This window comes from Diadema setosum, chromosome 13 (genome assembly GCF_964275005.1).
Source record: "Diadema setosum chromosome 13, eeDiaSeto1, whole genome shotgun sequence".
Taxonomy (NCBI): Eukaryota; Metazoa; Echinodermata; class Echinoidea; order Diadematoida; family Diadematidae; genus Diadema; species Diadema setosum.
The window spans coordinates 20,969,500-21,111,779 of record NC_092697.1 but is presented as its reverse complement, the minus strand read 5'-3'; the positions used below and the strand labels follow the sequence as shown (position 1 = coordinate 21,111,779).

The 142,280-nt window shown below is 37.8% G+C and overlaps 3 protein-coding genes, 2 long non-coding RNA genes and 2 pseudogenes across 8 annotated transcripts; 3 read left to right on the top strand and 4 right to left on the bottom strand.

Moving 5' to 3' along the window:
* Positions 1–1,826: 1,826 nt before the first annotated feature.
* On the top strand, positions 1,827–18,112 carry LOC140236411 (uncharacterized). The gene is made up of 2 exons (XM_072316339.1): positions 1,827–2,366; positions 17,249–18,112. The coding sequence occupies exons 1-2, from the start codon at positions 1,827–1,829 to the stop codon at positions 18,110–18,112; spliced, it is 1,404 nt and encodes a 467-aa protein (XP_072172440.1).
* A 12,195-nt stretch (positions 18,113–30,307) lies between these two features.
* LOC140237353 (cell cycle checkpoint protein RAD17-like) lies at positions 30,308–63,406 on the top strand. Its single transcript, XM_072317288.1, has 15 exons — positions 30,308–30,382; positions 33,161–33,388; positions 34,583–34,669; positions 36,037–36,196; positions 37,330–37,454; positions 38,531–38,709; positions 39,139–39,208; positions 40,714–40,825; positions 42,560–42,766; positions 47,070–47,152; positions 48,119–48,265; positions 53,476–53,634; positions 54,393–54,513; positions 56,542–56,596; positions 57,749–63,406. The coding sequence occupies exons 2-15, from the start codon at positions 33,164–33,166 to the stop codon at positions 57,954–57,956; spliced, it is 1,938 nt and encodes a 645-aa protein (XP_072173389.1). The 5' UTR covers positions 30,308–30,382; positions 33,161–33,163; the 3' UTR covers positions 57,957–63,406.
* On the bottom strand, positions 44,669–46,018 carry LOC140237352 (uncharacterized; annotated as a pseudogene).
* A 17,578-nt stretch (positions 63,407–80,984) lies between the features above and the next one.
* LOC140236957 (CXXC motif containing zinc binding protein-like) lies at positions 80,985–137,910 on the top strand. Of its 3 annotated transcripts, none has more exons than XR_011901813.1 (8): positions 80,985–81,026; positions 83,164–83,247; positions 84,881–84,937; positions 86,687–86,768; positions 95,326–95,435; positions 96,358–96,423; positions 97,767–97,945; positions 137,861–137,910. XR_011901813.1 is itself a non-coding variant. In XM_072316902.1 (7 exons), the coding sequence occupies exons 1-7, from the start codon at positions 81,021–81,023 to the stop codon at positions 97,842–97,844; spliced, it is 483 nt and encodes a 160-aa protein (XP_072173003.1). In that variant the 5' UTR covers positions 80,985–81,020; the 3' UTR covers positions 97,845–98,608. The 3 variants fall into 3 exon arrangements, 1 of the variants encoding a protein (XP_072173003.1); XR_011901814.1 differs by lacking the exon at positions 137,861–137,910 and adding an exon at positions 96,010–96,058 and having other exon boundaries at positions 97,767–97,826; XM_072316902.1 differs by lacking the exon at positions 137,861–137,910 and having other exon boundaries at positions 97,767–98,608.
* Positions 108,068–125,758, bottom strand: LOC140236473 (uncharacterized; annotated as a pseudogene).
* Positions 113,357–116,980, bottom strand: LOC140236876 (uncharacterized). The gene is made up of 3 exons (XR_011901804.1): positions 116,734–116,980; positions 115,683–115,926; positions 113,357–114,615 (listed from the first exon to the last, which is right to left on the bottom strand). It is a non-coding gene; the product is annotated as an uncharacterized lncRNA (long non-coding RNA).
* Positions 116,990–122,276, bottom strand: LOC140236877 (uncharacterized). Of its 2 annotated transcripts, none has more exons than XR_011901805.1 (3): positions 122,136–122,276; positions 118,281–118,454; positions 116,990–117,537 (listed from the first exon to the last, which is right to left on the bottom strand). It is a non-coding gene; the product is annotated as an uncharacterized lncRNA (long non-coding RNA). The 2 variants fall into 2 exon arrangements; XR_011901806.1 differs by having other exon boundaries at positions 118,281–118,360.
* Positions 137,911–142,280: the final 4,370 nt, after the last annotated feature.

Here is a 142,280-nt window from a genome sequence, read left to right as displayed (position 1 = left end):
TTATGCAACAAAGTGCATAAGTAACCAAACCAGTGCATCAGGCCTGTGGCTTCCTTATAAAACAGAAATGCGCTTAATGAATTTTGAGTCACATCTAAAGTAAAGTATGGTGCGTGCTATTTTTACAGAATGTAAATTGTTGTGATTACTGGTTGCGTGTGCAAAAATACGTGGTTTTACTTCGTAACTATAGGTAACCGTGCCGTGGACAATTCATGGGGAAAATGACGTAACGATACCCGACCCTATGCTGCACAGGGATGATCATCATACCGGAAATCGCAGTCTCCAGTTAATGTACTATAAAAAGGGAACGAAGTAGAGACACAGGCAATGGGAGTGGTCAAGCATCATGAACATTGTCTGATACCTCGTTGATGCTGTAGGGCCGGGCTTACTGCATATTCAATATCAGCTAATTATAACGGCACGTCGGCATTTTATGTGTTCTTAATTAGCAAGAAACTACGCGGTATAGGTTTGACACGTAAAAACATCGTTTCTATGAGTACTAAGGAAATATATCGTCAACATCACTGTGATCAATGCCATGAAAGAACCGTGTTGACATAACGACTCACATGATTGATTGCACCTCTGATGATTATATCCACACAGTACACAAAACGGAAAAAGCACACGAAAGGCAAATTAATTTCGTGCGAAAAGGTCTGCATGAAAAATACAAAATAAGAGGCAGAAGAGAGAGAGAGAGAGAGAGAGAGAGAGAGAGTAGGAGAAGAAGAAGGAGAAGAAGAAAAGGAAAGACGCTAAAGTCATCGAAGAATGCGAATTTCTCGGTGACTACTGCTTGAATGCAAAAGGAATGATAATCAGGGGACTCTGACTTCATTGGCTCTGCATAGAACAAAACAAAAATAAAATCACCGTGAGACTTCGAGACTTCTAAAACGACAATAAAAACACGTTCTATATTATCATTCTTACTCTTAGCCTCATTATCAAACGCGCGGAGAGCTTAATATGCATTTTGCCCATGCTCCGTGCTTTTCCGAGCACTGTCGTGTTATCACAATCTGACGTAATTGTGGCCTATTCAGTCAGTAAGCTCTATTTAGGGTAAACTCTACGTGGAGGCCTGATTCATCCTTCAAGGGAGATGAAAACTGGCCAGCGCACCTTGAACACGCCGCTTTGGTGCGTGGCGGAAAGATCCCTAGCGAGGAGTAAAGCACCTCTACAAAGCTGCATACTGCAGGGCATCGTCGAGCACTAACAACATGCATTCCATCGTTTTTGAATCCCTCTGGCTGACGGTATCCGTATCTGTACAGCGATATACATTAGTCGGCCCTCGTCATATCAGCATTTATCTCACGTTATTAGCGAGAAAGCATACACGCTGAGCAAATAGAGTGATTTATAGGCAGGAGCATCGAACTCAATTGCTGACTTGAATACGCAGTGCAGTTTACGTCGAGCTTCGGAGTGGATGACATGCACTCTGTGCGTTGTCATGTAGATAAAAGACTGAATAGTGGTGCTGCCTCAGTCATTCGAGCAGGTGGTAGAGAAAAACATGTACATTTACAGTTCGCGCTAGACCACGAAATGACATCCGAATGGGTCGTCAGTAAAATTGGAATGCTGATCGGTCGCAGGTTTTATCCAGATCTGAATATCGTCATACGATCAGAGAGACCTAAACAGTGTTTAGGATTTGGAAGTGGCTTGCACCTTTCGTGATAAGGCGCAGACTTACGTACTCTAATGCATCACGCCAGCTTAGTCGGCGGAAATTTTACAGGAATTATTCAAAGTCCGCATTTTATGCGTTAGTCGACAGCTAAAAGAAAAGGGGGAAAATGGTCATGGTTGACAAGATGGAACCGTTGAGCCAAGAGTCGAGTATACCTATGGATGAAGTGCTTGGCGAGGCTGAGGCGAAGTTTGGCCCAATGCCTCCATGTATTCGATTCCTCCTTTTACCGCATGAGACGACAGGCAGTCCAACTATCTCAGATCCTTGTCTTTTCGAGTCACCGGAGTCGACCAAAATGAAAGTCAGTGACTCCAACAGACATTGCACGTCTGAAGAAGACGATGCTGAACTCGAGGATTGTAGGGGAGAAGGAGGCATCTCTAGTAGAGACGACGCAGTGGGTCCTCCTTCCGTGTCAAACAAGGACTACGAAGCCGATGTCGGTGTAAGTAGCCTGAACGGCATCCTCATCGACTTGGATGATGAGCAAGACAGAAATACTCGACGCAGTCCTGACTCGGGTTGTTCAATGAGCGAGACCTCGGTCGAAGACAAAGTCTCTATCGCTTCAACTGCTTCTTCCTCCGACGAATATGGTTTGTCCAACTTAGCGAAAAAGATTGAACGTCTCAGACAATCAATGGTGAGTCAGAAATCCCTCAACTGTAATAAACGTTCAGTTTACCTGTTTATCTGTTTGACAGTTTTATAGGCATGATTGTGTATAGACATTATACATTCTGGTGCAGTAGGCAATAATAATGAAATCGGTTATACTACAGCACACAGAACTACTTCCTAAGATGAACTTTCATATGGCAAACTTAAACTAACATAAAAAAAAAAAAAATTGTTATGCATCTGTGTTTCCTCACTCCTAAAACAAGACATTCATGGCATATCTTGAGTCAGTCTAACTATCACCTCTTCTTTTTCTTTTTTTTTTGGGGGGGGGGAGAGTGTATTTAAATTCCATCATGAATGAATGACTGTTTAGTTAATCGTATTAACGAAGTGACAATCTAATCATCGCAAAGAACAGCCTCAGAATACTCGTAACTCTTACTCTCTGTAGTGAACATGCGAAAAGAGCAGCATTAAGACATTTGCAAAGTGTGACCGAAACAAAAAAGAAGAAGTCGTCTCTAACCTGCCTTACATACCTATCGTTTGTGTTAAATGTCCCATAACCATTAATATTCCATGTCTTTTGCATCACATACGCCAATGCGTATGATAACACCTGAACTTTCTGAGGAAATACAGAACTGTCTTTCATGACTAAATGGGGGATGGGGTGTCATCATGATCAAATCCATTTATAGCTTTGGCAGTATGACAATTTCTGATAAAATCTCAACGTCAATTCACATTGTCGATTAAAAGTCAAGGGCATCCCGAAAATCCCTGAAGACAAAGCTATCTGTCAACTTATCTTACATTACTGTGACGAATACGATTGATTGTTGTTGCGTTTGCTTTTATTTTTGTTCGTGACAAATTATTGTTGTTGTTTTTTCTTGTAAGCCATTGATTTGATATTTAAGTTGATGGTTTTCGAAAATCACCAGCAAATCTAGTGCACACCTGCTATATTCATGAACATATGGAAGACGTTAAAAGCTAATGATGTATGAGACATTAATACACGCAAGACAAAACAAATGTGGACACCCAGATCTGGTGACAGAATTTCTCTGAAAAAGGAAGAAGGCAACAGTTGCAGTCCATAATATATGAGTTATAGATTAAGTTTTGTTGGATCTACTTTTCCGTATAAAAGCTCTGAATATTTGTAGTTTACGTATAGACCCTATGTATGTAAAACCCCCTGCAAGCAATCACATTAGATGATGCCCTCTTTTATACAGTGGGCATGAAAGAAACAAACAAATCTTGTTAGCATATCTTATGAGTACGCTATTTTCATTGGCATCATACAGTAAGCCTCCAAAGCAAAAACTGTCATGGCCACGCCATTCTTTTGTTTCAGTGTCGAATATTTTCTCATCATAATTATATTTGCCAATGTAAAACAGTCTTTCCACATTTTCAGAAAAAAAATGAAACCTCTTTAGTCTGCTTCGATATCTTAGAAAATGCTATGCTTTCATATTTCAGAAGTAATTTCTTATTCATGTCCAATTTAGGAGAAGCTGTAATGCTAAGATTGTATTTGCTAGAGGTTGATCTGCCGAATTCAGCTTGAACGTTGAGTAGCATGTCACACTTTTGACCGTCAACGTGTTAGATATCATTGCAAAAACACGTTCAAGAATGAAGTTTTTGTCTGCATTAAACATTGAAATCTTCTCAACGACATGCAATCGAATTCCAATTTACCAGTCACAACCTTGACAATGGGTGGCACATGTTGACATTATTATGTCACTATAGTAACACGTGTCACACTGATGTTAAATGTACAGCTATAAAAATGCCAGTCCTTTAACATCACTAATACATGTGTAACAGTTTGACTCACATTACACACGGGCGCGATTAAAATGAGGCTGTGTCATTAGCTGGATTTCATCTGTTCCGGTTTGTACTGTCGGTATAGCAATGCTGACAAGTCTGGTTTGATACAATATACCCACAATCCTTATTGTTTCCACCATCTCAGTAACCCAGTTTCCGGCGGGAGACTGATGTGTGGTGGTGCAAATTAGTAATTACATAGCTCCATCAATGACAAAACCAACAAGCCAGTATGTCCGGAGCATGCACCTTCTCCAGACCGCGTAACATGCCGGATACACCTTAAGTTTTTGTTCACACATTGCCTATGGATTTGTTGAGCAGGTGTGGATCCGGTTGATTTCACACATATTAATTTTTTAATTGCATCTCCTCCCACATTGGACACAATATAAAGTGTCGTCCTGGAAATGCTATTGATGTTATGCAAACAGATTATAATGTCAAATACAGTTGTCTTTACCATGTGGTCAAATGAATGTGAACATGATTACAATTTAACTTCAGGATTTAAGGTAGAAACTAGTCGGCCTGTCATACGCTTTCGTAAAGTACGAGTGGCATCATTGAACTGTTTGTGATATCCGCAGGCCGTAAAATATATAGAGAAAGATTAGAAGTGAGTTATACCGCTTGCTGCTTCTGTGTTGGCAAAGTCCTGTCATAGTTACACTTATTGGACAAACCTTGTGGCGCATACCACTATCATGGGCAAACTTGGCTATTGAATTTTCTTCATTTAATGCCATAATCCTATGGATAAGCAATTGACCATGCAGATACGTATAGATTCCAAATGTGTTACTTATCTTAAAATGCCTAACTGATATGATGCCAGATAGGAGTGGTAGTAACAACCCTGTAGGAATAATGATAGTATTAGGAAGAGCAGGAATAGTAACGTAGTACAATACTTTTACGTTCATTTATTGTCATCATCGTCGATGTTGTATTTGTCACTTTTATCCCCTTTCCACTGACTCCTGTTACATACCAAGCGTCTAGGCCCCAGACGACAACGTTATACTAATGTCTGTAACCCATGGTCTCAACTTCCCTTTGTCAAGACAGAACGCACGTCGTTGTGCGAATAAACAATTTAGAAAATCTGTGTGATGTATTTATCAGAGTTTACACAATATGACTTCTGTCAACAGAGGGTGCGGAACTGTTTTAAAGAAATGATTTCTGATTAGGCTGAGTTGTATTGACATAGAACAAACACGAGATAAATGAAAACCGAAGGTAGATGAAATAGCTAGTTCCTTTCAGCCTGTAATAGAATCGTGACTGCATTAACCCCACTTGCGCTGTTATGGTGCCTTTCCACAGTGAGCTGGCTAGTCCAGGATATGATGCTATATAGTATATAGCATGACTGTATCTTTGAAGGACTGACTTGTGAGTATTACAGTTGACACGAAGTCTTGGCATCGCAGCATTGAGAGGGTGGAGTTAAAATTTCTTCTCTCTTCTTCTGTAGGTCTTATGTATTATTACACACTCACACTACACACACGCGCACACACACACACACACACTATATATATATATATATATATATATATATATATGATATACATATGTCCCAATGTAATAAATTATATATGTATATATACATATATGGCTATACTATACACATACAATATGCTTATATGTCATCATTACTGCGCTGCTCTTTTCTTCCCTCGTGTCCCTGTTCGCCCCTCATTATGATCGCTCTATCCAAGGCTGCAGAAGGAGAGAGGTACAAGTTAATTACTTCACCAGAATTCATCAAGCCTTCCTTGCATTTTCGTAATCATCAGTTTGTTGTATTATTATCACGCTTGCTTCCCATACACCCAAGAGGTGACTGATTGAAATAAGCAATGCAGAATTAACAACGGAAGCCCTTGTTCTCTCGTTTGTTTCTTTTTTTTTTCTTTAAAAACGTAAACACTTTGCAAATGATTGTGAGGTTTGCAATTCAATTCAATATACGGAAGGGTATGCAGGGAAGTAGTGGGTACAAAATCTTATTGAGGAAGTCAGCAGGTGTACTTCACTGGAGAATTTCCCCGATTTCATCGATTTATTGAAACATAATGTTGATACGTTTCCGTGTGCGCAAATCATTCTGTCAGTGTTATTATGTATGTCTGTTGCTCGAAATAGCATGTATTATAAAAGGCAAAACCTGCAGACATTATAATGTCTTTTGAAAACAAATGCCTCACTTGCAGGCATTCATTCGCTAATGTAAGCACAGTATACGTCCTCGTGTTATTTCGGTTGCATTTTCCTTTTCTTCCAATTGTTGCAAGCTGTGTGGAAAAAAAAAGTCCTTTTTGAGTTTTATGAATTGCGTGTATTTTATAAGTGACTCACCATTCAGTAAAAAAAAAAATAGTATTGCAAAATGGCGGGTTGTGAATGTTCAAACAGTGGGTCAGAATTCACATCATGAATTCAATTTCGTGAAGTTAGTCCAAGTTTCTGCATGGTCCGTAGTTGTAGTGCAGATTGATTGAAGAGCCCTGATATTTTCGCAATAACCAAACAAATTGATAAAAGGTCTATAGACTGTGAATTGATATTTGATTTGTTGATAAGCAATGGTCGAAAGACGTAAATATGTCGTTATATCTACACTGTTGAATTTGTGGAAGATTTAGTTATTGTGCTGGGATATAGCAAATTTAAACCCGATGCGAGATTCTTTTCATATTTGCCCAGACAATACACCTGAACTGCGTTCAAACATGTGATTTCAATGATTTAAATTATTTAAGTTTTATTCTTATTCATAACGTAATATTTCAGCAAAATATTTAACAATGACCACCTATGACACTGGATAAAGATCAAGCATTTGAAATGTTACAGTCTTAAAAAGGACACACATATTATCGACAAGTTACGCATTATTTAATCTTTTGGTGCTTCATTTCTTTGTGCGTCCAACAAACATATTTCCCAAACTCGTACCAGTTGGGCATTATGAGTTACTTCTTATGACCATTTCTCAATGTTGAATAGATTATTCAGGAAGATATATCAATCCACCGAGGCACTGAAATTTTGAAAGTAATTTTTAAAATTGTTCAACCCAAATAAGAAAGAAAATACACACAAGTAACGTTTAAAGGGGAAGGCTAGTAACTGATCAGTGGGAATCAGTGGAAATGCTGGGAGATGATTGTTCCAATCATTATGGGATTCATTCAAGAGTTCATTGTATATCTATTGTTGTGTGAAAATGATTTGCTTCAGAACGGTTTCATATTCAAGTAATGTGCAGATTAATGCTCCGTCACTGACCAGGGACGCTAACCTGGAAGCATTAAACTGCACATTACTTGAATATGAAACCGTTCTGAAGCAAATCATTTTCACACAACAATAGATATACAATGAACTCTTGAATGAATCCCATAATGATTGGAACAATCATCTCCCAGCATTTCCACTGATTCCCACTGATCAGTTACTAGCCTTCCCCTTTAAAAAGAATTAACTCGTATAACGGATAACAATAGAAAAACGCAATGAATTTGTTGAACATAATCCTTTTTGTTCCTTTTGGTAATAGTGGAGGGAGTTCTAATCGTCACTATGGAATCACGTCTAATCTGTTCACTCACTGTCAATTTGAAATGATAAACACATATTTGTATATAAGAGAACTACGACGTCGAGACGAAATGAGTCACAGGGAGATATACCGCGAGGAAATGAAGTGTATAGCAGAACTTTTAGAACAAGGACTTTAAATATGTTTCTCAGTCACATATAGTATTCTTCAGATGTTTCCCTTCCAATGAATGTATCCATCACCGTTGTTACTCAGACGAAAACTTCGTTTAGTAATACGTTATATAGGTGCGCCCTTATTACCATGCTCACTGTAGGTCCTTCTCAGCTTTAAAACAAAGAGGCTATTTTTTATTTTTTTGATATGGGGTGCTTGTTGCAAATTCTACGTGTATATCAGTCTGAATATAACGCTATTTCAGTGATTTTGGTGCTCAGAGGATAGAAATGATCCGTCGATAGAGACCACGGAGCAATTTCGTCAATTTTTTCCCGTAACGCTTAGAGACATTTCATGTGATAGTGCGCTGTATAGATGTTGTGAATTATCATTACTATTATTATTATTATTAAATAGATTCAAAACGGATGTATTTATAGATTTGACGTGCAAACTATACACTTTGCACCAAAAGAAATGATGAAACAAAAATTAAACAAAGAAAAAAAAACTGTAGGGCCTACTTGAAACGATGATAGTAACTTCTGAAATATCAGCGTAGTGGGCTGTATAACAAAATAAAAACAACATGATGTGAAGTATTATGACATGTTTTGATATATAACTTGGGAAGGAAATGCACGTGTGATCTGCGCTCTTGATGGACGACGATAATTTCTATCTTCAATGGGAAGTATTCCTGCTCCTTGTTTAAGTTGTGTGGTGGCCGTGACCCTATGCATGTAACAGACGGAGAGGTGGAGGGAGTACTCTAACTCATGGTGCAATCTTCATTAAGAATGAAAGCTAGTATAGTAGTTACGCAAATATCATTGTATCAGACATGCACGTAAAGTTGTAGTTGGCATGTATATAACGTGTTGTAATAGATGTTGAAAAGTTATAAGACGTGCTCTATTTTGAAACTTAAATCTACTTGAAGAAGGAAGATAACTTAACGTTGAGAGAACTGAGATGACCCAAACAAGACAAACTGAAGCCAATGAAGTCTCGTAGTGCTCTGATTTATTCTGGGGGGCAACTCGCCCTCAGGAAACTTCCGAATGAAGACGATTTACATAAACAATATGTGCATATTATGTTCAAATTATCTACGACAACCAATTAGGATAAATGGAATAGAGGACTTCAGTAAAGTGGAGCTGTCTAATTCAATTGATCAACAATAAAGGAGAGCATGAGATGATAGAAGTAGGAGAGGATGATCATATCATAAGCTATCTGAGCTCAACTAAAGAATCAGGTGTGGGATTGCATGAGTAAACTCACATGGATATAGCGAACGAATGAAGGTTACGAAACTGCACAAGAGGAAACGTATCTGAAGCAATGGTCATGGGGGTGACAATGGAATGTCATTAACTTATTGAATTAATACCAGATTGCAATTAGGCATGCAGTACTGAAAAGCAAACCAATGCAAATTAATAAAGGTCTAGACAGAAAACAAAGGGAAAGTAGACAAACAAGATATACAGCAAAGTAAACAACAACAAAATAACAGTCCTACAGGTAGGCCTACATTGTATCATAATTATGAACGCTCGATTCGTTCGAATATATCAGCGTTATTGATGATTTTGTTTGCAATCTCAGCTATATACACTATTGTATGCATACTTCTTTATCCTATTAGATCTGTACACCACTGTGCTGTATTTCCACATTAATTTACAAAGACCAAAGTATACAGGATACAGTACACAAAGAAAGACACTCGAACGCTTAAGACTACATAGTATATATAACGTAAAGCTTGTACAGGCTGTTTTATAGGGCCGACATTATTACCAAGCTCCCTTCACAACAGTGGCAATATCACCTGCTCGCCAGCGTAATTAAATGGACGGAGCGTTCTTCTCATACAGGTGATTAATAATGTATGTTCTCTCCGATGAAGTAAGCGTTCTGCTTATCAAAATAATGGTATGCATTACTTTCATACATCCGGTCTGTCGTTTTAATCACATCACATAATAATGCCAATACACTGTTCAAGGGGGTTTTATAAGGACTCATTTTAAGCGTACGCTGTATAGATGAATCACCGTGCTGACATGGAGACCTGTAGGATCATATTACAATCAAATGTGGGTAAATAGTTAGATTAATAAAAATTGTGAAGCGAGTGTTTAGCTTCCAAGATACAATGCCCGCAACGTTCACATGCACAGTGTGTGATTTTTAACGTTTTTTTTTTTCACCATAATATTATGACCATGATGACACTATGGTCCTTCATCCGGCAATAATGTTTATTCGTGCGGTCATTTCACTGTTTATAATCATGCTAATGATCATATCATCAGGGGTACACTATTGAACACTGTATAATTTGTCTGCATGCTATATACTTTTAATCCGCTCTCAGAATATTTTGAATGCAATACCAACCTTCAGTCGTAACCAGCGCTATTTTCCACCTAGTAGATTTGAGTATTGGTGTTGCTCTCAATGTTGATGTGTATTAAAAAGTTGTCATGGCCTGTCTGTCACCCCCCCCCCCATCATGTTTTCAATGTCCTCCGTGAATAAAGACGGATCATTATCTTAAATGACGAAAGCATATTATGCACTGTAGGTATTATGTTTAGCCCCTTGCAAGTCAGTGTATAGTGTAAACCTAAAATAATATGCGATAGCTATCATACTTTATAATAATACAACGATTATTCTTGTGAAGCGTTTTAATTTTCAAAGTCAAGTGAAATGAATTGAGTTTTCATAATTTTAGCGAGCATTTCGTCGAGTCATGATGTGTAATGAAAAGTCTTGTCTGCCGAGTGATTTCTAGACAAATTTTGCAGAATTCGAAGAGGTCGGCCCCTAAGCCAATCTGTGTTTCCGTGTTCCTGAATATGTGAGCATAAGCTTGTTTGAAAAGTCTGGAATGTATCGTTGTCTCTTACACTGTTTATAAGATGCTGTGGATGGAGTTAATGCATGCAGGCATAATATCCACAAGCGATTCCAAGTACAGGAGAGAGGTTATGACGTCAGCCATGATGCTGATAAATGGGTTTGGCAAACATCAATGCCATGATCAAGGCGTGACGTGATAAATGCAAGGCTCTCCTTCTCGATCTCTATCTCCTAACAGTTTGCTTCGTGTTTACAAGGGATGAGTGTTGCCACTTTATTAGAGTCAAATCGTTAACTGCTATTTCGTATAGCTCCTGAGATCCTTTCTGCATTATAGGCCGCCATTCGTGGATTTGGACGTTTCCTATCGAGAGACCATCCATCAATACAGAGAGGATGTTAGCTCATAAATTTGAACAATACGTGTATTTTATATGCTTTTGGTCTTAGATATGAATTAATAAAGTAGGCCTACTCTTTTTTTTTTTTTGCATGCTGTCATCCAGTGCCCATCGACTGTAAATATCAATAATACAATGTTCACCAAGGTCTAAAATGTTGCTGACGATGAGAACAAACACGTAGCCAAAGTTACAACGATTAGCGTTTGACTCAAATTGAAAAGTTAACTCCGCATTTACAGTTCAACTAGGAGAATTTTTCTAGCCGACATCAGGGAGGTGAGACGAAAACCCTCCCTGCCCACATGCATGCATGCATTCATCGAAGCGTATCGGTGTTCACGTTAAGAAATTCAAAGTACGGAAAAGAAAATACCCCCAGCTAGTCAGTGAATGAATGGCATCAAGTATTTACGTATACTCAGTATTCATCGAGGTTTATGAAGAATGATCGGCGTATCGGCGGGAGAGGGTCACATAAGGGAACAAAAATCCCGAATCATTTGTTGCATGATAAAATCTGATTGCACCGATTCCTGTTCTTGCCTCTCGTTGTCGTAAATGGGAACTGAGAAATGTTAGTTAATCACACCCACAGGCATATCTTTACAGGAGGATACAAATTGAGGTCAAAATACTTATTTAAGTCATTTTCAAACCACCTCGCACCTGAGTCGACGAAGACTTTACCCCACTAGGTGATCAAAGCAACCACCTAAGGCGATTTTCCACACTACTGAAGAACTGGGAAATATCGTACTTGTCATACAAAGTTCAGATGCTTTAACATCCCAAGCGCTACAGGTCCAGTCTTACTCTATTATACCTTCCCACCCCCAACTCGCCATATCTGCACATTACCAATACGTATTTGTCTTGTATTAGCTGCAGTTAAACATGTATACACTCTATGCATGGTTGACTCACTGGGCAATTTGTTTTAAAGATTGATACCTTATAACGCCATTGTTGTGTGATTTCAGCGGTCAGCTTGTATGCCTATTTTGTATTTCGCATGACTATGATTTTTTTATATTGATAATAATAGTATACGCTAACAATTATATACGATAATGTTAAAGATTTTAATGTGAATACCATTTAATTTGCTATGTGGTTCAGTTACTAATTCTTTTCTTTGAAAAAAAAAAGAGGAAGAAGATGTTGAACATGTCTTCCAACACCTGAAATTCTGGCGGTGGTGCTTGTGCTGTATTATTCTTTTTAACTTGTATTAGTTCATTATAGTATCATCATTTCTTTTGATATGTCGGCTCACCTGTCGGCGGTCGCCACCGGCACAGGAGTTCAGTGGCAACCACCCACTTCACATCCTTCTTCAAGACCTACATCCATTTTCATTCTGCTGTATCAACACAAGTACTGAACTCGTTGGGCTCACAAGGGAATCCCCCTGCCCTATGTAGACCACGCTATGTGGCAGATTAAAATCTCAGCGGGGGTTATTGTGCCGCGAACGTGACGGGTGAAAGAAGGTCGTGCCTGATGTGGAACACTTAAAATGTGTTGGTTTGGACTCGCGAATGTGCATGTCAGAATGGCCATATACCATACAGGCAAAGCATTCCCAATTTCTTACCTACCTTTTTCCTTGTCAAGGCCATGTCTTGTGATTTAGATTTACATGAAACAGCACTGTTCGGCTTCATGTGTGCTTCTATACCGTTGTCAAGATCGAACGTACATAATGGTAAAACTTTCATGGAGTAAATTTTAAGTAGACAATGAAGAAAGTTAGTGTAAAGATTTTCATAAAGTTTCACTTTTTTCACCGAGTTAGTGATATTAGTGAGAACCATGCACGTGACATGTACATTAGCTGAAGTGAGGATGCCATCTGCTCACAATTCTTCCATCTTTTTTCCCAAAAATTATATCTATATAATTATTATGTGTGTATATATTTTTTTTCGAGTTCATGTTAAAAAAAAAGAAATATTTTTTTTTAATAACGCAGATTATTGATGAGAGAGTTAATTGGAGACACCATCACATCGTCTTATAAAAAATGATCTGTGATTGAAAAAAAAACAACAACAATGGTACATGAAAACTTCAGAAATTCTAAAATTCAGAAACTTCCTCTTTTTTGTTCATAAGCGAAACCTCTACCATTCTGTTTGTTGGATTTTACTCGATGCTCTGAAACCAAATGATTTGGACTTAATTACATCATCCAGATCAAGCGCGGAGGGAGGGAGTAAACATTCGTCATATGACTAGCTGGATTACTCCCCCCCCCCCAAAAAAAAAAAAAAAACAAAACAAAACAAAAAAACAAAAAAAACAAAACAAAACAAAAAAACATAAAAAACTAAACTTGATAATCAAACAAACGTACAAACAAACAAAACCAATTTGATATGACATCGCAAGAAATGCTGGAATTAGCTTGTTGCGCGTAATGAGGTACTGATCAACGTCAGACACGAAACAGTTGGATGATTGGTATAATGTTCTTTACTGGATGATCAAAAAAAAAAAAGTCGTAGAAGAAATAACACTTATCATTGCAACTGATTAACAAACTGTCCTGTATCGACGTAAATAAGCACTGAATTGATCAGTGTTTTAGCACTTGCCATGACAAAAGAAATCATGGGCCTACTTACTCGGGCAGGATTCGAACCTACGACCTCCTGATTCAATAATTCAATTCAATTCAATTCAAGTGATTTTACTTCCACATAGAGTAATACAAAGCAATAATACATAACGCTTACATGAGTATACATAATGTTTTAAGGAACTTTGAATCACATAAGTTTCAACAAAACATGGATACAATTTTAATAATATCAACATTGATTTTAGATAAACAAGTAAGCAGCAAAATTTTATTTTGTAACTATATGGAAAAGAGGAATTCACAAGAGAAGCGTAGCTTGTAAATTTTGTGAATTACTCTAGATGATGAGTGCATCTCAAGATCCGTCAAGGACTCCATGTATGAAAATCATGATATCTTGAAACAAACAAAAAGAAAGGACAATGACAAGGAGTGATCATAGATATTCCATTATTTTCAGGTGATGATTTAGCGACTGCACCCTTTTCACCATCAGTGATCAGTGAAATTTGCCACAAAAATAAGAGATGTGAATGATACATGTTTTTTTGTTTTTGTTTCGAGTTCATGTAATATATATATATATATATATATATATATATATATATATATATATATATATATCTTTTACAGCACATGTTATTGATGAGAGGGTTAATTGGAGACATCACATTGACTAATTGAAATGATGTGTGATTGCAAAAACAAAAACAAATTAACAATGCTTTATGAAAACTTCAATTAATTCTTAAATTCACAAACTCCCTATTTTTTGTTCAATAATTAAAGCAAAACATGTGCTATTCTGTTTGTTAGATTTTACTGGATGCTCTGATGGGACCACATTTATAGCCAGTTTTCACATTTTTACCTTCTTTTTGAGAAGGCATGGTCAAACTTCGAACAAACCTGGCACCAGTATACAATGATAGAATATACAAATGGACACCATGCCCTCCTTGACGTCCCCAAAAGTTCCCCAAGTTTGCTATGTTCTCGTAAGGTGGTAGTCTGTAAAGATGTGTAGAAGGTGAACCCCTCGGTCTCTTGTTCTTCTGGGTTGTATCCTCGAAGAAAATTCTGCCAAACATTTGCTGATGCTTTTATCATTAATCTGGCGTACTGAGTGAGTGAAAATTTGCTTTTTAATTTTGTTTTGTTCCATTTCGTTTCTGATATAAAAAAAAAAATAATTATCAAAACATGAAAGCATAATTTTTTTCTTTTTTACATTAGTAGGGAAGGTACATTGTGTAATCCTATTACATAAGAGTTTGTGTTTCTAAAATATGGATTATGTCATAATCTTGAAGGAGAATTGACGAAAGAAAAAATACAGAAGACCTCCGTTCAAAGCTAATTGCTTGACGGAGGCAATTTAATGCGCTGTCTGAACACTTTACAGAGACAGCCGAGGAGAGAGAGAGGAAAGTGTGGATAAAGAACTTGTGAGCGAATGTGAGTGCAGTGCTTGCGAGGATGGCTCTATGCGTCATTCAAGTAATGTATGCTTGGTGTGAGTGTAGTTTACAATGTGCGTGTGTGTGTCTGATCGCAAGCGTGTGTGCGAGTATCTGTATCTGTGTGGGTGCCTTTGGATAATATTTTGTGTCTGTACTACAAGAAGCAAACATTATTTTTGTGAATCAGAGGTGTTTTTATCTCTTGTGGAGAAGATCGTACAATATTTACCCCAAAAATGGAAGAAAATGAGAATGAAAATAAATGAATTGAATTGAATTGAATTGAATAACAAAATGTAAAGGGAACTCACCCTTCTCTGTACGTAAATTGCCAAAACACATTCGCATTTGCTATACATCTTACTGTAAACACAGAATAATACTGTATACACAGAATGCATGTGGGCTCATCGGGTGACTGATAATTAAGACGTATAGCGTGTGACGTCATTGTTATCAGCGATCACGGAGTTGTCACAAACTCACGATTTATCCACTTTTTAATCGATGTTACAACTTTTTGTGTCATGCGAGTCGTACTTTGAGCAATTGTATCTGTACTCTAAAAAAAAGGGGGGGGAGATGTACTCGGGACGTATGTAGAAGATGGGACAGGAATTACCAAGCTCTATCCACTGAGAAAGTGTTTAAAAAAAAGAACAAAAAACAAAAACATACAAAACCAAAAAGGAAACGTTCATGGGATAGCTCAGGCTGAGTGTTGTTTGTGTGAGAATGATAGTATCTACACACATTGGACAAAAGATTGACATTGAAGTGGAAACAAGAGAAGTCCTTCTATGGCACTACAAAACTTTTACATTTAATTACTTTCCCACGAACTCAGTAAAGCACATGATTGTGGAGAAATTGTCACGATGATTTATATCTGGTAAAAGGATGAATCTGCAACTTCGAACACGGGAAAATGAGACGTTCTTTACTTATCAATTACCTAGAATGACTCTTATCTGGCTGGAGAGAGTTACTCAGTACTCTATCAGATGCCAGACTACGAGTATCTCTTTTCTCAAGATTTGGCTTTGACTATCATGGCTTTTTTTTTTTTTTTTTTTTTTTGGGGGGGGGGTTCTTTTCTTTTAGTTGCAGTCGCCTCCACTATCGCTAGTCTCCATGGTTACCGATTAGTCTTAAATGTACAGCATAATGGTTCTTCAGCAGGTCACTATGCCACAGGAATTATAAAAGAATTAAAAAAAGAAATCACCGCACTACTCGAGTCTCCGAAGGCGCCTCTGCCACCCCCCCCCCCACACACACACACACCGACTCACAGCTCTATCTCTCTCTCTCTCTCTCTCTCTACATGTATATATATATTATATATATGGAGAGAGAGAGAGTCCTGATAAGTAGTGTATAATGATGTAATTTGTTATACTGTACTGTATTTCTGTGATTTGTGATGTGGTTATCCACTTCGTTCACATGTCCGTTTAAAGCTTTATATTATTTTGTTCTACCATTACAAGCCAAACTTTTTGGTAGATCTCTCCAATTCTCGCGTAATTATCAGATTGTACTATTTTTTCACATTTTTTTATCATCAGTTCATAAAAAATACTGTCCTTTTTTGTCCCTTAAATTTTATTTTATTTATTTATTTGTTTTGTTTCAGTCACAGGTAGCTCTGTCAGTGGCTTAACACTGTTATTCTCAGAGGCCCTACACATATAATAACGTACATCACGAAATACATATTGTCATATTGTCTAATATGCCTGATTAAAAAAAAAAGATATATTTAGTTTGATGGGAATGAAATAAATTTCATACCCTGATAACATTACAGAGTATGTTGACCAAATTACTATTACTGTAAGCTGTTGAGCCGTTAAGCCGTTAATTGCTATATAAAGTTGAAGCTGTCACTGTTGACGTTGTTATAACTGTGACTATTCTGAAAAAAAAATAATTGTTCAAATATGTTTATTTATTTTCATCTTGCAGGTCGAACTACGCGAGCAGGACGTAGAGCTTGCGCGCAAACTTTTGACTGTCTACGACTATGTCGAAGAAACCAAATGGTTTCTCGAAAACTTCGAGGCGTGCGACCCCCGTCATTCCATTTGTTGTGTCATGACGCCATCAGAGCGACGGTTTTCTCAGAACATGCAGAAAAGAATGTCTGATTTTGGAATAACATACCTGAAAGGCATTCCCTCCTCCACCGGGTTCAACACACCTTCTTGGATCGAGATGAACGAGGCTACACCAAAACGTCACAGCAGAAACATTTCAGACTGCTCCTTCAGTATCGACCAGCTGCGGCGAATCTGTCAGGAAAACAGTAACAACAACAACTGCCAGACTGACGCCCAAGACAGTGTCAAGAGCGCGTCATCATCCTCGTTACGAGACGAAATCTTAACGAACGTCCTAGAACTACAAACTCATGCTGAGAATAGCAAACCCACACAAAATCAGGCTGATAATTGCCCGACGGTCAACAAAGGAAGAGAGTACTACGACCTCAACTGTCAAGACCAAGAGACACACCTGTCCCTTGAAGATGACAAGAAAACTGCACGTGAAATCTGCGTGATCTCTGAATGTGACAAAGACAGTGACGACCATGGTCTTAGCCATGACCCCTGTAGTAGTACTGAACCACTGGCCGCGACATCAATCTCTGTTCGTCCTACTTGTCCCTCAAAAATTGTACAACATGCTTCAACGTCACACTCGACCAAGCTCGTCACCGACAGCGACTACAGTATTTATACCGTTGATGATGCCTGCGATGACAGTGCGATATCTCAGTTCGAGACTCATATGACATGGCTGCAGGAACAAGACGAAACACTACTTTGAGTGAAGTCTAGTGTTTTAATGTTTTAATATATATATATATATATATATATATATATATATATATATATATATATATATATATATATATATATTATATATACCGTATGTCCGAAAAAAATACAACGGGACCCTCCGCAATGATAACATTAAAAATAGTGAATCAATCCAAATACAATTTCAGGGTATGAAACTATAACTTATTACCCACGTCCTTCAGAAAACCCCATCCGATTTGCTTCAGTGGTCAAAGAGAAATTAGGATTTTTGGAGAGCGTATCAGAAATCCGTTCCGTCCAAGTTCTGTCCATTGTGTTCACACATCAATATGCAGTTCCAAGAGCATCCAAGTGCTAAACTTGGAAGAATCGTATCCACGACATGCTTCAAAATGATTCACTTTTTTTCTGTGACCACTTAACCAAATTGAATGGGGTTTTCTGCAAAACATAGGTAAGATGTTATTTATTTAGACCATGAAATAGCATTCAGACAGTTTAATCATAACCATTGGAAGTTATGAATGCAAAAATGCCATTCTGATTTTTGGGGGACATACTGTATTATATATACAGTGTATATTCATTCTTTCATTCATTTATCTGGCAAAATATAGGTTTTCCCGGTCAATTTCATAATCTTGTCATTCAAATTCCTATTCCGAGGATTCAATTTCGTCATTCCACGCACGCAGCACTGAATCAGCAATCAGATTAAAAATTTCGGTCATTCAAATTCATTATCTGAGTAATCAATTGTTCATTTGCGTCATTCACATCTAAGACAGGAGCACACATTTCAGCAATGAGCATTCAAATTCATTTCAAGTTGGTAACGGAATCTCGTCGGTCATTCAAATTTGTGAAAAGGCAACCATGTTCCAAATAAGTTCATTCAATTTAAAAGAAGTCTTGCATTACAATTTAGTTAGTTTAAGGCCGTGTTGGTGTGTCTTTTTCACTTAGCTTTGAATAAATTGATCTTCATGGTGAAGGTTACATGTTTCGCCATGTAGGTCTACCTCGTCATTCTAACATTATTTTGAACTTCACGAGCATGACTAATGGTAGCCATAAACAGACCCCCAACTGCCCCCATCCTCATCCCATCACCCCATTCTTCCAAAAAAAAAAAAAAAAAAAATGCGTGAATTTGACTTGACGCAAACGAAATAGAACTCACATAAATGAATTTGATTGCTCGAATTCTGAATTTCAATGCCCGAAAATTTTCGCGTGAATGCAATGCGTGAAATTGAATGCACATTCACGAACTGGAATGACAAAAGTATGACATTGACCGGGAAAACCTATATAAAACAATGTACAAATCATGCAAATCGCATAACAGTGAAGCAAATATGACATTAAAGGCCAGAACTCCTAAGAAGCAATTATGTGCTTGTAACTGGAGCACCCCCACCCAAAAAAAAAGAAAAAAAAGAAAGAAATGCTATATTTATTTCTCTGTTATGCAGAGACTCTACTATTGTGTTTTATTTTATGTTTCTTATTTATATTCATACATGAGAGTTCTTATTGAATTATCTTAGAATCTTGAACTTGTATCACTATTTGTATAAATAAGAAACATAGAATGAATATGACGAGATAATTTCGACGGTATATTATAGGTTTTCCCGCCCAATTTCATCAGATTTGCATTCGATTTAATGATGCGAGCATTCATTTTCGAGCGAATTTTAATGATCACCGAGATCAACATTCAAAAAGCTAAGTAGTTCATTCAATTTGAATTCATTAGCATTCGAATTCCTTATTTTGTCACATAAACGTGTAAACAGCGCGTTCAAATTCAAAATGCACGTGCAAACGCTTTTAAATTCGCACCAGCACAGCTGTATGCGATGAACATTAAGGAATTCAAATTAACGAATAGGCAAACATTTACAGCATCTGGGCAGTGTTTTTCGTTGCTGCTCATGTTCTTTGTAAATTCTCCATCTGTTTGAATAATGGTACAACCACTCTCAGACGTACATGCCAAGGTGCCTGGCGCGTCAACAGATCAACGGCTGAAGAGAGACTGAACATCGAAATTAGGAAATTATGAATAATTATGTAAAAGAAAGAATATCCCAATGCAGTGTATTTCACACACATTTCAAACCTCAAACGTGACTGAAAACAAAATCTGTAATACGACTCTAATCACACTTGACATAATCGATGTTCTCATGTGATCTCTCATTATGTTAGAAAAGTCGGAGTTTAATCATTCTGTAAAATAATGTGATATCCATTTTGATGGGGAAATAAAGTGAAACTAGCCGAAAAAAAAACATGAAAAAGAGATGTTGAAATTTGAATAATACACTGAACGTTGATGAATTTGAGATTCATCAACGTAAGAATATTCGTGAGAATTGCATAGAATTACAGGACTTGGTTATGGTAATTGAATTTGAGCGTTCAAAGGTCTAAGTTGTTTGCCTATAAATGAAATTGAAACTGGTATTTGGTGCGAATTTGAACGTCTGTCCAGCTGGCGCGAAATTGAATGCTAACTTTGAACCGTTAAATTGAATGAATTTCGCTCCAAATTGAATGAAATAAAATCTAAAAGGAATGACATGAAATGAAATTGAATACTCAAAGAATTAAAATTTACCGTGAGAGTAGAGCAGTGACAAAAATCCCCTGAATTTGAACGCCTTGTCATTAATTCGAATGCAAATCTGATGAAATTGGGCGGGAAAACCTATACTAACGGTGCAGTTCTATAAAGGGGCTTCATTTCTGCCGGAACATAGACAAAGTCCTAATCAAATATAGAGGTTGTCTGTTAATTAGGTATGGAAATTGGTTCATAAAGTAACCGCTTCGTCGTTATTGGTAAGTAAGATAACATTCCGAGACATGCTTATGATTTCTAGTGGACTGTTGCTCATTTCACTGGCAATGTCAAATAAGTAAACATTACATAAAAAGATATTCTATCATCCATTGATCGTTTTCTGCCGTTAGGTAAGATGTAACTTACTGATTACATGAATTGGTGTATGTCAAGTGTACTAGCATGAGCGCACCCCTGTCCATAACGTGCATGATGTAATCCGAACTTCATGACGTATAGAAATGTACAAAAAGAATGGAAATTTCGGACATTGTTTTCAGACAAAAGATGGCACTGGTGATAAATATTTACTAGTAGGTTAATAATAATCTGTTGTGCTCTTTGTCATTTCGTGTCAGCTCCGTATGAACATCCAGCCACGCAGTATTGAAAACACAATATCAATGGGGTTACTGTACTGCCGACATTTGCTGACAAATCGCGTAAGACAGACATCGTACTGAAATTACGATGCACTGAGGAATAAAAGTTGCTTTGATCACGTGACCGCCATGTCACTTGCAAATTGCTACATCATAATATAGCCTATTACATCGTACATTGTTGTACCATGCATAGAATGTGCATTTTTCTCAATGTCATGGAATGACAGGTTTCTGTCCATTTTTTTTTTAAGAGTTCATTCACATCATTTTGTAGCACATCCGACAGGACTTGGTTTATCTTTACGAATTAAAGGAAATCAGTATTTCGTCATTTTTATTTTTATAACGAAGTAAACAAAATGAGAATAAAAAAAAAAATAAGACAGCGAGCGAATAGGCAGTCTTCAATTTGTCGATACCTCTCAATAAATTGCTTTTACAACAACAATTTAATTCAAGGCATCTTATTCGCTGAAGAGACTTCAACTGAGAATAATAGTAATCATACAATACAATTATTATGTTACTTGTATTTACGATCCGAGGTATACTGCCCTGTGGCATTCTCATGTCTGACTTAGCCAATCCTTTCTGTGCATACTCTGTATTGGCATGGAAGAGGGGTTGTGAGGTTTCCCCTCCACCGCCTCCTCCGAATTTTCAAACCTCGAATTTTCTTTAGCCTTTGATGTATTAGATTTTGAAATAATTTGATCTGTAAATGAAAAAAGCACTCGACTAGTTTATATCTTTTTTTCTCACCATCATAGTGTGAAAATACGCATGCCATTATCGTGATATGTAATTCTGTCACCACTCCATTCACTGCGTTTACTTTGACATGGCCGGTGAGCGCTAACCACCTCCACTTGTAGGTATTACACCGTGAAGACATACATGCGTATACCACGATTTAGACATTCATATTTTCCCAATAATAATTATTTCTTTTATTTTCTTATTGAAAATCGTCAAATATTCCACCTGAAGAGTGCACCATATCATTGAATTTCAGTTCTGAATGTGGAAAAGCTCCCTCATGTGGGAGGAGCTCCTCCCACACCCCATCCCCGATCAGTCACTACGCTCCACCACTTGTGTGTTTCCCGAAAAAAAAAATATATATATATACATTATATATATATATATTGCACATATTAAATTTCTCCCCCAAAAAAAAGAAAAAGAGAAGAAAAGAAAACTGCGTACAGCCATGGTTGAAAACTATTACATCCTGAGACTAAAGGTTTAAGATGGTATATACTGGATTGAAAATCACTAAGTATGATTTTTCCATTATTTGGAATACATTGATGTAACCAAAATGACATGAATATACTTGATCGCGAATATGGCTTGTATGATAATGTATAGCTATATGATATGTATATGGCTTGTGATATATACGAGAAAACTTATAGAGTCAATGACAATTTATTAAACATCATACTTGATAACCTTCAGACATTCGAAAGGCCATAACATTGAAATATCGTAGCCTTCATTTTGTGTGCTTTTCACGCACCTTTTAATGCACGTGTTACTTTCTTGTTACGCTGCATGCTCACGATGTGCACATGATAGTGTTGAAAGTGTTTTCAGTACAACTTAATTTTCAAATGTTTTATGTCTTGCAACTAAAGGTTACTGAGTATAAAATATAGTGATTATCAAAATGAAACGCTCGTGGCTAGTATTCCATTACCAAGTTTATTTGTTGGCAGGCTGGATCAATATCAATATACTTTGTTCCCATCAAGAATATTTTTTTTGCCCTATCCTAGATTCATTTGTTTTCTCATTTCTTTGTGCCAAATGATTTCCATGGAAATTCCTCTTATTTCTTCATTAAAGGACACCAGAAACAAACAGTATTATGGTACGTCTATAGTGGTCCTAAAGTAGTACCTATTTTGCGGTGTTTCCTAGTTCTTACGCGACATGAGTAAATTAATTTGACATTTTTCTCACTCGTATAGCAAATATAATATATATAGAGAGAATAAAAACAAACAAAAAGCAACCAAAAAAAGAATAATAACAAACATACGCACACAAGAAACATGCCGCAATCCGACAAACTTAATGAATGAAAAGAATAGCACAGAAAATGCAATGTCAAAGGTTAGAGTTTAATTTCCTTATATAAAAATGGCAAATCTTCATTTGATTTTAATTCAATTGAGAAATTATTACGAAATCAGATTTGACGTGAAATGCATAATAATTTGTCTTTAATCCTTGCTTAAGTCTCATAATAATGTTTGGTACAATATTCCGTTACTCTTGTACATGCATTATCCTCTTCGTGGAAGGTTGAAGGAAGTAACAACGAAATACTGACAATCTAAAACTCCCGGCATTCCACTTTGCACTGTGTCACCATTGTTATCAGAATACCTCAAGTCAAGATTGATATAAGCTATTGACTGCCAAAAGAAAAGGAACAAACAATAAATTAGCAAATGTTTGCAGATGGTACTTTGATAATCATTTGCATAACTTCGCTTCATGTCTTCACTTGAAATCTCAAATAGGAACAGCTCTGTGATTGTTAGAGCTAGACAAGTCATGTCAAGTCCTAAAGAATGATACCATAACATTCGATGTGAAATCAAAGTGCGATACACACCGAGTGAGAATGTTAATGACACAATGGCAATACCAAGGATCAAACTTATTCAGACAGAGTGTTATTATTTTGAGCCACATTGTCTTCCTTTAAGATGCCTTTGAATAATCTGCAAAGAACATGCCTCCTAAAGTCGAATACAGATGTGTTATGATTTTGTATTTTATGTCGACATTATTACCAGCCGGGATTTTAAAGATGTAGACGTAAGTCGTGTTGCAGGCAAATTTATGTTGTAAGCATGGGAATACTATTTATGATGTCAATGGATTTTGTGTGTGTAAGTGTCAGTTAAATCAGAACGTGTTTGCCATATTGATATGTCTTTCCATAATACTGATAACACTTCATTATTATTATTACTATTATTGTCATTCATAACAAAAGTATCAACCCAAGATTATTGTATTGGCGAAATAAATTATCACTATATTGGTAAATTGATTTCGAATGCCATCTTAGTCTGTACGGATGAAAGCGAGTATAAAGAGAGAGAGAGAGAGAGAGAGAGAGAGAGAGAGAGAGAAAGAGAGAAGTGAGCAGAAGAAGGACAAGGCGTGGCTTATCACACATAGATTTATAAAATGTACATGTTTTGGGTCTCGAGTTGAAACTTTGCCAGTCGCAATGGTGAATCTAATTTCAACAATTTTGGACATTCACAGGATCTTTTTAATTCTTTTTTTATAAATGTAATTTGTAACGATAACGTGAAAGCGTTATACTCAAATTAATGGGATATTATCCACACTTTACGATGTTGTCATTCGATATTGACAATAAAGAGCACGTGATTGCACAATACAGTGATTCTAATATTGATTATCGGTCTCGGATCCATTCCTTCAATAACAATGTCTAACTATCAATTTCAGTGGATGGAGTCTCTGGTATATCACAATGTCTCATAACAGTAATCATCTTTAAAAGCTATTTTCATACGTTGTTTACAGGCTAAAGCATTATTTTATTTATTTTCAAAAGATATGTATTTCTAGATGTTGTGCTATTACAATGGAAGTAATGATTTAAATTGCTCTTTGAGTATATCCTTTTCTTCTCATCTAATGCAATGAGTATTGTACTAAATGATATTATGATAATCACGATGATGAAGACTGAAACAAATGTGGCATTTCATCAGTGATCAGTTTTCCAATGACACACCTTTAAAATGACAAATAGATATCTCTTTATCATGAACATTATTCTATTGTTCGAGGTGTACAAAATTTTGTCAGTCACAACAGCAAAACTGAACTGAATTGTAACACTATGTTCTTTTATATAAATAAACATAATATGACCATTATAATATGAATTATTTTTCTTTGCAAGGGAGTTAGGAATTGGACACCCTGAACAAAAGTGCCTATTTTTGTGTGTTCGGTAAATATGGAACGCACGTGTTGTACACACACACACACACACACACACACAAATTATATGCTTGTACATATATATGCCATAATGAGTAGTAATTATCTTATATACATTGTATGTGTACATAATCATTTTCTCACAAAACAAATAAAAAACTCCAACTTAATCGAAATGACGTAACTCTTTAGCGAACAGATTTTGAGCAAAATAATTTAGCAGGGATATAATATTCCAAAAACCTCGAACTTCGGTATTGACTGAGCTGCTCTGTCATGCATGATCGAGCACACGTTAGAGATAAAAATGGTCAAAAGTCAAAGTGGTCATTTTTTGGGGATCTGTGCGAAACATTCTGTTTTAAGTGTATTTTTCAGTGTTTTCGTTGTTTTATCATTCATCTTTTGACTCCCTCACACCTTTCCTGACATTTTTACGGTTAAAGGTGAGCACAATCACAACAAAAGCATTGTCATAACAAAAGAGAGCGCAGTTTGTTTTGTTTTGTTTTGTTTTTTACCTTAGCAATCCTTAAAGTCATTCATCGTGTTACCACGATTTGCAGGTCTATTGTTTGGTCGAATATATTTCGATTCTATACACTAAGCTGCAAAAAGAAAAAAAAATCAGAAAAGGGCCGCATGAATGATTTTGAGCAAAAAGTTTGACAGAGCGTCGGCTGATTTGTTAATGGATGACGCTAGACCAATGTTTCGAGTTCAGTTGCGTTATTATGTTAATAAATGCGCCCATAACTTCGCACCTTCTTATACCTTCAGGTGAAAGCTACATGATGTGCAGGAACATCACACTAGAGAGAAATAGACAGTGGAAGTCAGTGCGTGTGCCAAATTTTTGCACTGATTGTTATAAGTCCAGCCAATTGTATCTTTTATACTAGTATTTGAATAGAATAAGCTATATAATTCGATCAGAACAGCTTTTTCCATACATCAAATTAAAAGATTGTTTAAACAAAGTTGTGATTTGTCAATAATACAGTCAGTATAGTGTATATTCTGTAGTTTGATTTATGCACATGATTGCGATTTAATTAACATTTCTCCTTTTTTCATCTCCATTCTGTTGAACTTTTGTTCTGGCAAAAATATTAGTTTGACTTACTGTAATATATCTCTGATTTCACAATGGAATTGTATTTCAATTTTTTTTTTCTGTTTATACATTTTGCTGTCTATGGTAGGCTTAATATTATGTGTAATACCCTATTCCGAGCCCCACGGAAGACCCCCTGCTTATTGGTGAATGGGCTACCCCTATAATAAAAGATTATAAATATAACTGAATATACAAATACATAAATAGATAATCAATTTCAGGAATGGCTTTGTTGTTCAGCCCTCCTATAACTGTAAAATCCATTCAGTTAACTGATAGAGTTAACAACAGATGCTGTTTCCTCCATGTAACAGCATGTTTTGTGAACACAAGAGGGAGCCGTTGTACTTTGTGGTTGAGTGAGCACACTGTGAAGATGAAGCAAGAAATGCTAAAAGTGTAGGCCTACTGAAGGGGGTCAAACAATAGATGATGAAACAACAACAGTCAACTTTCACCAGATACTCTACCAGTTACTTTTGATGTAGGATATGTAGGCTTATATCTGTGACAGTAATCATCGTCATCAATATTGCGAGCTATTGTTGCCTTCCAGAGGTGATTTATATTCACAATGAACTTTGAATATTCCCCATTAGAGAATAAAGCAAATAATAATGTTAGTGTATACATTGTATTGTATAAAAATTTTCACTGGTCATAGCCTACCCATTTCTTTTATACTTCTAATACACATAAGAACACAGTAGGTTACATGTGCAGGGAATTGATCTGATGAATATGGTCAGAAAAGAAAGTAACAAAAATAAATATTATTGCTTCAGAAGGCTCGGATGAAGACTTGGCAAAGAAAGTCTGTTGCGGCACCTACAGCGAATACTTCGCTACAAAGAGTATGAATAGTTTGTAAATTGTAAATAAGTTATTGGAATTCAGCAGAGGAAACAGAAGTATAGAGTAGGGAATACTGGATAAAGAATTATACAAAGCTCTAATAAAATCATAATGATAAGCAACATCACGTCAGGTTGACTGAAAGAAAACGTTTGGAATCATTGATTATGTTGGGCCCATTACTTTCCTTCTTGATCTGCATTATTGCATGATCGCTGCTTTTTGTTTCTTCGTCCTGACAGTTGCCTGATATGCCTGATGTCCAAGAATTGCATTGAAAAATGGCATTTAAACAAATTAGTAAGCACTAGCCATTATTGCAGCCAGGTGGCTTTTTCATGCCCCACTTTTTATCACTATAATAACGATCTGCCTTTATTACACATGGCCGGCGGAACGGGAGGGGGGGGGGGGGGATTTTTTGTGCACCATACAAAGGAATACATAAGATGTCATAATTTTGGGTCCCCACTTTTTTTTTTTACCCGGAAGTACGTAAGTGGCACTAAAAAGAAATAGAGATGTTGAGGTGTGAGCGCGGTAATGTTATGTTTTTCCACTGCAGACCTTTTTTTTTGTGTGTGTGTCTTTTTTTTTTTTCTTGTCAGTTAAAGAAACCCGGAAGTGGGCCCCCACATTTGAAATGCTCCGCCGGCCCTGTTACAGGCTACATTGATGTGGTGTGTCATGGTAATCAACGTGCAGTATACTAAAATTAGTTAGATAAGCAAAGATGATAGAGCGTTGTGCGGCGCTCTATATAATTTATTATTTGGCTCAACTCCGAAAGAGCCAAGCTAACTATAACTCTTGCTCTTAAAGGGATGATTAGGGCCTAATAGTATTTCTAAAGATGAGGATTGGGCATTTAACCTTTTTGCGAAATACCGTGAAACCACTCATGAAATAGTACAGAGCATACCATTCTAAGAGGAATTCAAAGTTTATCAAATTTTTTAATGAAAATCGGTTTTGGAATGGCTGAGACATCCAAAAATAAGTAAAACAAAGCGATTGTAATAAAAGCTCGGTCTCATGCACTCGTGGACGCTCTGTTTTGAATATCTCAGCCATTTCAAAGCCAATTTTCATCAAATAAATAATTCCTCACGGAAATTAGATGTTCCTTCACATTTCATAAAAGATTTCTCAGCATCTTACCAAAAATTGTTAGAAACCTGAAATTAGGTCTCAACCAAAATTATATTACGGTACATTGTTTACTCCACATTGCACTTTAGAAAGATGATTAGATAAATATTAGAAGGCCAGACAGCATGATCATGTTGGGCTATATTGCTGTCTGAGAATCTAACTTGTTACAATCGTATAGTTGAGATATAAGAACAAATTCATTGAACATACCAGGCCTAGCGTTAGATCAGTAGGCATATGCCAAGATGTCTGAACAGGTCCTTTCTGTCTGCAAGTTCAGCTTATCAATTGGAAGCTTAGGCAGACTTAACCAGAGGAAGACGAAGAAAAGGAATTCGGAGTGCGCAACTTTGTTACTTAAAATTCGCGATTTACATGAAAATTTTCTCACTCTCTTTACACACATTTAAGTCTTAAGTGTATTACATTATGCTTCTTGAAGACAAACTTTTACTATTTTAGTGGAATTCATGATGCATAGGCCCCTTTCTAGCTGACACATTATTGTCCACTAAATTGTCTTGTTGGGTGTCCAGACAGATTAAACATAATAGAGTTAGATTAGACCATTTGAAAAAAAAAATGTTAACATGCAAAATCTCTTCATTTTTTTTTTTGCGCAAATGTTAGACAATATCAAAGAGAATAATAAAAATTGATGAAGATTAGCACTAACGAGTGCACAGTTTTTGTTAAATCTAAAGACAAAAAAAAAAAAAAAGCCGGCTTCATTGTTGTTACTTCTCCAGGCACCAGTATTATTATAGGTCGCCACCCTTCACGTTTGATAGATCTAACGTAAATGATGAAACATTTTCTTACTTTCATGGATCTTTTGGAAATCTAAATAATGATAAACCTGTTGATGGTTTTGTGTAGCTATTGGTGCAGCTTAAAGGTTCAGTTTACCTTTGGGAGCAGTGATTTGAAAAATGTTCAAGATATCACCTTTCATATTTGTGTAATAGGTCTTTTGTACCACAAAACATCCTCCCATATAAAAGTTTTGCAATAAAGCCTGAAATATAAGGAGACGTCAGTATTTTTCTCAATAAACTGTAACTGTAGAAGGTTTAGTCTGGAAACATTTTTTATTATAACTATTGTTCACATTTTGTACTCTCTAAAAAAAATCGAGTGAAAATATTCACTCTTAAAAGAGTGAATACAAAAAAGAGTGAATTTCGAGTGAAGTTGGAGTGAATTTTGAGTGAAAATGTTCATTTTCACTCATTTTGGAGTGACGTCAGGGATCACTCCCAAATCTTCGAGTGATCCCTGACGTCACTCCAAAATGAGTGAAAATGAGCATTTTCACTCAAAATTCACTCCAATTTCACTCGAAATTCACTCTTTTTTGTATTCACTCTTTTTAGAGTGAAAATTTTCACTCGATTTTTTTTAGAGAGTATATTTAACAATACTTAACATTGATTATACTGGTTCAAATTTTCACAGTGGTTGTTTCTATCCCTAAGTCATATTTTAGAACTATTTTAAAGCACTAATGCTGGGTTTTTGTTTCATCTGCAAATGGTAAATTATGCCTTTAATGCAACGCACCTGCCAGTTCTCAGTTTTACTCATGATTCTTTGCAAAAAATTCCTTCTTCCTTGTCATATAATTTTTAGTGCATGGTGTTATACACTTTTACATCGGGGAAAGTACAGCTCACCTTGAAACTTTACCCGCTCAACGCTAGTTGGCGCACTCCTCAACAGCGTTTTAGAGCTAGAGTGAGACAACGACAGGAATAACAACTAACCATAGAGTCTGTAGCGTAGAAGCCGCTTCGGTCTGTGTATGTAGTGTCTACAATCTGTATCTACAACTGGTTTTACAAGACCACAACGCTGGGAACATTGGGTTAGAAACTTGCGAAACTCATCGTAAGTTTATAAAGTACTCTATTTTTCACAACAAAAATGACAATTACGGCAGTTACCCTCTCGCACACCAGTTATGTTTTGAACTTGCCTTGCCTCTTCAATGCAATTGCAATGTGCTGTGTGTGACCGGAAACCACTGCCGCGCTACTTTTAATTTACTAAGTGTTACTATTAAACGTTAGACTCTAACCGTTAACGCGTTAATCTGTTAATTGGTTAACCAGTTACAATTTAGTCTAACGTTAGTGTACGTTAGATTTAATAACGTTAATGAGAGTCAAGTCTCATGAGTCTGCACGTGAGGTCTAACGTTAGAAAGTCTACTAGATCTATCGTTATATCAGTTCGGGAAACCCACTCACAAGGGGGGCCCCTCCTTATAAGTAACCCGTCCCCCTTATAAGTAACCCCGTCCCCCTTATAAGTAACCCCCGGGGCACCCCTTATAAGGAGTCTCCACGCTTTTTTGCAATGCAACGCGAAAATGAAAGGACTGCGGCAATTTGCTTGATTATGTCCATAAAGCTTCACAAGTTTCCTAGTTACTCACGAAATTTGAGCAAAATCGGTTTGAGGCATCATATCTAAAATCATGGATTTAAATGCGATGTCAAACGACCCATGCGAATGCTGAAATGCGAGCGATTACTGGCGTGAGTGTCGCCAGGCGCGGCGGCGCGGCAATGTTTGAGTGCAGACGTGGCGACTGACCTCCGTACTCGGGTGTAACTTAGGTATAACTAATAAAGACAGAAAAAATATAAATTATTAGTGGAAAAGTGAGCAAAGAAAATGGGATTCCATCGGGATTCGAACCCGAGACCTCCGGATTGCTAGACCGGTGCTCTACCGACTGAGCTATAGAAAGCCCTAGTGCAGTGTTCGTCCCAGAAACCCTTAATTCTCAATGCTCGGGTGGTCAGAAGCTATAGCAGTGTGTTTGTGTGTGACACACACGCACACACTTGAACCTGGCATAAACCCGAAGGATAATTCAACTTGGGGATAAATGCGAGGGATCACCGAAGTGATGCAGCTTTTTGAGTTTGTAACAAATAAAGACAGGTTTATTTGTTACAAACTCAAAAAGCTGCATCACTTCGGTGATCCCTCGCATTTATCCCCAAGTTGAATTATCCTTCGGGTTTATGCCAGGTTCAAGTGTGTGCGTGTGTGTCACACACAAACACACTGCTATAGCTTCTGACCACCCGAGCATTGAGAATTAAGGGTTTCTGGGACGAACACTGCACTAGGGCTTTCTATAGCTCAGTCGGTAGAGCACCGGTCTAGCAATCCGGAGGTCTCGGGTTCGAATCCCGATGGAATCCCATTTTCTTTGCTCACTTTTCCACTAATAATAGGTATAACTACACGCAGCCGCTGTCGCGAATCGCGACAGCGGCTGCGTGTAGTTATACCTAAGTTAACCTTGCTAACGCCGTAACGGGTTAGAGTCTAAGAAAGTTAAATTTTTCTAACACTAATGTTCACAGTTACACTTACAGTCAAGTGGCCAAGCGCCAACTAACGTTTGTGTTGCGGAATGTGGTTGTTGGTGGTGTTAAAGTTAAACTGTAATATTATTATTGAATTTAATTTAGTAATATTATTCATTCGAATTTAATTTAGTAATATTATTCATTCGGCAATTCAACAAACAATACAAGCGGACAGGGATAGACAACCTAACGTTAGAGAACACAAACAGAAAATCGTACTAACGTTAACGGGTTACATGATGCAAAAGAATGTGGTGATGCCAGGTGCATGTTGCTGGTGGCCAGGGGAGGAAAAGGCAAACTTAATTTAACAATTGGATTTGTCAATTTTGTCGTATTAAACGTTAAAGGGATGTAGGCGCTGATGCATGATCAAGATATAGAATTCTAACGCTGTTAGCGTTTGTTCTAGTGATCTAATATTAGTATTGGTGAGGATTGGGCTTTTCACTTTTTGTGAGATAGGGGCCTACCTAACCCTGGCGACGACTTGTATGCAATTTAGTGAAGTACCGGGGTACAGATAATCAAGTGCACTGCGATGCAATGCTTGCAATTCAGTAAACAACTCATCATTCAAAACGACACTTGGACTTGCAACGAAAAGCCACATGTTGTAATACCATATTGTTGAATCTTCTATATGTTCTATGTATCCCTCACCATTACCTCGGAAAACAAGATTAATCGTCATAATCTTTGAGACCATCTCCATGAGATGCGGTTCGCCATTTTGAACATATCACGTAATTAAAATGATCTGCACATGCGCGAATGAATATTATTTTGGTTCTCGGCTAGCCATCCTGTTTTGTTTTGTTTTTTTCCACACGCATACAATGTGTACCTGGTATTATAATATGTTCTATGTTTTATCCATACCTGATCGACAGCAAGGCTGTTAGCGCATGCGCTGTGTAAGTTGTACTACGATTAGCCCGACCAGACGCTGTAAGTATGCTGTGCAAATAAGTACCTACGTACAGCGACTGGGCAGTGTATAGTTATACTATGATACGAAGTGCGGAAGGACTAAAATCTTTTTTTGTTGTTGCTCTGACTAAGAGACATTAAAAAGATTAATTTTGGTTATTTTCTCTCTCTTTTTGGAGAGACAAAATAAAAAGAAAGACATTCATTTTCAGTGGAGAATGTGTTTTGTTTTGTTTTGTTTTGTTAAATTATAATGTGTGCCAGATCAAAATATGTGGCAGTTACACCACCAGTTGATGGTTTTAAGCATTGGTTTCGATTTTTTTTTTCTTTTTATCACCAGGAAATGCATCAATGGATAACATCCTCATTTGATGGTCTAGTTGATGAATCAACCACAAAGACCACATCAAACTCCAGAGGTAAGATGGGTAAGACATGGACCAACCAGGGTGCAGCAGGCCGGAAGAGACCCCGCAAAGAGGAAGAAAAGCTATCCCAGAGCTGGTCTCAGTGGAAGAAGCACCTTGAAGGGCAGACTTGGGCTGACCGGCATTGTCCCCACACTCTGGTAAGATACTGTATACGCCGAATATTTTGCGAGGTTTTTAATTTTGCGAGTCGGGTGCTATTGGCGAAATTAAAGACACCCCAAAATAACGACTCTGATCCTGGTATGAATGTGACGCACGCGTTTACATTTCTCCGTTCAATCAAGTACTCCACGATCGCGAATTTAACCACTCGCGAAATAGTCGGGAAGTCCCGATTCGCGAAAATTGCTAAATACATGTGGCATATACAGTACTTGATGACTGGGAAGTGCAATTTCATGAATTCAACATTGGAAAATCAATCAAACTGACCTAGTGACATAGTGTTATGAGCAAGCAACAATAACAATGTAGGGGTGTTCATATCCACATTTGTTTCATGTAATTGTGTGTGGGCTGTGGCGGATCGGGGGGGGGGGGGGCACCTGGCGCACACCCCTCCCCCTTTTATTTTTTGTTAAAACAAAAGAAATAAAAGGAAATAATGTGGGGCGCGTGCACCCCCCCCCCCCCCCGCTTTTATTTTGTAAAAGCCCCCCCCCCCCCCCTCTTTACGGAATTCCTGGATCCGCCCCTGGTGTATGTGTGTTTGCAAGAGATGGTCAGAAAAAAAGGAAACAGATGATAACCTACAAATGTACATGTTTGTATTACAGATATGTTAATTTGTCCATAGGTATATAAACTGAATCACAGAGAAGTTTTTAATACCCCTCTCATTTTCACTTTCTAATGTGATTAAAATCAGAAGTTGTTCTGAAAGTCCATCTTTGCCTTGAAATCTAAATTGGAAAATGGAGGAAGGGATAAAGATAACCTATAAAAGATTTAAATAAGAAAATAATGTGCTTAAGTATGAATATCAGTTTCAGTAAATACTGTGCTAGATCAACATGATCAGTTTCATGAAAGGTACATAATTGTGTCACATACAATTGTAAATTTCCATAGCGCAGCTGCTCACAGAAAAGCACCGTATGTACTCTGTACTCTATGTTGGTAAAAGTCCCCAAATCTACATACTCAAAAAGTGCAGTTTTAATCTAAGAAAGCCAAAGCAGTTAGCAAAATTTGTAGCTCATATTTTGCTTGCATGTACACATTGTCATATGTGCTGAAATTGTATGCCCCGATAGGCCAATCTTTTTTTCCAATGACTATTGTAAAAAAACATTGTCAATAGCAAATCAGATTGTATGTGTCTTTTGCAGGCAGACCTTGCTGTACACAAGAAGAAAATTCAAGAAGTTGAAGATTGGCTGTGCTTCCACATGAAACAGAATAGACAGCCTGTATCTGTAAGTCACCTTATAATGCAACATTACTGCAATTCTATCTTGCTTTCTTTTTGTGTTTGTGTGTGTCAGTATGTGTGTACACGTCTGTAGTGTGTGTGGGCCTCATAGATGAGATACAAGAGAGGTAGGAGGAAGTTAGACTTGGCTGATTATACAAAAAGAATTCAAGAATTTAGCAAATAGTAAACATAATGCCAGTCATGTGTTTGCACATTGATTTCATGTTACATGCACTCAGTTCAGAGGTTGCCCAGCACATGTGAGTTTAAAGGGACTGTACAGTAATGGTTGAGGTGGGGAGTCATGTTTTGAACATTCCTAAGTGAGATAATGAAAAGCCTCTTATGAAATATGAAAGAGCATGTAATTTTAAGAAGGATTCAACCTTTATTTGATGAAAAGTGGTTTTCAAATGGCTGAGATATCCCAAAAAGTGCTAATAATAAAAGGCGACATGCCACAACTTTATTAGGATCTCTTTGTTTCACCTTGTTTTTGGATATCTCAGCCATTTCAAAACCGATTTTCATCGAATAAACTTTTGATACCCCTTAGAACTGCATGCTCTTTGACATCTCATAGAGTGGTTTCTGAATATCTCGCAAAACGTTAAAAGCTAAATCCTCACCTTGACCAGAACTGTACACACCCTTTAAAGCGTGGGTATAACTCTATTTCTAATATCAGTATACATTTTCTAAACTTCATAAAATGTGTTGTATGGTTGACCTGTGTGATGTATTATGTAGTACCCAGGCAAGTTTATTGCATTGAGATGATGCATGCCATGATGAAGGGTATTAACAATCAAAAAATAATATGCAAAATGCTCTATTGATTATGGCATGGTGCACCATGTGCATTTGATATTGATGTTAATCACAGAAGTTCACTGTGAAAGTCACCATGTGCATTTGATATTGATGTTAATCACAGAAGTTCACTGTGAAAGTCACCATGTGCATTTGATATTGATGTTAATCACAGAAGTTCACTGTGAAAGTCACCATTCCATTTACCATTTCCTGTGAATCACTTCACTAAAACACAGGAGAATGCAGAGTCAAATTAGCAGTTTACTTGACAGAAATGTGACTTATATCATTTTGTAGAAGGAGGTGCACTCCAATGTTGTCACAAGATTTATTGTAATGTTGGGAACTGACAGGTTGCATTAGATACTGGCCCTGCTATTTCCCATTTAGTGTCTAGTTTGCAACACTTGCTGTGTGTTTGAAGCTGGTGATTAAGATTACTTGATCATGGGCCAGTATCAAATCTCGGCAGATTGGAAACTCAATGATCTTCTATTGTATGGATATTTATGTAATGTGAGAGTTGTTTGGTATTTTTGTCTATTTACAAAGCGTTCCCAGGCCCCACTGCTGCTTCTTACTGGCCAAGCAGGTGTAGGCAAGACTGCTACAATTCGAGTTCTAGCTGACAAACTAGGACTGGAGTTGCAGGAATGGTCCAACCCTGTATCCTCAGCCTTTCAAACAGACACACCATTTGACTACAAAGCAGGTGAGTGCTAGCCATTACACCTAGAAAATTAGTGTTGGAAGTGCAACATTTGTATGGCCTTATAGCTGTGATACACTTCGGCAGGAAAAGGCATCAAAAATGTGATTTAATTCCCATAATATACTTGGGAATGATAGCATGACGTGTGAAGTCCATTTTCAATAGCTCACACTATGTTTATAGCTTTGTAATTATTGATCTTCATCAACTATGAAGAGTCACTACTTCAGAATGAATGATAAACATACTTGCGGGGGTAAATACACTGAATGCCCAGTCGTTAAAATGATAATTAATGATATCAAGCATGTCTGCTGAATCTAGATGCTGTTAGATACATATAAATACAGGGTTCAACATTAGTTACGTTCAGACGACAAGCCTTAACCTCGAGGTTAGGAAACCTAGAGGTTAAGCTTGTAGTTAGGGACCGTGTAGACGCCCTTGTAGTTAGCTAACCTCGAGGTTAGCTCGATGTTAAGAGCCACAAAATATCTTATGGTTAGCGCTCTAACCACGAGCCGCGGGGGGTCCCCACTCGTAGTTAAGCACTGTGTGGACACAAAAATCAACGCACTCAAAGGGGGAGGAGTTTAACCTCGAGGTTAAGCTTCATCGTGTGGATGCACGTCGTAGTTAGGGGGCAAGAGCCTAACCTCGAGGTCAGGGCTTGTCATCTGAACGTAACTACTAACATTTTTCTCCAGTGGCTCATTTGGGCCTCCAATATCAAATTTGAAATGTTTTATGCCTAAAATAGAAATGTAGTGGTGCTAAATCAAAGGAAACATAGCAATGTATTTTCAATCTTAGTTGCTCTATCAGGCCACCAAAAGGTATGCTCTTTGAAAGTTTGGTGGTCTAACATCAATTTTTAGTTGACCTGAGCCACCGGGCTGCTGTTAATCTTAAACCCTTGATATATAAATGCTCTGTATATATAAATATTCAAAATACAATTGTAGTCAAGCTGCACTTCACACACACATTCCAGTCATGTACAATATCAAGATTTTCCCCCATGTGACATACATGCTAAGATTTCAAGTTGTGAATTACCTTGTTATTCTCTTTTAGTGTGTGATTAGAATGATGGTAACATGCTCTCTAATCTTTATTATACATTTCCAAAGAATCATATGTCAGGACTGATTCACAAGTGACTCAGTTTCAAGACTTTCTGAAGCGAGCCAACAGATACCCAGCCCTTCAGTTAGAGGAGGGGGAACTAAGGACCAAGAAAGTTGTCCTTGTTGAGGTGAGTTGATTGGTAATTTCATCCTGTGTTACAAGAAATATGCATCACATTTTTGTACAGTCCATTTTGAAGATTTCTCTGATTGCATGGTTCCTGTGTTTAATGTCATGAGATGTATGCCAAAGTCAGCTAGCAAAACTTCTTTGTTGCATTTCAATTCATCAGAGATGCGATAACATAGTTGAACACTATAAATGTTCAACAGTGGAACAATTAACTAACACATTTCTTGATGGAAAATGTGCAAAACTGCAACTGATTGACAAATTGCCCTACATCGACGTAAATATGCACTGAATCGATCAGTGTTTTAGTGGTAGCCACGATAAAAAAATCATGTGCGTACATACTCCTATGTACATACTATTATTTACGTCGATGTAGGGTAATTTCTTAATCAGTTGCAATAAAAACATCGCAACAGAAGAATTTCATGAATTTGAAAAATGTGCAAAATGTTAATAGAAATCAATGAAAGCTCATAACCCACCCCCACCCCAAGTGGATGTTTTTAAAGGAAACTTCACATAAATGGCAACAGGGCATCTTGACATACTGGTTAGATATAGTTTGCAGGTACAAACCCATGTTGGTCGAAAGGAGTCTGCACCAAGACTACTACGTGCACCACCCTAGCACTGTCCCATCCATACGCCCTGTGTTGTAGCTTCTCCCAACAAGGGAGAGGCTGCAGTGCTAGGGTGGTGCATGTAGTAGTCTTGGTGCAGACTCCTTTACGACCAAAAGGGTTTGTGCCTGCAAACTAGGTTGAATATGGGGCAGACCTAATGAAAGATTGTCGACATTTGAGTGAGATGACAATGACCAGTTTATCTCAAGGCTTGAGTTTTAATGCAGAATGACAGAAGTGGATGAAATATGTAAAATGTCAGAGATGTATGCATGATCTACTTCTGACAAAGAAGTAAATTTTGAGATAAAAGTAATTGCAAATTTCTTGTCTTGTTCCTGTATCTCCTCCTATTTCAAAACCAATACATTTTAAAAGAAGTGAAATAACTTTATTTGCAGTCACTCATGATTTGGTAAGCTTTGTCTATTTTCTTGCAACACAGGATATTCCGAATGCCTTCTATCGTGATCCGTCCAGCCTCCATGCAGTATTGACAAGGTTTAGCTACACCGGACGCTGCCCTCTGGTGTTCATTGTCAGCGACAGCCATGGCGGAAAGTCAAATGCACTTTCACTGTTTCCAGCAGATGTACAATCAAATCTGAGGGTGCATAATGTCAGGTGAAAGGAATAGTAATCTGACTGTTTGCCATTTATTCACCATGAGGAATTAATGTCTAAGATAGGGTACACAATCAAATTTATAGTGTGGCACATAGATGAATCAATTGTGGTTTATCACATAACAAGTTTATATCTAGTAGAGGGCAATTTAAATGTAATGCAAAGTTAAGCACCACAATTTTATTCTGTCATGCTTTATAAATGTTATTCTTCAGTTCTTGAGTGAAACTCTGCAGTATTTAATAATTTTTGTGTATCATTTGAAATGATTCATTTTCCTCCCATGGCTGATTTCCATCCAGTTTTGATATGCATGAATGACATTTTTAAAGAATTCATTTTGCTTATATATGATATGCAGTTTGTATTCTTTTGAAAAATTGTCAGGATCAACTTTTGCCATTCCTTTATCTTTGTGTCTAACAGTTTCAATCCTATTGCACCAACAATGATGACAAAAACTCTGACAAAGATAGCTTCAGCAGAAGCCAGCAGGGTAAGTATTTTCTTCTGCCTAATACAACTGAGATTGACAACCCTTTTCCTTCAGCCCACAGTATTCCAGTTGTAATTCTGTATTTTTTAGTGCTATTTTTTTTTCTTCAACACAAAAAGTAGGTCAGAAGTGCTGAAATTGTGGTTTACTTATGGTGATTTTGATTCTGATATCAGCTTGCTTGCCCCATTTAATGTGCACACTACAGATGATGAATGAAACAATCGAGACAGCTCATCCAGGCCATGATGCATATTGTCCATTGTGCATAAACTGTTTACATCTTCATTTTTTGTTTGTTTGTTTGTTTGTTTGTTTGTTTGTTGTTTTGAGAACCTGATGACAGATTTTCTTCAAACTTGGAAGGTAACATCCCTAGGGGGATACAATCTCAATAATCAAAATGGGCACAATGCCCCTCCTGAATTTAGGAATGTTTTAAAATTTCTCTTCTCTAAAACCAGGAAGTGATAGGGTTGATTTAGTGCTATGAGTAAGTAAATTGGTGACTATCTCACTCAAAGCCATATTGGGGTACCAATTTAGGGGGCCAGTTTTCACATTTTCATCTTATTGAAAATGCGTGCTAAAATTTCACCAATCTTTTCAGGTATTAGCGCTAGGGTGATAGAATGTACATTTGTACAAATGTGACAGTGCACCACAAAACAAACAAAAAGTCGCACCCTTTGATTTTAAGTGAGGACTCAAAAAAGGTGAAATGGTTCAATCAAGTCAACCTTGAGTTTTTCATGTGTTCTGAAAGAGCTATCCTTCTTCTACATTATTCCTCAGTTTGGTATCCTAACATGAATGGGAAAATGTGTTTTTAGCAGTTTTCTATAACCCTTTTTGGGGGAAGAGTAGAATGATCAGGTATGACTTAGAGGCCGCTTTTCATGTCCTGAAATCCTTTGCACACTCTTCGCTTTCAAGTCTAATAACTTTTGAAAGGATGACGGTACTGCTTTGAAAGTTACCATTAATCATGGGCAGAATGTGTTAATAGAACATGCTTAATTTCAGTTTAATCTGATAATCCCTTCATTGTTGTTGCTCCGGTGGTTTACATCCTGTGTTTTGTCCCTTTCATGGCACAGCTATTTTTATTATTATTATTATTATTAGTCAATAAAGTAATTACCTTACCTCTTACATCCACATTGCCAATATAAACCAAGCTGTGTTAAGTCTTGTAATGATGTCACTAAAACCATGTTGTTGTTTTGTTTTATTTGTTTGTTTGTTTGTTTTTTTGTCAGGATGAGACATAGTATTGTAAAGCAGGCAGTATTCTAAAGATAAACCAATGTAACCTTCTATCTCCTGATTATGAAAGAATCACTCTGAATTTGAACTGTGGTAAGTACAGATAAGATAATATTAAAGAGAATGATTATTTCAGAGCCCCACCCTTACCATATACAGTAAATCATTAGAGATGTTAATGATATCTCTTTAGTTGATTATATCTCCTGTACATTTCACATTTCGCTTCCTGGCAGGCCAGACACAAGTTTTGTGTTCCTGCCAAGTCAACCATTGAAGCTCTGGCTGTGGCTAGCTCTGGTGACATCCGGGCAGCAATCAATGCCCTACAGTTTGCCAGTCTCAAAGGTGAGACACACACCAACAATATACTGTGCATTATACCAATAGTATAATGCACATTACACAGGGTATTTGTAAGAATTATCCATCTGAGAGTAACTTCAGACCATCAGAAACATGGAAGATGAAGCTAGGTGTTTTGGACTTTTTAAGAATTACAGAGGGTGCCTTATTCTACCAATGCTCAACCAAGTAATGTGCATTGATTTTCTATAAAATGGTGACATGATTTAGATTCCATGGCAGCTATTTTTGCAGATTCCCAGGCCTTCATCATTTCCAAGGTAACCAAACCGCACATGCAAACAATTATGATGCATTTATAACACACAAACAAATGAATTTTCACCAAACTTGGCAGATAGCATCCCTAGGGGGTTAGGATCTCAATTTGTTAAAATGGGCACCATGCTCCACCCAGATGGCCCCAATCCCCCCAAACTAAGGAATCTTAACTAAGGAATCAGGGGGGCCCCAGGGGGCCCCAACCCCCCCCCCCCCTCCCCCCAACCCCCCAATTAAGGACTCTTAAAAATCTTCTTCTCTAGAACCAGAAGAGTAATAGAGCTAAAATTGATACTATGAGAGGGGGGGGGGGGGATCCAAATTTGGGCCCTAATTGTGCATTTCCATTTTCTACTTGAGAATGCTTGGTCAAATTTTGGTAGGGCTGTGTGTAATTTACATTTGTAGATTAGTGACTACATGAAAGGTGATCTTGCGATACTCAGGTGAGCGCAAGACCCCTGGGTCTCTTGTTATAATACACCATTGTCAGCTTTCTTATGAGTGCTGTCCTGTGACAAATATAGTTGCCACTGAAACAAAAGTAGCATACACATTGTCACACTGCCCTTTTTGAGGACCTCCCAAAAACAAACACAATTTCTAATGATATTCAGAGCACGAGAAGCCCTTGCTATCAATGAGTTGATGCATGAAGTATAGTACCCTGCTTATCGAGAGTTCTACAAAGATGAACACAAGTACATGTAGTCACATACAAAACTGAATTTTTAACTCCGTTGTAACTGGAATTTCATTAGAACTGTGTTCGTTATAACGGGAGTGCATTGTAAATCTTAGCTCGCACACTGCAAGTAATAGATATCAGGAAAAGTTAATGTCCCAGTTCATTTGAAAAAAACAAACAATCATTATCATCATTTCAGTCTTTCAAAGTTATCAAAGGAACACATGCTGATCTGGCATTGTCCCTGTGTGAGGCATTGTGAACTGTGGTCACTTATACAGATAATGTTACAGTTGAAAATGAGGAGATTCTTCACCCAAAAAGGTAATAAGTTATAAAAATAGGAATATAACCAAAGAACAGCAATATAACTAAAGAACAGCAAGTAAAACTGATTTTCTGCTTTATGTCTTTCTCCTCAGCCAGGATATGAATGTCAGACAAATGCTGTAGGTATAACCTTCAAGCTTTGTGTTCCACTGTCTATAGAGTTGAAGATGGTGTTTGTTTACATTATCTTTTTCTACTAAAGTCAAAATATGTAATGTGGCTGACATAGAGAATAAGGCAGGTTTCATTTCTAAGGGACAGATGTAGAAATTCTGGATTAAAGTCATCTAAAAAAAATGTAGTCGAGGAGACAACTGATTCGTGATGCATGCATTGATAGTCAATGAACTCAGTTGGCAAAATGATTGATATGGTTCATAATTTGACTATTAGTCTCTAATATTCTAGCACTAGTAAGAAATGTTGTGTTTCAATAGGGATTGAAAGCTCTGAGAGGGGATTGACAGAGACACCATGCAGCAATTCAGCCCTGTCATCCTCATCATCACATGGCAGTCAGTGGCAGGAGAGAAGGATGCGACTAAAGGGGACAGAAAAAGAGGAGAAAGGACCAGTTGCAATTGGTGGAAAGGATACATCGCTGTTTCTCTTCAGAGCTCTTGGAAAGATATTCTATTGTAAAAGTAAGTATGGCACATTGTCATGGAGTGTGGTATTTTGCTAACTGTAGAGTGACTAACACCACCTGACACTTTCTTGATAAGGGTTAGTCAGGAATTTAGATCTACTCAGCTCATGTTAGCAGTCATGTTTTTGAACTGTGTGTTGGAAAGGACGTTTATTATTCTTTCTTTTTTTTTTTACTGTTCAGTCCTCGTAATCAGCAGTAGTGCTGCATCTACACTTCAGGGTACCAACTTCTGTCATAATAGTAGATTAAACAAGAACTTACCATTTGAAGTTTGATCTTTATTTTATGAATATTTAGGAGGAAGTTATTGCAGGAGATCCCGCTCGTGCGTGCGCAGTCAATATTCAAAGCTGCAAATGTGGCTACTCTCAGTAGATCAAATAGAACAACTTGCACTACTGTTTGAAGTTTTGGGTGGGTGAGGAGGGCATGTAATAACTTCCTCCTAAATATTCATAAAATAAATATCAAACTTCAAACGGTAAGTTCTCATTTAATCATCTATTTTATTTCATATTTCTCCGATCGATATATAGGAAATTTTGAAGCCAAGTAGCCACATTTGGTACAACCACAAGTACTGTACATTGTATGTGATGTGAACACAACATGCAGATTGCATTATTGTTCTTGTCTAATGACTCACCAATTTTCTATGGTCATTGTACTTTCATCCTGAATGGGCAATGATTTCATGCATAACCATTCTTCTCATAGTCTGTGACATAATGTTCCACAGGATATCGTCCTTGTCGCACATACATGCATACACGCAGGTATATTGTAGATCAGTATTCTAAACATCTGGTTTTCATTTCCAGTCCTTCGGTTCAAGATAATCTGGTTACTTTATTCCCAGTTCTATTTACATGGCTTTGGGGATAGTTCCTAAAGCTGTGATTTGTCTTGTAGGACTGTCTGAGCAAAATTCTTTGTACTTTCAAGGGGTTTCTTGTAGAACCTTCTGAAGGTTTTTTCTGAAGTCTACCCAGCACGAGCTAGGACCTGGTCGACTGGGAGGTCTGCTTTGACGGCCACTGAGGTTGCCGCTGCCCGTGTCGAATGTGCCTTGTAGATGGCTGTATCCACACCTGCTCTTTGCAATCTGGTCTTTATCCACCGTGACAAGGTTTGCGTTGTTACTCTTTTGTGTTGTCTATTGTAGCTCACAAAGAAAGAATTTTCATTTCTGCGGATTATTTTGGTGCACTGAACTTAGTGCTTTGTATATTTCACAATACATAATCGCCTGTCTAGAGGGTATGCTTCTAATCTAAACTCATGATTTGAGTTACCTGGTCTGCTTTGCTTCAAGAGTTCATCTAACTGGAAGGTCACATGACTCTCCTTCTTGGAGGTCGATTGATGCAAGATAGCACTGCAGGGGAATCAGAATGTTTAGCAGTGTAAATATTGTCCATTTTGAAGTGTTGTACATTTAAGCTTTTATTGAGCTGTGATAGGTCCAAGATCATGCGAGTACCCCCATCTTTCTTTGGTCTGGTGAATATGTTTGAGAGGAATTCTCCCTCTTCGAAAGAGCAAGGTTCAATGACGTGTTTTGCTTGCAGGGCCAGTATCTCCTTTGTGATCTGGTTCATTTCTTCTGGACTCTTTTTGTATTCATAGAGGGGCTTATTTCTTGTGGGGGCCCCTTTTGAAAGATCAAACTCAGTCTCATAGCCTTGCACTGCTGATAGCAGAAATTGATCTGATGTTAAGTTACACCATCTGTGGTAGAAATGACACAATCGACCTCCAACAGGCATATTTGATATGCAATCTTGATCAACCATACATGATGTAGATCTAAATGTGGAAGCATAACTCGCAGTATTTTCAAAACATCCATAAAAATTGCATGTGCTACCTACCTCTTTGGGTAATGGTGTAGCTACTTTCTCCTTGCTGCCTGTGGCCGCTGGGAGGGTAGAGGCTGTTTCAGCATGCTCATGGTTTGAGTGTGAGGTGGAGCTCCTGCTCGGTATGGTCTGCCAGTCTGTGTTCGCTGGCCTAAAAAAGGCCTATTGTAGTTCCCACTTGAGGGTCGGTTACTTGCAAAGGTTCCTTATTTGCCGGTGGCACTGTTCCATCCTTGTCTGTGGTACTGAGATTCAGACACTTGGGTCCTGTATGGATTGTAATGGGGCTGTGGCTTACGTTGTCCACGCACTACACCAGCTGCAGCTCTTTGCTGTTCAGTAAGATCTTTTACTCTCTTAGTCAAGTTGTCACCAAAATGGTACTGACTAACCGGAGGTGCTGGTTTGCAGAGATGTGAGTACTTTGCATTCAAGTCCGGCTTGATTTGTTCTTTGCATAAGCAGTTGACCTAAAAATTTGCATTGCAAAGCAATGCCAGTGCGTTCTGTTGAGTTTCTGTTAGGCTGTCAGGAGACAGGGTATGAATGAATGCTGTGAGTCCTCTTTGTCAATGGTTTCTGGATACGCTGTAGCTTTAGGTCACGGCTTCTTGTGTGTGGAGATAGATTTTCCCAAATTGATGCGTTTACCTTAGGGCAGCACAGAGGAGTACAGTTACTTGGGGGAGGATATTTGCCCCCAGCTTCCTCCAGCATATTCTCCTTGAGCTGGTGAGACATGAGGTACTGAGCTGATTTTGCCAAATCCTTGTGAATAGCATCACCAACCCTGGTGAGGAATGCGAATTTTTGCGCAAACGGAGGGATTTCATCTTCAAGTTCATTATCCAGCTCCTCTTGTGCTGAATCAGTCTCATCCATCATAGGGCATTTACCCATGTTCTCAGAATCGAAAGGTTCAAAATCATCCTCACGATCGTCAAGGTAATTCACAGTCTCCGCGGCTGTAGCTGTGCACGCTGATGCCGATGGTAGCGTTGCCTCAGCAGTGGGGCGAGGCGCGGTTGTACTTGACTTCGGCAAAAAATCCACCATTCTTTCCATCAGGGACTGTAATTTGTCCAATGTGCCTCGTAGTTCCGTGAATTCCTCCTTTTCCTAGGTTTTTTCACTTTTTTCTTAGTCCCCAAGATCTTGGACTCATTCGCGGTGGGTTTTCCCACATCACTTTTCCATTTCGTGTTGGAGGGTTTCCCTGCCGATGATGAGCGCTTTAGCTCGAGCTTCGTAGCTGTAGATGTTTCCGTGGCGGTTTCGCCTGGGGAAGTTCTGGCTCTCGCAGTGCCCAGCGTTTCGCTGGTTTTCTGCAGCTTTGGAGTACATGTAGCAGTGTTACCTGCTGGCGTTGCCATCTTGTACGTAGATATCTACTGTAGATCACGATGGGAAAACTTCGATTTCCGAAGAAAGACGCCACAATATTTCAAGATTCTTCGAATGCAAGACAAAGGAGAATTTTTCTCCCTACAGAAAGTTTTCCCTGGGCCGGTTACCTGAAAAAACACAACAAAGTTGGTATTGGACTGCCGAGGGAAAGTTGCTTTCCCAATGGGTATCAAACGTGCGCGTCGAATTGACTTTGCATGCGCGAGTGGGATCTCCTGTAATAACGATCGGAGAAATATGAAATAAAATACATGTGTACATAGCATAGTTGCCTGAAAGGATAACTTGATGTCTTAGAAATGCCCCTCTTAGGAACATGCATGAAAGAAAACAACAAACAAACTAACAAACAAAAACATTGAAATGATCTGCTGTAAACAGGCTGTTGATCTGAGTTGTCAACATATTGTTGTGACCATACATCATCACTCCCTTTCAATACATTTGCAAGTATGATAACCCTCAATTTTGATAGTAGTATATGAAGTTGCTGTCATAATTTTGGAACCCATCAAATTAGGCTCAAAATTCTTAGTTGACACTTGTTTTGGTGTTGTAACAAAAGATGCATGTAATCAAAGTTGGTCAGTGATTACAGTATTTCTTTCTTTCTTTTTTTTTTTTGAGCTCAGTGTATCTTACATTGGCAGTTAGCATACATATACAAATGTATGTTCATATATTTACTAGTGTGAATATAATAACATTCTAATGACCTACCGGTATGTTGGTGAAATATTAACAGACGTGAAAATCACTGTGTTAAGTTAAGGGTGCAGGTTGGCAAGGTCAAGTATCAAAGGTGTGATGGAGAATTTGACAAAGATTTTCCAGCTTCAGTGAGAAGATTCAGTGCAGTCACAGGAAAAGATTGATGTGAAAAAAGACAGATCAAGGCAAAGCTGTTGCTCTGTCAAGTATACACTGCATTTTGTTACCATAATCAAAAAAGCTATCTTATTACACCGTGGTAAATGTACTGCATTACGAGATGATGGTTCCACCATGCCACTTCTTGTCAAACAGGAGAGCCAAAGACAGCCAAGGATCCATTGCTTCCCCCTCATCTAAGTCATCATGACAGAGACAGACTCATTGTCAACCCAGAGGTCAGTCTTGACTTTCCTAAAAGTAACCAAATATCATTGGAATCTCTGCATTCTTATAAATGTACGTGAAGATTTCCACTACTAGTCTCCTGTGTCACCCTTTCAAGTATGTCTGAAGTTTGTAAGATGCAGCAATATTCCAATTTAAAATCAAATGAATGCAAATGTTCAAAGTTGATTATTTCAGGTAGAACAAATGCATTCCAAAATAACACGTTCTTATAGTACCCTACAAAAAAAAAGTGTCATATCAAAGGTTTTAAGTTGGGATGAAAGCTGTTGAAATAGCTTGCAGTAAATGTGGAAATTTGTGTAAGTCTAGTGTTAAATGCTGGACCATTTCCAGTGAACTTCACTGGTTGATTATTATTTTTTTTTTTTTTTGACGAGAATGTTCCCATACATATTTGAATATTAAAATATTGAATATTTATGTGTGTTATCTTTGCATTAGCCGAGTTAAGTGTAATATACACAGAAATCACCTAACCTGAAAATATTCCATGTTTACAATAATATGGCTGCAAAAATGCTCATCACGAATACATGACTTGCTTTTAGGTACAAAAATGAGCAGGGAAAAATTCTTTATAACATGGTTATCATGGATTGATTATGGATCCACTTAGATTGATTTTCATTTTTAAGTGTAAAATTGTGTAGTTTACATGCAATTTCACAGTATGTTCAAGTTGACTTGAATGATTAAAGTAAAATCAGACAAACACGATGATAATGGTGTCATCAAAATTGACTTGAAAGGAGAAAGTTAAAGAATCTTTTACTTCTGTTCACCAAATATTGGTTTTATTGTGGGTAAATGATATTAGTGTTATTGATTGCTTATCAAACTTTTCTTACATTCAGAAGACTGGGATCATGTCTATGATTCTACATCATAGAGATTCATTCAAAGATTATAATGTAAGTACAGCTGACAAAATATATCTTGAATTTTATTACTAGGAGCTGTTTGAAAGGACTCACATGTCCAATGAAAACTTCATCCTGTACCTACATCAGAACTACCTAGACTTCTACACAGACCTTGACAGTGTGGTTGAGGGGAGTAGACATCTCAGTGATACAGATTTCCTGACATGTGAATGGACAGTAAGTGTCATACATGTGGTTGTAGCCTTACGCAAGAGGGCAAGCTCTTTTGGCGTGTATAGAGTGTATAGGGCACATTTGCTGACTTACGTTTTTTATGCCTCTGCCATGAAGTGTCGCCGGAGGCATTATGTTTTTGGGTTGTCCGTCCGTCCTTCTGTCCGTAATCAATTTTGTGGACAGCGTATCTAAAAAACTGTTAGAGGTATCTTAATGAAACTTGGCATGTATATTTATGAGTGGGCGAAGTTGTGCCTATCAACTTTTGGGCGCACATGGTCAAGGTCAAAGGTCAAAAGGTCAAGGTCAAATGCTCAAAATTCCACTATTTCCCCTATATCTATGCAATGCCTGGAGGTATTTTCTTGAAACTTGGTGTATACATGAACTACCAAATAAAGATTCCCCAGAGAGAGAGCTTTGGGTCATAAGGTCAATGGTCAAAGGTCAAGTGAAAATGTTAAAATTTCATTTTTTTCTCCATATCTCACAAATATTTCAAGGTATCTTCATGGAACTTAGTATCATATGCATGTATTGACTGGCAGTGATCATTTAGGGAATTTAGGGGTCATGGGTCAAAGGTCATGGGTTAAAGGTCAAGGTCAACTCATCAAAATGTCATTATTTCTCTCTTATCTATGCAATGCCTGCAGGATTTTTTGTTGAAACTTAGTGTATGCATGTATTACTCAATACAGATTCTCTTGGAAGTTTCTTACCCAAAGGTCAAAAGGCCAAAGGTCAAGTGAAAGTGCTAAATTTCACTTCTCCTTCAAACTTATAAAAGGGTCAAAAGTTGGGTACAAATCCTCAAATCCCCAAATACCTGCACTCTTAGACAGTGTAGCCATTCATCCAAATAAACCTAGTTCAAGGAAAGTGAACACTCAATGCATATGTGACAAACCTGTCATTTTAATATTTTGCCAGTTACGTGAAACTGTCATCACACATTGTCAAGACATTGTGCTATAGACCTACTGTAAAACATGATATTCGCGGCACGAAATTTTCGTGAATTGGAGCTGATCGCCTTTTTCGTGGTATGAAATTTTCGCGAATTGCCACTGGTGTTCAATGCATATAGTGTAAACAAGAAATTTCGCATCTTTTTAATTTCGCGAATCTTGGCGCTCGCGAAGTTCGCGAAATTAAAATGCACGCAAACATTCCTCATTTTACAGTGTTCGGAGAACCATGCATTATGGCGGAGGCATACCAGTCGCCATAGTGACATTTCTAGTTCCTTTTTCTTTCTTTCTTTCTTTTTTGGTATGGGGTGACTCCAGACATGTAATGACAAGTCAAAGTTGGCATTTACACTTTTTTCCTCAGAGTCCACTCTATATATCTTCTCTTCTCTTCTCTTCTCTCTCTTTGTCTGTATTCCATCATGTACCATCATCATGAATAGAGCTGTTCATGAATTTGCTGAATGGAGAAGTTGATGACATACAGTTAACAAACATGCTTGGGCAATGTACTTTTTTTGCATTGTGTTTCACTGTATCAAGGGTGAAGTTTAGTGTACGAGTAGTGGAGTGAAGTGGATTGGAGCAATGTGGCAGATATCATTTTAGGAATGTGGCCTACAAAGTGGTTCAAATGGTGGAGGTGACCTCCATGTGGCCTTCAGGACAATGCCCATAGGGCCAAAACCATCATTGTCTTTTACAAATATAGATGTTTTACTGCCAAATCATACTGTATTTAGGTACATGTAAGGTGACACTAGCAGTGCTGGTCCTATAATATAAGGTGCAACAAGTCTGGATGGGGAATTGCCAGGTATTCAAATAGATAATAATGATTGCCACTTGTATAGTGCACATGTCTGCCATTTGATGCTCATGGTGCTATGATACAGACAATTAACTACGCATAGCATGATACACAGGAAGAGAGTAGCAATTAAACAAGATTTAGAAATACAAGTAAGGCATAGCTTATGAAAGGCTGAATGAGTATTTTTTTTTTAAGTTCTGATTTTAATTCATCTGTTGTTGAAATTTGACAAAGATTCTTGTGAATACCTTTCGGAAGTGTTGGACCTATAACAGATGATGCTTGTTTTACCCATGAGTGTTTGACTTTTGATGCATGAAATATAAATGCATCTGCTGAAGAGTGTAGATTTCAGGGTTTTTTGCATGATGTGATGAAGTCACTCATAAAATAAGGGGAAGGCGAGTAGATAGCATGTTACATCAGCGAATTGATTTCAAGGGAGATTCCTTTGTCTACTGAGAGTCAGTGAAGAGACCTTAGAACTGGCAGTAATTTTTATGCCTCCGCCACGAAGTGGTGCCGGAGGCATTATGTTTCCGGGTTGTCCGTCCTTCCGTCCGTCCGTCCGTCCATCCTTCCGTCCGTCCTTCCGTCTGTCCGTCCGTAAAGTGGCAAGCGTAACTAAAAAACCTTTTGAGGTTTCCTAATGAAACTTGGCATGTATGTGTATTAGGGGATGAAGTTGTGCCTATCAACTTTTGGGTGCACATGCTCAAGGTCAAAGGTCAAAAGGTCAAGGTCAAATACGTAAAATTTCACTATTTCCTCCATATCTATGCATTGCCTGAAGATATTTTCTTGAAACTTAGTGTATGCATGTATTACCCAATTAAGATTCTCTGGTGAAAGTTTGGGGTCATGAGGTCAAAGTTCAAAGGTCAAAAGGTCAAGTAGAAATATTAAAATTTCACTTTTTTCTCTGTACCTTGGAAATTGTTCAAGGTATCTTCATGGAGCATAGTATATATACATGTACTGACTGGCAGTGATTATCTAGAGAATTTAGGGTTCATGGGGTCAAAGGTCAGGGGTCAAAGGTCAAGGGCAACACTTCAAAATTTTACTATTTACCTCATATTTATGCAATGCCAGCAGGATTATTTTTTTACTCTTGGTGTATGCATGTATAACCCAATAGAGATTCTCTGTTGAGAATGTGCTGAACTGTTTCTTCCTTATCTAGGAAATGGTTCAAGTTATTTTGAAACTTACTACATATTTTTGCATGTTCTGCCTGACGGTGATTATCTTAATATGATTTCTAGGGTCAAAGGCCAGATGAAAATGGCAACAATTTACTATTCAATACAGAAATTACACTTTTTCTCCATACCTTGAAAATTACTCAGTGCATAAACCTATGAGTGGATCAAAGTCAGGTTAAAGTTCTTAAATCTCCAAATACATGCTCTCCTATCCATCCAATTAAACCTAGGTCAAGGAAGGTGAACATTCAACACATTTGTGACAAACTTGTCATTTTGATATTTTGCCAATTTTGTGAAAATGTAGTCACACGTTGTCCACATGTACTATCTATGACCTATTTAGAGAACCATGCATTATGGCGGAGGCATACCAGTCGCCATAGCGACATTTATAGTTTTAGTGAGTGTTTAAAGGCAAGCTGCAGAATTCTGAATTCACAGGGGTTTATATACTTCTTTCCTGGAATGGTTACAGAACAGTAAATGAGTGAAATATAGGTGAGAGAAAATAAAAGCATATATTACAAGCTTGGTTGTATTTAAAGGACGGTACTTTTGGATAAATCCTAAATTTGCACAACTGATCTAACAAACATCCTGTTGTACATACAGGATGTGATTCTGAAGAGACATTACAGCATCAAATATGTGTTGCACTTAATAGAGTAATCAGAGTGTGATCAATATAAACTTTATGATGTTGGTAATTTCTAGTGTTTAATATTTGTTTTGATCTAAGTAGCAAGAATTATTTTTTTTTCTCTTTTTAATATTTCAATTCAGGACTATTTGATGTCAATCACAGTTTGAGTTCATCTAAACATTACTCAAAGTTATCTATTCCTGGTGGAATCGAGGGTTTGGTAGAAACATAAATTTGAATATCATCTGTAAATGCAATGCATCTTGAAGAGTTTTCCAATCAGGTGAAAGTATATGAAAAAGAGAAGTGGCCCACCAACATAACCCTTGGGGGTACGAAGCTTAACTTCAGATTGCTCTGCAGTGAAATCACTAATCTTCACACATTTACCGGTACCCGTAGTTCAGTCTGCAAGATATGATATAAACTAGTTTAGGATAAATCCACCCACCCCCATGGATCTCAGGCTGCATTTATCAACCTTCCCAAAAGTGTCTCAATACCCACTATCAAAACATGTTAGCAAATGCCTTTTGGATTGTGTTTCTCAAGTTGTTGCATTTATCAACTCTGTCACGAGTCACTTAGAAGACCTTGTCACTGTGTATCTCCACTGCTCAGTTTGACCCGAGGAGCTCCGAGCAGAGATGTGTAGTTGACATTGGTTGGTGTGGGATGGTCCGAGCTGTAAACACGTTTCAAAACAACTTTGCATTTATCAACTCTACAGAAATATGTTTCCGGTTAGAAATGTGTTTCTAACCCCTTAATCAAAACAGCTTTGTGTTTATCAACTGCCCAAAACTCCCTGAAAGTTGTTTGGAGACCAAAGTTCTGTGCCAGAAATGAGTTGATAAACACACCCTACATGGCTTTATCATGATCTTGAGAGCAGTAGTATCAAAGGGTAATGGCATACTAACCTATTCAAGTCCTTGTGTATCCCCACTTTGCAGCTGGAAGCAGTGCCTCAATGCAATGCCACAAAAATCTCAAGTACTTATATCTTAGTAACACTTAAAAAGCAACAACAACAACAACAACAAGCATCTGATCAAGCAGTGCACCGTTTAGGGAAAAGATGACAATTGTCCATAAGAGTCCCATGGGTGGTCCCATTTGGCCTCATCCCTGTGAGGATAGGTTAATCCTTTGTCTATCTTCTGCAAAATTTAATTTGATCAGATTCAGGCAGAAATCATCCTCAGTGGTTGGGCATGCATATTTAAATATCCAGTGGTGTAGGTTATATTCATAGAGAAGTTTGTGGTTTATTGTATTGTATTCTATCGCATATCATTCAGTGAGTACAGTATACAGTGTATGTAATGCAATGCTATCATTGATGACAAGGGTGTTAGTGACATTGCATTAGATGAATTCATCTCAAAGAAGAGGTTGAATATGATAGGTGTCTAATAAGTCTGAAATTAGGAAATAGACATGCCAGGTTTTTATGTGGGCAATTTGGTTCTCAGTTGGGAAGTCGAGCACACTCATGTGAGCAGTCATGCTGCTTGAAAAACAAAGAAACAATCAAACTACTGTTCAATGTAAATTTTTTCAAGCATCGGACAACTATGAGGCAATACAGTGCATCTGTGGCAGTGCGAAGTCTCATCCACTACAACTCCAGTCGTAGATGGTGCAATAAGGATGGTGGGGGTGGAGGTGGCCATGGCTGGAAACCCCTCCACAAACCAGAATGGTTCGCTGTTTCTAGAAAGGTATGTCCACTGCGCTGGAATGCATAATTTTGTGAACTTACGGTTATAAACTTTATGTGAATGGGGCAAGATCATTATAGCAAAAATCTGCATAATATAAAGGGAGATTGTAGTATTGTGTGAAGACCATGCTCCATGTATGCCTATGGATAGCGCTGAAAGTGTCTTTGTAAAATCTTGAATAAATGTTTTCAACCAGTGTCTGATGCTGTGTGACATCACTCCCTAGCCATTGGTTTGCATTTGATATGTTAATATATGTCTTGAATCTTCTGCTGTGGAATTCCCCATCTGAATGATGTTAAGTCACGTTCAAACTTTACAAGTGTAGTTTGGAGTCTTCCAGTGATTTCTTCACAGAAATGGCATTTGATTTATAAGATAAATCTGTTCCTATGGTGAGGACTTGAATCTTTAAATAGGGATCACTGGTCTTTTGTATCATAGTGTCTTGCAGAAATCCATTTTGACAAAAATGTGGCACTCATTTAAAGTGCCTACAGACCGGCAACAATTCCAGCTAGTGGCAAGGCTCGTGTGAATGGGAAAGGTTATTGTAACATCTATTGCGAGATTACCTCACGATATAGGCAGTTGGTACAGCTCTCTTACATGCTATATATGTCAGTACCAGCAGACATATTTAAACATTACCAGGTAATCATAAAGGAGTCTTAATTCTAATCATTGAATTTGAAAATTCCAAGAAAGTTGTTTTTGTAAAAGATACATCATTACACCCCTTTCTTTCTTTTCAGTATCAAGAAAGATGTGCTGTAGCCAGACATTTGTTCGTGGGTCATAGTTGGACACCATGTGATCTTCAAACACAGCTGCTGCCATATTTGGCTCTGACGAACACTCCACTAAAGAATCCTGGTAAGTTACATTCTTCACTCAAAGAAATAATGCAAATCCACATCAAAAGTAAATTCTACTTAAAGTGAATTTTAGCATACTGAAGGGACTCTCTAAATAGTTTTTCTAAATGACTTATCATGCATTTTAACTTTAACCCTATTCCCAACGAGGGGGGGGGGGGCATTTTGGCCCCCCCCCCCCCCTCGACATTTCGCGAGATAATTCTGCAACGCGTAATGCTCTCGCTGTGACATTGTACAACTTTTTTCTTTCAAGTATCGCGCAACTTTTGAGACCAAAGTTGTTGCTCCCGGGCATACCGTTTTGAAGCCACGCCCCTTTGAAAAAAATTTGTTGTCCCAAAAATTGCTCAAAAACATGATTTTGTGTACAAATCCAATGTAAATTGTGTTTTTGCAATTCATTCATATAAGAATAAATATTTTTACTTTCAATGGCTGATAATTATTTATTTTAGCCTGATTATGCTTTAAAAAGTGTCAGCGACAAATTTTGACCAAAAAAAACCCAACAAAAACAAAAAGTAAAAAACAAAGAAATACATAAGAAATTCAATAAACATTAAAATATATAAGAAATAATTATGAAGCTGAATTTTTGCTTCAATATTATTGTTGAGGATATTGAAAAGAATATGTTCACCAAAAATTAGAAGTCATGGAGCTTTATTTTTTTATTTATTGGCAAAAGATTATTTTTGCATAAGTTATTATAATTGTAAATTGTGTTTTTGCAATTCATTCATATAAGAATAAATATTTTTGCTTTGAATGGCTGATAATGATTTATTTTAGCCTGATTATGCTTTAAAAAGTTTCTGCGACAAATTTTGACCAAAAAACAACAAAAACAAAAAGTAAAAAACAAAGAAATACATAAGAAATTCAATAAACATTAAAATACATAAGAAATAATTGTGAAGCCGAATTTTTGCTTCAATATTATTGTTGAGGATATTGAAAAGAATATGTTCACCAAAAATTAGAAGGCATGGAGCTTTATTTTTTTTTTTATTGGCAAAAAGTTATTTTTGCATAAGTTAGCATAAATTAGTTAATATAAAATACATAAATTAAAATTTGAAAAATCTAACTATACGACTATACGGACTTGTAGATTACATTGGCCTCTACCTTGGTGCAAATTTTTGTGAGGATCGCACGATCGATGACCGAGATCTGAAGGGGGGGGGGGGGGCACAAGGCCCCCTCGGTGGTTTCAAGTCCCTAAAAAACCCCGATGGGATTAGGGTTAAGGCTTGGTTCATCATATGAACATGGGATTGTCTTAACAGCAAAATCAATACACCCACTTACAATAAGCACATAAGAAAGGAACCACCCAAAACACTGCTTCTCTAGCAACCCTCAAAGCTACCAATAAACTATAGTGGCATAGTGGTATGTGAAACTGAGTAAAAGGACACCTTTTCAGTTTGTTTGAGCATTTTTTTTATTGTCACATACATAATCAGGTACATTATTCCTGAATCAAAGCAAGATTTCACAATATTTTTCCCCTCTGTTAGTACTGCAAGGTTTTATGTGGACATCATGTAAATACAAAGAAGACAAAACTTAATATTAAAACTTAAACTTAACTTACTGTCTTTTTAAAAGAGATGTATTACAGACCTCGAAGTTGAATGTCCTTTTGCGTGTCATTTGATCTTAAAGGGAGTGGCTAGTATCTGATCAGTGGGAATGCTGGGGGATGATTGTTCCAATCCTTGTGGGATTCATTTAAGAGTACATTATATATCTATTGTTGTGTGAAAATTATTTGCTTCAGAATTGTCTCATATTCAAGTAATGTGCACTTCAATGTTTCCAGGTTAGCATGCCTGTACAGTGACGGGACATTAAACTGCCATCTCCCAGCATTCCCACTGATTCCCCCTAATCAGTTACTAGCCATCCCCTTTAAAAGTTTCAAAGTTAACTATGCATATGAACCATTTAAAATCACTCAAGAAATAAAAGATACCGCAGTTATGCTACTTTGTATGTTTTGTGTCTCATATAGGTCAGATATCCTTTCTACAGGAAGTGACAAGATTTTCGAACTCTGTGCATGAAAGGTTTGTATTAAACTTGTCAATTACCAGTAATCTTTCTGTGGGAAATGTGTGTGGGGGTGCACGTGTGTGTGCATGTGTGTGTGTGTGTGTGTGTGTGTGTCGTTGTTGTATTGGTCTTCAATTGGGATATCCAAGTGCTTTTACCTTTTAATCTGTGATGCACCTCAATATTGGGATACCTCTGCATCCAAAGTGTAGGAGAAAAGGGGCCATGGAATGCCTACTTTGCCCTTCCCAGGGTGGATGTTATTAGGCAATAATTTACATGAAATGATAATGACAAAAACTTACATGAGTAAACATTTGTGTCCAGGTTAACTTCAGCCAGAAATGTCAAGTTGTAGGACATGATAGAAATAGATTTACAAAAATTGCATGAATAATGATAGTGATAGTCAGAGGACAAAGAGGTCACCATTCTTTTGCAAAGAGGAAAAAGTATGTACAATTCTAGCCTACAAATAGTTGGCTTGAAATTACAGGAGTGAAAGATGAAAGGTCACAGTCAGTTGTCGCTAAAATTTACTTGGCCTTTTAATTGCTTGAGACACAAATGCCTCAAAGTTGACTGCATGGCGTAGTAGTCATCACCATTCTTTTTTAGGATATTCTTATGTCTTTTGATGATACATGAAAGGCAAACAAGAAATGATCTGACAACGGCAACTAAAGCATTCACTGTTTGCAATATATGTGAAATGTTATAATCTGTATTAGAGATGCTAAACAGTGTTATGCCTTGTTACCACAGTGAAACGATGCATGATATATCAAAGGGTAAATAGAAATATTTGTTAAACAGTGTGTCTACAGTAGTACACTGCTTGTGGCATCAGCCATGTGACTTGCTGTGTCATTCACATGGAGTTGTGCCATTGCTTTTGCTTTATGCCACAATTTTTGAACAAGTGTGTGTCTTTATTTAGAAAAGAATAGATTTGCACATAAGTTTCAGGATGTTTTGTGTGTGGATATGTCTGTCAGTGGGGAGCTCTGAAGCATGTTCTGGATAGATGTAGTTACATCTATTAGTCACTCTAACCCTTTCTCACAACTCATTATGTTGTCACATGCTTATCCCTCGATCGTCAAGCTTATACAGTCACTTGCGCATGTTATCTGTTGCATATCATAATACAATTGTATTTGAAGGAAGTGGCTTCAGAGGCTGGATGAGAGGGATCAGGATGACACCAGTGTAGAGGATGACTTCAGCAGCTCACAGCCCACGGTGTCCTCATCACAGAGTACCAGACACAAGCTGATATTAAGCAACCAGAACACAGATGCCCTGGATGACTCTGCAACCAATGAGGACAGTGATGATGAGGTCATTATCGAGGATTATGACGATGACTGAAAGCATATCATAATTTGATAAACTTTGTTGCAAGAAACATGTTCACTCCCTGTTCCATGAGGGGAGCCTCCAGATTTTTTTGTGAAAAACCTAAAACATGACATTGTTTGTGTTTCACAACATGTGCACAGAGTTAATGGTTTAGAGATTGGGTTTTTTTTTAATCCCGTCCCATACGTTCATTTCAGCATGCAAGAAAATAGTTGTCGTGTGAGCAAGGCAGCTCACCAGAAAATCTTTGCAATACCCACATAAAAGTGATGATGTTTGTTCAATACACTATTTGTCTTCCATTTTTGTCAGGCACATTAGTGTGAGCCCAGTGAAGTGTTCTTATTTTGTTTGTGTTAATTTATGGCACAGAAGAAATGTTTACAGCTTTTTGCCGTAAGAGCAATTAGCATGATAAGTGCTTAGGCACAAGCGAATAGATGTTCAATAACTTTCGTTGGAAGGTTTCTATTGGTATTTATTATGCACAAGTGAGTTTTTCATTTGTGTATAGAAATAACTTATTATTTTATGCCTTTTTTGTGACATAGGGGTGTCTGTGATATCAGGAAGTTCAGCTACGTGTATCTTGACAAGAACATTCAAATGATGATATAACACAAGCTCCGGCAACACTGTTCTGTGTCCGAGTCTTTCTTAATGCAGAACATTAAAGAAGAGTTTCATGTGAGACATAATTCAAGCAATATGCTAGATTCTCCTCTTGCTTCTCTCTTATATCACAATACTTAGTTAATTTTGAATGTCCCTTTAAAAGCTGCAGGGTGTTTTACCAAAGCGTATGGGAGATCTCCATGATATGGACACCATTTACTTGGTTCCTTGGTACATGTGATGATCAAAGAGTATTGTAACATCATGACTCTTTTGTGAAATGCCACCAGACTTGGTACAAATGAAAGCTGTTTAGGGCATATCGTTGCTGTAGACAAGGGATTTATCTGACAAAGATTCAGTTCAGATGAATTAATCAAAGAATATTTTATGTTGCTTTCCTTCAGAATTGTTGCAAGCAGCTTTTTCAGAGAATTTCACTGCAGTGATTTTAATCTGCAGTCAAATTGTAGATACAGACTGTGAGTCCATGTTTTCAAATCATTTAAGAAAAATGTTATGAAAATTGACAAGACTATATTAAGGTGTTCAAAGGGAATTCTCACTGATTTGGATGAGTGCATCAAGATGGAAGAAAAAACAACAGATGTTTGTCTGCTGATGTAATTGATCCCTTGTTAGTGTTAGAGCAATTATTCCTGTCTGGGATGTATGCTTTGATACAGTGAAGACAAGGTACAAAAATAAAATCTGCAGCAATGTGTTTGTTGTTGTTGCTGTTGGTCAGAACGTAATATGTTCCTGCTCAGTGTGGCAAATATGTTATCCGAACTTGTGACTGAGATGCCATGGTGTTTTAATGAAGACAACTAAAGAATTTCATGATGGTAAAAAAGGAATGAAAAAATTAATACTGCTCTAATATGTTTGCTACTTTCAGTTCCTTGTATTCTGCTAGTCATCAGTCATGAATAATGTGTATGTATAATTTCTTTGGTATAGACTTCAGAAGTTGGTTTTGAGGTCTGAAAAACAGTTATATATGGCCAAGAAGTAGTAGAATTTTTGAAGAGTTTTCATCTATCGAAAGAACAGAATGCATTTTTCTGTGCATTCTGTTCTTTAGATAGATATTCTTGGTGCAATTTTAGTATAATTAATTTAGGCCTCTGTCCAATGTTGTACACTTTCAGGACTTCTGGCTAAATTTCACCTACGGTGTGTCATAGAGATGTATGAGGCTTTTCACTCCCAAAAGTTGTGAAGATTGTGATTTGACTTTGTGTTGTTGTAGCCCAATTAAAAGGGAATTCCAGTGCAGTTGAAAATTAGTCTGAATAGAAGGAGTAAAATTTTCTAGCACAACAATGAACATTTGATCAAAATTGGATGAAAAAGTAAGGAAGTTAATATGACATTTTGAAGTTTTGCTAATTTTTCAGGAAATAGTTCTTGAACAGTCAATATGAATATGCAAATAGTGAAGTGATGAAGTCATTCCTTCACAACTTGCCGTATAGTTTGTACATACAATTGTGAAATTTCCAGTTTTTCATTCAAATGCAAATATTCCATAGTGTCAAATCCTGATTTATCTAACAGGTTATTGTTCTTAAGTTATTCAACCAGGAATAGCATGATGTTTTACACTGTATAACAGAAACGCTGATTTTCCTTCTTTTTTTTTTTGTGCACAATCAACTAAAAAAGTGAGGTGATGACATCATCAGCTCACTAATTTTCACATATCAACTGTACGAGAACTGTTCTGCAGAAATTAGCAGAACTTCACAATTTTGTAACTTTCCTAATTCTTATCCCATTTTGATCACATTTTCACTGTTGTACTCATAAGTTTTTACTCTTTCTTATCAGACTACTAGTAACTTACAACTGGACTAGAATTCTTCTTTGAGGATTTTTGTATGGCAGGAGAGGATTATTTCAAGGATATGTCATTATGAGGTTTACATTGCATAAGTCTTGAATGTCTGCCATGTAGAGGACAAGAGGCAGAATGTGTTTCCTTGTTCCCCCCCTTTTTTTGGTTTGTGTTCATTTGATGGTACAGTGTATTTCTTCTTTGCCATGCCTTGCCCTTGATATTTCTGAAACCATGTGACAAAAATGCAAGGAGGAATAGGTCAAAGTTTCACAATTGTTATCACAAAGCAGTGACAATTTCTGAGAGCTGTAGGTTTACAATCTTTATTGTTTATGTATTCATCTTGGATAAAAGGTGAGGCAGCCAAAGAATAATAAGAACGAGGTGATAACAGTTATGTCAAACTAAAACTTCAACATGTCCCATGTATTGAAGGCCGTAAAATAACATTCAAAATGTGTATGTACATTTGGTCAAAGTAATGTAACTTGAATATCACTGAAGGCAACAAATAGTCCAGTTCTGTAATGCACAGGTAAGATGCCACAAGCTTAACTTGTAGAATGGTCAGTGTTTTTAATCATCTCCAAGTGAAAGAAAGGAAATATCCATCAACTCAACACCCCTTAATTTTTCATCTTGAAATCTTATTTCAGCACTCAGATGCACACACTACCATTCTTATGCTTTTTTTTTTTTTGTTTTTTTTTGTTATGATGTGTGTATTACTGCTTGAATCCAAGATATTCCGCCAGCTTGAAATGACTGTCATTTCACAGTACATTGTATACAAATGATGCTCAGGTCTGAGTGCATCAGTCAGAATTGTGTGCATAAGGTAACTATGGAATGCCGAAGCCAAGTGGGTTTAGGCTTAATTCCATAGTTACCGCATGAACACTATTCTGACTGATGCACGAAAAGACATGTTCGTCATCTGTGTTATAGAGTGGGGACAATTTTCCTACCAAAAATCCATTTTTCGATCATGTTACCCAATGGCAATGGCAAATTTCCTGGATGCATTTCATTTTGGCTTGCCAAAGACAAAAGCCCGAAAATCATGCATCCAGTTCTTCAAAACCATGATTTTTCAGCCAATAGGCATCTAATACTAAGCACGTGATAACATGTTTACCACTGTGAGGCAGCATGTGGCCAGTAGAAAATCTGCACATAGCTCTCGACCAATGAAATCACAGGATTCTCACTACCCATTTGATAATTCTTGCAAACTATTGAAATGAAATACACGTATGGCACATTTGAAGTGTACAACGTATATTTGGCATCCAATGTAATATTGAAAAGTTGAACCTTTATACATAACACATACCTGAGTGTTACAGATACAAACTATGAAAAGAGAATGATAGAACAAATTGTCAAAGGGGATGATTATATAGGATACCACAAAATAATGTCAAGTTTTACACTTTCAAGGTGCCACATATACTATCTTACTCCATTTCAGTGATGTCAAAATAACAGAGATTAAGTACTTATAGCCCACACTTGGCAAGATGAAGGGAAATAAGAATGTCTCTCAATACGATGCCTTGGTGTACACGTACAAACCTGTTTTAAATTGACAGTGGTGGCATATTTTTGAGAGGAAGCCAATCTAAGTGTGATTAATGAATGGCATCTGTGACTAGTGTGGAAGCACAATTCATTTATTGTGCTTGAACTGCACTTCAGTTTGGTGGGAAAATGTTCAGCACAATGTGATCTAGGCCTACTGTCCCTCACTTTGTGAGAGAGAAAAGCGTGTGATTAGTTGAACACAGAACTATGTAGGCACCCATCTTTTACAGGCTTATGTATGAACTGATATCAATGATATGGTCACCAAGAATTGCCTTTTTTTTTTTTTTATAAGTGCTTTTAATTTTTGTTGTTTCTGTGAACCTAACCGGCTGTGCTTTGTAGAATGCTGATGAAGTACATAGAACTGATGACAATCATCTAAACAGTGCTCTTTAAGCAAAATGTGGAAATCAATGTTTAGCCTGGAAGCACAGCTGAGTGCAATGTCATTTTAAAGTATCTTATTCTGCTTTCTCAGTGTGCAAGATGCAGACCAACAAAGTGGCTCTGTTGGTAGTGTACCTGCCTTGCAATCAAATTGCTTGTATTTGAGTCCCAGAGAGTCCTGCTGAGCAGTGTTGTGTGCTATCATGCCATCCAAGAGGCAAAACATTCTGTCCCTTGAATAAGACATAAAATGGAGGTCCTGTGAGTGGAAGAGTCACAGTCTATGCATGCAAAGGATTATTTATTCATTCAGGTTGCCAACCCAGTGCAGTGGTAAACCCATAACACAAACTGGAAAATTAGCGGGAGATGCCGACCAACCCAGGTGACGAGCAATAGTCTGCTAATGGTATCAACCAAGCACATGGTGCCACACAAGAAGAAGTGTGCAAGATGTTTATGTGAGTCAAATAGAAATGCCTTGTTACATGCTGTCACATGTAAAAGAAAAATCCAGCCTTTATTGCATGGTATGGTATTCCCAAGAAAGATGTGTCAAAGTAACTTTGTACTGAAGTGTGAGAAATGAAATGTCACACTTGCAAAGAAGTATCATTAAAAATCTTGTCACAAGGAAGTGACTGTGTTCAGAAATATATTTTTCCGCCAAATCAATTCATTTGTGTGATCATTTATCCCTTACACCATAGTGATCTTATGGACTGAAATGTGAACAATGATGTGGAATGGATCCTTACACCACAAAATGAAGGAATTTAGATTTGCAAACGGTTTTCACAGTTGTGTGTAAAGATGCAGGCAAATAATGTAAGTCCCTATGCATAATTACATACAGGTACTTTGTATTTTAAATATACATTGTACACATACATCATACTTCAACAAGTACATCAGCTTTGAAGGTGACAGTTTGTATGCTGTTGAAGGGAAAGTTCTCTTTCTGAGTATAATGATAGTAATTAATAAAAGTGAATAAATGAATACAATAAACTGCTGTTCTCCAAGGACAACCCCCATTCATGATCAAATGGAATGTGAGTGGTCTGTATGGAGCAGAATGAATGCTTTGTAGATGCAAGTGGGATATCATGTGACCAGGGTAATTATTACGCTGCAAAGCAATTTCATCACCACATTGCTATAGAAACATGCCATATACATGTATGTTAGCGACAAAATACATCCTAATCTACAAGATTGTAAATTAATGCAAATTAAGACCAAGATCTATTTTAACCTGTAAAACACTAATGCACAAGCATTGAGTCTACTATTGGGTTTGTATATCAGTTTTAAAGGGGATGGCTAGTAACTGATCAGTGGGAATCAGTGGGAATGCTTGAGGATTTTTTTTTTGTCCTCAATTTGAGGGACTTTATTTAAATCAATTATTCAAAATCATGCATAAGTCAATACAAGCATAAAACAATTGTAATCATAGTTCAATTTACATCAAATGAAAATTCTGTATGTAACGGATTTTATCATCGATTTCTCGAATACTTCTTTTTTTAGAGATGTCATTACAATATAACAGAAACTCATATTTGAATTCTTTTACAATAAAGGATGCAGTAAATCGCTGGTTTCTATATTCTTCCATGAGATATACCTTATAAATTGCATATTCCATAAAATTAATTATTGCATTTATAAAGAAATAATCTTTCTCACAAATTTCATACCCGATTACTATGATTTTCTCATCTATGATGATATTTTTTCTTGAACATTCAAAAATAAGGTCACTGGTCCTTGCCCAGATGTTTCTTATTCTCGGACAATATAACAAATTATGCATTAACGATTCATTTTCATTACAGAATTTGCACTGTGCATTTGTGGTAATTTTCCATTTCAATAAATTATCTTTAAAGGGTAAAATATTGTTTATCACTTTGAAATTAAACTGTTTCATCTTGTTGAGTTTCACTTTCAACAGTTTAAAAGCAAATACTGACTCCCAATCAAATGTATAAAGTAGGTTGAGTTTACGTTGCCAAATGATGATCATATTTGGTTCTGAAACCTTTTTTTTTTTCTTTTAAAAAGGTATAATACATTTTGGCTTTTTTGCCGAGGATATCAGAAACATTACTTCTTGACACTTCAGACATCTGTTGACTATTCATTTCATTTCCAATTTTTTGATTACGTAATTTATGCAACCAAAAATGAGGGAAGGCGTGTTTCAGTTTTTGATACTGAAAAGAAACAAGTAAATTATCAGTTTGTAGACTATTATTAACTTGGGTTTGATCAATCCACAATCCATTTACTACTACATCAGACACTACATTTATACCATTATTACTCCAATTGTGAAAATAAAGCATTTCTTTTCCAAATTTGATATTACTGTTAAGCCATAAAAATTCCTCGCCAATATCTGTAACAACAGATCCACATATCGTATTTCTGCCCAATAGATCAATAGATCTCTATAAAATGATGGGATCTTATATTTCTTACATAAACAAAACATATCTTTTGTGGAACAATTTATCACAAAACATGTGGGAGGTGTTGCAACTTTTTGAAGCCAGAAGCTAGCAATATTTTTCCAGGGGCGAGGGTGATTGTCAATAAGTTTGGACAGCCATGACAATCTGAGTGCTTTTATTTTTGACTCGATGTCTACCATACCAAGACCACCAGCTTTTGGAGTATTAGTTATTACATTTCTCTTCACTTTCTCTCTTTTGGAATTCCAAAGGTATGCAAACAAAATCTTATTAATATCAATCATACAGCTTGGAGGAATCGTAAACGCTGTTGCTACATAAATCATTTGCGAAATTAATAACGACTTAATGATTGTTATCTTACCATAATATGTTAAATTTCTCATTTTCCACATATTGATTATGCGTTTCATTTTTTCAATCTTCCTGGACCAATTCAAATATTCAAAATTGTCACCATGAATATTCAAAAACACTCCAAGATACTTGACCGGTTCCTCAGACCATTGTAAACCATCAATACACTCATCACAGTTTCCATTTAAACAAATAGCTTGTGTTTTTATAAAATTCAGTTTTGGACCAGCATATGCACCAAATGCTTCAATTTCTTTCATCGCTTCATTTCCCGATTGGATAGAATCAACAAAAAGCGTTGTATCGTCCGCCAATTGAGATATTTTGATTTCTTTTAAATTTGACTGCTTACAATGCGGAATACATATACCTTTGATGTTATCATTATTTCGTACCTTCATTGCAAGTACTTCAACAACTAAAATGAACAGCAATGCAGAAAGAGGACAGCCCTGGCGAACCCCTTTAGTAATTGGAAACGTTCTGGACAACCAACCATTGTTCAAAACCTTACAATCTGCATTTTTGTAAATAGTTCTGATCCACTGAATAAACGATTTTCCGAAATTATACCGCTTCAAAACTTCAAACAGAAAATCGTGATCGACATTATCAAAAGCTTTCTTAAGATCAAGAAAAATGAAAATACTCGGTAAGTTTGTCTGTGAACAAAAGTCTAATAAATCCTGTACGAGTCTTATATTTTCTACTGCTGATCTTTTTTTAATAAAACCCATTTGATCAAAAGAAATTAATTTTGGAATTACATTTTGTAAACGTTTCGCTAATGCCCTTGTAACTATTTTATAATCAATATTTAACAAAGATATTGGACGCCAATTATCAAGTTTTCGTTTATCATCCTTCTTAAACAGCAGTGTTAATATAGAATGTCTTTGGCTATCAGATAATGTACCATTTCTATACCCTGTATTCAGACTGTCTAACAATAAATCTTTAATATAATCCCAAAAAGTCTTATAAAATTCAGCACTTAAGCCATCACTGCCGGGGGATTTGTTATTTTCCATTGACATCAAGGCTTCAAAGCATTCTTTTTCTGTAAGGATTCCCTCCCAACTTAAACTGTCATTCTCTTCCAAAGTAACAAAATTCAAATTTTGCAGATATTCACAATAATTATGTAACTTCTCTGAGTGGTATAATTTGCTGTAATATAAATCTCTTCTAAAATACATTTCTCATCAACAATAACTTTGTCTTTCTTCAAAACAGCATTAATCTCCTTTCTCTTTGCATTCTGTGTTTCTAACCTCAAAAAATATTTCGCAGATTTTTCTCCTTCTTCAATCCATTTCTCTCTGGATCGAATAAAAATACCTCTACATTTATTTCTATATATTTTTTCTAATTTCATTTTAATTCTTCTTAGTTCTTGTATATTTATCTCTGTAGGGTCTTCATCAACTTTTTTTTTCAATCATATTCAAATCTTGTTGAAGTTTAAACGAATACTGATTTGTTATTTTTTGCTTATATTTTGCATATTTTTGTGAAAATTCCCTTATCTTAATCTAACACATCTCCCGTTTCAATTGTGAATCAAAATTTTGATATTCAAAACGCATCTTACCAATCATATTTATTATACGTTCCCTATACAGTTTGTCTAACAACAGAGAATTATTCAATTTCCAATAACCTCTTCCCCGTGTAGTATCACAAATCTTAATTTTCAGTGAAATGGCGTTATGATCACAACGAACAGATGGTCTGATATCAGTATTCTGAACAACACATCGTAAAGATGACGAAATAAGCCAATAATCTAATCTTGAAAACAGACCGAGCGATAACTGACGCCATGTAAATTGTTTCGTAATTGGATGAACCAATCGCCAAATATCTATCAAATCTAATGTTTTGATAAATTTTAAAAACCATTTTTGGGGTTTATACGGATGAGATATACCTTGCGTATCTAACTGTCCATGTTGAACACAATTCCAGTCACCACCAAATATTAGTTTATTTTTCGAAATATCTAAAGCGTTAACCCAGGAAATTAAACCTTTGTGAAATATGTCTTTATCAGACGTTTTCGTTGGTGAATACACATTGATAATACAATATTCATCTTTCTCTGCAAAAAGTTTAAGAGCCAAAGCTCTGCCATCGCCTTTAGCAACAACTGATATAATATCTACCGAAAGTTTGGAATTAATCAAAATTGCCACACCTTTCGAATGGTTTGTACCATTATCAAAGTAACAGGCACCTTTCCATTCTGATTTTATAACGTTTTCCATATCTTTCGTCCAAAAAGTCTCTTGCAACAGTATAATGTCAGCTTTTTGATTAATCATCCAAAGAAATATTTCTTTTCTCTTCTCTCTGTTTCTTAATCCTCTTACATTAAGAGATATAGTATGAATCAGATTCTCACCAGTGAACATTAAACGTTGATATTTCATGCCTTCTGTGTTCCTGTGACAAACTACGCTGACAATTACGGACTACGTCGTGTATCGAGAACTCACTGCACCAAGAGTGTGATATGTGTTCCGTGCATAAAACGCGCTGATTTTTAGTGAACATGTGAAAGCCGATAGCTGTGGTAAAAACATCCATACACAAATAGCCAGATCCTTCACCTACTGCGTGAGGGATGATGCAAAATAGGAATGTATGTGCACCTGATTCATACCGAGGTAAATCACTTCATTGCGGAATGCGTGTGTAGCTAAGCAACGCTACATAAAAGAGATCAACAATGTAATATTCCGTTTTCTGTAGTAGTCATGTTGATTATAAATAAGTGGTATCGGTATAATCTTATGATCGACACTAGTCATTACTGAAAAAATGTTCTCGAGATATACAAAAGATGATTTGTTTTCTCCTCGATATAAGTTCGTTAACATATTGACCATGATTTTGTATAAAAAGTAGGCATTTCAAATTGACATATTGCAAGAAACTGTATTATTTGACAACAATCAATTTTATAGCGACATGTTTGTTCATTCCTTTTTCTCAATTGGGTTATCTTTTCCACTGATTTAATATTCACTGATTTAACTTCACCTGTTGACATAACACTCACATTGTTTTTCTTTTCCAGTGATTTAATTTCCTTTGATTTCGTTTCTATTTCTGACATCAAAATCACTTTCTTTTCCATTTCCATTGGTACTATTTCACTTGGTTTTTGTTTCCTCATTGAATTCATTTTCTCTCTTCTCGCTTCTTAGGTTTCCCTTTCTTGGCGCCTTTATCTTGTTTAGGGGGGGGGGGGGTCGGTGTTTCTGGAGACAGGGGAGATGGAGTAGCTTCGTCGCTGTCGCTCCCTGTGGATGTTGCATCGTTATCTCCCGAGTCTTCTACATCGCTTTCTTTTGCCTGTGTTTGGTTACTTTCCTGTTGGGTAGTCTGCTTCGCATGACGAAGAAACTCTGAGATGTCGACTTGTCGTGGCCTTCTAGTCTCTCGAGTTGTCTCCTTGTCGACTGCTCTCTTGGTGTGCTTAGAGATCGCACCTGTGGATGGATTGATGATGTCAGATGAGGCGGCCTGATCGATGGACGATGAGCTGCGAGGTGTGTTCTCACTGTTACGGTCACGAATCCTGGCAGAAGCACTTGGATGCGCGTTACGTAACTCCTCAGTGATCGGCATGGGACAGTTGCTACTCATATGGCCTGATTTCAGACATGTTCTGCATTTCACTGGATTCTGGCATTGAGGTGCTGAATGACCGTCTGCAAGACACTTTGAACACTTTGAAGTTGACTGTGGTTGACCGATGTGAAAAAGCTTGGCGTGAAACATGTTGCCAACAGTCACTTGTCTGGGTAGTGGCTGGGATGGGGGTTCAATGAAGCACACACGGTCACCGTTCAAGCAGCTAGTAAGCTGCCCGTTCACACGTAACTTTTGCCTCATTATTTCCCCACGTACTTGACATTTCAGTTTGGACAGTGTCTGTGATATGAGTTCGTCACTAAGGTGCGATCACACATCGCCGGTTTAGATGGCGGTTCATGGCGGTTCTCAAACCGCCGTGAACCGTGTCCCAATGATGGCGAAAAGCACTTTGACTACGTTCTCAACACGTTTTGAACACGGAGCAAACGCGGATTGACGCGGTAGTAACACGTATCGTCCCGGAAGGTGGAGGAGTTAATACCAAGCCCAATAGTTGGATGCAATCAGAGCCCTTTCACTTGTCCTCAATGGGTTTCAACTATGAGCGTTTTGCTTTGTTAGGTAAACACAATTTTAAAGAAATTATGAAACGTTGTAACCACCTGTGTTTTACAGATTGATATGAGTGATGCAACAACCAATTACCTTCAAGTTTCAATGTGACTTTTCTCTTTTTCTTTTAATTCTTAAAATATCCGTATTAACTGTCATTAAAAAGACATACCTATCAAAGCGGAATCCAAAATAGTTTCCAAAGTTTCCTGTTCATTTGTAGGCTTATTTATCAAGTGATGTACAAGTTAGTACTTGCTTGTTTCAACATCTCTCTTTTTTTTAATTCTTTCTTAATTAAGTTTTCACATAATTATTTGGCGTGTTGAATTTAAGATCTTGTTGCTTGTTTATCCATGTTTTCACAAAATTGCTCCTTCTTATCTTTCAGAGCTTCTTGTGATTTAATATGAGCCTAGGAGAGTTCCTAAATCGTAAGGGGAATCTGTATGTGATACCCTCGATCCATTACGACAAACTACTATAGATGGCAAACGTGGTTTATGCCGCCCCAGAACTGTGGAACAGCATCCCCAAGTGATAGAACATGCAAATTCCATCAATAAGTCCAAGATGTTTTTAAATACTTAACTGTTAAAATAGTAACATAGTGATTGTAGATGATGATTTATGCAACATGCTACTGTTTCTGAAATTACCTTTTCCTGTTTATCTTTTTGTTCCCCCTCTAAAGCGCATAGAGACCTTGCCAAAGGTATTATGCGCTATATCAAAGACCGGTAATGATGATGATATAATAATGATATCTTTAACAGCAGTCAATAAAAAAGACATATTATGTACATTATACATTATCAAAGAAGCATATTATAGTATTATGTGCATAGTTTCCATTTTACTTATAGGTTCATGTAACATAATAATGGTGTTTTTTCAAGTTTCAACATTGCTTTTCCCTCTACTCTCTTAAGTTTCACTATATCTGTATCAACATGTCTTACAAAAATGGCATACATAATCACGAAAGCGGAACCCAACATATTTACATTATAAGTCTTCTGTGTGTAACACGTTGCTGGCCATCTTAAAAGCTGTTAAGCTTTGATAAAATTATGAACTTACCTTTTAATGTAAATGATGTACTATTCAACATACCTAACAACTTTTTGAACATTAAACTTTATTTGTTACTGTATATGTGTTAAAGAAGTAAGGAAACTGTAGCATTCAATATATTTGCCCGATCTTGTATTATGGGTTCATTTTTGCGTTTATCTTCAATTTTTACTGCTCCGCCACGAAGTGTCGCCGGAGCCATTATTCTCTTTTAAGTTCATTGTTTCTTTTCGCTTGAAAATTATGGCGGTGTTAACACGGTATTATCACGGATCCTGAGGTGCAAACACGGAGGATGCCGTTCTTAACACGATGAACGGCGATGTGAACACGGTCCATTTCAAACCGCCAAGACCGCCACGAAAAATTAAACATGTTTAATTTTTCTGGCGGTTCCCCGCGGTTCCCCGCGGTTCTCGGGGTTCATGGCGGATGGGTGACGGATGACCACGGTTTGTGTACGGTGTAAACACGGTCTTTGGCGGAGCACGGCGATTTGCTGAACCGCCATGAACCGCCATCTAAACCGGCGATGTGTGATTGCACCTTTCTGACAAGGGGACATCTCTGATTGTCACACAGGTCAGATGTTCATTTTTCGCTTGTGGATGATTGTTCCAATCCATGTGGGATCCATTTAAGAGTACATTATATATGCCTATTGTTGTGTGAAAATTATTTGCTTCAGAATGGTCTCATATTCAAGTAATGTTCAGTTTAAGGCCCTGTCACTGTACAGGCATGCTAACCTGGAAACATTAAACTGCACATTACTTGAATATGAGACCATTCTGAAGCAAATAATTTTCTCACAACAATAGATATATAATGTACTCTTAAATGGATCCCACAAGGATTGGAACAATCAACCTCAAGCATTCCCACTGATTCCCACTGATCAGTCACTAGCATCCCCTTTAAAGGTCCAGTTTACCTTTGGGAGCAGTGATTTCAAAAATGTTCAAGACATCACATTTGATGCATATGTGTAGGTCTGTTGTATCACAAAACATCCTACCATATAAAATTTTTGCAATAAAGCCAAAAATATGAGGAGATACATGTATCAGCATTTTTCTCAATAAACTAACTGTATACGGTTTAGTCTGGAAGCATTCTTATTATAACTATCGTTCACATTTTGTGTATTTAACAATACTTAACATCGATTATACAGATTCAAATTTTTACAGTGGTTGTTTCTATCCCTAACTCACATTCTAGAACTATTTTAAAGCACTAATGTTGGGTTTTTGTTTCATCTGCAAATGGTAAATTATGTCTTTAATATACATGTATTCAACAATTGCACATCATAAAAACTTCCAAAAGTACTTTCAATTCTTTGTTTTTGAAAAATTCTTATGTATTTCTTTGTTTTTACTCTTTTTTTATTGCAAATTGGCACTGACCATTTTTCTACCGTAATTAGCCAAAAATTAATCAATCAAGAGTTTTTAATGAGTTTCACGAAGGAGCACTGTTTTTCATTGGAAATTGCTCAAAATCCAAAAATTGTGCCCCTTTTGGGGATGACCTGCCAATACAAAAATGGGCGTGGCTTCATATAGGTGGGTGCGGACATGGCAAATTTGGTCTCAAAAGTTGCGCGAGACTTGAAAGAAAGAAATCAAGAAGCCTCATGACGAGGTCTTGTGCAATAAAGTATTCCACAAAACGTCGAGGGAGGCAGATTCCGCCCATGGTTCCCTCTCCCCTCCCCAGCCTTTTCAGGGTTAATACCCAATTTTGCGTCAGTTTATTATTATTATTATTATTATTATTTTTTTTTTATTATTATTATCATTATTATTATTATCAATCAATAGATCCAGTGTCTCTTATGACTATTTTTAGGGCTGCTTTCATACACGTATTTAAACTCTTCTTCTCAGTAGAATCAGTGTTTCATACAATAGAATCATAGAGCTAGAAATGGGGAGAGCCTATTAAAATTTGCACGATGTCATTATGAAAGACCTAAACTTGAAGCGATACATCGTTCTCGAGGTAGGGTGATGATGAGATAACCTAATTCTGACATTTAACCGCAAGGCTCCATTCGCTTTCAAAAGACCCCATCCCTTGAGCTTTCAGATGAGATATCTTTGAGGTGACTTTGTTGTTTGTAATGAGTCATAGGGCTTATGTATGTCGAATTTTGGAATTGAAGGAGTGTTGAATGGGTTTGGCTGCAAGTGGCCATCAAGTACCCCCCCCCCCCACGCAAACTGCAGTACATATATTTGTAAGGGGCCGCATATGCTCGTTTTCTCCTTTCGAATGTACAGGTGAGCTCTCCTCTCTCGATCATTCTAAGCCCTGTATCTCACGACAGACGCCCCTCCTTATCTCAGTCAAGGTGTCCTTAAAGAGGAAATCAACCCCCAAAAATAAATAATCTTCAAAAGAAAGAGAAAAAATATTCCTTACAGAACAATACTAAAGTGAGGAAAATTGGATAAGAAACAAGGAAGATATGACATTTTGAAATTCACTTTTTTTTTTCGGAAAACATTTCTGGACTAGTCCTTAAGAATATTGAAATCAACAAGTTGACGATGTAATACTCTCACAATTTCTTATTCATTTCATATACAGAAATGACAAGAATCTCAAATTTCAGCTGTACATAAATATAAAACTTGTCTCAAACCACCCAAAATGAAACAAGAGACCCGCGGGTCTAGCGCTCACCTGAGTATCGCAAGTTCACCTTTCACGCAGTCACTAATCTAAATTATTCTTTATTTTTAAAGATTCCTTAATTTTGGGGGGTTTGGCCCCCCCCCCGGGCCCCTGGGTGGGGCATGGTGCCCATTTTAACAAATTGAGATCCTAACCCCCTAGGGATACTACCTGCCAAGTTTGGTGAAAATTGGTCATGGGGTTCTCAAGAAGAAGATGAAAATGTATAATTTAGGCCCCATTAGGACCCCTCCCCACCCCCCTCCCCTGGGTCCCAAGGGGGGCACCCCTGATTCTGCCATGAACAAACTTGAAACTACAGTCATCAATGTACTAACTCATAGTATCAACTTAGCTCTATCACTTCTGGTTCTAGAGAAGAAGATTTTTACAGATTCCTTAATTTTGGGGGGTTTGGGCCCCCTGGGGGCCCCCTGGGTGGGGCATGCTGCCCATTTTAACAAATTGAGTTCCTAACCCCCTAGGGATGCTACCTGCCAAGTTTGGTGAAAATTGGTCATGGGGTTCTCAAGAAGAAGATGAAAATGTATAATTTAGGCCCCATTAGGACCCCTCCCCACCCCCCCCCCTCCGCTGGCTTCCAAGGGGGGCACCCCTGATTCTGCCATGAACAAACTTGAAACTACAGTCATCAATGTACTAACTCATAGTATTAACTTAGCTCTATCACTTCTGGTTCTAGAGAAGAAGATTTTTACAGATTCCTTAATTTTGGGGGGTTTGGGCCCCCCTGGGGGCCCCCTGGGTGGGGCATGGTGCCCATTTTAACAAATTGAGTTCCTAACCCCCTAGGGATGCTACCTGCCAAGTTTGGTGAAAATTGGTCATGGGGTTCTCAAGAAGAAGATGAAAATGTATAATTTAGGCCCCATTAGGACCCCTCCCCACCCCCCTCCCCTGGGTCCCAAGGGGGGCACCCCTGATTCTGCCATGAACAAACTTGAAACTACAGTCATCAATGTACTAACTCATAGTATTAACTTAGCTCTATCACTTCTGGTTCTAGAGAAGAAGATTTTTACAGATTCCTTAATTTTGGGGGGTTTGGGCCCCCCTGGGGGCCCCCTGGGTGGGGCATGGTGCCCATTTTAACAAATTGAGTTCCTAACCCCCTAGGGATGCTACTTGCCAAGTTTGATGAAAATCGGTCTTGGGGTTTTCAAGAAGAAGATGAAAATGTAAAAAGTTTACGCAGACGGACGACGCACGACACACGACGCACGACGCACGACGCACGACGGACGCCGGACGAAGGGCGATCGCAATAGCTCACTTGAGCCTTTGGCTCAGGTGAGCTAAAAAGAACAAAATAAAATGTTAACCTTTTTTTGGCATGATTTTAAAATGCTTTTACTTGTATTAGCTAAAAATAAAAAATAACAATTCCCGAATTTCATATATAACATACATGACAAATTGTGAGGGTATGACATCAACTCGCTCATTTGAATATTCATAAGGACCGGTCAAGAAATGTTTTCCGAAAAAATGTAAAATGTCATATCTTCCTTGTTTCTTATCCGATATTTTTCATTTTTGTATCATTCTGTAGGGGATATTTTTCTCTTTCTTTTCATATTTATTTTGGGGTGGATTTTTTCTTTAGGGTAGTTTTGTGTATGTCTGTTCAAAACGGGGGAAAATAAATTTTGAATAAATTTCATGAATGATGGTTGATCAATGTTTCTAGACATATAATTTTCAAGATATGTTATCAACCCCCTCCCTTTTTTCTGCAATTTTCGGGCCGGATTTCATACCCTGAAAAGTAGGAAAAGTGGTATAAAAAGAGTACGCAGCGGTTGTGACGGACCACCCCTTCTAACGTGCGCGGCTAATCAATAGGGGGGGGGGGGGGGCATTTCATGGAGCGTTTTGTCAGAATTTTTTCGGACAAACTGTTATAAGCTAGTGAATTTCTTGCATCTGATTGGCTTGGAGTAAATTTGTCACACAAATTATCCGATCGACAAAACGCTTCGTGAAATGCCCCCATGGTTAGCAAGGACGCTTGCAAAAATTTCACCAAAGAATCTTGAAATCTGAGAAAACTACTCGACCCATATTGTATCCACCACCACCTAATGTAAGGAAAGTGCCTACACATCATAAGGATTCAAATAAAATTACTAAGACAAATCATATCATTCGATTGGGATGGATAGTGTGGCCATTAATGAAGACGTTACATAGTATAAAGAACAGGAAACTGACTCTTGTAAACTTCCGTTGCATCATGTCATTCTTGTGAATGTCCAGTGGGGTATAAAAGATGGCCCTCACTCGAGTGTCCAACAAAAGGGATCATGGGATAATAATCATTATACACTGATCTTGTTTGCATTTGCATGCGTTGTCAAATAGATTGTGATTTTTTTCTTATTCTCTTATTATATTATTCCCTGATATCTGATAGGGAAATTATACTTCGCGAGACTAAGAAAATCGACAAGAAATTCATTGAGATCACACAGAATGTATGATAGAGGCCATAGCGCCTGTAAAGTAAAGGACTTGCAGCACCAGACAGGTTTCGAAAGCTCATTGCGTCCATAGAGGTAGGCCCTATACACTGCTGGGCGTAGGTCTATACGTTAAATGATAAGAAGTTATTGTTTTCTTGATATGTCTATCTGTGAAGTAGCCAGGAAGTAATTTGATTGATTTTGTAAGGTTATGAATAGAATGAAAGCTATATAGGGAACAAAATCAAAGTATTCAACGCAAATTCAAGAGTGACATTAGATTTCAATGTGTAAACTATACAGAATCATTCTCTGTCGTTGACCACAGGGGCACACGGATCCAGGAATTTCGTAAAGGCTTGCGTTTACAAAATTAAAGGGGGCGCACACACCCCTCCACCCATTTTTTTTTTCTTTTTAGTGCTTTGGTTTTAACAAAAAATAAAAATAAGAGATTGGCGACCGGTGGGCTCGCCCCCCCCCCCCCATCGGCCACTGGAACATAGGCATACACGGCTATATAGATAAGTTGCTATGGGACTATTATAAAGTGTCCCAAATGCAACTTGATTTATTTCATAAGTCAGAATAGAATGAAAGCCATACAAGGGTAAAAGCGAAAACTGATACACCACAAATTATACTAATATGAAATTTGACTACGTAATTTGGGCCCTACATTGTTTTGGTTGAACATAGGCATATAGGTATACAACGTGTATTGATAAAGGGATTATGGCAACAACAACAATAACAATGGGATATACGTTTGACTTCAATGAAATAACAGGATAAGGTATTAGTGGTCCAGAGGGGGGCGCACCGGGCGCGTGCCCCTCTTTGTTTTTGTTTAAAACAAAAAGGAAAAAAATGAGGGTGTGCGTGCGCCCCCTTTAATTTTGCAAAGGCGCCTCCCCTTTATGGAATTCCTGGATCCTCCCCTGGGTATTGTTTGATTTTGCTCTGCGCGTTAACGGTTACTGTATAGCTTTAATAATCATTTTTGAATATAGATTTTGCTAAGATTCCTCTCTTTGTATAAAACGTTCAATTTACTTCAAACCATTTCCATTCATATCTTTTAAAATGAAGTCGTATCATTGTTTTGACACAAAAGATTCAGGGGAAAAGAAGGATCAATAACCATGAACTTGGTTATGTGGACTGGCAGCAATTACAAGACTTGTGTCCAATTCAGTAAATCTGTGTTTAAAAGGGTTTTGATGCTCATCATGGCGTTCAAGATGTTCAATATCATTTTAGTGGAGTATGATCTTGTTTATGTGTTTTAGGCTGCTCAGACTGAGATTTAAATGTTTGCCTAGTAGTCTGCCAGCGCATGTGAGAGACTTTAAAAGAACACCCCAAAAATAAACATGTTTTTTGTTTGCTTTGGTGTGTTTTCTCATAATTTGTTTCTGAAGTACATGACGGATTGTCTAAGACGGAACTAAGAATGGTCCGTTTCGTCACCACCTCCATAGCCCGTCTTACCCGAAGCCTCGTGTACGGCCTACGGCTCGTGGGATAAAAAAAAAAGAATGAAATGAAGTAAAGTGAAATAATGAAATTAAGTAAAGTGAAGTGAAATGAAATGAAATGGATTTTGTTATTTACCAAACAAAAACACAATAAACATTATCAATATAGTTAAAATAGTCAATAGTTAAAGAACACTGTTGGTAAAAAAAAAAAAAAAAAAAAAAAAAAAAGAACCGGCATTAAGCGTGCACGATTGTCGAGGCAAGTTCTTTCAACAATGTAAACAACGTATTTGCAATACCATAATTGTATACAGAAGCAATGTTATATATTTCTTTCGTTATGATTTTCGAAAGCGTTACGGTTATTTAAATTCTCTAGGTCTTGTGGAAATCCTCCCCAAATTATACTGCCCGCATATGACATGGATTGTTACTTTACCAGTTTCAGATCTGGTTTTGCTGGTTTGTAATTCATTTTTTTTTCAAGCCTTGTGTCATAATCGTGCTCAATTTTGATACAATAATCGGACACATCGTGCGACAAATTGTGATGAATTAGGTCAAACATTACAGCTCCGATTACAAATTGGTATAATCCATGAACGTCTATAGCATTTATAAACTACGAAATAAAGCCTAACAGCCTGATTTTTATCGTAAGCACATGTCATTTAAATGTAAATACATGTAGTTAAAGCACCTTCAGGCACCGTCGGCCAATGTCGTCATCGCACGCGCAATCTAGCTTTTTACAAGCTGCTGCAGGGATTACCCATTCAAGGTTCAAGGTATCAAAATCACTCTCTACTCTCAAGGTCCTTCGATGCAGATTGCACGCACTAATTTCTTTCGTAACAAAAATGCAGATTGTATAGAGGCTTAGATAATGTTCTTAAGTCATCATACGCGGAAGGATAAGGATGTTATATAAATTGTAAGATTTGTCTATCATTTTGATTTCATTAAGATAATGAAGCACTGTTCAAAATTAATTTAGCCAACGTAGATGGATAGCAATACGCGGCCACAACTTTAACCCTAAAAAGACTGGGCTATTTTGGTAGCTCGAAAGACTGGGGGGGGGGGGGCCTAAAGGGCCCCCCCCCCTTAAGATCTCGGCCGTGGATCGCGCGATCGCCGCGGAAATTTGCACAATGGTAGTGTGCGATGTAATCTACAAGATCGTATATTTAAATTTTACAAGATAGTCTTCTTTTATTTTATTTTGATTAATTATGCTAATTTATGCGAGAAATCAATCTCTTTGATCTAAATCAGTAAATAAAGCTCTAAAAGTGCTCATTTTTGGTCTAATTATTCTTTGTGGCATTTTTTGCAAATGTACTTGAAAAAAAAATTCGGTATCAAATTAATTTCTTATTTATTTTATTGTTTTATCAATTTCTTATGTATTTCCTTGTTTTTTCGACCTTTTGATTTTGTTTTTTTTTTAACAAAATTTGTGGCAGACACTTTTTGAAGCATAATACTCCTAAAACAAATTAATTTTAGCCATTGAGAGTAAAAATAAGCATATTTATATGAACCATTTGAAAAAACTCAATTGGCATTGACTTTGTACACAAAATCACATTTTTGAGCCATTTTCGGCCTCACGTGCATGTACAAAAAGTTATGTAACTTTAGAACCGTACCACCGGTCGTCACAAATTTGGTGTCAAAATGTGCGGGAAACTCGAAAGAAAAAAGTCATAGAGCATCGCGGCGAGAGCATTGCGTGTTGCAGAGTAATCGCGCGAAATGTCGAGGGGGGGGGGGCCTTTTAGGCCCCCCCTCCAGTCTTTTTAGGGTTAATACAGCAAAGAATGATATTAAAATCCCTCCAGGTTCAAAATGACGCGCCTCCAAAGTCAGTAGGCCTAAAAGGGGTCCATTTTACCCCACTTTCCCCGATACCGCTTCACTGTCACAGTCCCTTCGGATCCCTAGCAGGGGGGGGGGGGGGGGGGGGCCCGTCGTACGGGAAGGGTGGGGATAGCACTCTCCCAAGCTTTCTCCAAGTTTGCCCCACCCCCCCCCCCGCCCTGTGCATACAAGTAGACTATGGCTACACTTTGAATTCTCCAAATATATGCCACAAAATTGCCACAAAATTGCCACAAAATGTGTGCACCAAAACGTTTAACTGCAATCAAAAAATACAGAATCTCCCTCATTAGGAGGGGGAATAGCCCTTGCTTATCCCCTCCCACATCCTCCTGCTATGTCTCCTTCCACAGACTTGGACTTCTCTAATTGACAAATTTCCAGATATTCCAACAGAAAAGTGCCCAAGTTGAATTTCAGTTCTAAAATGAAAAAAAAAAAAAAAAAAAAACCTCCCTCGAGTATGGGAGGGGCATCTTACCACCCTCCCATTGATTGGTCCCCTCTATAGACTTAGTATACTTTGGGGAATGACAATTTCCGAATTTCCCACACAAAAAAGTGCTTCAGATCGCTTTATTTCAATTTAAAAAACGCAAAAGCTCTGTCGATAGGGAGGGGCATCCCCCTCCCAAACCCTCCAATAAGCTCTACCTCACTAGACTTTGCACATACACAGAGATGATGCACACTCGGAATAAGAGCTAAATTCCGCGATTTTGTTATTAACACGTACTTCCCTGAAGAAAAAAAAGCCCGAATTATTTCCATTATTATTATTATTTTTTTTTGGGGGGGGGGGACCTAGAAAAAAAATCCAAGTACTGCACAAAAAGTTTGCACCAGATCGCTGCATTTCAGGTCTGAAAATGTAAAATGACCTTCGTGTGGGAGGAGAAATATTCCTTATGTATAACCTCGTGTGCATGCCTTTTCTGTTTGATTGCTTAACCGACAGCGTTCATGAAATTCATTGTAAGAATTAATACAAGAAGTTTATTTGAATGCTACCACTTTATAGGCAAATTGTTCAATAATAATCCACATCAAGCATCCTCCTACCTTGAACAAGTGGGGCCGTTTCAAGTCGATAAAACACGCAAAAACATGCATCAAATTGCACCATTTACAACATCAAAAAAATGCAAAAAGTTCTCACCGTGGGAGCGGGACCCCCCTCCCACACCCTCCCCCTCTCGCTCCCTCCGCTCGGGCTCGGTCGCTTCGCCGCTTCGCCGCCCCCCCCCCCCCCCCCAAGATCATATCCTGGCTACACCGGTGCGTCTAAGCGGGGGGGGGGGGGGGGGGGGGTGGGGGGTCCGGTCCGGCAGCCCCCCCCCCCCCCTCACATACACACACACTGAAAAACGTTCCGCGGCCCCTACCTAGAAAGGGGGGGGGGGGTAAAACGTATGTAAACAAACCGAATCATTCTGTTTATGTTACCCACTGATCTCTACAGGGAATGTACCCCCATAAGAGATCAGTGATGTTATTTTGTACCCCCCCCCCCCCCGGCCGTGTGCGTAGCCTGCCTCCGTCCATCGAGTTCGACATGGCAAACGTGGGGTGGGAATCCTTACTTCCTATCTCCTGAATCAATAGAACCCCCTCATCTCTCATGGTACTTCTTGTCATCGAGATCAGTGATCCCGCTAACCATGTACTTTCGGACACCACCTCAAAAAAGCCCAGGCACCAGTCCTGGGGGGCAGTACTCTACAAGGCCTAGTACTAGCTTTACACACTAGCAGACAGCAGCCTGCTGGCGAGCAGATAGATGGTTTGTAAATTGCTTACTAGTAATGCTTCTACATGTCTACGCGACTAGCTGACTCTAACAGCTCAGGGTGGCGATACTGGTCTCTGTGCGTGATAATCCCGCTGACCGCGCGCTGTTCCGTGGGATTCGACTGGTGGACTACGCGGGCAGCAAACGTGCTCATACAATGGTGGTAAGCATCCTGTTATTGGTGTTAGAAATGACCTAATAACAGACGTTTAACAGTTGTAAATAGCTGTCTGAAATACGTCTTTAGTTGCTGAAAGGTCATTGCATGCCTTTTAGTATATGAGATCTTACCTACTAATGAAATCTCGGTGGCCGATTATACACTCTCCAGTTACGCTTAGTCCCAAGTATCCACGAAAGTGTTGGTACGACTGCATGTAACTACACGCAGCCGCTGTCGCGAAGCGACGCGTAGCTAGACTGCATGCTGCTAGCTGCTCTTGGGAGCTTGGCTTTGCATATGACGTGAGAACTTCAGTTCAGTGCGCAATCCAATGTATTAAGCCATGGTGCTTTTGTTGCTGCTGTAAGCTGTATTCACTGGAGTTTTGATAAATAGGCCATTCCTGGGCATTCCTGCACAGAAGACCCTTACCTTAACAATGCTTAAAGGGATCGTAGACCGATTCTGTTACCAGATGGTTACTGTGAGGGCCTGAGGCGGTTTGTGTAATTAATATCGGCATGGGCAGCGCGCGCCATTACTGCGGTGTCCCTGCCGACCCCCCCTCATGCACACTATATTCCGACTGACGCACGAAAAGACATGTGCATCATCTGTTTTATAGAATGGGTAATTTTCTTGCCAAAACCCCATTTTTCTATCGTGTTACCTGATGACAAATTTACTGGATGCATTTCCTTTTGGCTTGCCATAAACGAGAGACCGAAAACCATGCATCAGTTTTTACTGGACGCATGGTTAACCGTGCATCAGTAAATACTGATGCATGGTTGTTTTAGCCAATAGGCGTCTCGTACTGAGTGCATGAACGCTTACTTAATGCGTGAATCTTTGTTACAAGTGCGCGATAACATGTTTACCACTGTGACCCAGTATAAATAAACACATAGCTCTCGACCAATGAGGTTGCAGGATTCTCGCTACCCATTCTATAATTTTGGTTGAGACTTAACTTCAGGTTTTTTATCATTTTTCGGTGAGAAAGTGAGAAACCTCTTATGAAATATGAAAGTGCATGTACATGTAATTCCATGAGGATTTCAACATTTATTTGATGAAAATTGATTTTGAAATGGCTGAGATATCCAAAACAGAGTGATTCTAATAAAGTGTGGGACCCACATTTTATTACAATCGTTTTGTATTACTTGGTTTTTGGATGTTTCAGCTATTCCAAACCCGATTTTCATCAAAGAAACTTTGAATTCCTCTTAAAATGGTATGCTCTGTACTATTTCATAAGTCAAGTGTTTTCTTGGTATCTCGCAAAAAAATTTTCATCTTCCACCAATACTGTACCATCCCTTTAATATTTATCTTAAAAGTAAAACTCTTGTCAACAGCCCGCATCATGATTCATAGCCACAGGGCTGCAGCTAGCTGCCAACAAAACAATTTAGAAGAGAGAGAAAAAAAGTATAAAATATAATGGAGTCTATGGAGAGTATCTTGGCTTGGGATGTTTTTAGAATCAAACTGAGTGAGTGGCAGATGCTGTACTGTAGATGAGTCATGTTGAAAGAAGGGATCACATAATATGCAAATAATTGTGACTGGCGACAACGCCAATAGTTTCAGGCAAAAGTTGGGAATTTTGAAAATTAATTTTTTCTTTGAATCATATTGCCCATTTCCTAAGCTTTACATTGATATGAAACACTTGTATTCTCCAGCACAGTATAAAGTGGTCATATAAAGCAAAATATAATGTACTTTTTTATTTGTTAGCCTGACCAAATTTCGAGAAAACGGGCATCATTCTAATTGCAGCAGCAGAGATTGTAATGTCTCAATCCTGACCATGGTTGTAAGAGCGTAGCAAGCATGTGTTTGTGATAAATACAGCGTTTTTTAGAGCATTCTAACGTCGTACTGTGTCCAGATGGGCTCATGTTTTACCTGATCCTTAACGATCTGAGAAAATTGTCAAATCTTGGCGAGAACGACATTGACAGAATGACATTTAAACTTGTGTTTCAAAACATTTTCAAGGGGTGAAGTTATAGATATTAAAGATGTCAGAGTTCCCATTTGGCAGCTGAAATGTCAGTTGCCAAGATTTGCATGTTTTCAAAAGTGGGACTGATAAAATCCTCCTGTCTTCTACTGTATGTAGCGCATTGGATTGCAGATAAAGGCCAATCTGGAGAATGTGACAAATCTTGGTCCAGATGGGGATGACTTCCGCTGGTATATGAAGGTGAGTGGCACATTGTGGTAAATTCAAACTTTAACAAAGTTTGCTTTTGCTGTCGTCGCGTTTCGATTATGGCTTGTAACTTTTGCTTGGTAGGACTTTTTTATGACCAAACTTTGGTGGTAGATGTCTCTTGGGGAGTTGAAGATCACCACAAAGTCAAAGGTCACAAACAGGGGTCAATTAACTTTTAGGGGCCATTGTTAAGTTACAGAGCTCTTGTTGTACTAACACTTTGCCTTGATTCCACTTTATAACAAAGTTCGATTTCTACAAAAGTGTTGTGGTACATTTGTGGGCAAAAAACATTTCGGCACTTGCCTTTTGTGATGTATTGGTGTATGGGGAAAGTGTGAAAGTTTGTGGTATATCAGCTGATGAAGTGCAGGATTCAACACTTTCAAAACGTGCATAAGAAAAATGAAGATTTTTGCAGGTTTTAGAATTCGCACTAGCCGAAAGTAACACAAAATCTGTGATGATATATGCAAATAATGTGTTTACAGTAGTGATGAATGGGGACATTGTTTTCTTTTCTATTTGCAGGGATTGATGTACAGTTGAACCTCTATTATCCGGCCTCCCTTTATCCGGATCTCTCTATTATCCGGACGCAATCTCGCCGTGATATTTTTTTAATAATTACGGGAAGAAAGGGGGATTCCCAACTCCTTGAGAACTCCTACCCAAACACACATGAATTACATATCACTTCCAATATGATTAACATACATTGCATCAAATTTCCTTCCAAATTGCTTACTTTCAGACATTTCAACATCCCGAAACATCCCCAAATGTAACAATGAAAAGGTTGCAGTATACACATTACTACATGTGGTACTACAATGGGCTTCATCAGTACATGTGTATGTATATGTGCATGTATAAAGCATTGAGTCTCCCGTATCCGGCCAAATCCCTTATCCGGATGAGCCCCGGTCCCGACTTGTCCGGATACGAGAGGTTCAACTGTAGTTTTCCTTTGAGCTAAATATATCAAGAGTGCACTCAAGTTGTTGTTACAGACAATAGGAGCATCCAGTTGGAAAGAATGAGTGTAAATCAAAAGGAAAAAAAAAATTCTTTCAACTTTTGTGCCAGGCTGGCCCAGTGCATTGAAGTATGCAGCTTAACTGAGAAGTATCTCTCCAATAGTTTATGTCCACAAATATCGTCTTGATTGCGGTTGATTATGGACCAGGTGGTGGCTGGATGTGAAATAAAGAAAAACAACCCTTGATTAGGCGGACCCAATGTTAAACATTGAAGGATGAGATGAAGAAAACGGTGACATAACTTACTCCTGGTGAGTTCTCATTAAAGCATGATCTAGGAGTGATTGGCATGATTTTAAACTATACAAAGAGCCAAATGTTCAAAAACAAGAACAATAATGACAATTATCTTCAGCCTCCTTCTTGATTATTATTACTCATTGTTTGAGAGTCGAATGTTTCACAATCAATGCAGCACAACAGCTGGATTTTAGTGTTTTGTTTTTCTCTTTTTCATAGAAGAAAAATCCAAGTTATCACCTTTTGATTTTGTTTGTTTTGGGTTTTTTTTTTTCAGTTGGGGCAAACAAATAGTTTTTACCTATTTATATTTAATTTTTGTTCTTTGTAAACACCAGCTCCAGTGTGGACAGTGTGGAGAAGTGACAGATACATGGCAATATGTTTCACTGCTGGTGAGTAGGACACTCTTTAAGGAGGTATCATTGCAGAGAGAATGTTCTTTCATTGAAAGCACAAACACAGAACCACCAGCTTTATAAAAAGGTCCAAAGAAGTCAAATAGATATCATGAATGTTATGACATTGCAAATGATGCTAAGTGATTGAATATGGATTCGTCCAGGCTTATCAAAATATCAATTGTGTTCAAATGGCTTTGATGTAACTGGCTCAGTACAATACTCTTTGCTATTTTCTGATATGAAATGTCAACAATTCACCTTTCCATTTGAAAACATTTCTCTGGGTGACTCTGCTCAAGATACGTTCAGAGCTAGGCTGATACTATGAGTCAGTACATTGATGACTACAGTTTCAAGTTTGTCCATGGTGGATCCAGGGGTGCCCCCATTGGAGCTGGGGGGAGGGGGTCTAAATGGGGGCTTAAATTGTACATTTTAATCTCCGTGAAAACCCAATGATGGATTTTCACCAAACTTGGCAGGTCGCGTTTCTAGGGGAATAGGTTCTCAATTTATTCAAATGCTAGTTATTGGTATCAAACCTCTCGAAATTAATGAATCTTCTCATCTTTTTTAGAACCAAGTGACAGAGCTAAGTTAATTGTTATTGTTATCACCGTTCTTATATAGTGCATAATACATTTTGAAAGGTCTCTGCACTTTAGAGAAAAATAAATGCTATGCTATGCTGTGAGCTAGTACATTGATGACTGTAGTTAAAAGTTTGTTCATGGGTAATCAAGGGATTCCTCCGGGGGGGGGGGGGGGGGGGTCCAAATTAGGGCCTAAATTCTACATTTTCATCTTCTTCTTTGGAATGCGTGGTCAAATTTTCACCAAACTTGGAAGGTGTTATTGCTTAGGTGATCTGTACAAATGGATATTTGTACTGATTTACCATTTTGTACCGATTTGTACTGATTTGTACTGATTTACCATTTTTTTTACCATTTGTACTGAGATACCATTCTCCACCTGGGTGCCCCTGGAGCACAAGTCCAAGATGGGGGTGGGGGGGGGGATGGGGGAGACAGACTAAACCCTCAAATTAAGGAATCCTTACAGATCTTTCTCAAGCTGTAAAAGTGGTAAGCTAAGGTAGTGCTGTGTGTAATATAGATTAGTGACTGTAGTTTTGAGTTTGTTTGTTGCAGATTGGGGGAATGAGCCGGAGGGGGTTGTATTCTGCAAAAATGCATGGAAGGTGAACTTGTGATACTCGGGTGAGCACAAGACCCCCGGGTCTCTTGTTTTATTAACCACATAATCCAGTTTATGATGTTTTTTTTTTTTTTTCAGTAGGGGTCTAGAGATGTTATTTCTCATTGAAATCAGTGATTGATATAGTGAAATTAGGCATACACAGATCTGTTTTGAAAGCAGAGTGAAAATTAGTAATTTTCCCTATTTGGTAATCTTAAATGTTTTTCTGTTAAATCAAGAACAAGATCATGAATTTTCTCTTTTGTGGACAAAGAACAGGCAAACCAAAAATAAACAAAACCGACAAAATGTACTACTGAAAATCATGTGTCGTTCAAATGAGACAGTGTTTATAGTTGCCCATGCTGTCATCTTCTTGTAAGTATGAGTGTAATCCACAAGAGACATCCGTGTATGATGGTGTTGTCTGTAGTATTTTGTTTTGTTCATGTGAGTTTTTTACATGTGACGGTCCATGATTGAATCATTTTTTTTTCTCTCTCATTTGCTTTCCTTTATTACATATGTGGTGTACAGGAAAGTTCTCCTCTCAAGGGCGGACGGGGTAATGCCAGCTTGGTGTCTAAGTGTAAGCTGTGTAAGAAGGAAAACTCAATAGGTGAGGAAAGATTTTGCATCTTTTTTACTGCTACAATGTCTGTGTGTGTAATGGTGGAGGGAACATCAATGTGCCTCAATTTCAGGTGATAAACTCAGAGTCTTTGATAAGCCATTATCCTCAGGACTGGTGAGATCAGATTAGTTCTTAATGGGATGCCAACTAGGAGAGGTGCTGTCTTTCTACACTGGTGTCTGATCATTGTTAACTTTCAAATTAGAAATCTCTTTTTTTTTTTCTTTTAATCGTCTTCTAAATTTTGCTACCAGCACTATTTCAGCAAAACTGTCAAAATACAGTAAGACCTCGATTATCTGGCCACATCGGGACTGGCGGATTTGCCAGTGGACTGACTACCTCAGTTTTTGAGCATGTGACTTGAGGTTCGTCACATGTGACCAATATAAATTTCAGATGTGCAAAACACATCCAGCAATGTTGAACAATGCATTGCCATGGTAACAACACTTTTTCAATAAAAAGCAAACAAAAATATTTTTGATTGTGCTAAATCCCTCAGTTTTTATGTAATTGTCTTGAAATGTGGCACACATAACTGCTATAGTTCGTTGATGTGCAAATTGTGTCTTTCATCATTGTCAAACAATGTGTTGCCATGATAACAATATTTCTAAAATAAAAAATACACAAAAATATTGTGGATTGGGCTAACTGAGTCTTCGATCATTTGACATGAGATGTGGTACATTTGACCACTGTAATTTTAAGATGTGCAAAACACATCTTTTGTCAGGATTGAACAATGCATTGCCATGGTAACCATTTTTTAAAGCATTAAAAAAAATGTGGATTGAGCTGATTCCCTCAGTTTGTCCGTCCGTCCGTCCATACGTCCGTCCGTGTCCGTCCGTCCATCCATAATGCTACAAAAACTTGAATAACTCTCTACTTAGGACTTCAATTTCAATCAAACTCGGAGGGAAGAATGGTTATACAAAATTACACATTTTGCCAAACATGAAGGTCATCTCAAGGTCAAAGGTCACAGGCAGAGGTCAATGAACTTTAGGACCCAATGTTAAGTTTTTACGGTGCGTTTCGATTATGGCTCATAACTTTTGATGTATATGTCCATTTGAGACCAAACTTGGATGGTAGATATCCCTTGGGGAGTTGAAGTTCATCACAAGATCAAAGGTCACAGACATGTGTCAACAAACTTTTAGGGCCCAATGTTAAGTTTTTATGGCGCACTTCAATTATGGCTCATAACTTTTGATCCCTTTGTCCCTTTGTGACCAAACTTGGATGGTAGATATCCCTTGGGGAGTTGAAGTTCATCACAAGGTCAAAGGTCACAGACATGTGTCAATGAACTTTTAGGGCCCAATGTTAAGTTTTTAAGGCGTTTTTCGATTATGGCTCATAACTGCGTGTGAATGACCCTTCCGGAATCATTAAAATCATTTAATGAATTGTATTATTCAATACTTGTAGCTGTCATAAAAAGTACATGACTGTAGCATGACTCCAAAGTCTTCCAAATAAAAAATTCATGCACAGCACCAGTTCATGTTACCCACGTTAATTCAAACTTTCACACCCTCCCGAACGAGGGAAAGGTAATTACCCCATCCAATTACTTAATGTTGAGGCCGATGAAAACTTAAGACTAACATAGTGACAGCCAACTACCTGTAAAGAGGTTTTCTTACATGCTTATTTCATGTTATTTTCTGTGATCCGCATGTATTAAAGGATGCCTTTTTGTGAGAAATTTGTCATTTGTATTTAAGGAGCCTCATATTAATCAATGATGAAAAATTAACTTACTTTATTTTCCATGATTACTTCTCATGCAGCAGAAGTGTTGTAATCGATCTTATATATCAATGCAGGACAGAGCTCTGAATTTACTACCCGAGCAAACCCCGGAAATGGCTATTCAAACTGAACTGCTAATGAAATAAAGAGTTCTCCACCAAATTGATTCTGGTGATATTTCAATGAAGAATGGATGCTCCACCCAACAAGCTAAAATACTATTTTATCCCAGCAAAGTCCTAAAAACCTGTTCCACTTTTTAGGCCACCCTGTATAGTGTAAGCTCACCTTAATATTATTGTCTATTTGCATCTAAATCATCAAAATATCACAGTTTATGTAGCATTGTGGTCTTTCCAAGCAAATGTTAATGGCCCTAAAGTAAAAGCTCTGCCAAATTTAGCGACTTCCCATGGGGTAGCATTAGTTCTCACCTTTAAACTGACACAGTGCAATCTGTATAGTCACATAGATTATCGAAATTTGTAAACAGTTTTTGAATGTGTGCATTATAGAGAAAATCTGGAAGCCAAACTCATAGTCAGGGAGGTGAAAAACAAAGCGGATTAGCAGTTCTAAAGCTGGAGAAAGAGCGAGTACAATGTATGTGACTGTAGACGACTGACATTTTTGTCTCTGACATCTTTACCTCTGACATTTTTACTTCTGATATTTTTACTTCTGTCATTTTTACCTCTGACATTTTTACCTCTGACATTTTTATCTCTGATATTTTGACCTCTGACATTTTTATCTCTGACATTTTTACCTCTGACATTTTTACCACTGACATTTTTACCTCTGTTACTTTTACCTCTGACATTTTTACCCGACATCTTTACCTCTGACATTTTTACCTCTGACATTATTACCTCTGACATTTTTACCTCTGACATTTTTACCTCTGACATTATTGCCTCTGACCTTTTTACCTCTGACATTTTTACCTCTGACATTATTACCTCTGACATTTTTACCCCAGACATTTTTACTTCTGACATTTTTACCTCTGACATTTTTACCTCTGACATTATTACCTCTGACATTTTTACCTCTGCCATTTTTACCTCTGACTTTATTGCCTCTGACCTTTTTACCTCTGACATTTTTACCTCAGACATTGTTACCTCTGACATTTTTACCCCTGACGTTTTTGTCCCCGCCGGACGAGTTCGAGCAGGGGACTATGAAACGGGCTCCGTATGTGTGTGTGTCTGTCCGTGTGTGCGTACGTGTGTGATCAAAATCTTCAATTTGCTACTTCTCTGTCATTTATGAGCCAATTTTGATTCTGTTTGCTTTATATGATAGCACTACATGGGAGCTTTGAAACTTCTTCAAAGAATTTCAGTTTTGACCTTTGACCTATATTGTACATTTTGCTACAAAATGCTACTCCTTCGCCATTTCTAACCCGATTTCGATTCTGTTTGCTTTATGTGATGGCACTAGGTGGGCTTCAAAACTTGTACACAGAATTTTGACCTTTGACTTCTTTGACCTTTGACCTTGATTTTTGACCTACAGTATATTGTACATTGGCTACAAAATGCTACTCCTTCGCCATTTCTAACCCGATTTCGATGCCGTTTGCTTTATGTGATGGCACTAGGTGAGGGCTTCAAAACTTCTACACAGAATTTTGACCTTTGACTTCTTTGACCTTTGACATTGATTTTTGACCTATATTGTACATTGGCTACAAAATGCTACTCCGCCATTTCTAACCCGATTTCGATTCCGTTTGCTTTATGTGATGGCACTAGGTGAGGGCTTCAAAACTTCTACACAGAATTTTGGCCTTTGACTTCTTTGACCTTTGACCTTGATTTTTGACCTATATTGTACATTTTGCTACAAAATGCTACTTCCGGCGGGGACATATATTACGCACCGCGTAATTTCTACTTTTCCTTGTTACCTCTGACATTATTACGCCGAACCTATCGCACCAATGATACGTCAAAACCTGTAAGAATGCATAAATGATCAAGCTTCTGTTTTAACTATATTTTATCTCTGACTCTCTTTACCTGCACATGCTATTGTCCTATTTGTGGGCATGCCAGAGAATGAGCGCTTGTTAAAATGCGCAGAGTTAAGCAAGGCGCATTTGCCCAAGGGAGCAATCTTATTGGTCAAAATGTCTCAGATGCTACTTCTAACAATATTTCCTATTGGATATGATTGTTGCAATGGGCGTGGTTTTCATGACTTACAACACCGTTAAAACAGTTTTCAGAATACCGATTTACAACTGTTTTAGCGGTGTTGTAACTCACAGACTTACAACACAAGTTACAACACAAGTTACAACAGAGATAAACGGTGTTCAGAATACCACCCCTGGTCTTCACATACCAAGATATAAATACCTTGTTTTTTCATATATATGCAAATCCATGCCAAGGTAGGCAATTTTTGGCCATGGGGAATTCACTCTTTATTAGCGCATTTTAGGATAGTTATGTGTCATTGTGATCAACCAGTTCACGAGCTTTTCAGCAGTGCAGAGCAGTATTTGAATTTTATTCAGTGTTGCCAGATCGTGTGAAGCTGCTGCATGCATACACAAGCTAGCGCGACAGCGGGCAGGAGTACTTAACCTTTGAAACCAACCCTGGCACATACACATACAAGGGTGCGAAGACAGCTTGTCCACTTGCAACATACGTGCTGAGGCCTTCTCAACAGCATGCCGCACCCAGGCCTACAGTATAACTGGTTTGTAGATCATTCTGCTGAGTGATACAGTAGTACATGTATATATGCACTGTACTATTATAATATATTACTAGAGGAGATTCTTACTCAGTGCACGCATGACATAGAAATACATATCACGATCAGTAAGTGAATGTCCAATGTTTTTGTTGCTTTTTTTTTGCAGCCCAAACAAAAGACTAAATATGAAAAAAAAGGGAAATGTCGCTATTGATATGGTGTCTAGTATAACTCCGCCATAATGCTTCATTCTCCTAATAGGTCTATAGTACAATGTCTTGACAATGTGTGATGCCAGTTTCACTTAATTGGCAAAATGTTTAAATGACAGGTTTGTCACAAATGTGTTGAATGTTCCCTTTCCTTCAACTAGGTTTAATTGGATGAATAGGAGAGCATGTAGTTGGGATTTAAGGACTTTAACTTGACTTTGACCCATATCTTCTAAGAGTGCAGGTATTTTTGGATTTGAGGATTTTTATTTGACTTTTGACAGTTTTTATAAGTTTATGCATTGACTAATTTTCAAAGTATGGAGAAAAGGTGTAATTTCAACATTAAATAACAAAATAGCATTTTAACCTGGCCTTTGACCCTATGACCCTAAAGTTCTCAAGATAATCACTGTCAGGTTAAAGGGACTGTACAGTACTGGTTGAGATGGGGATTCATGTTTTGAACATTCCTAAGTGAGATAATGAAAAGCCTCTTATGAAATATGAAAGAGCATGTAATTTCAAGAAGGATTCAACGTTTATTTGATTAAAATTGGTTTTCAAATGGCTGAGATATCCAAAAAAGTGCTAATAATAAAAGGCGACATGCCACAACTTTATTAGGATCTCTTTGTTTCACGTTTTTGGATATCTCAGCCATTTCAAAACCGTATTTTCATTGAATAAACTTTTGATACCCCTTAGGACTGCATGCTCTTTGACATCTCATAGAGTGATTTCTGAATATCTCGCAAAATGTTAAAAGCTAAATCCTCACCTCAACCAGAACTGTACACACCCTTTAACATGCGTAAATATGTACTAAGACCCCGTTTAGAGTGCGGGGCTGTGCCGAGCCCGGCCTTTTCTCAGTGTAAACGCAAACTGGGCCAAATGTCTGGCTTCCAGACCCTCTGCCTGTACTATTTCGCTATTCAGGATATTAACCCCCTCAATGTCAAAAACTAGTATAGGTTAAGTTGGTTTTGTCCTGCGAAGGATTTTTTCTTCGGCAAAGACCTTTGCCTATACCAAATTGCGTTTGTTTACAAGCAGAGCGCCACTACGGCAAAATATTGAAAGGTTTGAATTAAAAGCGCGGCCAAGCCCAGCAGTGTAAACGGACAAAATTGCGAGGCTTGGCCCCGCAATTGAGGCTGGGCTAGGCCGCGGCTCGGCCCAGCCCCACACTGTAAACAGGGTCTAAGTTTCATGATGATACCTTGGGAGCATTTCATGAAGCACTTTGTCCGACATCTTTGTCAGACAAATTTGCTCTCAGCCAATCAGATGCAAGCATTTCCGTAGCTTTAACATTTTGTCAGACAAAATTTTGCCTGACAAAATGCTTCATGAAATGCCCCCCTTGAGTCACTTTCGAGATATAAAGAGGAAGAAGTGAAATTTAGCACTTTCACTTGATCTTTGACCTAATGGCAAGAGACTTCCCAGAGAATCTCTATTGGGTAATACATGTATACATTAAGTTTCAAGAGAAATCCTGCAGACATTGCATAAATATGAGGGAAATAGTGAAATTTTGAGGAGTTGACCATGACCTTTGACCCCTGATCTTTGACCCATGATCCCAAAATTCTGCAGGTAATCACTGCCAGTTCCATGAAGGTTCCCTGAACCATTTGCAAGATATGGGGAAAAAAATGAAATTTTATATTTTCACTTGACCTTTGACCTCCTGACCTGAAGCTCTCTGGAGAATCTTTATTTGGCAGTACATGTATAATACAGTCACTAAGTTTCTAAGGCATTGCATAGATATGGGAGAAATAGGGAAATTTTGAGCATTTGACCATGACCTTTTGACCTTTAATGTTGAGCATGTGCACCCAAAAGTTGATAGGCTTAACTTCGCCCACTCGTACAATACACACCAAGTTTCATTAGAATACCTCAAACAGTATTTCAGTTACACCATCCACAAAATTGGCTACGGATGGAAGGACGGATGGACGGACGGACAACTCAAAAACAATAATGCCTCCCGTGACACTTCGTGGTGGAGACATAAAAATGTGGGAACTCAAAAATGGTGGGATGGGATGAGAAACACAAATTTTGATAGGTTCATGGTCATTTTGAAAAAAAAGTAGTAACCGGTAAGAAAAATACAATGGCCAAAATCAGATGCAGGCGAGGATTAGATCCAACCACATTCTTTTGTCACTTGGGCATACATTGAACTACAGTAGATTCCCGTTATAACGAAGTCCTCTTTCTTTTGTTTTATAAAAAATATTTGTTATAACCAAAGAAATAAACAATAATAATGTGTGTGGGGCACTAGTGTGTGTACATGCTTGTAGGAATGCGTGTGAGCGTGTGTCAAGCCCCCTGTGCATGTGCGCTAGTCCACATCATGTGAGTAAACGCACTCCAAAAGAGCAAAAAAAAGTGAAGGTGCAAACATTGTCAGCTTGCCTATAGATGCAAGTGTGTCGATAACACTGGTATCCGTTTGGGTATCGATTACATAATACCCTTTCGCCAATATCTGGGTTACGCTATGCAATGCGGAGTATATAAATGTGTATGCTTGTGTGGGTGTATGAAAATATGAGATGCATGTGCCAAAGTCTTTGTCAAAGGGAGGTGTACGCTGTTTATGAGGGGTAAAAGTTCCGAGTGTGTTCCGGAGTGTAATTGTATCCGTTTCTATATTTGTATTATATGAATGTTTTAATGTCTGACGGTTTTTAAAGGGACTGTACAGTACTGGTTGAGGTGGGGATTGATGATAGATAATGAGAAACCTTTTATGAAATGTGAAAGAGCATGTCATTTTAAGAAGGATTCAACGTTTATTTGATGACAATCGGTTTTCAAATGGCTAAGATATCCAATAAAGTGATAATAAAAGGTGACAGGCCATGCCTTTTAATAGGATCTCTTTGTTTCACCTTGTTTTTGGATATCTCAGCCATTTCAAAACTGATTTTCATCAAATACTGTATACGCCAATATTTTCGTGTACAGATATTTTTGTGAATCACGGTATCAGTGGCATTTTGGCGTGTTGTTAAATTCACGATTTTGTGATCAATTTGTACATAAGGTATGACGGGGTAATATTTTCGCGTGTCTTTAATTTCACGATCAGCCCAAAGCTCGCGAAATTCGCGAAAATAAAACCCTCGCGAAAATAACAGCTTATACAGTAAACTTTTGATACCCCTTAGAATTTTAGAATCTTTGACATCTCATAGAGTGGTTTCTGAATATCTTGCAAAACGTTAAAAACTAAATCTTCACCTCAACCAGAACTGTACACACCCTTCAATATTATATCTGTGTTTTGGGAATTGAATTATAAAATGTAAAGGCAATTATGTTATATGTTCTGTTATGTAATTTTTATGCAATTGATTTTTTTTATGTAATTAATTTCTGTTTTTTTTTTTTCATAAGCAATTTGTATGTGCTATTAATAATGTTATGTTGTATTACTGTGTAAACTGCCTCAATTCGGCCTGTCTTGGCTGCCATGGTAGTTGTCTTTTAAACCAGGGCTCGACACTAATGGTGGCCCAGTAGCCTTTGGGCCACCAAAAATAAAAGTTAGTTTGGAACCCTGTTTAAACCATTAATAAAATAAATACAAAATAAAATAAAATAAAAATACATAGAGTGGATAATAATGCGGCCTGAATTTTTACTTTGTTTTAACTGGAATTTCATTATAACCGTGTTTGTTATAACGGGAGTGCACGGTACAATATAATAGCTTCTCATGAAAAAAGAATAAGAACTGAAAAAAAAAGAACTATATGAACTAAGTCTCGTGATACCTTCCTCTGGAATTGCTATGTTGACAGACATTTTGAAGGACTTCATTAAGCCATATCGAATGGAGGAGAACAATCAGTTCCAGACTGTGGTAGCATTTGACTGCAGAGGAATGGTCCCTGTGAAATATTCATTCAGGGTATGTGATTTCATTAAGTGCATTTGGATATTCTCAGTAGTGCAGTATTAGTTCTTTTGTGCCGTAACAAATAATTTTGTGTCATGAGCATTTCTAAGTGCTCCCTTACTTGCAGGCCTCTTTACTAATTCTTTCCATATATAAATAACTGTAAACTTTGAGACAGTTGTTGACAAAGTCATGGTCTATATTGTCATGCTAGGGCTTTAGCACAACAGTCTGACCTCTGTTATCCAGCTACACCTGTACATGTATGTCAGGACCAGTGCCACTTGGAATAAGCGATTTGGCCGGATATGGGAGAAACAATGTGCATAGTATATTTATGAGTACAAGTAGGTTGCTGACCCAGTTGTGGTTATGTAGGCAGTGTACACCACAATTACAGTAGTGTAATTTATGCTCAGCTACTTAAAATTATAATCATGACATTGAAACATTTTACTGTAAAATTCGTGACATGTTTCTGTAGAGAATGCCATAGGTGAAATTGTGTGAGTGTTTGTAAAAGCTTTAATTACAAGTGTTTGACATCACTTTTCTTCTTTTTCTTTTTTTTCTCCACTGCTTGGAGGTGTCAAGATAACAGAAAAGTCCTGATAAAAGAGAGCCGGATAATCAAGGTCAGACTGTTTATGTATACCTGTCCAGTTATACACTGTACGTATATTTTATTGGTGTATCAAATGTATTAAAGGCTAATGATTAAGCAAAGGTCAATTCTAATTCCCTTACTTTTTGTCTGATTTTGATGAAACCACTACCATCATGTTAGTTTGATTTTACTTTTCATAGTTTGTAATTTATTCAATGAGCCAACTAATGAAAAGAAGTACACAATAATTTGTTGCTTTGAAGTATCGTTTTAATCAGATTTTTACATTGCTGTCATTCTCCATGCATCTTTACTTGATTTCTTTAGAGTGGATTCCAAGCTGAAGGAGTAGATTCCCCAACTAAGTTTGGGGAGATAGACTTACAGTCTGAGGTAAGAAGCATGAGAGAGCAAGTATTATTTTTTAAAAGCAATAAACATGATATTCAAGAAAGAACAAGGCAAGCAGTCCAGATTGGGTGGTTATTGAAATGATTGATGCTCTTGAGGATGGTATTGACAAACTAACAGATGTCATTATAAAATTCACAAAGATGGAACATTTCCAGAGCATATTGTGCAGTTTATTTTCATTGCGCTGCCCAAGGATGGTTTACTATTATGTGCTGTCACATTTTGCTGTGTTTATTGGATGTGTATTCCTGTTTTACTACACCCTGCTAGGTTTCTCATCAGTACCGTGTTTGCTGTGGTCACAGCATTCATGTCCATCCCCTTTTGTTCATGGTGAACCGAAACATGATTGTCCTGGCTGCCCAACATGTTCTAAATGTAGCATTAAAATTGACATTTTCATCTTTTAAATGCACGATCAGAATTTCACAAAACTTGGCACTGTACATTTCATAGATCTTGTCTGATTTGCTTAGTTCATTATGGGGAGTGGTAGCCTGATAAGGCACATCAGTTGATAATAACAAGGGGATGGGGGACATTTTGGGCCTCTTGAGGAAAAATGAAGCCTGTCACCATTTTCTGTAAAACATTTAATATGTTTTAAGTTGATTTGGTGAGAAATTATCCTAAGGGACGAGGACTACAGAGTGATTGTAAAGGTGCATATAGATCTCATGGAGATCGTTGGGCCAGGCTACTGAGTTCTAAAGCATCATGAATTTTAGCCATCATCTCACTGTCAGTAGTAAGAGGTACATATATGCATGTAAAAACATGAAATGTGATTTATAGGGCCACTGAGGTGGTCATTTAGATTTAGTTAATGATATGTGTACAATCAAGGGGTACAACAGGGAGGTTGCATTGAAGTTGAATTACGGTAAGCCTCAGTCTCATGTTTATTTCCATGCAGGGATAATCGCATTCTCTTGCCAATATAGTTCTACCAAACCATAGTGGTGGCCTCCTTCTGAATTTAATACTGATATTGACACAGATTGCACTTTTTGCTGGATGTGAAGATCACATTAACTATAATGTGTCTAATCATGTGATATAGGAAGAGATGAAAAGGGGAATGAATAGATAGCTGTGCAATTGATGCAATGCCCTTTCATAATCATTGTATAAATGCAGATATGCTGAATAAAGTGCTGCACAAGAAACTTTCTCGAAATGAGATCCCCCTTCCCCCAAATAAAGGGCTATTAATGTTAACTTTTTTACATCTCATGTCAAACAATTTGTGGATTTTTGTGATGATCTATACTAAAATTCCACCACAAGATGATTCATATTTGATTTGTATTTGCTTGCAGGAATGGGCTGACTATGATGAGCACACTGACCAGTCTGTTGGAATATATGAATTGGAGAGCAAATTCACTAAAGTATGATCGCAAGTGTCAGACGGAGATGCCTTCTTTGAAATTCATAGACTCCAGGAGTTCTACATTGCTTCTGGTTTCACAAAGAACCACAAGCTTCAAGGACATGGGTCAGGAATCCGAGATTTCAGTGTCATCAATCTGCCCTTTTTTGCTTGAGATGATAGCACCAGAAAGCAGGAAATAGAATAATAATGTGTCTAAGTAGTATTTCCATTATAGTGATATATTGTAATTGACCACCCTGTCTGGTGTCTCAATATTATGTGTCTATTCCCTATTGTGAGCTAAACAGTTTGATTTTCCATGTCAAGTTTATCAATCTTAATGTGAGCTCAACGATTTCATTTTACATTAGTACTCAAAACTGCAGATAGTCATTTCCAATCTAATTTGTACCACTTGACAGCTTGTCAATGATGCTTTAATATATTTTTTGTCCTATTGTTTAAAAAAAAAAGAAAAAAAGAAATGAGGTACCTTATAGCTGAGTATGTCCAAATATCTGACATGTGAAATATCTGGCACTTGGTATGGTTGGATCTTTGGAATCTAAAGGCAGGAAGCCAATTATACAATTAATTCATTCACAATACCACCATCCACCATGGATAATTAAAGTTGCAATGATAAGGCAGACATTTCAGTATCAACCCACTGTGATATTGCAGCAGAAAATCTTTCCAGATTCTGCAGCTCTACTGCTCTGGCCTAGCCACAAATTCTGTGAAAATATGTTGTTTAAAGACAATATCCTCTGCATGCATCAAAAAGATTTTATTTTTTTTTTCACAAGTAGGGGCCTACAGGGTATGCTTAAAGCCCACTGCACACTGCTCAACCCGTGATCGTACAACCTTAAGACCATGAGACCAGGTCGTACGGCCTGGCAACACACACTATACGATCAGACTACACAACTAGGCTTACAATCGTTCTGGCTGCAGTACATTTTACCAATGAGTATGGAAGCCCATGCAGTGTATGCACTCTTTGCATAAATACTGTATTGTGATTGGCTGAAAGCCCACAACCAGTCATGGAAATTCAACATGTCAAATCTGTACGACTGGCACTAAGACCCAGTCGTACGACTGGAAACTGGCGAGGCTGGCGACATCACACTTAAGGTCGCATGACTGGTCTGCACGTATAGCGTGCAGGGGCCTTCAGACGTATCATCTGACAAAGAAATTATTGCTATGATGGCACTCTGAAATCATTTCTGCTACCAAGGTTGCAGAGAACCAGAATATTCTGACCTCTTTCACGTCCTGTTTGTGTTATGTCTCTGCATGATATCATATCATATGATGAAACTTTTTTTTTTTTTCAGTTGGTGTATTTTACCCCCTTGTGAGAGCTCAAACAACATAGGGGTCTATCTATTTTGTACTTTTTCGTCTCTTTTAATGTAGAGGAATAATGTGACATTATTTCAGAAGTGGCAAGGCATGTTTTTCGTTCCCATGCCATGGTTAAGATTTCATGAATGACTGGTCTTGTTAAAGTGCTGGCACGGTAGTCTTCCATGATTTTGCAACATCATATCTTCCTGTTTTCCTGTGATTCGTTATTAGTAAGATTTCTGACCTTTTTGTTGTCATTTTTTTTTCCTTTGTCCATGCAGCTCTGTGTTTTTTCATGCATATGACTACAGTGATTTTTATGCCTCAACCACGAAGTGTCAGCGGAGGCATTATGTTTTCGGGTTGTCTGTCTGTCTGTCCGTCTGTCTGCAATAAATTTTGTGGACAGCTTAACATTAGAACTGTTTGAGGTGTCCTAATGAAAGTTTGCATATGAATATGTTAGTGGACGAATTTGTGCCCATCAACATTTTGGAGCACCTGCTCAAGGTCAAAGGTCAAGGTCAAATTCTCAAAATTTCACTATTTTCCCCATATGTATGCAATGCCTGAAAGTATTTTTTCTTTTTGTTAACTTAGTAAATACATTATTACCAGATAAAGATTCTCTGGTGAAAGTTTTGGGCCATGGGTCAAAGGTCAAGCAAAAATGTTAAAATTTCACTGTTTTTTCTCGATTTCTCAGAAATGGACCAAGGTATCATCATGAAACTTAGAACATATGCATATTTTGCCTGGCAGTGATTCCCTTGGAAATGTTTTAGTCAAAGTTCAAGGTCAAAGGTCAGGTTGAAATGCTAAAATTCTACTATTTAACAATGAACTTACACTATATTCTCATTGCCGTGGAGATTTACACAATGCATACACTTATGCATTACTCCACAAAAATTCTGTTGGGAAAGATTTGGGCCATGGGGTTAAAGGTCAAGTAAAAATGTTCAGGGGGGTGTTTCATCAACGAGTTCGTCGGAGGTTTTCACCGACAAATTTGAAAAGCTACTGAAATCCTTGCGTCTGATTGGCTGATTGCAAATTTGTCGGTGAAAACCTCTGACGAACTCGTTGATGAAACACCCCCCAGATATCACAATTTTCCCATATTTTGATAATAGTGCAAATTATTGTCATGAAAATGGATATTGCCGGTTACTGATCTTAAAAATTGTTGGCCATGGGGTCTCAGAGGGCAAGGGTTAAAGGTCAAATGAAATGCTCAAGTCCCCCAATACCTGCTCTCTTAAACAATGAAGCCATCCATCCAAATGAAATCTAATTCAAGGAAAGTAAACGCTCCAAAATTTATGACATCAAGCATGTCATTTTGATTTTTTGCCAATTACCTGAAACTGTCTCACATTGTCAAGACATAGTGTAGATATATTGGGAGAACCATGCATTATGGCAGAGGCATTACCAGTCGCCATAGTGGCATTTCTAATCTTAGTTGAAGCATGGACCTATGGTTGAAGGCTTAGTTTAGCTTCCATCTTAATGAACATGGCAAAGTTTTACAGCGTTATTGGTCCTGAATGATTTCCCTGTGGATTGCATGAACCCTGATTCTGTAGGTACAGTGTTTTGATTCCCAGATTTTGACAGGGTTTGCAGCCAAATGACATGCCACTTTGTAGCCCTTTTTTCAGGTTTTTCTTGAATAACAGTTTCCTTGAAGAGTGCACTGCATGCTGCATGTTGGTGGGGATGATACCTGCCTTCTGTTTCCTTTTTTTATACCCCCGCCAAACGAAGTTTGAAGGGGGTATATAGGAATCAGCGGACGGTCGGTCGGGCGGTCGGTCGGTCGGGCGGTCGGTCCGTTGCAAATCTTGCGTTGCGAACTACTTCCTCAGTTTTCAACCGATTCCCATAAAACTTGGCACAGATGTGTGCCTTGGGTTGTAGATGTGCAAGACGTATTTTTTGACAGTACCCAAAAATACGTTGCCATGGCAACGGCATATTATGGGCAAAAATGGGTACAAATCTTGCGTCGCGAACTCCTCCCACAGTTTTTGATCAATTTTTATGAAATTAGGTACAGATGTTCATCTGAATATGTTAATGTGCAAGACACATATTTCCGCAGTGGCAAAAAGTGCGTTGCCATGGTAACGGCATGTTATTGGTAAAATATAGGGCAAAATGCTTCATGGCAAAACTGCTTCATCAGTGTTCTTCCAATTCTCATGGAATTCATATTGAATGTTTGTCTTAGGATATAGGTCAGCATGACACATTTCTTGACGGTGACAAAAAGTATGTTGCCATGGTAACAGCTCACATATTATGAGCCAAAATGATGGAAAATTTTGTGTTGCAAACTATTTCCTCAGTTTTTGCCCAATTTCCATGAAACTTGGTACAGATGTGTGCCTTTGGTTGTAGATGTGCAAGACGCATTTTTCGACAGTACCCGAAAGTACGTTGCCATGGTAACGGCATATTAATGGCAGAAGATCAAGGAAAGATCTGGCGGATTTAACTACTTCCTCAGTTTTTTGACCAAAGCTTATGAAATGTTGTTTGGCGGGGGTATAACCAGTCGCTGTAGCGACATTTCTAGTTTTTTTTTTTTTTTTTTGAGGCTGTGATATTATGGCTGTTACCATCTAATGGGAATCTTACGTGATATAATGTTGCATTTCATATCCTTCGCCGCACTGTACTTGATACCCCACACACCAAATTAGAACAACAGCATCTTGTGACTGGCACATTACCATTCCAGGGCATATCCCTGTGTCTGTGCCCATTTCACCAGTTGTCATTGTTTGTTGTCTTTTATATTTGTCTCAATGTTGTCTTTTATATTTGTCTCAATGGTGCATGAATGTGGTGAAATATTTGCATGTTTACTCAGCTGGATATGAAAAAACCAATAGGGGGGTCATTAGAGTCACTTTTGCATAGCATGTAAGTTTTTGATTAACAGTTGCAGCTTGCCCCATTTTTGTCGAGGTGAGGGGAGACTAAGGGATCGCCTGCGGCGTCTGTCCGTCTGTCGTCTGTCCGTAACGCTACAAAAACTTCAATAACTCTTTACTCTTGGCTTCAATTGCAATCAAACTTCGAGGGAAGAGGGGTCATACAAAGTTTTACATTTTACCATATATGAAGGTCACCGTAAGGTCAAAGCTCACGGGCAGGGGTCAATGAACTTTAGGGCCCAATGTTAAGTTTTCATGGCATGTTTCTTTTTTGCCATAAATTTTTACCCTTTTATATCTCTTTTTATCTGTTATATCTCTCTTTTTAAAATCTGTTATATCCCATTCGCGTACAATTTCTTGTACGTGAATGGGCGAGACACATTATGGCACTTGCCTAGTTCTGTATACTGTACGAGCTGAAATTTTCGCGTACAGATATTTTCGCGAATTGCTACTAGGAGAACATTTTCACGTGTTGTTAATTTCGCGGTTGCGAGGTCTAACTGTGCTTATCTGTTCGCACGTTGTTATTTTCGCGGTTCAAAGGCGATTCGCGAAAATAAAACCACCGCAAAAATTTCAGCTCGTACAGTATCCTGTTAACCTTGTCAGTTGCTCATGCTGTTGGTCACTTTAAGCAGCTGCAGTGATCTACAACAAGAGAAGGTATCTAAAGTATAGTGTACTGAAATACTGGTTTAACTGGGAAGTGTACACAAGGTTTTGGATTGAGCTGATCTTATATTTAGACAGAGTGATTGGGCAGGAAATGGGGATAAATTCTTAACCTGGTCAATCAAGAAACACTTATATTCTACATAAGGTTTGTTCTGTTTTATGATTAAATAAATGATTCACTAAAGTATGAAGTCCCAATTTCTCCATCTTACAACTGTTAGGACCCCCCCCCCCCCCCCGCTTCCCTTTTCTATGAGAATCGGTTTAAGCAGATAATGGACTAAATTGTGGTCGCTTTTCATATAATTGTGTATAATTCCTCTGCAATATAGAGGTTTGATAAAATTATTCATGAAATTCATAAATACTGCTACTCTTTGATTTAAATCTTTAGGGTGGTATTCTGAAATCCTTCCTAAGAAGATTTTTTCCTTAGTGGTATTCTTAATATCTTCCTAGGTTTCATCCTAACTTTTTTTTTAAACTTAGGAAGAAACTTAAGAAAATGATGCAAATGAGGATGAATTCTAGGAAGATATGCAAATTTCTGATTTAGAAAAAAGTTTGTATTCTAGAATGCACTTAGGAAAGAATTTTAGGAAGATTATAAGGAAAGCCTCTACCTTGTTCTAAGTAAGGTGCAAAACATTGTGATGGGCATTTGTCATCAAATCTGCGCACAATATGTATTCTATATACATGTGTGCAAAATGGGCATGAAAAATAGGACATGCCAATTACAAAGCATAAGCATGCACAACAACCCTGCATTATGATAATACATTGTATACAATTGTCATTGGTTCTTTATGATAATTATGACATTTCATGTTGGCTTAAGAAAGAACAGTGGGCAGGGTGGATAAAGATAACCCTTATTTGCATTGAGAAGTTCCTAGGAAGAAATTTCAGGATACCAATTCTGTCTTTCCTAAGCACTTCCTACCTTTCTGACTTGGGAAGAATCTTACAAAGATTTTCAGAATACATGTACGACCCTTGAGTCTTATCTGGTTTGAGTAGTGGAAGCAGTGCTCTGCTCATTATACCATGCTGAAGACATAAATTTTCTAAAGTCAATGATCTACATGGTGAAACATACAAAAATTCATAATACTAATTTTTGCTTAAGAAACTATGAAGAAAAACTATTGAATTAATCGTGTACCGCAGATGTGCACCAGAAGGTATTGCTTGAAGTTTTAGATTATTTTTAGGCTGAGGTTAGAGCCAAGTCCATGGGGTCCTCATTATTATTATTTTTTTTTAGCTCACCTGAGCCAAAGGCTCAAGTGAGCTATTGCGATCGCCCTTCGTCCGGTGTCCGGCGTGCTTCGTCCGTCGTGCGTAAACTTTTTACATTTTCATCTTCTTCTTGAGAACCCCATGACCAATTTTCACCAAACTTGGCAGGTAGCATCCCTAGGGGGTTAGGAACTCAATTTGTTAAAATGGGCACCATGCCCCACCCAGGGGGGCCCCCAGGGGGGCCCAACCCCCCCCCCCCAAAAAAAAAAAAAAATTAAGGAATCTGTAAAAACCTTCTTCTCTAGAACCAGAAGTGATAGAGCTAAGTTGATACTATGAGTTAGTACATTGATGACTGTAGTTTCAAGTTTGTTCATGGCAGAATCAGGGGTGCCCCCCTTGGGACCCAGGGGAGGGGGGTGGGGAGGGGTCCTAATGGGGCCTAAATTATACATTTTCATCTTCTTCTTGAGAACCCCATGACCAATTTTCACCAAACTTGGCAGGTAGCATCCCTAGGGGGTTAGGATCTCAATTTGTCAAAATGGGCACCATGCCCCACCCAGAAACCCCCCAATATTAAGGAATCTGTAAAAATCTTCTTCTCTAGAACCAGAAGTGATAGAGCTAAGTTGATACTATGAGTTAGTACATTGATGACTGTAGTTTCAAGTTTGTTCATGGCAGAATCAGGGGTGCCCCCCTTGGGACCCAGGGGAGGGGGGTGGGGAGGGGTCCTAATGGGGCCTAAATTATACATTTTCATCTTCTTCTTGAGAACCCCATGACCAATTTTCACCAAACTTGGCAGGTAGCATCCCTAGGGGGTTAGGATCTCAATTTGTTAAAATGGGCACCATGCCCCACCCAGGGGCCCCAAAATGAAGGAATCTTTAAAAATCTTCTCTAGAATCAGAAGTTATAGAACTAAGATAATACTATGAGTGAGTACATTAATGACTGTAGTTTCAAGTTTGTTCATAGCAAATCCAGGGGTGCCCCTCTTGGGGGCAGGGGGGAGGGGTTGGGAAGGTCCAAATGGGGGCCTGAATTTTACATTTTCATCTTCTTCCTGAAAACCTCATGATGGATTTTCGTCAAACTTGGCAGGTAGCATCCCAAGGGGGTCAGGATCTCAATTTATCAAAATGGGCACCATGCCCCACCCAGAGGGCCCCAGGGGGGCCCCAATCCCCCCAAATTAAGGAATCTTAAAAAATGTGGGCCCTTATTGTACATTTTCATCTTCTACTTGAGAATGGCTGGTCAACTTTTAGTAGAGCTGTGAATAATTTAGATTAGTGACTACGTGAAAGGTGAACTTATGATACTCAGGTGAGCGCTAGACCCGCGGGTCTCTTGTTTTTTTGTTTTTTTTTTGGGGGGGGGAACTGGTTTTAAATTGTGAAAAAAAGCCCCCCCCCCCCAAAAAAAAAAAAAATAATAATAAAATTTACTCATATCTTGCAATGTTTCAAGATATCTCCATGAAATGTAGTACATAAAATTATGTACAGTTGTATATTCTGCCTGATCCTCTTGGGAGTCTTTTAGTCAAAGGTCAGTTTAAAAATAATGCTAAAACTCTACTATTTGATGATGAGCTTACATCATTTTTCTACATGCTGTGGAGATTTCTCAATGCATACATTTAAACAAACCAGGGATGCAACGTCTGTTGCGACAAAGATTGTCGCCCTGTCAAAGATTGTCGTCTGGTGACAATCTTTAACGCTTGTGCAGTTCCCAATTTTTGACCTCGATAGCGACAATTTATGATGGCAAAAAAATTGTTGCGACAAAGATTGTCGCCCCCGGCTCGGGATGGTTGCTCCGGTGTTATGCTTTGGTGGGATGGGTATGACTGGTAAGTTATGCGTATGTGTGGGTGTGTGTGTGTGTGTGTATGTGTGTGTTTGTTGGGAGCTGCATGGTAAAAAAAAAAATGTGCTGTGTATGATTTGTAGGTGCGTACAATAAGTGACTTGTTAGTTGTATACATGCGTTTGCGTATAGCTGTGTGTGTGTGTGTGTGTGTGTGTGTTTGGAGTATAATAATACAATACAGTGTATGTAGAAACTGTGCATGTGTGGTGGTTGTATAGTGGTAGTGGTTTGTTTGTCTGTGTGTATACGTGTGCCTGTATACGTACGTGTGTATGTGGGTATATACAGGGCTGCCACCCTTGAGTGAGAGTTTGGAGTGAGACACTGCGAGGGAGCGGAGCGACCGGGGGGGGGGGGGGGGGGGGGGGGGGAAGGTGTGGAAGGGATGGGGTGTCCCCCCTTCCATGGTAGGGAGCTTTGACAATTTTACATTTTAAATGGTGCAATCTGATGTATACTTTAGTCATGATTTGAACATATACATACATACATGCAAGCAGCATCAATGTACAGTGTACTTGAACTGGATTTGTAAGATATTAATAATGTAGTTCACTGACCATGAATAATTAAAGTTCCTGACTTGTAACTGCAGTATGATCCACCTCTGACTTTATTAGCTTAGTGATGTACTATAGACCACTATAGGATTAATTCAATGTGTAACAAAAAGAAAAAAAAAAACCCGAAACAACTACAGAGATAATGCAAATACATCAATGGGTATTGCATATTTTTTTTTCATTGTGTTTTCTTCTTTCTGTATCAAATACCATACTACATGCCAATATCAAATGCTATAGTCTCAGTCTTTAATTATATACTAACTTGTTGACTGACAAATGGGTTCATAATTTCAGACATGTATTAACTAAACATTTAATCGAATAATGAGTGCTTCATATAAATATACATATTGTTAGCCGTAAAACCCATCTATTCTGAAGCTTTGCCCTAGCTTTCATCATAGAAGCTATAGAACCAAAACAAAGCCCTGGGAGAGACTAAAAAATACAGCAAGTGCAGCTCTTGATTCACAAGGAAACTCTGGAATAGTTGTTGAATGCCACATGTTAAATACTATACTTCATCACAGATGAACTCTAATCACTTTGTGAGCAGGAAAGTTAAACTGATGCAATACCTACCAAAAGAAATACAAAGAATTAGAATCTTGGTATATGACACTGATGTAGCCTGAGGGGATTCAGGTTCTCAGAGTACTGCTGCCCATCCAAACTGGGGGTCAATTAGCGCAGGCATTAGCTAAACTCTCATCCAGTTAATGTCCATCCATACCGTGGGTCAATTAGCTCAGGCATATTAGCTAACCTCTCATCCAGTTATGTCCATCCATACCGTGGGTCAATTAGCTCAGGCATTAGCTAACCTCTCATCCAGTTAATGTCCATCCATACCGTGGGTCAATTAGCGCAGGCATTAGCTAAACTCTCATCCACTTAATGTCCATCCATACCGTGGGTCAATTAGCTCAGGAATAAGCTAACCTCTCATCCAGTTAATGTCCATCCATACTGGGGGTCAATTAGCTCAGGCATTAGCTAACTTCTCATCCAGTTAATGCCCATCCATACTGGGGGTCAATTAGCTCGGGCATACACTAGCTTCTCATCCATCAGTTAAAGGATGTGTACAGTTCTGGTCGAGGTGAGGATTTAGCTTTTAACGTTTTGTGAGATATTCAGAAACCACTTTGTGAGATGTCAAAGAGCATGCAGTTCTAAGGGGTATCAAACGTTTATTCGATGAAAATCGGTTTTGAAATGGCTGAGATATCTAAAAACAAGGTGAAACAAAGAGATCCTACTAAAGTTGTGGCATGTCGCCTTTTATTATCAATATTAGCACTTTTTTGGATATCTCGGCCATTTGAAAACCAATTTTCATCAAATAAATTAAAATTACATGCTCTTTCATATTTCATAAGAGGCTTTTCATTATCTCACTTAGGAATGTTCAAAACATGAATCCCCACTTCAACCAGTACTGTACAGTTCCTTTAATGCCCATCCATACTGGGGGTCAATTAGCTCAGGAATTAGCTAACCTCTCATCCAGTTAATGCCCATCCATATTGGGGGTCAATTACCTCGGGCATAAGCTAACCTCTCATCCAGTTAATGCCCATCCATACTGGGGGTCAATTAGCTCAGGAATTAGCAATAACCTCTCATCCAGTTAATGCCCATCCATACTGGGGGTCGATTAGCTCGGGCATTAGCTAACCTCTCATCCAGTTAATGCTCCTTATTATAGCTTGAGGTTGCACTCCAGAAAGACTGTAGTACCTCTGCTGGTGGCTCATACCTGAAGCAGGCTCTCCCTGTGCCATCTTGATGGTCATGATGGAGCTTAGGGTCCCATCCAAGCTAAGAGCATTCCTGGTCTCCGTCTTGTTGAGGCCAATGGACGAAAAAACCCTCTCAGCATCGGCATTGCTGTGGGGGAGGCAAAGTACCAGCTGGGCAACTTTCGCTAGCCGCTGGAACCTCAGCTGACCAGTTATAGGATTCTTCAGGGAAGAAAGATGGGCCCACAGCTTGTCTAAGCGAAGAAACTCTGGATCGATCCTCTTCCTTAATGGAAAACTCTTTCCTTTGCCTGGCAGAAATCTCCTTGTCCATCACCTAAAAATCCCTGAATTCCTCCTCTTCTTTGTCTTGCTCTCTTGGGCACGTGAATGGGAGCAGATGCTTGAAACTTAAAAAAAAAAAAAAACAAAACAAAACAACACACAGGAACATAATTGTAGCCCTTCATTAGTGTCTTAGTGCTATCAAGTGAAATAAATATGCATATCTTTAAAGTTGAGATATTCTAACAATATCATCTGCAGAGCTTAGTTGACTGATTGAATGTGATATTATATCACATTTATTTCCTTTAAAATACAAAAATATACATGTAGATTTACATGGTAACGACTATAGCATACATTATTTCAAGAGAAGCTTTGATGCAGGCGAAAAGCCAAAAATCTTGGCTTAGGATGGGTACGCCATTTCCATAGAAATTTACATTATTGACATGTGTTTATCTCTGCATTTTATTAAAGGAAATTGATAGTAGAAAATACAATAGGTGGGAAAGGGGAGAAGAAAGGTGGGCATTGTAAGTTTTTAAGTTCATTCAGATTTAAGAGAGTAAACTGATCACAAGTACTAAATTCAATTACTGGGTACAACTGACAAGTTACAGTAACAGCAGCATACATTTGATAATCAAACCGTCCGATGTTACTGCCCTGGAAAGGACTTTTACAATAGAGCACAAGATAGTAAGCAAATAATCACTGCTGGTGAAGGTGATGGGCAAACTCTCACTTCCGAGGCGAGCTGGATGTAGCTATCTTTCCGAAGCGAAGCTGAGGAAAGATAGCATGTACATCTAGCTCGCCGAGGAAGTGATAGTTTGTCTCATCACCTGCAACCAAAAGGTGATTATTTGCTTTATATTCCACATCTGAAACTTAACTATATAGAAAGAACTTCTCTACAAGAAAGAATTTTGGTTTAGAAATCAAGTTTTGGTTTGGAAACAGGGAAAGAAGTTCCGACTGCACTCAATACCTGTTTTAGCGTAGACCGCATAGCGCGTATCTTGCTATGCCTCTAGCTCAACGAGTAAGGTTAATTGTGACGTCACAAGAGAAGCTTGTGGTTTGCGCAAGCTAATTGTGACGTCACAAAAGAACCAAAGAAAGTTACAGTGTTGGCAAAATTTGATGGCAAAATTTGATGGCACTTTTTCGCGCGTACTAAAGAATATTGACAACGCATTGTGAATCTATGCACTGAAGTGATCAGCGAAACACAAAACTACCAACACTGCAAGGTGGTGATTGATGGGGAAACTACACTTTATCACGTGATTCACATTGGACCAATCCTACAGCAACATTCTTAGTATGTGGAATTTAATATAAAATGTCTGTGTTTGTTTCCATATCAATTACTTTTTGATGTGGATCCTTGTGACATCATTTAAGTTACATACACACCTGTCAATGAAGAAGAACACATCATCAGGTGAGGCTTCCATCTTCTGGTGCCAGTCAACAAAGATGGCATGCTTGAGCACAGGCTCATCGAGGGGTAGTCTTGACACGGCATAGGATACCGCCTCGCAGAAGAAGCCCCTTACTGCAGTGAAGAACTTCTTCACCTGAGAAGCGCTTACGTCCCCACCTCCCAGCAAACGGTTGAGGGTACTCGAGTGGTGAACCCCATATAGACAGGCTGCCATCTATAAATAGAATAAGTGAGCAATAATTTTTATCACTACATGTATTTGCAATTGCATAATTCCACACACATTATGAGGAATATTAATTGTACTGGAGTAAATAATCATTTTATTTCAATATACCTCGTTAACATTTTTTCAATCTTCATGTGACAAAATAATGGTCATGTTACATTTAGGTGGTTGGCTATTTATTTAATCAGTATATTTGTAGCGTTTGTCCTGACAGAAAATAAGTTACTGTACTACATACCAGGCAGCTGGTTCTCCTCTGTTTTGTACTGGATGTCTGACACCTTTATGTCCTTCATTTTTTCCGGTTTCACGAACTTGCTCATGAGCTTCTGGATGTACAAATGTATCTGCAAATTAAAATGACAATTTATCTCATAATATACTATAATAATTATACATTTTCCTTCTTTAAATGTATAAATGTGCAACGTTGGGAAAGTTTGAGAGTATGAGGATGGAGGGTCTGGTTAGTCATGTGAGTACAGGTAAACTGGCAAATGGGAGTGCTCATGCTTCAGAAACATTCCTGGTCCTCCAAAAGATAATTTGGGAACTCCCAAAGTATTTCAACTTAATGAACAGTATTATTTTCTTGTCTGCAACACCCAAATGATCATTTTATGTTCAGATTTATTTTCAGATAAAATTGCAGCCTACACACCTGCCTATGCAACTGATGCACCGGTGGTTCTTGACGTTGTAGGAGAAGATTGTAGTCTGTGAGTGCTGGCAAAGTTGCCTGGTAGAAGAGCAGATGGACCTCAGTCATAGGGTCGGAGAAGCGTTCATTCAGGCGCCTGAATCGAGCTTGGCTCTCGTCTTAAAAAACAACAACAAACAATTGGTGTTTTTATCATGTTTATAGTTTAAATACTAAGTGGTTCAATGAAATAATTACTGAAATATGTCTAGTAGTAATACTTAATTACTCAATAAATGACATCACCATGAAAAACATTTACATCGTGCACTGCTCCAATCAAGTGTGGAAAGTTATATTTTTCATTTGATAAAAAAGGTGGATTATGATAGGAGATATTAAACATTGATATATGTATATTTTTATATGTACCATCATAAAACAATAAATTATATCCATTATCTTTTGATGAATTAAAATGTACTTACTGCTTGATTTGAAGTAGCTTGCAAGTGAAGTGTACAATTTCAGTGTACGGTTGACTGCCTTTTCTAGACTCAGCCATCTTGTCTGCACATAGTTCACCATTTCCATGTACTCAGTGTCACAAAACTGGCACAACGGTTGAGAAAACATATGAAATGGAAAATTACAGAGATTTGGCTTGCATTTATCACTCTTTTTTTAGAGGGCTTAGAAACTATTGTTATTCATCATAGTTGGGGGCCTAAGGGCTCAAAATGGGTTGTTTGGTTCAGATTCTTCCAAAAGCACCAAATTTTGCTCATAAGCCCCTTGTACCATACTCTTTCGTTTTTTGATGGGCGCCAAGACTAAAAACCCTTGGGGCCGCAATATTTATAAAATCTAATATGGCCGCCATCTGGGTTGAAGGTCCACTGCAGTTACAAATTGAAAAGGTTGATTAAAGTTATGAATCCCATGTAAACGATTTTACGGGGTTAGAGAATGTGATTTTAAATATCATTTCTGCAATTCAAGGTCACTATCACCTCTCAAGGTCACTTTCAAGGTCAAATAACACATACGTTCCTCGCTATGTGCTACCGTCGGATTGGGGGGCGTCGACATTACCTCCCATGAGACCCGCCGTAGAGGGCGAAGCAATCAATATTGTGTGGGCGTAGCCTCGAGATCGCGTCCCTATCAACCTTAATCACGTTTGAATTTTCTTCGGCAAAACCACATTTTTCCACGAAAATCAGCTCTTTCAGGGATCTGATCGCTATATAATCAGTGCCAATGTAATCAAAATAAGAACTTTCTATGAAAAAATAAGCAATGATACCGAATACACATCACAGACTATCGAAATATAAGCCAAACACGCTGCGTCTCCTGAACACTCATGGCGGAGACCATCAAATGTGCCGGACGCCTACGTCTTTACAATCACGATCAATCACTCGTAAATTACTTGTAATTTTGTTGTTTTGCATAGTGAATTATTTTTTGTGTGTTTGGTCTTTGTGCTAGTTTGTATCTCTGGGTCTTAGGAAATCCATATTCACAATTAATTTTTATCCTCCGCATTTTTTAGTTGAGCTATCTTCAGTAGAAGTAGACATTGTTTTTCAATAATTTTCTTCATGGACCACCATTTGTATTGTGTAACACAGTTGTGTCGATTCTGTTGGCAACGTCTGAAACCTCACAAGACATCTTATTTTGTTTCTAATTATGCTTCACTTGTAAAAGAGCGGTTTGACATTGATTTAAGCGGAGACAGTCCAGATATTCATCCATTGAAATTTTGTTCTAGTTGTTATTGTTTTGTTATTATCAAGAGGAACAGGGGGTGGGAACCAAAGAATGACTGGGGGGGGGGGGGGGACATCGGAGGGTGGGGGTATGCACAACTTGCGCTTGGCATGAAAAAACAACAAAAGAGGGGAGACCACCGAAAAAGAAGGGTGGGGGGGGGGGGGCCTGGGAGACGGCCTGTAAACAAATGTAGAGCTCATTTTGAGGAGATGTGTGATGATGTCTGTATTCCCTGTAAATTCAGCTCTGAATGTTTCAGTGTTGTGCCAAGTTCTTTGTTTCTTGTGTGCCCTGTGTGTAAGTGTGTTGTGTCGAGTCCAGTAGAAACTCCTTGTCACCATTTGTTTTGCAACCATTGTCTTGCTGTCGTTGTTCTGTGATGATTCTGTCAAGTGTTGTGTATGTCAGAAATTGATGAAATATGATGACACACATAAACCTGGGCAATACATTTCATCACTTATCAACAATCTACAACTTGTATGCAACAAATGCAATGTACACCTTCCACATCAACAATCACAAACACACACATGCACAACATCAGTACAGGCAACAACAGCACCAGCAGATCATACTTACACAAAACCACACAGTCTGGCACACATGTCTCCTAGAGAGAAAGCAATCATAACAGCTGAGCTTGTTCGCGAAAAGTTACGAGAGTCAGGGGATGGTGACACAGCTGAAATCCACATACCCGGTCAAAGCAGAGTAAGAATCAGTATTTTATTCTTAAATATTGTACATGTGTCAATGACAAATATTAACATGTGTATCATCCAATCCTCTGATTACTTCACACAGTAATAGCTATAATTCGATCATACCTCAGATCCAGCACTTTCAAATAAAAGAAATAGCTCTCGTAATAATCACACTCACTACCAAGCATGTTTGTAGTTTTGGACCCTTGAGACACTCGGTTCGTAATAATCTTACTGTTAATTTGAAATCACATTTGTGAATGGCATTCAACAGTTATACTTTAGTTGCTGAGCTTGTGTATTGTACCGGGTAAACACTGCTCCTGCAAGCACATTTTGTTGGTCAAATGTTAAGACCAGCATGCACCCAGAATCAAGCAAAACTTTGAAAACACCTCCAAGCTACAATTTCCTAATGAAAATATCAGAATCATGCTTCCAGAATCTAATGCTAATCTGCTTTCAGACACGGAATTCTGAAAAAAGATTTCTTTTAACAGTAAACACATGAAAGATATTTCTACTGTCTGAAATCCATCGTAGTTATTATCAGTTCTGAAGACTACCATTACCTACAAGCAGTGTATACATACCAGGTACCTGAACAATACGTCATCCTAGTTTAGCCTACCAGTAATTTGAATATACCGGTACAGCTTCAATGGTGTTATGTTCAGAGTATGATTTTAACTGTACTTCACATTTGCCACCATATTACAGTTGTACTAGTAGATTTCCTATCAAGTGATTTTCTTATTGCAAGTCTATTTTGTGAGCCTATATATGAAAGCAAGCTCCATTACAAAATCCATATTGAATGAAATAAGTAGGCCTATATAACATTTAAATATTATCAGTATCCTATATAAATCAAGTGTGCTTGAGTTATAATACAAAATACTTATCTCATTGTTTTAAATATAATGCTTTGCATTTGAGAAATAACAACATAAAGCTATCTACTTCATTTCCCACATCATTGAAGTGACTATATTATTTTCTACAGCCTATGATCACAAAGAAAATTAAGACACCGTCCGTCTCCAGGAAAACATGTGGAAGAACAACAATGAGAGAGCGAACACACCTCCTACAAAAGATTCGCACAGAAGTCTCTGGGCATGCATCAGATGAGCAGCTGAAAGATGAACTGAAAATTGCAAATCTCCTTCAAGAACCATCAAGATTCCCAGCAATGACCTGCTTCAGCTGCGGAGCTTCTTTGGGCTCAGCTGGACGAGATTAAAAAAACTGAAAAGGTAATTAGAGATTAATTAGTAATAATAAATAATAATAATACATTACATTTGTAATGCGCTTAATACAATGTTTCTAAGCGCAAAATTAGTGCAACTTTCATTCTATAAAAATTATAGTAAAATTATGCAACACTTACACAAACCAAACGTCATATCCACAATCCAAATCTGTCACAAAAATTGATAGATAAATAGACAAATGAATAAATAAAAAAATTACAACATATCAAAAGCTCAAAACAAAATACAATATGTTTGTTTTTGTAGATGGCTACACAACAGGAAAATCAAGACTGGACATGAGCGAGGGGTCCGGAGATTAGAAGAAAATCTGGTCAATGACAATCTCCTTGGAGAGAATGTACCATTCCTCATCACGAAAGAGGACAAGACACAAGAAGTGCAGCTCGCCCCATTGGTCAGGATCAAAGACTTACAGAGGAAAGTCTTCACCTTATTAGATCACTATGACCAGTAAGTCGTCTATTGATGTATCAAAGTATAATGTTACCCTCTTCTTATTACGTTTTCCTCTGAAATTCAACTCAAGATGAATATTAAGTGGTTATTCTTCTCATATGTAAAATATATAGTTTTATAAGATGAAATACGTTTTTGTTGAATGACTTTTTCTAAAAGTTTAATGGATCAGAAAACATGACATTCCTCTATGGTATAGCGATAACTCGTGTTAGCTTCAGCAACTGGGCACTCTGATTCAACTTTACTCCATCTGCAGCTCTTATAGATTAAAAAAAAACAAACTGAGACAACAGATGTTGTAGTTTTCATTATACAAGACTACCAAGTCAATCTTGCTCTTTCTTGATTTGACCCGTCACATACATAGTGTGTATATATTGCCCAGTTGATGCTCTTTATAACCTACCCCCCTCTTGATTGCTTGTATCATTTCAATTTCTTGAAAGTTGATACTAGGATACGTCTATGCACTTCCTTGGATCCCTATGATGCCTAATTGTACAAGATTGACTGCAAATCTTGACATCATTAATGATTATTATTACAATTGGCTTTTGACAGGTTGGGAGAACTCACTTGGCACGACACCATACCAAGCGATGAGGTCTGGATCAAAATTGGTGGAAACAAGGGTGGCAGGACATTTAAACTGATTCTCCAACTAGCGAATGTTAGTCGACCAAATGCCCTGGCGAACACCCAAGTTGTCCTTTTCGACGGAACTGACTGCATATACAATCTTGAGGTGGCGCTGGAGCATCTACAAGGACAAATCAATGATCTCGCAACAGCCACCTGGCGGTATGAAGCAGTCTGTTATCTACAAAAAAAAAATTAAAGAGTGCATATCTTTAGAAGCCATTACAATGGAAGATCCAGGCGGGCAAGCATTGGGCGCCCCCCCCCCCTTTTTAATTTTTGTTCAAACAAAAGAAGTAAATAGAAAAAATGGAGGGCGCTTGCACCCCCTTTAATTTTGTAAAGCCCCCCCCCCCCCTTCAAATGAACTCCTGGATGCGCCCCTGCATTATGACTATTCCATCATTCAAATTTCAAGTTGAAATGCATTCTGTAATGATGAACATTGCAAGTCTTATTGATTACAGCATGCACCTGTCACACTATGCCTACATTACTCAAAAGTTGTCACACAACTTTAAATATAAAATATATAATTTCTTTTATTCACAGAGGGAGGAAAGTACGAGTGTTTGCTATGGGTGACTATGAGTACCTTTGCAAGGTCTAACGGAATCACAGGAGCTTCTGGTATGAACTCAGTAGAAGTTTTATGCTCATGTAACTAACAAATAATAACTTATAAGAATTTTAATTTTTAGATTGAAAATTCTTTCTTAAATTACTCATCTGAGTATTCCTTTTATAGTCATGATACCAAAATATATGAAGTCTTCATGCAAACATTACAACAAAGTAAGCTATCCTGAATGGTTAATATATCATGAAATTAAACCTCTGACAGGATGCGACCATTTAAAGATTTTGTGTAATTTAGTTCATGCACCGCGTAAGTCAGCAGGTATTATCTCTATGGATACGTATAAACCATATTCTGCACTTGTGTTGACAGCATACACACACACAAATATTTTTGTATACTACATACCTGCATATAATGTTATCTCCCAAAGTGACAGAAATTGGTGTTAACAGATTCGTTTCTAAACCTTTCGCATTTCTGGAAAAACACGGCCGGTCCTGGCAAGACGAATCTTTACACGTACATGTACCTGTAATGTTGATTCATAGTTGATTTTGCATATCCTTTCCAAGGTCACAACCAGCATACAAACATGTACAGTCACCTTATGGAGGGTTGCAACTTGGAGTATCTTCATGCGCAATGTGAAGTCATAGGCTTATGAAAGAATAAGATCTTTTTAGATGAAGAACAAATCAGCAGCAACAACTGTGTAACGAAATCAAATAATTACATTTAATGTATATGCAGCTTGAATTAAAGAAACAAAATATAACAAAGGAATTGGCATCATATTGGTGAATATAAAATAAAGTTTACAAAAAAGATGCTGAGTGATATTCTATCTCCAACCATATAATGATTTCTGTAAGGAATTCCAGCAATAGCAATAATTTTTGCCTTGTTGACAGGTATGCCCTCCAGGCCTCCACATATCTTTGGGTATCTTCCTGAAACATTGGAACACCCTGGTTTCCAGGTGTCACCAGCTGGACCTGAGAATAGACGAGGTTCTAGCTGCAGGAGCCACCAAACAAGCAGTGAGCAACAAGGCCTTCGAAGAGGAGATCAGGAGGAGAGCACTGCTGGAGAGATCGAAGCAGCTTGAGGAGGCAGATGACCTCGTTGACCAACATAATATGATCTGTCTCCTCTACCCTGAAGCAGCCCCACCCCCTGTCATCTTGCAATCAGCTGAAGAGAAGAGGGCTGAAAAGAAAAGAGTGGTATGTATTTTGTTTCATACTGCAATTGAGTAAGTGAAGAGCCACAGGCAATACATCCAAATGAAACTTCATTATGATCATAGGACATGACAATAATCAGTGCAGTTTAGCATTAATGCTTACTTCAGTTATAATCTCCTAGTGTGTGTTTCTAAACTGTTGATATCCCAATTCATTCATTTCAGGACAAAGAGCTCTCAAAGCTTCAGCCACTCCCCGAAGCCAATGGTCCAGTCTCCGCAGGCTTAGACAAGCGCCTGCAAAAAATCGCAGTTCAGCGGCAAGCTTATCATGGCAAGTCTTTCGTCGGCAACCATGTACACAAATGCCTCAAGGTTAGTGCTGCCTAGAAACTTCTGAAAATCAAACATCTCTGACATATTATAAATGCAGTCAAACCAATAGTAGGTAACACAAGCCTCGTACAAAAAGGCAAAAATAATAATAATAATGATAATAATACATCTAGGGTGCATTTTCATAGAAATTCTAAACATTGTAAGCCACTATAATGTTATTGGCCATTTTGAATTTATCTACAGCACAGGATTTTAGGCATTTCATCAACAGTGAAACCTTCTGGAGTAGCACACAGCAATGTTTAATGGCACATTTTTTTCTTTATAATTATGATCTAAGCAGAATGCCAGTATTTGAACAGTTTTTGATTTTAAGTAATTCAACAACCCATATGGAAATCTCAGGAACTTCAATTTCTATACCCACATTAACAGCCATCCAATCTGGAGTTCATTCTCGAGTCCGTGGCCGAAGAGGTTACCAACGTCTGCCCTGAGAGCGAAGATCTGCAGAGGGAGGCAAGGGACATCATTACCTTGCTTGAGGGCGTTTTCATGAGATTTTCCAGATGCCATCACATCTTCAATGGGGAAAGATTTCCTGATGAGCAAACCATAGATGAACTTGGTAAGAAATAGAAAAATTTGTAACTTTAGAGTAACATTTGCGTCAGTGAAGGCCCAAACGGTAAGTTTCAAACAGTAAGTTTCAAATAAGGGATTTTGATACTAAATTCACATATTAAGAAAAAAAAAACAGAAAGAAAAATCAATAGGAGTACGTTGTTATATAATAGTGATACAATAGTATATGAAAAGTTAGCACAATGGGTTGTTTATCTGGAATTAGTAAAAGCTAGAAGCTTTGTGTAGCCATTTTCAGTGGACTAATGATCAACTTCTCATTCAGGTCTCCCTTAATCTTGATATGGTATACAGATTAATTGCACTTATCAACTGATGAACAGGCAAATGCCTACTGGCATTGCATGCTATGCATAATTCTTTCTAGCACAGTCTTCCGATAACTAAAATGCTACTGCCATGTTTTCAGATAAGTTTTTTACATTATACCCTGTGATAACTGTTTTACTTTCCACATAGCAAATGAAACATAATGTCATTTCTATGCAGCAGTGCAGTAACTCGATTTAAAGGTCTAAATCCCAGTTACATACATCATTTCTCCTTAATATAATTCTTAGACGGACACATCAAGGAGTACATGTCATTTGTCAGAGAGAACTTTCCTGGGGAATCCATAACACCGAAGCAGTATCTACTTGAACATCATGTAGTGCCATGGTTGCAAAAGTGGAGGGCGTCCTGTGGAACCATGGGCGAGCAAGGAGGAGAGGCAGTTCATGCACAACTGAATGTCATTACTCGTGATCTGAGAGGTTACAATGATTCGCTGAAGAGAGCCATAGACTCTGTGAAGCACCAATGGGTGCAAAGTAACCCGGATGTATACACCATGTACACACAATCTTAGATTATTTTAAGTGAGGATTCCAAAAAGGTGAAATGGGTCAACCAAGTCAATTTTTAGTTTTTCATATTTCCGGAAAGAGCTAGCCTTCTTCTAGATTATTTGTAAGTTTGGGATCATAGTTTGGGATAATGAATGGGAAAGTGTGCTTTTCTGCAGTTTTTCTACAACCCATCATGGGGGGAGAATAGATCAGATATGTTTTTAGAGTCCCCTTTTCATTTCTTTAAACGGTTTACACACTCTTCACTGTCGTGTCCAATAACTTTTGACAGAGTAACTCTACTGCTTTGAAAGTTGGCATTAATCATGGACAGAATGTGTTGATAGAATAATGATAATCCCTTCCTTGTTGTTGCTCCAGTGGTCTACTTTTGTTTTGCCCCTTTCATTGCACAGCTAGCATGGCATGGTAAAGAATAAGCGCTTGAATAGACCCTGTACTTCAGAGCCTCTTTTGTATTTTTCTATTGTAATTTTCATGAAAACATAAATTTGTGTGGAATTTTCTACCCTGCATAGGGAAGTAAATATATTTGAATAATGCATCTATTTGGGGAATGCTTTGAGAACTGCATAAATCAAGATTATGTGTAGAAACTACTGTAGACTGTATTTGGATCAAGATTTAAAGATTCAAATTTAGAGTTGACGTGTATCGGTTCACTGTTTACTCTAGCAGACACAAAATATTGACTTGTTTGACTAACTCAAGAAAAGAGTGTATTAAGATTTTGAGAACTGCATAAGAGTGTAGGAGAACTGCATAAATCAAGATTATGTGTAGAAACTATTGTAGGTTGTATTTGGATCAAGATTTAAAGATTCAAATTTAGAGTTGACGCATATCAGTTCACTGTTTACTCTAGCAGACACAAAATATTGACTTGTTTGTCTCCAGGAAAGAGTGTATAAAGGTCTTGAGAACTGCATAAATCAAGAGTATGGTTAGAAACTACATGTATACTGTAGATTGTATTTGGATCAAGATTTAAAGATTCAAATTCAGAGTTGATGTGTATCAGTTCACTGTTTACTCTAGCAGACACAAAATATTGACTTGTTAGACTAACTCAAGAAAAGAGTGTACCGGTATTAAGATTTTGAGAACTGCATAAGAGTGTAGGAGAACTGCATAAATCAAGATTATGTGTAGAAACTACTGTAGATTCTATTTGGATCGAGATTTAAAGATTCAAATTTAGAGTTGATGTGTATCCTGTTCACTGTTTACTCTAGCAGACACAAAATATTGAGTTGTTTGTCTCCAGAAAAGAGTGTATTCAGATCTTAACACAGATCTATCTGGTGGAGAAACTTTGCTAATCAGCAGCCATATGTCTGAAAAATTGTAGCAAGAATCATTACTTCTTTGTTAAATGTGATGTTGTAAAAATGAGTCAAGAACACTGCCCACGACATGTTTTTTAAAGTGGACTGGGGCTAGTTTATATTTCTGGTGCCATTTTCGGGTTTTTTCGCCTGACAAGCAAAGAAAAAAACTCTGATACACTTTCTGGGTATAAAAGGGAGGAACAGTGGCACTCTATGTCTTCATATATGATGTGAAAGAAATGCCCCCCCCCCCCATCCCTGAAGAAAGTGTTTCACTGCCTTGGCTAATATGCATGGCATATTGTAATAAACGCATTAGTCTACAACGGAGTTCAGTGTGATCTCATTAATTGTTCTAGATCAGTATTGAATATTTGACATTGAATCATCTATTGATTGTAAATACTGCATTTTGTGTGCCAACATTGAAAGAAATACGTCTGAAAAAAAAAAAGATCTTGTGCCATCTGAACATGCACCCCAACATTAAACAAGAAATTTGCTTATTTACTGGAACGATTTGTATCATGCAATTATACTGAACAAAGTTAAAAATCAATCAACAAAATATCACAATAAAATGTTGTTTGGTAGACGTTACTGATTAATTCAGTTGATGATGTCAAAGACTAAACATCTGTCATCTCATCATGAATGACAAGATACAGATAAAATTGAATCAAATAGATGGTATAGACACTAGAGTAAACTCTGCTCCTACTGTATGTTTTAATGTTTATTCCCATAGAAAAGATGACGGAATCTAGAACACTACCATCCAGGATACATGTAGGTCTTGTAAATTATGTTTGTCTAGGTATCTATTTCTAGCTGACAAAAGCTGGCACAGTATCTAGACCTATAAAGTGATTGAATGATGTATCATGTGGATCAGCTATATACGGATATTGGTTATTGCATGTGGTAAGGAATTCCAGTATCTGGTGGTTCTTGGGAAGAATGAATGTAGATGCGGATGTGGAACCAGTCTTAACTAACCAGTTGACGTTAGACGGTTCTATATGTTAGGACATGAAGCGTAACCTCATCACACATCGTACATCGTAGACACGCCATAACATTGATCTATGCGATAGAAAGAGACAAAATAGCATGAAAACAGCCGTCATCACGGTCAACGCGTGTACAGCTGTACGTTAGTCGTTACATAGCAAAAATTAGCATAGTCTACACACACGCTGCGCGCAGTCACACAAGGCGAACGAGGTGGGACTAAGTGCTTAGCGCCGACGTAGCCGCGTAGTGTTGTATCTACGCGTCGGCGAACGGCACTTTTTACGTAGATCGACAGAAATCGTACATGTTATTCCCTTTTAAAATTAAAATCACATTGGCTCCTGGAACTACCATGCCAGAAATCACACAGTCACAGTGCAGTACACAGCAAAGAAAAGAGAGTAATCAATAAACACACGCAAAATCACTGTTACTTACTTTCTTTGTAGAATTCCATCATTGCAATCACGTACGTGAAATCGACGTCACCTGGCGCTAAAAAAACAGCAATTTACGGAATCTTCATTGGTTTTAGGCCTCTATTTGACGACCAAAAAAATGCGGAGGATGAATGAAAGTTCCCTCAGTCAAACGGTGTGGTCGTAATTTCCGTCAAAAAGTAAACAAGAGTTCCTTAAAAAAAATCCATATTTTTTTATAATAAAAAGGTTTAAAATAGATAAAAAATACGATAAATTATTCAATATGTGTTTTGTGGAAACATATACTTTTTATCAATGTTTTGTTAGTTATATTGGCAAAATCACAGTCTCTTTGTGAAAGAGCCTTTAAGACTACTGAGGGTACGGAGACTACTTATACATATTCATGAGCACTATCCCTTCACTCATTTTCATTGGTCAATCCCTCAAAGAATGGGTTTTGTTTATATTTCCCAGCTGTCAATCAGCTGGTTCGGACCACCGAACTAAAACATAGTGGAATGCGTGTCCCTATTCCCAACATACACGAGACCGTGCAGCCAAATAACGTGCTGCGTCGCCATTTTGTTAGGGCAATTTTTCCTTATATGGAGTGCACGCTTAGGCGCGGTCAGACTGGGCCACTGGTACGCGCGCAAGCAAGAGTACGCCGTCCAGTGGCTAGTGATTATGACGTAACAATGCACGTTTGTACATGATGATGGTCTTGCGCTTCGGAGACACAGCCATATAAGGAAAAATTGACCTAACAAAATGGCGGTGGTAGCAAGTTTTGGTGGCTGCGTATTTCCTGGGTGAACACGCATTCCACTATGTTTTAGTTCGGTGGTTCGGACCATAGAGCTGTATTTACATATCGCTATAATAATAGAGCTCTATGGTTCGGACACTCTTGAGTGTTGGGTACTGATTTGCGCATGCGCGCCTCAAAATGGCCGCACCCCCAAGCTGATGCGCAAGGAACGTACGTGATAAGGGCCAAATCAGGCATTTCGGGCATTTTTCAAAATGGCGTCTGTGAGCATTCAACTGCAATTCACTAGTACCCCTATTCTGTCCCATTTGTCATCTCTTCCATACTCCTTCAATGGTCAATTAGGGCCAAGAGCGGTTCCATCCCCCTACATATTACCAATAATGATTATGACAAATAAATAAACAATTATGATATATCTACATATATATATATATATATATATATATATATATGTGTGTGTGTGTGTGTGTGTGGCCGCCCCAGAAGGCGCCCATCTTGGCGCTCATCAAAAATCGAAATAGTATGGTTTGGACTACATGTGTGCCAAATTTTGTTGCTTTTGGAAGAATTTGAACCAAAAATCCCTTGCACCCCCCACTATCACTGAATATAGTACAATGTATTATTCAAACGCCTACAAACAGTTTTGTTGCATTCTGTTCCAAGCTTACCCTCAAGTCCTGCCTTCCTCTTCAAGCTTCCTTAAACCAATAGGCCAGATCTACTGCCAGATCTTCCACATCAAAGTTTGTCAGCTGCAACAAGAGCAGCCTGAAAATTCATTTGTATTTCATAATTTTCATCTCATAATTTATGACTTGTCAAAGTTGATCATTGTCAGATAACAGTCAAAGAACAGTTCATGTTTTTATTCATTGCAATAAGATTATAATTGCTGACAGTGGAGTGATTCAACTTATAAAAGAGCAGACCAAAAACAAATATTGTGAAAATATAATTTAGATGATATGGTACATTACAAGCCAAATGATTTTAACTTACCTTTGCATAGGTATTTCCAGCAGCATGTGCATTAATGTGAACCATATGGGCTGGGCAGCCATGGACATACACTTGAGGATTGAAGTTCAAGACTCTTGACTTGATGGAATTCCTAATTCCCATATTAACACGGGCATTATATTGTCAAGGGATAAAGCGATGCAGTTTTGCCATGGAATTTCATTGTCTGGGAAAACCTGGTCCATCTTTTTGGAAATTTTCGTCAGCGATGGCAGCTGCTGTACCTTCTGTTGTGCACATATCCAGGAAGCGATACACGACCCCATGGTTTATGTCAAAGATTTTTACAGTCATGGGGTTCATTTTCTTCAAGCCTGAAAATAAAGACAGGAAGAAATTAAGTTGTATAAGTTTCAGGAATAGAACATCCCTAATATAATCTGGTTACTTGTTAGCTTTCTTCAAAGTACATGTACAATTCTCCATAGTAGTTGGATTTAATTTTTTATTCTTCAACACTTTTCAGAAGAAAAATACAGCTGAACTATATTAGGCACCGTTCACATATCTGGTTTTCAAAAGCATGTTTAATAAAAGGTTGACTTTAAGTGGTGAGAATGATTATGGTTTGAATATTATAGATTGTTTTCTTCTTATTAAACATGTCAATGTTGTTTATTTTCTTTTTTATGAAAGCTTACAGTTGAGTAATGACAGTGTGTTACATCACTTCAGAGCTGAAATAGACATACATGTAATCTGTAAACTTACCGGTATCATTTGACCCGTCCGTCGATAGGGAGAAAGGCTGCTGTTGCAACTGCTGCACTGTCTTTCGACAGTGCAGTATGGGGCTAAGGCTCGGTTCACGATGCATGACGTTTTTGCCCGTGCAGACCTGTATCCTGTAGCAACGGGCGAGTCAGGTAAGCACTCCTTCACGAGGGGACTGAGGTGATCAGCAAATGCCAGGGGCACGTTGTGCTGCACCATTGTCATGGCCACTTTCACTTCTGCTCTGCGGATCTGAAAAAGATTAACCGATGGACATCTTGTCTTATTATTAGGGGGTATAGGCAGGCCAGGTTTAAAATTTGTATTATCACTGACAATTTCTTACAGCTGCATGACAAATAATTTATATCAAGTGTTTGGGTTAACTACAATGAATCGGACGAAACTTTTCAATATTTCTGTGTCCTTTTGAAGGATAATTACGGTAATAAAATCTTTAGAATATGTCTCACCCTTTACGCAAAACTTTTTGATTTTTTATTTCTGTTACTGTATAGCATAATTGTGTTATGTGACAAATCCACTTGAAACCAAATGCTCAAGACGCACTTGTGCAATATTTTTGCTCACCAGTATGAGGGTGTCAAAATATGAATTGATAATTGTTTATTTTCATGAACAATTCCTGAAAGAACTGTAAACAAAATTATATAAGATAAGTGTTATAATCAATGTTAATTGATACTTGCCTTGGTCTCTGAGCTAGACATTTCCCTGTTACCAGTTTGAACAGTGAAGTGGGTTATTCCCCGCGTTTTTTTTTTTTTTTTTTGTAGCCTCTCCTTCTCCTTGTGGCCGTTGCTAGAGATGTGGCGCTTGATGTCAAATAGACCTTGGTGAGCACATGATAACTCCTGGCTGCAAATATTGCATCGGAAGTGGGCAGCTGTGGTCCCCATTCTTATGAAGGGCCAAATTTCAGACCATTCTTTCTTAAAAGAAGACTTGTAGGTTGCTGCACCTCGTTTCCCCCTTGGTTTGACCTTTGGTTTGACCTTTGGTTTGGCGCCACTAACCTTGACCTGTTTAGCAACAATCCGAGTGTTGTCACTATCAGTGTCACTGCCTGTATCCATCCTCTCTGTCTCATCTTCTTGCGACATCTAAAATGATAGAAATTATCGTTCAGTCCTTTGGTTTTACTAATATTGTCAATTCTACTTGTCCCTATCCTCCCCCGAATTGTTTTCGTTTCATAATGAACTTGTTTTTCAGGATAGGCATGGAATTCTGTAATATGATTTGAAATGAAAAAAAAAAAAGCTTTGACTTTTTAATATAGGGTCGTATACAATAATTCTTGTATTGGCGGACCCTCAGCCTTTATCAATGAAGCATGGCTTTTTTTTTTTTTAGACCCTGCTCTAGTGCTACACAAACTAAATTTGCATATCGTTGGTCCTATCATAAGAGGGTGGGGACGTTAAAGTGTACTACATTGCATTTTTTTTGGGGGGAGGGGGTGGTATCAGCTACGAAGGGATAAATGCCCTTGTAATTTTTTAACCCATAAGAAAAAAATGAGGACACATATAAACACATTTTCTTCAGTGAGGGAACTTGACTATGAAAACCAATGAGACATAGCATAGGCCTTTTAGTTTCATGAAAGTTTTGAAAAAAATAATTGGGTAATTATTTGAAATTTCATAACCCCAAATTATGCCCAAATAAGCTAAATTGTACAAAGTACCACTAAATTATCTGTATGTGGGACTGTATGCAGGTCTTTGGACGTGGTAATATCAATCATATGGACCTAGTTGCCGTCTGAATCAATAACTAAGCAGGTGTGGTGAAACAATAAATACTAATTCCAGTTTTAGCTCCCTAGAGTTTATGTCATGATGCTTATCTACGAAATAGGGCCCTCCACAGATAAGCCACTGACTAATAAATTTTCAAAATTGGTGTTTTAATATCTACCATAGATCGTCACTCACACACACACAGCATTCAACCGCGCCGGATCGACCCGACGCGACAGATTGAAAATTCTCTTGGTACCGTACTCTCATAAAATTAATAATCGACAGGAAGGACACACTTTCTGGTCTCAATAAAGAGTTAAAATACACATAACAAAGTTAAATTCATATAATTCTCCGTCTCACTCTCATATAAAAGATTAAAATTATATTGATAATAATTTTGAATATGAATTTCAAGCGTTAAACTTACCGTGATGAAGGAATGAAAGTCAGATGAAAGAAAGATCCTCCTGGCTATACTAGCGCCTGGCGGCCTGCCTGCGGCCGGCGTTTTTTTTTTTTAAGACGGCACAGATTGGGGCATGGCGCGTGTTAAACCTATGGGAAAAACGTTGGGTTAGGGTTTTTGGTTATGGTTAGGGTTAGGGTTAGGGTTAGGGTTGGGGTTAGGGTTAGGGTTAGGGTTAGGGTTAGGGTTAGGGTTTGATGGTTAGGGTTAGGATTAGGATTAGGGTTAGGTTTAGGGATAGGGTCCCCGATAGATTTTTAGTTTCCCCAATCTGTGCCGTCTAAAAAAAAAACATTACGTACGTACGTACTACGTACACAGTCAGTGTATGTAAAGCGATGTAAAGCACACGTCATAGCCATACATGTACTGTAATTTGCCAAAAGTACAAGCTACGCTCACGTGGTATAGGTAGAAACCAATCCAATAGCTCGTCTTTGCGCGCGAACCGAAAACGATTATTATTGGTTAAAGGGATGATACAGTATTGATGGAGATGAAAATTGGGCTTTAAACTTTTTGCGAGATCTCAAGAAAACACTTATGGTTTAGTACAGAGCATACCATTTTAAGAGGAATTCAAAGTTTATTTGATGAAAATCGGGTTTGGAATGACTGAAACATCCAAAAACAAAGTAAAACAAAGCGATCGTAATAAAGTGTGGGTCCCACACTTTATTAGAATCGCTCTTTCTTGGATATCTCAGCCATTTCAAAACCAGTTTTCATCAAATAAACGTTGAATTCCTCATAGAATTACATGCTCTTTCATATTTCATAAGAGGTTTCTCATTATCTCGCCAAAAAATGTTAGAAACCTGAAATTGGGTCTCAACCAAAACTGTACGATCCCTTTAAGCTTTACACCCGCGCGGAAAAATCTCGGAACTTTGGGCTTGGGCATATCGACATTCGGAATATCAGAGAATTTAGAGATATATTTATTTTTGTCCATTCCATTTTGGGGGTTTAGCGTGAGATTTCGTTTATCAGAGTGAGACAGTCAAAATTGGTTGAATTGCGTGAGTCTCGCGCTCAATGCGTTAGAGTTGGCAGCCCTGGTATATAGTGGCGTATGTGTATATCAAAGGGTGTGTGATGATGCGTGTTTGTGGGCGCAGTTTTGTGCCTGCATGAGTACCGGTATCTGTGTTCGTGGGCTACGTAGGCCCTAAAGTTGTGTGCGAGCGTTCGTGTGTCTACGTAAGCACGCAGTCCACATAATAGGAACGAAACATTCAAGCGACACAATTTCCACAACTTTTTTTTTTTTTTTTGGATAATTCTTTATCCGTATTTCGTACATTTCATATCATAGAAACAGAAATGTTCACAGAAACAAAACAAAACATCATACAAAGACAAACTGCCTTTTACACAAACATTGTACACAACGTCAATCTTACACTACATAAAGACAAAATGCAGTATCACCATAAACATTGTGCAAACTAATATCAAATTTACATTGTAACTCTCTAAACCAAAGAAACGAAATCCGCTTTTTTTTAAAACACATATTCTCGCACAACACGCGCAGCGCTCCATAACACACACACACACACACACACCGCTTGTTTTTTTAGTGTTCATAATAGGCCTACTTGTCACTTAGTAAACGAAAATGTTCATTAAAACTTGTCACTTTGTCGTATGTATCGAGTAGACCGCCATTCTAGTCAAAATCTGCTTATGATGTGGCAGTCTGTATGAGGCCTACTTTATACTTTTGCATATTACTGAGTAATTATCATTATTCCCATTAAATTGTATAATACTATTTTTCAGAATTATTATTCAGTGCAATGTTACATTTTTCATATCCGAAAAAAAAAATCAGAAAAATCTAGAATGAAATCACTCATAAAAAACCCGACCACCCCCCCACCGTAACAAATCTACATCTATCCTAAATATTAAATCCTACCAAAATCTGTCATACCATTTATAACTATCCTTCTTCAAATCAAATCCCCAACCCACCAACCCCCAACCAAAACCTAAATCATCCTACACCCACATTCACCAACCCACATACACACACCCACACACATATACACACACGGGTGCTGTCCGTTATTCCGAAGGTTCGTTTATTTTCCGAAGGTTCTATCCGAAACACACAATTACCTATACCTAGAGGTTCGTTAATCCGAAAATGAGAAGGGGTTCGTTAATCCGAACATTATTTTGTGGCGTTATTCCGAAGGTTCGTTGATCCGAAAATGAAATTCGGAATAACGAGCCTTCGGAATAACGAACCTTCGGACTAAAGAGCCTTCAGAATAACGAACCTTCGCAATAACGAAATGTAACCCCCCCCCCCCCCTCCACACACACACACACACACACACCCGAACCGATACCACCTTCCTTCCTGATGAAACGACTTCCCAGTGTTGATACATAAGACATAATGGACCGTGTGCATAAAAGCAGCATCCGCCCGCACGCAAGCACCACTCCGAATTCATATACAAATCCGTCAAACTCATCAAACTCAAAACTGCTGATAAAATCAATATAACGTTTATGCCAGCAACAGCTTATCCCTCCCCACGCGCAGCCAAAACACATACGCCGACATATACTAGTAAACACATTCTTCCATAGTATACACTAACATATACACGCACACACGCACACACACACACACACACACGCACAAACGGACACTAAATTATCATGTGCGCGCGCACATACACATTTCCTTGAAACCTCACGATGACTTTTTACATGGCATGTTTGCATGGATGTAGCCATGTAAGTTATGCGTTGGTATTTCAATGACTATGTCAAGAACGATATTACCCAGCAAAATGTGCTTCGAGGGCAGGCGACACTCTTTGCCGCCAGCCCTCATTAAAGATTGTTGCCAGACGACAATCTTTGACGGGATGACAGTCTTTGACGCCAACTCCGTCAAATTGTCGCCCCCGAGCCGGGGGCAACAATCTTTGTCGCAACAAACGTCCCTGATCAAACTATGTATTTACTTGCATTACTGCACAATGATTATATAGGGAAAGATTTGGGCTATGGAGCAAAGTCCAAGTGAAAATATCAATATGTCATTTTTTGCCATATTTTGAAAATAACTCAAAAGAATTATCATGAAGATTGCATGTTACAAGTTCGTGATTATTTGAAGAACTGTTGACTGTGGGGTCAAAGGACAAGTGAAAATGTTCAAATTCCCAAATATTTGCTCTCTGAACATTTTAGCCATCCAAATAAACCTGGTTCAAGGAATGTAAATACAGCACTCAACACATTTGTGGTTGAGCCAAACCTTTGAACATGTGATGTCATGTTCAAAAGTTTGACACAACCACAGACGGGTTAAACTCTTGAACATGTCATTTCATTTTTTTTTAAAATACCAATCATGTGACACTGTTGTCTCACGTTGTCTAGATGTAGGCCTACCATATGCCTACTACTGTATAGACATTTTGGGAGATCCATGCAATATGGTGGAGGCAGACCAGTCGCCATAGCGACATTTCTACTTAAAGCTGAGACCAATTTATTGTAATGACACTGAATTTTGTGTCAATGTGTTCTTGCTTCTGTTGCAATATGATGAATAAGAATTGGTTTCAAAAAAGTAACAAACAATATTGTTGTAATACTGCACAATATCACACTGGCTATTTAAGTCTTAGAATAAAGATATACCTTGTAAGCATGAATAATGGCTTTGTTTGATGCATTTTGTTAAGTGGTATCCCAAATGTGTTTCCTGACTGTCAATTTGTCACCAATTTGTGGTGATTATGCTACATTTTACGGGTGCATGTCATGAGACTGACACTCACGAGTCATACAACCCACGAGTCATACAGCCCACAAGTCATACAGTCCACGAGTCAAATAGCTCACAAGTCATACAACCCACTAGTTACATCACAGCCCACGAGTTCAACATGAAGTCAAATAAGCACAAGAGTTATACAGCCCATGAGTTCGACATGCAGAAATTGCACCCACCAGTATATTATTTTCCCTTTCATGGAACACCCTGTACAGCTACATACTTGTAATTGACACGTAGACGGCGCTGCTCATCCTGTCGGTCTCGTGAGCCTTTTCTGCATAGTGTCAAACTCATGGACTATACGACTCGTGAGCCGTATAACTCGTGGGCTGTATTACTCATGGACCAATTTTTCATGTCGGTCTCGTGGACCGTGTGACTCGGTGTTGGTCTCTTGGGATGACCCCACGTTTTACACCATATTTCCGGCGGCTTCGACGATCATGTTTCGGGCCACCATGGACAAAACACAGCACCAAACCTGCCCAATGTCCACGTCTTATCCGTAGAAAGCCTTGACAGAAAATGAAAAACATGTCACATCTTGATCAGAACGTGCAATATGTGAGGGACCCCATCGGAACGAGATGAGCCTGGAGGGAACAAATTGGCATCGGTGGTTGACCTTGGACTTGAACCATAGCGCGCCTTTGAGCCTCAGGAACTCAGCTATCGCTTTTCCCTGCTGCCCGTCACGGATACCGTGACAGACAGTAAGAATTCCTTATAGCAGCCAGGAATGTGGTGTAAATGGGAACATTACAGTGTATTTGTTGGCTTTTATACTTGATCTTTGAGAGATTGGATGTTTGCAAAACGACATTTGTTTATTTTTTTTTCTGCGTGTATTGATTTTATGAAACTTTGAAGTTGAGAGTCGATGAATGATTTACTAGATTACACACAAATTCATTTGAGTTTAATGAAAATGAATTAATTTTTAAACAAAATAGGTGAACATGTTACATATAAATATAATACATGCTTGCACTCACACTTACACATCTTCTCAAATTTGAAGCTTTAACATGCAGAGTAAAAATATAATGAAGAAAAGTTCAGTACGGTCTCATTAACTATCAATACGGTATGTTCTTCCCAGAAAAATGAATGTTTAGTTGCTGATGATAATATCATCATGCACATGCACTTCTTTTCGTACAGGTCTTGCCAGAAATATAGTCTCATATCTCTTCCTTATCTTGAAATTTACATCAGTGTAAGTTTGTAAAATGGAGATATAAAAAATTTTTACAAGACCATGTCTGCTTCTGATAAGTATGCTAAATAAGTAAAATGAGAACACACCAGATCCCGAGTTTTGTCTGAATGAGCATTGGTGATAGTTGTCAGCCAAATTTTCCCACATTGGTGAAGTTCATCTTCCTTCCTTTCTTTTTCTTTTTTTTTTTTTTTTACTTTTCTTTCCTGACAAGAGGGTAACAAAACAATGAGGGTCATTATGAGTTCATAAAGATTCAAGACTTTGACAATCACCTTGTGAAAGGGCGTCAATTGAATCAATGCTGCGAAGTACCAAAAAAAAAATGCAGTCAGCCACAAATATCGATTAAATTGTGAAATACAAACGCTATAGAAATACCTTAACAAAGGTTTTACGGAAAGTAAAGTCGATGCATTATTGTGAACTTTTTGATAGAGATAGGAAGGATATATGGAAAACGTGGAACCACATTAATGAAATATCAAATAAAAAGAATGATAAAACAGATAAATTGATTGTAGAGAAACTTCAGGCTTCTGAGAATGGTGTTAGAAAGGAATGCAAAACACCTCGAGAAATAAGTGAAGGGTTCAATCTTTTTTTTTTTTTTTTTTTTGCTGAAATCAGGGAAAATTTAGCTAAGAAAATAGAAATTAGTGAAAACGATGCTTATACACTTTTATGAAAGGAGAAGTTGATAAATCATTTTTCGTGTTACCTGTGACTGTGATTGAAGTACATCGTATTATTCTCTCTTTGAACGCAAATAAGGGATGTGGATATGATGACATCCCAGTAAGAGTTATACAGTAGTTGATGTTGCTCGGTACATGGCTCATCCTTTAGCACAAGTTTTAGTATCATAAATTTATCAATGCCATGTGGCGTATTTCCTGGTGCGCTTAAGATTGCTAAGGTACTACCTGTCTATAAAAATGAGCTAAAGATGCGCCTTCAAACTATCGGCCTATCTCGGTCCCTGTGATAATTATTAAGATAATCGAAAAACTGGTAAACAGTCGTCTGATGAAATTTTTCAGGAAAATAGAATATTATACAAACACCAGTATGGTTTTAGACAAGGGCACAGTACAAAACTATCGTTGATCAATCTAAGTGCTGAATTAACCAAACAAATGGACGAGGGCAAGGTTATTATACTGTTGGTTTATTTCTAAATTTTGCTAAAGCTTTCGATACGGTAAATCATGACATTTTGCTATATAAATTACAACACTATGGCATACGTGGGTTGCCGTTAGAGTGGATGCGCAGCTATTTATCAAATCGATTTCAGTTTGTATGTTACGGAAGTGAAAAGTCTGCACAACTACCGATTACGTGATTGTGGTGTACCACAAGGATCTGTATTGGGACCCACTCTGTTCTTAATTTATATCAACGATTTGCCACAATCCCCAGATTATTTCAATTTTCGATTATTTGCGGATGGTTCAAGTTTATTTCATTCTTTTCCATCTGGAACTAAGAATATTGACTTATAGGAAGTTGAACATGATTTATTAGACGTTACGAAATGGTGTAATGCTAATAAATTAACACTCAACACGTCCAGAACAAAGTATATAGTTTTTAAATGTAAACGTAGAAATGTGGAGATAAATGAAAATATGGGACGCACAGACATTATAGAGCAGGTACATTTGACTTTGTATCTAGGAGTTGATATAGACGAAAATTTATCATGGCGAAAACATATTGAGTGTGTCTCTTCCTCAGTGAGGAAAACAATTGGAATCATATTTAGAATTAGACAACTCGTCCCTAGAAAAATCTTAGAATTATTATATAACACCCTTATCCTTCCGCAATTGCTATGTCTTAAGGACTAGAAGTTTGGGGATGTACATACCACTCATATCTTCAATCTATATTTTTGTTAAAAAAGAAATTAGTGCGTGCAATCTGTTTCAAAGGACCTAGGGAGCATACTGGCCCTTTATTTCATCGTTTACAAATGCTAGATGTTTACAGTCTATACCAATTTGTAATTGGAACTGAAATGTTTGACCTAATCCATCATACTTTACCGCACGATATCTCTGATTATTGTTTTAAAATTGACCATAATTATGATACAAGGTTTAAAAGTAATATGAATTATAAATCAATAAGAATCAGATTTGAAACAGGCAAACACCCCTTGTCATAATTTTATGCAGGCAGTATAATTTGGAGAGGATTTCCTCATTATGTCAAAAAGATAAACACCCGTAATGCTTTTCGGATATCATTGCGAAAGCATCTGTTATCAATATAGTAATGATCCCCTATGAAAACATGTAAATAATTATGTACATGTAACAATTCTTCTGTGAATATTGTAAATACGTTATATTATAATCTATATCATTGAAAGGACTGGCCTCGACTAGCCTGCACGCTATTTGCCAGGTGTTTTTGCCAAACTACTGTAGTCAACTATTCATTGTTGTGACTTTGTTGACGATGTTTGTTTGTTTGTTTATGTGGTAAATACATTTCATTTCATTTTCACAAAAAAAAAGTCAGATCCCCAATTTATTTCAAATTTGGTATGCATAATGATCTAAGGTGTAGTTATACAAGACATTCTTTGTGTTTGTACCCGACAAGGCATTGCCATGGTAACTACATATTTTCTTTAAAATCTTGTGGAGTGAACTACCTCACAATTGTTGTGAAGCAATGGAAATCAAATTTGGTGGACATAATGGCACTGAGGTACAGATGTGGAGACCTGATTTGTGTGTTTGCTAGACAATGTGTTGCCATGGTAACCACAGTTTTACCAAAACCTTGTGAATTGTATTACTTCCACGTCATTCAAGCAATTAAGGTCAAATCTAATATGATCTATAGGTGTAGATATGCTAGACACCATTGTGTTAGTATCAGAAAAAAATATTGCCATGGTAACCACACATTTTTTTTTATCAAACTGAAGCATTTAAGCTTCACACACATAAACACACACACACACACACACAAACATTAACAGAACATTTTATAAAACCCTTGTTCAATTCTTTTTCATAGGAGTCTGAGCTGCAGTGGGGGTATTAAAGGCATAATTTACCATTTGCAGATGAAAGCATTAGTGCTATAAAATAGTTCTAAAATGTGAGTTAGGGATAGAAACAACCACTGTCAAAATTTGAATCCGTATAATCGATGTTAAGTGTTGTTAAATACACAAAATGTGAACAATAGTTATAATAAAAAAATTTCCAGACTAAACCGTATACAGCTACGGTTTGTTGAGAAAAACCCTGATATCTCCTTATATTTTAGGTTTTACTGCAAATATTTCATATGGTAGGATGTTTTATGATACAACAGACCTACACATATGCATCAAATATTATATCTTGAAAATTTTTGAAATCACTGCTCCCAAAGGTAAACTGGACCTTTAATCACATTCATTGATAGTTCTAGTGTTTGTTTGTTTGTTTGTTTGTTTTTATCACAAACATCACTATATTACATCTCATATCCATGAATATGCAGTATACAATGCTTTCATGGTTGCATGGTGAATGATGAGGTTAGGCAAACTCCAAAAGCATGATTTAATTTGATTTAATACTACTGAATGAGAGTTCAGATTGTGCTTTCCGTGATAAATGCACAGTAGACATTATATAAGAACCACAGAATATTCAATTATTGTGATGAAATGAACCTGTTAACAGATAACTAGCAGTAAGAGTGACACGTGAAACGGACTAGGCCTATTGCTGAATGTGGTTAGTACCCCCAACCAAAGCTGAGGGAGTTATCTCAATCCATGGTTTAAAAATGCAATTACCATGGCAATGCGTTGTTCAACGTTGATGGAAAATGTTTCCTGCACTTCTAAAGGTCATATTGGCCACATGTGCCAAATCTCAAGTCAAATGCTCAGAAGCTAAGAAAGCTCAATTCATGATATTTTTGTATTGGTTTTTAAATGCTGTTACCGTAGCAAAACATTGATCGACACTTACAAAAGATGAAGTTTGCACATCTACACTCTAAACTGTCACAAGCACATTGTATGATTTCGAGTCAAAGGATATGGCTTAATCTGCAATAATTTTGTTCATTTTTTTTTAATGAAAGACTGCTGTGTTACCATGGCGACGTTGAACTTTGACAAATTGTATTTTGTACATTTACATGCCCCAAATTCCAAGACAAAGTGCTCGAAAACGAAGGGAGTTGACTTAATACACAATATTTTGTGTGATTTTCTTTCAAAAATGCTGTAACCGTGGTAACACATTGTTCAACATTGACAAAACATGAAGTTTGCACACACATAGCCTACTTCAGCAGTCGTATACTTTGTGTTTAGTCTTTAGTCAAATGCTCAAATTTAGGAAGTTAGCTCAATTCTCAGTTTTTTATGATTTTTATGTATAGAATGTTGTTACCAAATCAGCACATTGTTCAACATTAACGAAAGATTACGTTTGCACATCTACATACTAGAGCGGTGACATGTGCCAAATTTCACAAATGCTCAAAAACTTATGGAGGTAGTTCAATCCACATATTTTTGTATACCATAATTTATATGAAAATGACCATGACAAGATACTAGTATTTTGTCATTCATTTAAAAAAAAAGTGTGTCGTGAATGATAATGGCAACCATAATGCCCAATTCCAACTCAAAAACTGAGGGAGCAGTGCGGTCCTCAAATTTTTAAAAGAAGATGTCTTGCACATCTACACATAGCACTGATCACATGTGCCAAATTTGGACTAAATTACTTTAACACTGTTTAAGGCTGAGAAGTATTTCAATCCACAACATTTTCAGGGCGGTATGATTTTTATGAAAATTTACAGTTGCCAGGGCAACGCATTACTCAATAATGACGAAAAAGGTGTCCTGCACATCTACCTATGACAACAGTCACACATGTAATGCCAATTTTTAGGTCTATTGCATAAGCAAGGGTGTACAGTTCGACCCACATGATTTTGCAACGGACATTAATTTGTAGCCAGTATGTCGGCCCATCTTGTTCCGTATACAGCCTCCGAGCTAGACGATGTTCATTGCCAATTGGGGCTAGTATTCCAACCTATTGAGACCATGCAGTCACAATGGTCTGCAATGAATATGCCATGGATGGTGTGGTATATCATTCAGTTTCTGTGATCAAACAAACAGACCAAAAAAAAAAAAAAAAAAGAAACCCAAACAACTGCTTGTCATACATTGGTACTGTTTATACATTGTGAAGTGAAGTAGTTGTATGCTTCTAGAGACTGGTTATTCTTCATAGACTCTATTAGAAATCCTGCGACAGAATAAGAATAATGATTGTGAAACATTGCTTTATCAATGGTCTATACACGTTTTATGGTTTCTAAGTGGATTATAGAAATTCCAGGCTCCAACTTTTGGTGTATGTTTTTTTTTTTCAAGTCATTGTATGATCTGCCAGCAAAAAAAGAAAAGAAAATATTGAAAGCGTTTACTTTTTAAACTTTATTGTCAGAATAAAACTTAACCCCAGAAACAAAATGATCTCCCTGTACCTCCTGTAACAAGAGTCTTCGTGAGGACTTTCAATCGATTGTATACCCCCCCCCCCCCCCCCCGACAAGAAACTCATGTAGGAGGGGGCTCTTATATTAATGCATGGAGAGTTTTGATGGGTAGTGTGTTTGCCAAGGCAAAAAACAAACAAACAAACAAACAAACAAACAAACAAACGATACATTGTACAATGGAACTGGTTCAGTCACATAAATCGCGAACACTTGTTACCAGTTTTCACTGAAGGTCAATGATTGTACAAGTACAATCGATATCAAACAATAAATGCCGCGGATGAAAAGAAAAGAGACTTTGCTGACGTAATGTCTTCCGGAAATATGAGAGGTAAAAACTGAGTCGCTCGCCCATCTGTTTCATTTAAACCCACCCACAGACAGCGTGTGGATGCAACGCTACGAGTGATCTTTCAAAACATAATACAGTGGACCACAAGGTGAGTTTGAGACTATAACTATCCTGCAATTTTTGTCATGTTATTTAAAGGATGATTTTCAGATTTTTACATTTGAACAACTATTAATTAGTTATACTCTGAGGACAGAGTTTCAGAACTTGTGATGATTGGGATGAAGAATAAGAATATTTTCAAAATTTAGAACAAATTGCCATGAACAAGGATGATGACATGGCCAGAGTCACCATAAAAATGCATGAGTTGGGACTCAAGGAAGCAGAACAAAAGAAGAAGGCATGCATAGATTATACACAGGTGAACCCGCAGGCAAGCGGTATTGTAATGGAATTACACTGCTACATTTCTGAAATATGTGAACCTCTATGTCATCATCCTTGTTCAGTGTAATTTGTTCAAGATTTTTCAAAGTATTGTTTCTCTGCTCAAGAACAACAATGAATTCCATAAATCTATACATGGTATTGTCGATTTATGTAATACATGATATGAAGTTATGAAAATCGTCTGGAATGTCCCTTTAAACGCAACACACAAGGACACACGCACATACTATTGTAAAATCTTTGAAAAATAGAAATCAGTAGTAACAGCTTGCACTATGGAGGAACAAGATTTCAACAAAATGTTATTCAATGAACACCACCGATTCGTTGCTAATTATTTGAATAGCTATTCTTCAGTGTTAATTAAGCGTTCGGAGAAAATTAATTTAATCTACTTGAGTTATATTGTGAAGACACCTTTTAATAACGAAACAAGAGATTGGCAGATTGGGAACGTAATAATTATCGTATTTTACGACACATACAAACTATGTATTCGCTTTTAACCTCGCTTAGTGAAACGTGGGATAAATTTTTCACTTATGTCCTCTGACAGGATTTGCAACATATAGATGATGACTGGCGGGGAAGGGAACATACCTAATGTTCCACCCTGGGTTTGAAATGCTATTGAGGGATGTTATAAGTCCCGAGACGAAGTCGAGGGACTCATAATAGCATTTCAAACCCTGAGGGTGGAAGGTTTGGTACATGTTCCCGACAACAAAAGTCATCATCTGTTATATTATATGGGTTAGTCAAATACCATCATCTGTTAATCTTTTTGCGCAGAATTTTCCGTGGAAGCCTTGTTCGCAATGTCAACCACCAGCACAACGCATTCGATCGCTCGCGCAGAGACAAATTCACTGCGCGCGGGTCCACACTTTCGTACGCATTACAATAATCAGTCATCTGCTTTATGCACTTCGTATGGAATAGGCAAATTTATCGTATCGATTGCGTGAAAAGTATGATGGCTCAATCGTTTGGTATCGTTTGTCATCTGTTACGTTGAAATGTTTTCCCATGGGAGAACATTACAAAAATGGGCGAACATAATGTGCCTCCATCACGTGACTGTATTTAGCCAATCACTAACCAATATTTGACTAACCCATTTAATATGTAACTCGTTGTCTCGGGGTCGAACGATCGTGGTCTGTTCATGCAGTTGAGTAATATTACCAACAAAATACCCAACTAAACTTCAAAGAGGGCCTGTGTTTTTGTTGTTTTATGTGTGTGTTTATGTGTGTGTGTGTGTGTCCTGCGCGGCTATATTACACATGACTTATTACTCATGCAGTCATGAACACTATCACAATAATGTTGAAGTTTCGACTATGTTTCAACAGTTAAACTATAAGCCCTACATTCAAAAATATTAAACATGAATAATATTTCATAAAATGGCAATTGAGTTGAAGCTGCAAGTCCCGATTATTACAATTTCCGACCTCACGGAAAAGATTTATGCAACATGAAACGAAAAGAATAACATTCTCCTTTCTATTTCGAAAACCTACCGAAACCCGTCGAACAAGCCTGATATTAATTTTGTGACGTCACTGAATGGACTGGGCAAGCAAAAGCAAACTATGCCCTGTAGACGATGCACAGATTCAAAGGTGAAACTATTTTCCGTGGTGAGCATTGTAATGATAATTATTAGCCGGGATAAACGTCATCCAATGCCAAGTAAATCTAACGCTTTTCCGTGTCATTTGCATGACCTGCATTGAAAACATCAACAGGAACGACAATCTGTCAAGAATAAAAGGTAAAATTCCAGGTCTTTCATGCTCTTGCCGCCCCGAAAACTCTGGCTAAAGGCTTCAGTCATTGTCAGCATTCGCTTGACCTTGCTACACTACCTGAGTTATGCATTCAGCCGCACGGCCGCAGCACCGGGTGGTTTGCTGTTCATTCACATTCACCATTGTTAGGCGGGCGTTTCAAACTTAAAAAAAAACAAAAAAAAAACAAACAAAAAAAAAAAACAACCGCGACGGCCATCGCCTTCTAAAATCTTGAATATGCCTTTCCAGTGATGGTTTCTAAGTTGGTATAGTAGCGTTCTGTGCCACCTTTTCTTTCGAAGTAATTCAACCTCTTCTTCAGTAGCAATGAATGCACTGTTTTAGCTTATGACACGTCGTCTGCTTCTGTTAGATTGGTCCATTTATTAAATCAAAACTCTGCCGAATCTTTCCGAATTCATCCAAAGTGTTTTACCGCAGACATATTATAAAATTTCTCTTTGCCCTTGAATGAGCAAAGTTTTAACATTTTGTCATTTCCATGTTTCTAGCTTAAACACAGCATAATGAATGGTGGCAAGTTGTAATTGTCTTCGAATTTCCACCTTAAACCAGCTAGCATTGATTTTAGTTTTGCCCCTTACGATTGCTGATGTATAGATGAGTAATTATGATCATTTCAATTATGAATTATTGCATAGCACATTGTTAGAACAGCATCAGAGTATGTAGACTGTAAGTGAAAAAAAAAGGAAATTATAAGAAGCAGACTTTGAGATTAATAAATACAAGGCCTATACCGCGCAGGCATTTTATGTGCAAGCGCTTACAAAAGTTTGTATCTGGTATAGGAAAGTATTTTTGAGAGTGTTAAAAAATTCAAAGGAGCTAGTAGCTGTGAAAAAAAAAAAATGCGTATAGAGGAAGATCATCAGTCTGTGTTCTAATGAGCTCTCTTATTTTTATTATACATTTCTCATATCTCGCTGTCGGTTAATTCATTGTACAGTTTACTAGCATCCAAGCAGACACATAACGTTTTCAGAATGTTTCCTCACGACTTTTTTGGGGGTTCCGTACGTCTTCGTGTAAAATAGACGTTTTAAAACGTACATATATTACAACATCAAAGTTGGGACTTGGCATTTACCGCAAAGCGCAGGTTTTGGGGAAAACGTTTTAAAATCGTCAATGACGTGAGTTGGCTCAGTCGGTAGCGCGTCTGCCTCACTATTCTAAGGGCCCGGGTTCGAACCCGAGTCTGGACTGAGCAATGTTGTGTGTAAGCATACCGTCCCCTCTACCCAGAGTCAAAACACTCTGTCCCTCGGATAGAACGTAAAGTGGAGGTCCCGTGTATGAGAGAATAACAACTCATGCATGTAAAAGATCCCGCTTCATTCATTCATCGGAAAGAGCAGGATGTTTAACCCGGTGAAGTGGTCCCACCTCACATCCAACTGGACCCCATGGAAGACCAGCTTAACGTAGCTGAATATGGGCTATCCAGCCATCTTCTCAGATGGAAATGAACAACAACAACAACAAATTGTTAAAAGACATTGAAATCTCAAGATTTATGCTTGGTTCAAACTTTATGTGCTTAAAAAAATAACTTACCTACGTTATTGTTCAGTTATTCACGATTTCAAATTGTGTTATGAAGAGGTATTTTCATATATTATTAGGCCAAATTAAGGTGTGTTTGATTTAATTTTAGTAACCATGCCTTCATGCATTACAACATTTTGCTGGTATAAAAAAGAATGTGATACAGATTCATCAATTGGGGATAGGATGTAATATAGGTATAGGTGGTAGGACAGGTTAGGATCCTATTATAAAGGATTAGGGTTAGGGTACATTAATCCCAGATTATGCTGTATAATCTCATAACTATATTTTTTTTAATGCCCAATAATAAATGAACATTAGACGTTCTTAAAAGGTTTTCTGGACGTCCGCAGAACGTCAACAGAATATTTTGAATATTCTTATGAGGTTTGACTGACGTCTATAACGTCCAAAAGGTTTTCTGCAGGTCCTTAAAAATTCCGAAAGTTTTGTATTGGATTTTAAACGTTTAAAACGTCCATTTGAAACGTTTTAAATACGTCTAAAACCTTCCACTAAGAGACGTTCTGAAAACGTTTTGACAAAACGTCCAAATAACGAACTTTGAACGTTTCAAGATCGTTCAGAAAAAGTCAAAATGTTAGCTGAGATATTAGTGGCGTGCGATTTGCATGCCGGCCAACATCTTACGCTAATCCAAGATCTTTCGAATCGAGCGAAA

Coding starts and splice junctions, on each gene's coding strand:
- LOC140236411 (XM_072316339.1), top strand. CDS start 1,827: ATGGTCATGGTTGACAAGATGGAACCGTTGAGCCAAGAGTCGAGTATA. Junction 2,367..17,248: donor AACGTCTCAGACAATCAATG/GTGAGTCAGAAA, acceptor TTCATCTTGCAG/GTCGAACTACGCGAGCAGGA.
- LOC140237353 (XM_072317288.1), top strand. CDS start 33,164: ATGCATCAATGGATAACATCCTCATTTGATGGTCTAGTTGATGAATCA. Junction 53,635..54,392: donor GGTTCGCTGTTTCTAGAAAG/GTATGTCCACTG, acceptor CTTTCTTTTCAG/TATCAAGAAAGATGTGCTGT. Junction 56,597..57,748: donor TCGAACTCTGTGCATGAAAG/GTTTGTATTAAA, acceptor TTGTATTTGAAG/GAAGTGGCTTCAGAGGCTGG.
- LOC140236957 (XM_072316902.1), top strand. Junction 83,248..84,880: donor ACTTCCGCTGGTATATGAAG/GTGAGTGGCACA, acceptor TGTAAACACCAG/CTCCAGTGTGGACAGTGTGG. Junction 86,769..95,325: donor TAAGAAGGAAAACTCAATAG/GTGAGGAAAGAT, acceptor CTATGTTGACAG/ACATTTTGAAGGACTTCATT.